Source organism: Bubalus bubalis, chromosome 23, assembly GCF_019923935.1.
Source record: "Bubalus bubalis isolate 160015118507 breed Murrah chromosome 23, NDDB_SH_1, whole genome shotgun sequence".
Classification (NCBI taxonomy): domain Eukaryota; kingdom Metazoa; phylum Chordata; class Mammalia; order Artiodactyla; family Bovidae; genus Bubalus; species Bubalus bubalis.
In genome coordinates, this window is record NC_059179.1 from 41398049 (window position 1) to 41542227 (window position 144179).

The window sequence follows — 144179 nt, forward strand, 5'->3', positions numbered from 1 at the left end:
ATACTTTGGCCACCTGATGCAAAGAGCCAACTCATTCAAAAAGACCCTGATGCTGGGAAAGATTGAAGGCAGGAGGAGAAGGGGAAGACAGAGGATGAGAGGGTTGGATGGTATCTCTGATTCAATGGACACGAGTTTGAGCAAACTCTGGGAGATAGGGAAGGACAGGGAAGCCTGGCGTGCTGCAGTCCATGGGGTCGCAAAGAGTCAGACATGACTGAGGAACTGAACAACAATTACAGACCAAGAAAACACTTCCTCCATTATTCTTAATTTATAAATCCATGAATCTGTCCCTTTCCAAGTACATTTTGCTGAGGATTTTGACTTGTAAGGGATGCAGGCAAGATACAGTTAAGTGTCATCAGCTAAAGAACTACAGGGGATAGAAACGTGGATGCAGAGCATAGACATGTAGACTTGGGGCAGGGTAGGGTGGGACGAACTGGGAGAGTAACACTGACATATATACACTACCATGCGTAACATAAATGGCCAGCGGGAACCTGCTGTACAACACAGGGGGCTCAGCTCAGCGCTCTGACGACCTAGATGGGTGGACTGGGTGTTGGGTGGGATTGGGAGTTGGGAGGGAGGCTCAAAAGAGAGGAGATATATGTATGTGAGTGCTCAGTTGCTTCAGTCATCTATGACTCTTTGCAACCCTTTGGACTGCAGCCCACCAGGCTCCTCTCTCCATGGGATTCTCCAGGCAAGAATACTGGAGTGGGTTGCCATACCCTCCTCCAGGAGATCTTCCTGACCCAAGGATTGAGCCCACCTCTCCTGTCTCCTGCATTGCAGGCAGATTCTGTACCTACTGAGCCACCTGAAAAGTCAGATATACGTATACAAATAGCTGATGCACTTTGTTGTACAGCAGAAACAAACACAACAGTGTAAAGCAATTATACCCTGATCAAAGGGGAAAAGAAAAGAATTTGAGGGGAGAAACACACTCAAAAGAATCAACTCGAAAAGAAGGCAATGTTCTGAGTCACAGGAAGAAAGACCCATCACTTACCTGCAAACGTATTTCAAGCCTAATTCCCTCATTGAACTACATACCCTAGAATTCAACTTTGCAAATGAAAGGAATCCACTGCTTTTATTTCAAAGGTGTCGGGAGGATGGCCAGGGCTGCTGGAGGCTCCAGATAGTTGGCACTGACTGTGCTCACATCTACCGTCTTCTGTAGCCCCTCATGTGACCTCTGAGACAGGACTTGGAGGCAATTTTGAAGCATTCTTCAAAACCCCCTGGAAACCCTGAGGAAAAGAGGACATAGAAAGGCCCCATTCCAAAATGTCACTTAAGACGTGGAAGGCTCTGTAGCCCCTGCCCAGCTGAGTCATTTCAAGGCTTCCAAGGAATGAAATGTGAGAGAAGATAAACTCTGCTTTCATCTTCAAAAACATCAAAAAATAAATAACATCAAAATGCAGGCTGGATAAGGAAGGCTCCAATGTGCATACATAAGTAATGGTGCATTAATCGGTCCCAGGGGATTCTCAAGCTCACTCGACTTTATTTGCTATAAAACTGGGGACCTGGGGAAAGATGCACTCAAGGATTTCAGCCAGAAAGTGTCTCTCTATCCCTCTGCATCTGTGAGTGCTTCCTTCCTTTCTCAGTCAAGAGGAGAGAGATGGAATTGATCAATTTCTCAGGCCCTCCACTCCGGGAAGCTCCACTGATGCTTCTTTGCTATATTGGCCATTTTATAGATGTCAAAACTAGCCAGTTTTGTATTTATGTATTATGTATCTTTGATCCATGATCTAAGTAGCATTTCCTCAACTTTTAAAATCTTGGAGAAGACACTTTACACCCACTAGCTATAATAAAAAGTATGAACAATAACAAGTGTTGGCAAGAATATGGAAAAATTGGAAACTTCATACACTGTTAGTGGGAATCTAAAATACTGCAGCTGCTTTGGGAAACAGTCTGGCAGTTCCTCAAAGGTTAAACACAGAATTACCTATGACCCAGAAATTCCACTGCTTAGGTAGACTACCAAGAAAAATAAAAACATGTGACTACACAAAAACTTTTACACAAATGTTCATAGCAACACTTTTCCTAATAGCCAAAAAGAGGAAATAACCCAATATCCACCAACTGATGAATGGATAAATAAATGTGTATATATCCACACAACGGAATATGATTCAGCAATAAAAAATGAGTGAAGTATGGATACATGCTACAGCATGGATGAACCTAGAAACCATTATGGTAAGTGAAAGAAGATAGACACGAAGACACAATATATGATTCCATTTATATGAAATAGCTGAATAAGAAAACAGTACATTGGTGTTTGCCAGAGCTGTGAGAAGTAGGGAGTGACCGCTAACTGGTACAGGGCTTATTTTTGGAGTGAGGAAAATGTTATAGATGGTGGTAATGGTTGCACCATCTTGTGACTATCTACCAAAACCAAAAAATCACAAATATACAAATCCTCAGGAAGAGAAAATTGTTTATTAATAGATTAGCAATTGCCAGGGCTGAGCTAAGCTCCTACGGGCAGCCCTTATGGTAAGACCATGAGGCCGGTGATAATCAGTTTTAAAGTTGAGGAAATAAATGAAGGTTCAGATAGAATCCATGACTTGCCCAACATCACCCCGCTCTAAGAAATAAACCAAACCAGTTCCCTCCCAATCCACCATCCATCGTCTTTCTTCTGGACTGCAGAAGTCTGCTGCCTTGCTTGTGTTTCCCAGGAACCTCAAGTAGAGCCTCAAATTCCTAATCTGTAATAGCGGAGGTCTCTGTACCTGGCCCCACTAGAGTCTGTTATATAGTGCAAGCTAGCAGATCACCGTCTGGTTCCCAGGATGGGGGCTGGTCGTCAATCCTTAGCTGTTCAAATCTGCTGTATGTTTTACCACAACTGCACGTTTCAGTCTCCTATGCGTGGGATCAAAAACCTCCCAGAGCATCTGGTGGAGGGAAGCTACCTGAGGTCACCAGGGATGGAGAAACTCAGAGTGGAACAGAGTACCTGGTTCTCAGGCAATCCACTGAAGGCCCAACTTCTCCTCCCCACTCTTTACCTCCCCGCCCTGTCCGAGGCCACCACCAGGTGGACTTTGAGGCAACATCTTGAATCTGCCCCCTTCCAGGCTGGAGACAGCAGGGCCAGGTACCCCTCCTTCCTCACCAGCATGCCTGACTTTTGTTCATGTCTCAATGACAATCACACAGCGGTTCAATTAATTCCCAGTGTTTCCTTCGGTCCTAGGGTGAGAAGGCGGGGGGAGCCATAAGCTTTAGGATTCTTATCAAGCCCTGCCTATGTGTTTATTGGGAGCAGGCTTCAAAAAAAATTATGTCTAAAAAGCATCTCAAAAAAAGCACCTCTCATCCTTCCCATGGACCACATTACCTTCCTTCTCTTCCCTTCCCGTGTCCAATTCTTTTCGACCCCATAGACTGTAGACTTCAGGCTCCTCTGTGCATGGAATTCTCCAGGCAACAATACTGGAATGGGAAGCCATTCCCTTCTCCAGGGGATTTTTTCAACCCAGGGATTGAACCTGAATCTCCTGCATTGCAGGCAGATTCTTTACTGTCTATGCCACGAGGGGCGCCCCCTTGATGATGAGATCTAATTCTAAAACTAAAATAGCTATCAGCTGGTATAGGATAACAACTTACTTCGTCTAGTAACAATATAATTTACATTGTAAAAGCCATAAACTGCCCCTAAACAGTCTCAAAAATATAGAAAATATATCATGAAATTGCATGAACATGGAGCATCAAGTCCTTCCTAAAGCCTGGCCAACCAAGGCGAGCCCGCTGGTGAAGATGGCCAGAGGGCTACAGAAGTCTTCCTGTATACACGTGACTTCCTTAAAAAGGCTGCTTTCACCTATTTTTAATTTTTTTAAAATTGAAGTTTAGCTGATTTACAACGTTATCTTTTTCTTTTTTGGCTGTGCCGTGTGGCTTGTGGGTTAGTTCCCCGATTGGGGATTGAATCCAGGTCACAGGAGTGAAAGTGCTGAGTTCTAACTACGGGTCTGCCAGGGAATTCCGGTGTTATCCTATTTTTTTAAATCCCATTCTTTTAGGTGGTATTATACCCCTGTCCTGATAATAAATAGTGCAGGAGATTGGCAAGTGCAGAACGAGAGCTGAAGTCACTTTTCAATTGGCTGGTGAGACCCTTGCTTCACTAATAGCCTCAAACAGAACAAAGATGCCAAGGACAGCATCACCTTTGTCTTTTTTTCCCAAGAGAAATATTTTATTCTGAACTGAAAAGTTGAGTTCTGGCCAAGGACGGCACTTTTTAACCACCAACAGCCCCAGAGGGTTCTGAGAGCATGGCTGAAGTTCAGATGCCAGATTGTTTTTTGTCTTCTTCTGCTGGTGTGAAGGCTGGCAAGCTGATCTAATGAAGCCTTAAGAGTCACGGACACATATTTGTTAACAGGCAAAATGCCGTTTCCCTCTTCAGATTCTTGGTGGCATGGAAACAGTACATTTATTTTAAAAATCTGCTCAAGTTGTCTTTTTGAAAATTTGAAGCAAAGTGTTTCCATACATCATGAGGAAGGCAGCTTAAAAGGTTTCAAGGCGCCCAGTATCCAGAGCTTCTAAATATCTCCCCTCTGATGGTCTCCCATCCTTAGAACAGCTGCACATCCACAAAGCTCTCTCCCATGCCCTTCATTTGCTCCTCTGGGAGCAGCTAGGGCCCAGAAAGGAACACAGACTACTTTGGGGTCCCAGGAAGCAATGAAGCCAGGATTTGAACAGCCTTTTCTGATTTTCCACTAGATCCACCTATCCCAGGTACTGCTGGGTCCTGGCCAAGACCTCTGAGAAGTCACCTGTTTGTAGCAAACAACAGACCTCCCCAGCTCTGCCTTCTTTCCGGGCGATCACACCACGCAGCACTGAGTCAGTGCCTCCGAGCACGGGAAACCACTTGGTAAGACACAAGGGTTAAAAAAATAAGCCGCATGACATTTATTTTGTCTTGTTAACATTAATATCTGTAGAAACATTTTTATTGTCAGTATAAAAATTAACAGGTTTTATTAAATACTTTCTCCAATTTCATAACATGTTAAAAATCAGTGTCATCCGCATTCATGTTGCACAGCCAGAGCAGAGTGAGAAGGTGTTTTGAAAGCAAAACACAACACGTTCATACAGAATGAACACCATGGCAGTAACATGACATTGGCATCGGGCGGGATCTTTCGGTGAGGTCCTGCCAGAGGAGGTGGAAGCGATCCCTTAAAAAGATGGAAGGGTCCCCCAAACTATCAGCAGAACAACTCAGTGTTTCCATTTTCTCCGACGGGGCATGAAGATTCTAAGAGACTTCTCTGTTGCCAGTAAATCTGGAAGCTGTGATGAGGATTCGCCAAAGAGAATGCAGGCTGATCTGATCAATGTGCAACTTGGCGGGGAGAGGGGCAGAAGGCCAGAGGCTGGACAGAACATTCTTTTAGCATCTCGAGAGTTCCTCCTTTGAGGAACAGATTAAGGCATCTTTTTAAGAGAACGCTGGTACCGTTTGTCTTGGGAAGCCCAGTGAAAGGTTTATGGGCCCAATGACCAAGCTGCACCAAAACAACACACCTTCTCATCAATGCGCTCTTTTAATACGGGCAGTTAGGTGGTTAAAGACCAATCATCTGACAGCAGAGTTGAAATACAAATAAACCAAAACTTCACTTCCCCCAAATTAGTCACATTTTGTAAATATTTCTCTTTTCAGAGGATCTGGTAACTAGTTAAGTTCAAGCAAGAGATTAACTAGTCTGGTGTGCTGCCTGCATAGAAATGCCACTTAAATTACCAAAAAAAAAAAAACACAAAAAACGATTGTTTTGTATATTACCAATTCATTAATAAATTAATGTCATATCATTTTTCCCTGAAAGCAAAAGTACTTTTCCACCTCTGCTCGGTGAAAATTAAGAAATTCTATGTAAGAAACAGCATTTAGCAAATAGCTATTTTTTAAAAAAAAGAGAGAGAGACCAATTTTCTAGGTGCACTGGGACATCCATTTAAAATCAATACAAAAAATAATTCCTTGTAAATATATAATATATATTTATACATAATTTGAATATATTTACATACATCCAGCACCTATATACTGCAATTGTGCTCTATAAGTGTGCGCTGACATATATTTTCTCCAATTATTACAAAATTCACAAGGCAGGCAGAACGGGTGTTTGCCTCAAGTCCGGCTGGTCCACGGCCAGTACCCACAGTGGGTCAGAAGCATGTGGTGGCCCATGGCAGTCCATTGCCCCCACAACCTTCTTGTTCTCCTGGTGAAGATTACAAGTCTCCAACTGGATAAATTCTTTACACGTGTGCCGATCACTTTTCCAAATATTTACTCCTCTGATCCATATATACAAGCCAAGCCAACAGGCTCCTGGAGGCAAGGCCCCCCCTGCTCAGTACAGCTAAGTTCCTGATGCCACCCTGTTTGGGGACAGGGGGACAGGCCCATTCATGTTTTAACACTGCCGTTTCTATGTGGATACTGAGGAAGGCAGGGTTCGTAAGGCATGGGGTCCGGAGAGAAAACAGAATCATCTCCCGAAGAGCAAGAACTCCTTGTGTCAGGGTAACTAGGTGAATACTGTTCAAGAAGCTGACTGAGGTCCAAGTATTCCTGAAAGAAGGGAAGAGAGACGTTTTATTTCATCTCGGGTCAGGATAACAAGGTGAATACGGTTCGAGAGGCTGACTGAGGTCCAAGTATTCCTGAAAGAAGCGAAGAGAAGACTTTTATTTCAAACACAGGCTCTTGGGATGTTGATATGGGAGTCAGGACAGGATGGGGGCACCCCCAGCAGGGAGATACCCACCCAGCCTAGCTCCCACAAAGACCACCTTGAGACCCCGACTTTATCTCCTCTAGGTTACCCTTCAATAGTTACAAACTATTGCCAAGTGGGGAACCCTAATACCCAGCTGAATGGTCACCTCGATGGGCACAGACCCCAGGACTAGTTGACAGACCACATGGTTCAAATCCACTCCCAGCAAAATGGGGAAGATGTAAGAAGCTGTGGAAGTCCAGGACCTCTTTCCAGTGCTGAGACCCTGAATATTTATGTCACGAATTACATTTTACTATTGTAGCTTCTAGGATAATTTAAAGGGAATATGTCTTCATTCAGCGGGTAATTTCACAGATGCAATTCATTACTCTCAGAAGCTCTCTGAGTTGAAAATGTAAACAGGTTCAAAAAAGGCTTGGATAGACTCATGTGTGTTACATTCATAATGGACAGCAAAAGAACAGTTCAGGAAAACGCAGGTTACATTTCAAAGTTTTGCAGGTTTGAAATTCAAAAAGGGCTCTTCTGCTCCCTGAAGCACTTAGTGGTGCTGCTCTCGGAAAACCCACCCAATGGCCCCCAGATAATATTCCTTTCGACTTAAAACAGGGTGAAAATCTTCTACCTCCTCTTGTGCAGCCCATGAGCTAAGAATGGCTTTTAACTTTATGAAATGGTTGGGAAAAAGGGAAAAAAAAAAAAAAAAAAATCAAAAGAAGAATAACATCTCATGGTATTAAACTATGTAAAATGTCCTAAAATTTAAATTTTAGGATTCATCCAGTTTTATCTGAACGTAGACACATTTATTTATTCATTTACACATTGTCTGTGCCTGTTGCTACAGAGATCCACAAAGAGGCCCATGAAGCTGAAAATATTGACTGTCTGGCCCTTGACATAAAAGGTCTGCAAACTATGAAAAGATTCTTAAACTGGGGCCCTATTGGGTCTCACTGCCTCATCCAGGCTAGCATGTTGGGGTGCTTCTGCTCACACTCCCAAAAGCCAAGGAGTATACCATGATACATGGTTTTGCTGAGAAGGGGACAAAAAGGTGTAGACCACATCACAACCAGCCTTGGTGTTATCAGAGAAGGGCCCACAGAATGTTGGCAACTATACATTTTAACAGACAGGAAAAAAAAAAAAAAGAAAAAACCCAAACCACCCCTATAATTCATCACCAGATTTGGCAAGAAAAAGAGTCCCCATCCAAGAATGGGGGATGTGTCAACTCCAACAACATCAGCATGAACCACACGACTGGAAACAAACACGCCCACCACATCAAAAGAGAACTTTTTTGCTTACAATGATAAAAAATGAAATTTTGTCCTAAATGGAACCATTTTTCTCCAGCATGTGGTAATGATTTTCAGAAGGAAAGAACTTCGATTTTTATATCCGTTGGACAATATGGCATTCTGCTTTTTTTTTTTTTTTAAATTTTAGGATGCTAGATCTAAGTTTCAGGGTGAAAACAGGCCCACTTTAAATGTAAATATATAAATAAATGGCATAGAGCATGGATACAGGATCATTAAAATGGAACTTCAGTGCTTTTTCAGTTTCTAACTGAAGCCATAAATGTTCAGATCTGATAGGGAAAAAAAAAACCTAGAGATATCAGTGAATTCCAAGTCTAGGGTTAAAGGAACTTATACTAGAAACAACAATTTTGGCAGGAGAAGAAAGTTGGTTGTTTTTTTTTTTTCCCTTGAACTGTTCCTTTCCTTTCAACTTCTGAAGGTCAGCTGTATTCATTTAAATGCAATCTCTCCCTTTATCAGCCACAGTTAGACACAGAGATAATATTCCTGGCTTAAGGCTTCAAATCACAACATTTAATTATTTTTAAAAAATCAATCTGAAACTATTAAATACATTATTTTAAAATAAATGTATTCTTTTCCTTCTAAAATGTTTAGGCAGTTTTAACCTTTTCTGTTGTTATTAAGACAATTGTGGGGGTTTTCTCTCCCTGTCTGGAGGAACACTGTTCTATATCCTCATTAAATATCTCTAATTAATTCACTATTTCTCTCTATTGCAGGTTTTTTTCTGGCTTTGATGGTTTATCACCTTTCTTGCTCACATCACTTTCTTTCTACAACCAAAGATCACTCTTTCTGCATGGTGAAGTAGCCACTGACATGGCTGAGTGTGGACAATGAGTGACAGAAGAGGGTTTCTTTGGTTGTTATAGGTTATAACTATTTTATAGAAAATACATATTTTATCAAAAGTTTTCACTTAAAAATCCTGTAAGTCACTCATTAAAGGAGTGACTCTGTATGTTTACACTATGACCATCCTGCGTTATATAAAAGCTGGAATGGCACAACTTCACTTCATCCCGGCAAGTTCATTGGTAATGGACCATCAGCAGCCCTCAGAGTAATGACCAGCAGCCCTCAGAATAATGACCAGCAGCCCTCAGAGTAATGACCAGCAGCCCTCAGAATAACAACCAGCAGCCCTTAGAGTAATGACCAGCAGCCCTCAGAATAAGGGCCAGCAGCCCTCAGAGTAATGACCAGCAGCCCTCACGCTAATGAGCAGGGCAAGGAATCCAATCAGCACAGAAACCCCAGCTCCCTCCCACTCAAATCCAAATGCTGCAGTTTTGGACATCTTTTCCCCTTCCCCATCTTCCTGCACACACACACCGTGGACCCACCACCCACATGCCACAGTGAGGGGCAGCCTCAGGTGGGGCCCTTTGTGTCTGGTTTTGTGAGTTGCAACTCTCAAGATGAAGTTCCAAGAAAAGTCAGGGTTTGGGAGGAACATGGTTTCAGTCTATCTGAGCCCTAGAACAATGATAAACTGTACCCTGGACTCCCACTGGGGAGGCTGCATTTCAAAAGCTGTATGGGGGTTCCCCAGCAAGGACCCTTGGCTTCTGGAAGGAGGCTCTTACCTCGTTGGTTGTGAGTGTGAGAATTCGATCCAAGTCTTCTACCAACTGCTTGAAGGTGGGTCTCTGTGAGGGTACCGCATGCCAGCAGTCTCTCATCATCATATACCTGGCAGAGATGGATTTTCTTGGTGAGTTACTTCCCTGAGGACTAGGGGTGTGGCTATAAGCCACTCTTAACAGTCAGTATGGAGAGATGTCCTCAGTTATGAAAATGTATCAGAACTGCACTAGCAACTGAATTAGGAGGTGGTGATCCACTCTGCCAAAAGAGACACTGCTTAGTTTCTCTGTAAGGCACTTTGATTTACAAAAACATCACGTTATGCAAAATGCTTTAGGACAGTATCTACACCATCAAAAAAGACACTTCTGGGAATTCCCTGGTGGTCCAGTGGTTAGGACTCAGCGCTTTCACCACCAAGGACTGGGGTTCAATCCCTAACTGGGGAACTAAGATCTCACAAGCGATGTGGTACGGCCAAAAACCCAAAAAGACACTTCTATCTGTTTTCCTGGTTGACTTCCGGTATCCCTGTGGCAGTGACTTATAACAGGGCATCACATTTCCACACTTCTGGACACTGTGGGAAGAGCCAGGTAGGGGCGGGTGGGAATCCAGTCTTCCCTCCCCACACACCCCTGCCAGGACCAAAGCTGCTCTACTGTTATCTGCCTGACACTCTGGACAAAGGTTCCTCAGTTTTGAAAAACTGAAGTTTGAAAAGCACAACATTAAGGCAAGGTTCTTATGAATTAATCTGTCGTCACTGAGCTATGCCTTCACTTCCTGATTAACTCCTGGACAGGCTTAGGCTCCCAGGCCTTATCTTGACGATGGGTTTCGACAGACCCTCTATAGTAGAAAAAGCCCCAGGAATGACAAGGAGCACAATAAATGCCTTTATATAATATACTATAAAATGTGACCATTCATCTGATGCCCACTGTGCACCGAAAAGCACTCATGGGATTACTGATATAAAATCCCCATGAAACAATACCCAAGAGACCGCAGTCTCTGGAACAATCCCTCTTCTTAGTTGACACTGGGAGCTGGGAGGAGAGACACCTTTTCAAAGCACTGATTTTACTGCACAAGACGCTTGTCACCAACACAAGTAATTCCACTTAAAGTACAGGGTAGGTTTTGCTCAAAACCAGTTTTATAGTCAGATCAGGATTAACAGTCAGACTATATTAGCACCTGGACAAATTTTTAATCCTCTGCACTGAAATATGGGTAAAATATAGATAAGCAGACACTAGTTCATTCACCCTGAGGGCTGTGGTCGAAATCCATCTATAATAGCAATGGTCACAAAGAGGCTGCAGAAGCACCCACTCTCTACTCACAGTGCAGAGGCCACAGACCACTCATAAGAAATGGAGGCAGCCCCATGGGTCTCAGGCTTGTGCATGAGGGAAGGCTTGATGTATCTTCCTCTCACAGCGAGGACAGCACAGCGGCCCAGGAAGATTACTGCAGGGCTCACTGTGGGTGGCTGGGAGCCCTCGGCCAAGCACCCAACACCTCAGTGGGGTAAAGCTCACACCACACCACCTCAGGAGGATGCTCTTTCTTTTGGACAGTCAGGCCTGTCCATGGAACTCTCTATCTCAGTTCTGGGATTGAGCCCAGCAAGTCTCCGCTATTCTTTTTCTCAGGACGTATTTAGAAACCTGGGGCCCTAAGGAAACAGAACCAGCCAGGAGAAGCATTAGCGGCGCGGTGGGTCCCCTGGGGCATCAGGAGAGCCAACAGCCCTTACAGTTCGTTGGTGCAGTTTGCTGGCTTGTCCATCCTATGTCCTTCCTTAAGCAGCTTAAAAAGTTCCTCCACGGGAATCCCTGGGTAGGGCGAGCCCCCTAATGTGAAGATCTCCCACATTAACACCCCGAAGGACCAGCTGCAAAGAGGGGAGAAAACAGCATTAGTAACCCATCTGAATCACAGAAACCTAAACACACCCAGTTAAGAAAACAAACTCCCTCGTGTTTCTTACATTCAAAGACAAATGACCGGGGCCCTCCTGCAGTTCATCCAACCTGCCCCTTCCTGCCCCCAGAAAGCATCCCCAGATGACAATGAGGAGATATTCTGACGGAATTTTCCATCAGCAGACAACAGATAAGTGATGGTAAACCATCACTCTTGGGGGAGGGTGGGAAGGGGAAACAAGGGATGGAAATTTGGTTCCTTCTTCCTCCGTCCACCACTTTCAAATAAAACTCTTTGTCTTTATGCAGTGTTATCAACATGAGCTTCTATGCTGGAAACACACCCTCACTGATTCTATTAGGGTGAGTTTCAGAAATGAAACTGACTTCAGTTTTGTATACAGCAAGAGAAGCAGCTCACTGCAAAACTGGAAACCACAAGTTTCTCCTTCTAGGACTGCTGAAGAGAACCAGTGGCCGTGGCACAGGCTCCATGCCTGCGCCAGAAACCCTCCCGCCCACACAAGAGTAGCGCAGCTGACTTTTTAACTTTTGGAATAATTATAGATTCACAGGAACTTACAAAAATAGACCAGCGCGATCCTTTGTACCTCTCACCCAGTTTCTCACAATGGTAACATCTTTCCACCAGATTTCCAAAGCTAGAATTCTAAAATACCGCTTGGAGCCTAGCCCTGATAGTATTTTTAAGTGTATCATAATTGAAATACTGTAGAGTTTTCACTCTATTGCTGTAATGTTATCAAGGCTGCAAAGATGAGGTTGGACATTTTTCAAAGGATAAACAGGGAGTAGGCTCTGTGGAGATCCCCTGAGTGGATCTCATCCCAACCAGCCTCCCTGTAAGGACAATCCTAGGATGGGGAAAATATGACAAACCGCTCTCAAGAAGGAAAAGTTGAAGAGCGCGAAGAACATGCCAACAGCTTGGCAAATTAGATAGCAGCTTTGTACTTGCACATCCGTGAGTGAGTTCAAGGGGGGAGCTTCCGCTCTGGCAGGAGCAGGTTAGCGGTTCCACCTCCCGTGTGCTTTGAAGCCAGGCAGATTAGTAACAGAGCATTGGTTACCAGCCTAGCAGAAAATCCGTCCTTTCTAAGGCTGGCTCCTGCACCTTCTCTGCGTGTGTGAAATGCAGCAGGCACCAAAGAAGGAAGGAAGGCGAGGAACGGACAAGATTTCTGCAAGTCAACCCCAGGGAGAAGGCAGAGACAAGGGAGTTACTCACACATCGCTCTGATGGGTGTACACTCTGTCGAAAAGGGCTTCGGGGGCCATCCACTTGACCGGAAGTCGGCCCTGTGAGCGTGGAAGAAATGTCAAACCCAGTATACTAAAACCAGCTTACTTTAGCAGCCCCCACCGGGCTGTGCCCTGTTTATTTTAAGAGCTGACACTCTAATGGTTTTTGCTGGAGAGTCATTAGCGAAAAAAATACGCTCCAAAGGGACTACGCAGAGTGTGGGAGATGCACAGATACGAACATGTTGATAAAGGGTCGTTTCCTCGTGATCATACATCTTCCCCAGCACGTTGACACACCCTGGCCCATTTCTAGGTGAAAATTAACCCAGAAACTCACAAGCTCCAATCTTTGCTAGGGAATTTCCGGACGAGGAGCCTTATGAAGATCCTAGAGGCTGATTATTCAGTATATAAGACTGGCTCATATTTACTAAGAGAGTCTTAACTCTTAGTAAGAGTTAAGCCTGAATTTGCTTATTGAGAAGTTTGTAAGGAGTAACACAAACGAGTGGGAATAAAAAGGTATTGGTCATTCTAGTTCTGAACATTATCTTTCACCTGGAACGCTCCGTGCCAACCCCCCCCCCCACCCCCCGCCCAACACTCTCCCACCATATCATCACCATAGACTCACATTTGTGGTCTTTTTGTAATAGTCTATATTGTTGATATCTCTGGCCAGTCCAAAGTCAGCTATTTTCATCACATTGTTTTCTGTTACCAAAACATTTCTGGCAGCTAAATCTCGATGAATGCACTGAAATTAAAAACAAAAACAAACAAAAAAAAACTTGTTTCAAAATGCTACAAGGATAAAAAGGTAACACAAGCACTTCTTACAATGTAGACAGAAAATACAACTGAAGTCAAAAATTGGTGTTTCTTTTCTAATTAAAGACTAAGGCCCCAACTATTTCAAAGAGCAAAGGTAGATAAGAAACCACACGCCTTTCTAACTTCAGTTGACTGGTATCCTTCACATTGTGAAGACTCAAATGGAGTTTTTTCCTCTCTGAAGTTCAGGACCCTGTTTTCTTGCTCATTTTTGAGGCTGTCCCCCTGCTGAGTTCCACCCCATCCCTTCTCTTGGCTCACTCTCCTCCTCTCTCCCCACCCCTTCAGATTCCTTGGCTTAACTCCTCTCTCCCTCAAAACAGAGGACGTGTCCCATTAATTCTGTGTATTTCCATACATCCTCATGGCTCCCATTCTTAGCTACATAGGAAAGATCTTCAAATTCTTATCTCTATCCTGACCTCTCTCCTGGGATCCAGATTCTCACTTTTATCAGGCTACAGGACATTGCCACATCCCTTTGGCACCTTAAGTTCAATCAAGGTCTCTACTCTTATCTTCTTGGTCTTTTTCATACACACCTGTGATATACACACCAGACTTTTTTACACACTTCTCCCGAGTTCTTTTTGATTTCAACTCCCAAATGCCTCTCCAATCTGTCCACCCAGCTCCCTTCCCACTGCCACCAGCTTAGCCCGGGGTCTCATCACTGCCCACTCCCGTGCCCCACAGGAAGCCACAATGTCTGCACAGCAGTCTCTGTGCTTCCAGACTTAGCCCTATTGCATCTTTTTTTCTGTTTCCCTCAAATTTTGTTTCTGAAGGAGCTGGTCACATCTGTTTCGGGCTTATATCAAAATCACTGCCTGTCTATCCAAATTCTCTGTCCAGTTCTCACCCAACACCTGGCCCCCACACAGGGCCCAACCTATATCTGCCACATACACAGGGGCCAGGCACTGAGATGCTTACTACAGGGCAGTCGATTCATGGTACTGATGCGATCTCTTCAGTCTCAGAAAGCTCTAGTTCTTATAACTTCTATATTTCCTTTCTCAAATGATATGCTTTTGTAAGCTGTTGAAAGCATTTTAGTTGTACTTTAATATACCAAAATTTCATCAGGATACATAGTAATTGGGGTCCCAAATCATCACCTCCTGTTTCTGGAAATGTAAGGTAGACAGAAGTAAACAAACATCCCTAACAAAGCCTTTTACATAGGTTCTGGGCAAAGGCAAACTATATATGAAGGAGAGACTCCTAGCAACCCCTCTGATATGGGTGAGATGGGGCTGATTTTAAGATAGATACTACAAGAAACAGGCCATTTTAAAAAAGGAGCAAGCCAAACTCTCCCTGAAGAATGAATTAGGAATAATTTCTTTCCACCCACCCTCCAACTATTCCTTGTTTTAATCCACGTCTGTGGCCCCCTGGATGGGCTAAGGTCATTGAAAAGAAAGCAAGAGAAGCCCACACGCTGCCTGTGCCCGGCCAGAATGGAAGCAAGAAATGTGAGAGTTCCCAGAAGCCGCCCGGGGATCCGGTCGGGGCAAGAGCCGGGTTCCTGGTTTTGGAGGCCTCTTCAAATGGAACTTCCAAGTCCTGGGCCAAACTCTCCCAGTGGTGTGCTCCCCGCCGACAAGACTCTGTGTGTTTGGCAAGCCATGCGGTCAGAAGAATCTGCCTCCCTGTGCACGGGGCTCCGACCACACATAAGGGCTCAACTCCGAGTCACCATCATGGCGACCTCCATTTTCACTATGAAAGCCAGAATCCATCACCAGCCTCCTGCGTCCCAGGGGGCTGGGAAACACCAAAGCCCACCCTCTGGGCTGAACAAGAAGAGACTTGGAACCAATACCCAAGAAAAAGAAAATAATCAACGTCAAGCCAAACTTCCATCATCTGCAGAAATCTGAGTTGTTCTCCAGTGCAAAGAGCTGGCCATTTTATATAACTAGAGCTCTTTGGAATATGTGGTATTCCTTTTTTTTTCTTTAAATAAACGAAGGTCAACGGGTCCCTAAGGGAAGGAAGACGAAAACCTCTATGACCCTGACGGTGTGCTGGGTGCCTTTGCACAGCTGATCACATTAAATTTCCAAGGCAGCTTATGAGATGGGTGTTATCATAGCCATTTTAAAGATGAGGAAGCTAAGCTTAAAAAAAAAAAAAACAAAACCCAGCAAAAATAAAAACAGCTGTTCAAGTTAAACACCTTGGAGGTTTAACTGTCCTTAAGATCTTATAAAAAAGAAAAATTAGTGTACTTTGCACTAAAAATAGAAAGGCTTGCATAACTAGGATAAGGCTCAAACACCACATCGCCCACTGTATTACTGTACACATCACAGTGTCTCTTAACTTGTCCATCTCCAGCGTCTCCAGCTTAAGCACAGGACTGCAGGTTCATCTCTACACGCCCAGCACAGAGCCTGACCCAGTCAATGTCCACTGAGCTGAATTTCTAATTACACTCCATCAGCAATGAGCCAGATGTCACAGCCAACAGTTCCTCAGGTCTCTAACAAACACACTGCCCTCCACCGGGACAGAATCCGTGTGGCACAGCTAGGATCTGACCTGTCCCCTGCTTTTCCATTTTCCACTACCCAAAATAAGCCCTCCAGTTTTAGAAGCAGGTTCCACTCAGGGCACCATCCTTAACATCCTCATCTAGAACCTGCTTAAACCTGTTCTAGGTCCTTAATTACAGGTGGCCTTTGGCAAAGAGCTTTGGAAACACGACTGCAAAGCCTTAGGAAACGGACTCTGTCCCCTCTGTTCCACCCTGGGTTGGCAAATGAAGCCCAGCATACGGCATTTCTTCTCATCTTCTTGGTCTTTTTCATATACACCTGCGATATACACACAGAATCCTTTACACACTCCTCCTGAGTTCTTTCTTATTTCAACTCCCAATGCCTCTCCAGTGGTCCTCTTCTTGGTCCAGAGAGGCAGGAATACCTGAGAGCAAGATAGCTGAGTAGAAAAGCAAAGCGCCAGGTCTGGGACCAGCCTCTTTATTCTCTGAACTGACGAGTCCTCATCTCAGAAATGAGCACAGTGACATACACACACCTGGGCTCAAAGTTGCCTGGAGTTTCCTAACAGCCCCCAGCATCTTTACCCATAGGACAGGGATTATAAACACACCTGTTTCTGAGTTAATTCTGGGGTTGTGGACAATACTGTATATAAAATGTTTGCCCCAGGCCTGGTGGACATTAAGCTCTCAAAAAGTGGTAGTGATTAGTAGTGTAATTATGATTACAGTACTCCTAATAAGAGTACTTTCAGCTTGTCATTCTAAAATGTATTCTTTTCCCCATTTTGCAGAGTTCATCTGATGCTCTGTTCTCTCTCCATCACACCACACAGCAAAGCAGGAAGGCTCTGATCCTCAGGGCTGGGGTGCGATGTGGGTGGTGGGGCGGGACTCAACCATCTTCTGTCTCCTCCTTCTGCCTTCCCAAGACTCCTCTCTGGACCTCTGAACCACATTCTGGGTTTCCTCCTCCTCCTCTGAGGGGGTCTCCTCCGTCTTTTCCTGCACTTTAAGTCAATCTCTGGATTTGAGAGGTTTCTCAGGGTTTGACTCCAAGCTTCTGTTTCTGCCTCTCCCCAACCTCCCTGCCCAAGGTGAACTCATCCATTCCCGTGCCCTGAACCTATACCTTCTTCACGGGCTCCAGTGTCTCGCCTAGCCCCCCAGAGCTGAGCTGCAGCCTTCAGCTTCCTGGAGGACATCTGCCCTTGAATGACCCTCGGACATACTGGAAATGCACCTGGGGTTTCCCACGGGAATCAATTCCTGCCACTGCCCCTGCCCCTCCCATCTTCTTCATCCTGATAAGCTGTACCACCATCATACCACCATCCAGTTTCTCAAGGTGGAAATCCAGCAGTCATCCTTGGTCCCTCTTCCTCTCCCTCCCATATCTACTCCATCCATTAACTGTCCTGATGGCAAAATATATCCCAAAGCAATCTACTTCTCTGGTATCTGTCGGAGCCAATAAACCTTAGCCAAAACCATGGTCACAAGTAGCCGGCTTTATACTGTGAACCTGATCCAAATCACTGCCCCTTGGAGGCGAGAAGGATGGCAACCTACTCCAGTATTCTTGCCTGGAGAATCCCAGGGACAGAGGAGCCTGGTGGGCTGCCGTCTATGGGGTCACACAGAGTCAGACACAACTGAAGTGACTTAGCAGCAGCAGTAGCAGCAGCCCCTTGGAGGCTTCCCCAGCTCCAAGAGCTGAGTCTTGCCTGGGGCTGTCAGCTTCTGAATGAGCAGGGCCTGCCTCCACACAGCTTGTCCCTCTGCAGGAGGGCTCAGCCATCACCTTTGGTCCCCAAAACCTCCAACCCCCCATTCCTGCCCCCACGCCAGGGGCTTCCTCCATAGCATGATTCTCAGCCTTTCAACATGCTTATTTTTGTGCCCACGTTTATTGTTGATTTCTAAAACCAGCTTGAACATCTGAAAGTTCATGGTTCACATATTGCTGAAGCCTGGCTTGGAGAATTTTGAGCATTACTTTACTAGCGTGTGAGATGAGTGCCATTGTGCGGTAGTTTGAGCATTCTTTGGTATTGCCTTTCTTTGGGATTGGAATGAAAACTGACCTTTTCCAGTCCTGTGACCACTGCTGAGTTTTCCAAATTTGCTGGCATATTGACTCCAGCACTTTCACAGCATCATCTTTCAGGATTTGAAATAGCTCCACTGGAATTCCATCACCTCCACTAGCTTTGGTCGTAGTGATGCTTTCTAAGGTCCACTTGCCTTCTCATTCCAGGATGTCTGGCTCTAGGTGAGTGGTCACACCATGGTGATTATCTTGGTCATGAAGATCTTTTTTGTACAGTTCTTCTGTGTATTCTTGCCACCTCTTCTTAACATCTTCTGCTTCTGTTAGGTCCATACCATTTCTGTCCTTTATCGAGCCCATCTTTGCATGAAATGTTCCCTTGGTATTCCTAATTTTCTTGAAGAGATCTCTAGTCTTTCCCATTCTGTTGCTTTCCTCTATTTCTTTGCATTGATTGCCGAGGAAGGCTTTCTTATCTCTCCTTGCTATTCCTGGTTTTAGAAAAGGCAGAGTAACCAGAGAGCAAATTGCCAACATCTGCTGGATCATGGAAAAAGCAAGAAAGTTCCAGAAAAACATCTATTTCTGCTTTATGGACTATGCCAAAGCCTTTGACTGTGTGGATCACAATAAACTGTGGAAAATTCTGAAAGAGATGGGAATATCAGACATCCTGATCTGCCTCTTGAGAAACCTATACGGAGGTCAGGAAGCAACAGTTAGAACTGGACATGGAACAACAGACTGGTTCCAAATAGGAAAAGGAGTACGTCAAGGCTGTATATTGTCCCCCTGCTTATTTAACTTATACACAGAGTACATCATGAGAAATGCTAGGCTGGAAGAAGCACAAGCTGGAATCAAGATTGCCGGGAGAAATATCAATAACCTCAGATATGCAGATGACATCACCCTTATGGCAGAAAGTGAAGAGGAACTAAAAAGCCTCTTGATGAAAGTGAAAGAGGAGAGTGAAAAAGCTGGCTTAAAGCTCAACATTCAGAAAACTAAGATCACGGCATCTGCTCCCATCATTTCATGGGAAATAGATGGGGAAACAATGGAAACAGTGTCAGACTTTATTTTTTTGGGCTCCAAAATCACTGCAGACGGTGACTGCTGCCATGAAATTAAAAGACACTTACTCCTTCGAAGGAAAGTTATGACCAACCTAGATAGCATATTCTAAAGCAGAGATATTACTTTGCCAACAAAGGTCCATCTAGTCAAGGCTATGGTTTTTCCAGTGGTCGTGTATGGATGTGAGAGTTGGACTGTGAAGAAAGCTGAGCGCCGAAGAATTGATGCTTTTGAACTATGCTGTTGGAGAAGACTCTTGAGAGTCCCTTGGACTGCAGGGAGATCCAACCAGTCCATTCTAAAGATCAGTCCTGGGTGTTCATTCGAAGGACTGATGCTAAAGCTGAAACTCCAATACTTTGGCCACCTCATGTGAAGAGTTGACTCATTGGAAAAGTCCCCGATACTGGGAGGGATTGGGGGCAGGAGGAGAAGGGGATGACAGAGGATGAGATGGCTGGATGGCATCACTGACTCGATGGACATGAGTTTGGGTGAATTCCGGGAGTTGGTGATGGACAGGGAGGCCTGGTGTGCTTCAGTTGATGGGGTCGCAAAGAGTCGGACACGACTGAGCAACTGAACTGAACTGAACTGATTGTTGATTTCACCTCCTGTCCCCCACAGTGCCCGCTCCAAGAGGCTGAGGATGGCATCCATTCCAGTCACCCACAGGGAGCCTGACCCAGCACACCAGGCATCCGAATCAGGAACACTCAGGCATATTCACTTAAGGATTAATAAAAGCACCAGGCCAGCTTTCTACCACTTTTATCAGGAGTAGCTCCCTGCTGGGCCCCCAAAATCATCTCCCCTCCATACCAGAGCAGGAGGACAGAGCAAGAAGGACCGGAGGGTCAGATGTGGGAGCCTGCAGGCAGGATGGCTCCCCAGGGTTTTACTTAGCAATTGTTCCAAGTTACAGAAAGGTAAAATAGAACAATGGATATCCATGTTTGCCAGATTCAATTCTTACGCTTCCTTGCTCTCTCTTTCTCTCTATACCCAGACTCCCCACACACACTCTCTCTCTCACACACACACACACACACACTTTTTGTGGCTGAACCATTTAAAAATGAGTTGCAGACTTCATTAGCAGGTATCTCCTACCTTAACACAAGACCTTTATCACTGCCCCCAAATTTAACACTGAAACAGTCACATTATCTAATATACAGTCCATACACATATTTTAAATGCTCATAAACGGTTTTTACGAAAGCTGTCCCCCTACCTCCCACCCAGAACAGGGACCTAGTCCAGGATCACACATTTAGTTGTCATGACTCTTAAGCCTCTTTTCATCTGGAACCCTCTCTGCAGGATATTTTTTTCAATCTTTTGTGACTCTGACATTTTGAAGCAATGTCTTGTCAAATGTCCCACATTCTGGATCTGATTGTCTGACTCGTCAGCTGGCAAAGTCTGCTGCAAACACACACACACGTACACATGCACATAACTTCACTCTGTCTTGGTTTCCTAAAATCTATACATTGGGAGATTTTATAGGAAAAAATATTTTTTTGGAAAAGTCTTCAACTCTGGACTCTTTTGCTAAGGAGAAAAAAAACAGAACACGTGGTAACTCTGGCTGTGTTCCCACCTGGCTACAGACAGCAGGGGCCGAGGTACAGCGGGGCCCTTCCTGAATCGCTACGTGGTGTGATGCGACAGTGGCCACCTTGCCCCGTCAATGACCGCCACGGCCAAGATCCAGCGGGGGGACAGAGGGTCCACGCCCACCAGGGGCTCTTACTTCTTTGGGGACACGAGGAATTACTGATGTTTCATGACATGCCAGAACAGATAAGAACTGACCCACCTCTGCCCAAGGAAGAAGCTATGGACTGTCCCTGAAGTGTGGGCAAGGGAAGGGCGTCTGGGGCCAATCCAAAATGCCCCAGGGGACATCTGGGCACCCGTCTAACTGCTTTCAGAATAACTCAGATGTTTCAAGTTCCAACTGCGTGCGGCATGCTCGGAATGCAAGTGATTCACCTCAGGGGACCTGGCCAACTTTTAACCGCAGAGGGTCACCTCGCGAAATGAGACAAAATAAATCCCGAGAATACCTGGCTCTCGATGTCACCATAACACCCCATCATTTGATCTCCGTTCCTAGAATCTTTAACTTCATTTCAAACTCCAAACCACAGAGATGACACCCAAAGTCCACATCCAGAGACTCAAGAACCACAAAACAAAGTCAAAAGATCATCGGCACCAAAGGCAGCGCCCCCTAACCCCGCTGCCGTCCACCTGGAAAGCTGGTTCCCTAAAGGGTGTCGGCCAGCCCGTCTCTGAGAAGAGACATCTTCTTTGCTCAACTCTGTGGCGCTGCTACAGATCTATGATGCAACTCTGGCTGTTAAAGAGTTCATCAAACCCCCAGTATGAATAATGCAAGACATATTTTCCAGGTTGTACAAGACAGGCCAGGGCTTGATTCGGCAAACGAGCACATCCAAATGGCCTGTTTTCTTCAAATATTTTTCACTGGAATCCATCCAACCGAGGAGAAGGGGAAGGACTCACTTTCTGGGAAGCCAAGTACTCCATGCCCCGGGCCAGCTGGTAGGTGCACGACACCAGGTCCTTGAAGGCCATCTGCTCCTCGGGAACGCGGTTGATGTCATAGGAATACTCCATCCCGGGTGGCCTCCGGGCGCGCAGGTATTCCCGAAGGTTGCCTTTCGAGGCGTATTCGACGATGACATAGAGCGGCCCTGTGGATGGAAAACACGAGCTGGAGAGGCAGCGAACCCCGGAGCTGCCCTGGGGCAGCTCTACCAAGGAGCTCGTAGCTATTACAACTCAGTGCTTTATTATTATTTTTTTTTTAATTTAAACACACAGAACGGCACACACAAAAATAGAACACCTGCCTTCTAATCTCCCCACAAATGACAACGAACACCCGGTCGAGGTAGACTCAACAGTCTTTAATAAAACAGAAATGCTTCGTGAGTGCCCCTTTCTTGTCATGTCCCCTCTTAGAAAGCAACGGCTACCATAAATTTGCTGCTCTCATTTAATTTTAACAATTTTACAAACACATGTGTATCAATAAACAACGTATTATTTTTAGCAACATCAATAAGTAATAAAGACACAGCTTTGCAACAGTTTCCCCCCACACATGATCTTTCTGGAAGCCAGTCAGGCTGATAAAAAATAGATCCAGATCATTCCGTTTAACGCTTACATAGATTCTACCATATACATATACCATGCTGTATTTATCCATTCCCCCGGTGGGTTGTGTTCAGGCGTGGGCCATTGCAAACGTTGTGCGACGAACACTGCATGCCAGTGCATGGCTCCTTACACACACGTGCGATATGTCCCTATGGCACAGACCAGCCTGTTTTCGTGTGTAAATGCTACTGGCACACAGCGAGGCCAATTGATTTCTGTATTGTTTGTGGCAGCTTTCTCACTCCAGCAGTAGAGGTGGGTGGCTGCCACAAAGCCAAAAATACTTACAATAACCCTTTACAGTCTCCTGACTCCCGGTAGAGACCTCAAAGGGAAATTGCCGAGGCAAAAAACAGGCATTCCAAGTTTATTAATTATCATCAAACTGGTTCCCAAAGTGACACAGATCATCTATGAGAGAAGCCAGGGTTCTCACTCCCCAGAGGAAGATAACATGTCCTTCCTGTCCATCTCCCCTCTTTAAGGCCACTCCTGGGGACTCACCCATAGCAAGACATGGTTCCTCAATCCCATTTCAAGGGAAGAACTTGTCAACCAAAATGCAGGATCTTACGTTGGGAACTCTCTCTCTAAACATAATGAGATGGCCTTTTCCAAACACCCTCTAGGTTATGTCCAAAAAACAACAGGACCCTACAGGCCTTCCCATCCAGGGTCGCCCAACATCCACCTTTCCCCCTAGACCCCAGGCATGGTCATCAGGAACGCCTTCCTGAGGTGGGTTTTATAAAGAACTTTAAACACGTGCTTAGGAGGCTCTAGGAGCAAGATCTAAACATCCATACGCTTCTAAAATGACGCTGATGCTGAACCCTGGGTTATGTGAATGAATGCATTTTTTTCCTCCTACTCACCATCCTGAGTACAGGCTCCAAGGAGATTTATGATATTTTTGTGTTTCCCAATCATCTTCATCATCTCCATCTCGGACACCAGATCAGAAAGGTCTTTCTCAGTGGCATCATCTAGAACATTAGGAAAGTTACAGATCAGTTTTGCTACTGCTGGTTGATGAATATTTGGTTGAAACAGAATGAAATTGAATTTCTGAACCAGAAAAGACTTTCCAAATCACCTCTCTCATCTTACTGGTGAAGCAGGAAATGCCCAGAGAACTGCCCTCCTCCATGTCAAATAGCTAATTTGGGGTCAATAGTGTCAAAAGTCAAGACAACTATATATGCCTTGGGCGCTAAGGCCAATTCTTTCCCAGCAAACCTCACAGACATGGGGGTATTCTTCTCTACTAGGAAATAATTCCACCCTCTGGCAGATCGCAGGTATCTCAGAAAACCACATCAAATTTCATGGGACCTGAAAGCAACTATGAGGACTTCTGTGGAAGAGGAGGAAGGGGAGGAAGATGGGGGCATTTCACATACTTCAGACTGTCTCTGGATCACAGGCTGCTAAGCTGAGCCCTCAAAGCCCACAGGGCACTCACAGATGGATTCAGACAAGGACAAAAGTTCCCATACCAAGGACAAAAGTGTGCGTGCATATGTGTGTGTGTGTGTGCGTGCCCGCTCCTGCATCTTGAGGGGCTGAAGGTTCTCGCCTTCTATGGGCTTCCCAAGGGGCTGGGATTCCCATACTAAGATAATTAAAGTTTTAAAACCTCTCTGCTCCATAATTTCAAACAAGAACAGCTTAGGTCCTGCATATCCTGGCTTGCAGTTAAGCTTCCAAAAAGCGGCAAGATTCTTCCTCAGGTACCTGAATTGAACTATTCAATATGGGAAAATCTGAGCTTACCCCCAAAAGGAGGATAGGCCATGGATAGAAGCCATGCTGCATAAAGCTCTTTGGCTTCACAAAAGGAAGAGCCACACAAGTGCCTGGAGTGTAAAATCCACACGGACACCCATGGAGGAGTGCACACCTGCCCCTCAGAGAGAGAGGCTCCACTGCAGTGACACACGGGGTCCTCTCTAAGCTCTGAGGTGCCCACTGGCTATTACAATGACCACGGCTGATGTCTGTGGTCTTCCCAGGCATCAACCCAAAGTGGGGAGCAGCTCAAAATGTCCTCATTTTCCTGGGGAGCCATTCAGATCCAGAGCTAAGGAAAAACAACCAAAAAAACACCCAACACCTTTCCAACTATTTCTACCCTGCTCCCTCCTCTCAGGAAGAGACGCGATGACTCAAAATCCCAGGAAAGAAAGAAAACGCCTGACCCTGGGTGTCCACAATGCGTGACACTCCCCACCACTGCCCAAACACACACATTCTGAGAACAGACCTGTCTGCCAGGACATGTGGGAAAAACTCTGCTTGGGGTGTCTTTTCTGAGATGCCCACAATGGGATTTATAATGTAACTGTTTCCTATAACTCTTCTCATAAAAGAATACTGTGGGAAGATGAAGTTAATGGTTAAAAAGTCTTTAGGCTCTTTGGCTGTAGGCATGAGCAGGGTTGGAAGGTTAACACATAAATGTTCAGGCTCCCACGAACGCCTCTCGACGTTCACATCTCTGAGTCACTGCTCACTCGTCCCTGAACGTGTAGGCTATTCTGCACCCGCATCAATGCCATGCACTCCCTCTTAGCTTCCTAAGCAACTCTCCCAGACCAGGGCCATTCCTGCTCCGTGCCTCTTGCAAAGGAGAAGGAGTGGCCTCCTCTCTCTGAGCCTTCTTGGCTCCCCCTAAAAAGGCCAACTTTCCTTTATTTGTAAGCTAAGGTTTGTGTTCTGCATCCAACGTGCCAACGCTCATCTAGATTAATCAATTCTATGTGAGTCAATATTTTCTAAGCATTTCCAAATATAAAGGGAATGAGCTACCACTTTCTAACAGAACTGGCTTTTCTTTTTTATAAGTGCACACTGTTCAAGATAAATAGTCTGTCCGAGATGCTGATTTATACTGAAAACTTCTCAACCCCTAGGTCAACTATGTGCTCTTTGACCCCGTGCCATGATAGAGTTCACACAAAAGGAACATTCTTGATAAGGCAACCCCTTTCTCCTCCCTCCCCACACCACCCCCCTCACCTTTCAACATCTTCACGGCCACAGTGACTGCTTCCTTGGGCTTCTCCTTGTCAATTCCCACTGCTTCAGCCATGACCACTTGCCCAAAGCAACCTTCTCCCAGGGGTTTGCCCAGCGTCAGCCTGAATGTGTAAAGGGAGGATTAGTACACGGCATCTGGTACAGCGAGGGAAATTCCAGAACTCAATATAAAAATCTTTCAGCAGCTTACAAAAGCATGGAGCATTTATCATATGGAACTAATGAGACTTGGGGAACACACGCGCTTGAGTATTTTCTTAGTGACGCTTTAGGGAATGTCAGTGACTGCTGGAACAACTATTGAATGTCACATTTGTATTCTTGATTTATTTTCTTTAAGGAAGGTATCCTTGCGAGTCAGGTGGTCAGCTTTCCTAAGTGCTAATGAGGAGAAGCTTTGATCTTGAGCCCATCGAATATGTGTAATTTAGAATGTCTCAAAGAAAACCGTTAAACCTGTTATTATTTTTTTTTTTTTTTGTCTCTGTGAAGTGATGTCTTTAAAAATCACTATTATTTAAATACCAGTGGATTTTATGGTCACATTCTGGGCCAAGTTACAAGATATGAATCTTAAACGCATTTCAAGGAATCTCTGTTTTTTCATTAAAGGAAAAAGAAAACTCTAGAGAAGGGGGATTTTTCTGACATATTAGTTTAGAAATCCTTATGACTACCCAAAATTAATAATGAAGAAAATCCAAAGTGAACACAACAAACTAAATTTCTAAGGTCAGAAGTGCTACACGCATCATGCTAATAGCCATATAGACTCCTTGGACATTGCAAAAACCAACAGAATGGAAGAGACTTTGGAATACTTACAAATGTGGGTTTTTCATTTAAGTATAACACAGCAAAGTACTGAACTGCCACTAGTAAGCAGTATTTTTGCTAAGTACGCAATGGTTTGAAAAAGTTAAAGCCAAGACCAAGGGTAGCGTGTGCTATGCTGAGGTCATTCCCTTCCTACCCTGAGCTAAAATTAAATTTAATATCTTGGCAGAAAATAAACATTTGCATTGGAAAAATGGCTAATTTATGTCCTATTGCCCTGCTACTACAAACATAACAATCCTTTCTTTGTACAACGTCTGCCTCCAATCTAATAAACTGCTTCTAAATAGCCTTCATTCATTGGAAATCTGCTCCACCTATGGTTGTGCTAAACACTATTCTGAAATGCTTAGCACTCAGATTTGCCGCACTCAGGGTACTCTGGGGGGAGCTACAGACAGGCTCCCACTGTTGCCCGTGGTGTCACAAGTGGCAAAAGCTATGGCTTGAACCTGGGAGCTACGATTTCTTAAAATATGATCACAGCTCCCTGACTCAGTCCTATCTCCATAGGCATGTGCACAAGAACCCACCAACTTGTTTAGTCAAGCCCAGGCTCATGAGAAACACCCCCTTCTCACACTCCACAGGTTAAGAAATCATTCTTTGTTTTTTTCTGGTGCCTCACTGGTAAGAATGTAGTAAACAAATCCTGAATGAATGAACGAACAGCACACAAACAAACTGGAAATCACTTCCGTTAACACTCTAACAAAATGATACCAGTACAATAATTTGGCTCTAATTTATGGCGTATATTAATATCTCTAAATGAGCTGTTAGGAAACAAAACTGGTTGGAGTTGTGTGACTCAAAGTTACAAGTGCCATGTAAGCTACCTCTCCTTCCAAAGAAAGGCTCCTCATCACATCCAATTTCTGGAAAAGCTTATCTTTGTATTTCCAAATCTGTGCACGAGTTCCTTCTCTAGTCATTAGACACTTCTCCAACATAATCTCAAGAAGACAGAGCAAATGTCAAGACCAATAGGCTAGCTGTACATAAGCAAGTCAAAAGCTTATTCCAGTTGATTCAATGCAGATGTAGTCAGCAATTTCTACCTTCCGTTACTCTCAAGCTGTTTAGACTCTAACCACTACAAGAGAGACCCTGGAAATGAGCCGACAGCCTTTCAATGACCATCATATTCATTTCAGAAGGTAGACTTGGGGGCTGGCCAGCGGGAAGATGGAGGACTGGTAGCCCAAGATCTGTCCACTGGCTGGATGCCCATCTTGCTGAGATTTGAAGTTCAGATCTTACTGGTTATGAAGGGAAATTCACAGGAGCCAAGAATTGTGCTCAGTCTTGGTAGGTCTGTACTATGACCTTCATTTTATAGAAATGAAGCTCAAAAAGAATCAGGCAACTCATACAGGGTTTCCCAGCCACTGACTGGCAGAGCCAGGATTCAAATCCAGCCCAAGAGAATCCAAAGTCCATGAACTTGATGCCAGACCAAGAAATATACAGCTCTCAACAATGCTTTCACCAGAGCCCAGGTGGCCAACTTGGACTGATCTTATTGGAACACCTCTATATCACCCAATAAGGAAAATATTATGGACCATAAGAAATTCAATGGCAGGTGCCATATTTGAAGATTTACAGCCCAATATTATATTAATAACTAGTAAAAACAGCACTGTTGGGTGAAGATTCTTAAGGCAATTTATATTCTATATCTAATCCCTCTAAAGAAATGAACCATAGGACAGTCATGAACCAGAAGTTAGAATGTCAATTCTGTTTTATAAATGGGATAATCCCACTCATATTCCATTTGATGGATCTAAATTATCTAGAAAGTAAAAAAAAAAAAGAAAAGAAAAAAATGCTAACAAGGTACCATTTTGTTTGCTGACCAGCCATGGCTTAGTAGCTCTGCTTTAAAAGAACTATTAAAAAAGAGCCCATGACAGAATCAGTTCTTTATTTTTCCTGGAGTTGATTATTTAAAAATATAATCTTACCCATTCTTGTTGATGTCATCACAACAAGACTTTGGCAATTAAGCATCATAAACAGAAAACGTCAACCCAATGTCCCCATTTATACTTAAGTCTTCATTGGGAGAAAAGTCTTCATTGGGAGAAGTGTCCCCACTCAAGTACTCACTTATCTCTTGGAAACTCCCATTTGGGATCTTCTGGCAGCTCGTACTCGGAGACCCCCGCCAGCATGGGGGTGTCTGCAGTTGAAGAGAGGCGAGTTGTAATCCTCACCAACGGGGTATTGGAGTTCATGGAGGAGCTGGACTCAGCAGAAACCTGGATACAAAATGCAAAGACACAGATGTAATCCTGGCTCCACCTGAGAAGACTGGGAGCCGGCCAGAGCCCAGCCACTGGTCAGCTCTTAGAAAGCAAGGGGAGGGTGGGTTGGCCAAAGTCATGAATTTAGGACCAAACATTTAGGAGCTGGATTCCAACTCCTCAGTCCTCCTATCCAGGCAGTATGTGCTAGATTTCATCCAACTTGTATGTTCCTAAAACCAGACATCCAAACAACATTTTTTAGACATTGCTTGATTAAAAAAAAAAAAAAAAAAAGTCTTGTTTCTGCCCTAAACAGTCAACATATCATCTGAGAACACAGAGCTAGACCCCCACAGGCTTCATTCTTGCCTTTTTGCCTGGGCTTGTATCAGAGCCCCAGATTAGCAATCTCCTCCTGGCATACCAGCTCAGATGGTGAATCAATGCTACGCTTATGAAATTCCACAAAAGCTTCTGGAAAATCGGCTCTTCAATCAGCTCTATCTTTTGAAATGTAAAGGCGAATATGTCAAGGATCTAGCTCTAGAATTTGAATGGGAAAAGCATTCTGGCAGCAACAAGTGCCTTTATTCAAGGGTAACCAGAGACCCAGGCACTGCGGACCACTGTCTACTTCTCCCCCATTCCTTTTGGGAACTAGTTGATGACCAGGTCAACTTTGGTTTCAGAAACTAGTGAACAAAGAGTGAGGGAAAGAAAAATACCTCTTTATTCACAATCTTGTGGGAAAGCTCCCCTCCCCATCCCCAACGCCCCCAGCAGCCTACAAGGCTTTACAGAGTTTTCTCAGTTTACGCTCATTCATTATAGTCTGCATTTGAAAAAATAGCTATTTCTTAAATATATCATCTTCTCTGTGCTGGTTTCTGTAAAGGAAAGTACCATTACGGGCTGCCTGACCATCACCTTATTCTAAACCATGAACAAGACCGGCCCAAGAGAACTGGAATCGGGTTTGACGTGACCCCTCAAACATGGCTCTGTCCCCTACATGACTCTCACACAAACCCTTCTCCCCAGCAGTGCTTACAAACATTTTTAAAATCAAGATGGCAAGGACCAAGATGAACAAATTTAATGAGGATGAACTTTCAAGGCGGAGCCTGGACCATTCCCACAGGGAACCGGAAGATTGCTCTGGGAACGTCCTACTTAAAAAACCTTGACTCTCTCCTTAAACCCAGACTGCCCTTAAAAAGCAGGTAGGAAACCTGAGATATCCAAGAATAGATTGGGGGCGGGGGGGAGATCATTTCAGGAACAGGAAGCTGGTATTAATATTACTTATAATATCAAGAAGAAGGTAATTTTTAACATAGAATTTCTATCATCTTTTAAAATGTACATGAAAACATTTCTGAGCCTTCTGAGCAGTCTTTTGTCAAAGGGAATCATGCTGAAATTTTATTATGTAGACTCTATGATCAATGCTTACTCACTATGAGCATAGTAAACACATATATATATATTTATGTGTGTATTTAATGATATATATACATATATATATTTTAAAGGAAGTTAGCGGTCATTAGTTTTGGAGCTAAGAGGGGCCTCATGGACAGATAAAGTTCTAAGAGGCTTTACACCTAAGTGTCTGGGCCACAGAAGCAAAGAGCAGAAGCAAAAAGACAAAAAGGTAAAAAAAAAAAAGACAAAGGTAAACATGAAAAGCCTGCAGAATCCACCTCCGCAATACGCTGACCTCAGCTGCAGGGCCCACCAGTAACACCATCTCCACAGCCTCCACTGACCCCATATATGTCTTGAGCTCCATCTGCAGAGAAGGACTCAGAGATTTCAAGGAACAGGTTTGGCTAAAAACACTTTCCCGAATCCTAACGCCCTGCATCAGGTCATGAGCTATGGATGCCAAAGGAGGTGGGTGTTCACAGACGAAAAGGATTCCCACATGAAGAAGCACAAATCACCACTCATCACGGTGGGAACCCGGCTTGAAGGTCACAGGCCAGAAGACTGGGAACAGCAGTCAGAGTCAGTCTGGCAATGAGACAGGACAGGCCCCAACCGGACGAGGTCTGGCAGAGTCCACAGCCAGAACACCCTCTCCAAGGCCAGTAGCGTAGCCCTGCTCGCTGGACCTCAGGGATCCTAGAACCCCTGTGCAGAGTGTGCAGGGAACTTGGAGACGGAGAAACCCCTGGGGTGGTGATGGGGGGAGCGGCTCTGGGTGAGGAGGCCCGTCCCGCCTTCTCTGGTATTGGTGAGGTTTCCAGGACACGGTGAGTGGGAGCCGCCTTCCCACAGGAGGTGAGAGGACATGGGCACTGAAAAAAGTCTCAGGAAGGATCTGTGAGAGCCTGAGCCTTGGTCACCTCTGGGGAGACGGGTTAGAAGTTGAGCAGGGAGGGGGTGGAATATATCTTATTCCAGAACCTTCTAAAGCATTTGCATTTGATTACCATGCATATGTATCTCTTTTACATTCTAGAAAAACAAAGAACTTTTCCTTAATGACAAAAATATTTTTAAGAATGAGAAGGATCTGGGCTGAGGCATGTCATGGGCAGAAGTCGGGGGCATGGAAAATGGGGCATAGTCTTGAAATATACTGATGTCTAAAATGAGTCAAAAACGACGAGATCTTGGCTCTCATCTCTTCTCTGGGCTACAGGCTGGGTGTTGGGGCATCTCTGCATCCTTCCAGGTGGGTCCCCAGTGACTCCCCCAGCCTAGCTGGCGCCCTTCCCCTGCGAACTGTTTACAATGTGGGACCCTGAGTGGGGATAGGGGCAGTCCCACCTGGACCAAGTGCCCCACTGTGAGCTGTAGGGTCCCTATTCGAACACTAACTGTGAGAGCTTCAGCTAGTCACTTGACCTTCCTAAACTCGAGTCTCCTCGTCTGTTAAAAGGAGGCCAGAACAAGGAGATCCAACCAGGATCCAAGGAGACCCAACCAGTCCAAGGAGATCCACCCAGTCCATCCTCAAGGAAATCAGTCCTGAATATTCACTGGAAGGACTGATGCTGAAGCTGAAATTCCAATACTTTGGCTACCTGATGTGAAGAACTGACTCATTAGAAAAGACTCTGACACTGGGCAAGATTGAAGGTGGGAGGAGAAGGGGATGACAGAGGATGAGATGGTTGGATGGCATCACCGATTCAATGGACATGAGTTTGAGCAAGCTCCAGGAGTTGGTGAAGGACAGGGAAGCCTGGCATGCTGTAGTCCATGGGGTCACAAAGAGTCGGACATGTCTGAGCGACTGAACTGAACTGAGAACAGTTCCCATGAATTACTGTGAGGGTAAAATGAGGTCATACCCACAAAGCGTTTAGCCTGGCACCTGCTAAGAGCTCAGTTTGCTACCAACACCACAATGGCTTCTCTTAGCATCTTCTCTTTTTTTGCCTGCACCCCAGTGGTATATGGGAACTTAGTTCCCTGACCAGGGACCGGACCCATGCCCCCTGTATTGGAAGGTGATATCTTAACCACTGGACGGCCAGGGAGGTCCCTTAGCATCTTTTTAGAGTCATTTGCTGCTCAGATTCATGGGAGTTTATGAGGATCCCTCTCTCTGGGGAAGCCTGCAGACTTGCAGCCTAGCATTGTTCTGTGCGTGAGATGCTGTCTGTCAGATGGCATGCAGCAGGGAGAAAGCAATTCCACCGCATTAAGGGTAGGATTTGCCTTAATGGTTTGAAAGATGAGACCCTCTGCTCACAGCCAGGGTGGGTGCGTAGAGCTGGAGGGGTCCAGTGGGCAGAAGTGGAAGCCTCAGAAATTAAGGAGTCAGGGGACAGTCCCAGGGCAGGAGGAGAGCTGGAGAGTTAAGAAAGTCCTCATGACAAATAGGACTTAGTGGCTGCCTCAGAAAGAAAAACGAAGCATTCAGTCAGAAGTTAACTGCTCCGCGGCTAACCTGTGACCCCAGAGGAATCTTTGTACAAACCCGTGACAAGAGTTCACACCCATACACATCTTCCCCCACAGACAGAGTGGCTCCCACAAGGTTTTAATGAGAAAGCTTTGAAAATGGAAAACCTTCCCCAACCTTGTTGCTGTCACTAGGATGAAGGTTATGGAAACTTTGTTCAGATTAAGGGCAGAGGTTTAGATTCCATGGACAGATCTGGAAGATACTTCTGTTTAAAAAAAAAAAAATACACAAAGAGAAAAAAAAGAGAAGAAAATGTCCCGAGTGGAAGAATCGACAGAATTCAATCCCTCTGTCTACGGAAGGTATATCATAATTTTACCTCCATGCATTTTACTATGCTTTTAAAATCCCCTCTGGGACTGTAAAACATGACTGGCTTTCTCTTCATTCCATCTTACTCTGAGTGCTAACATGTTTGCAGGGCTGGCCCAATCCCTTGCAGGCAATTCCTCTGAGGAACACCGTGTTTCTAGAGCTTCTCTCTTCTGGACCACATTCTCTAAGGAATTCCACTGAATTTCACTTCTGAATCCTGCTTCTGCAACACAGGTAATCACTCTTTTTTTGGGGGGGGGGGGGTGGGAACAAAATCAAAACCTTCCCTCTCAGATATGCTCCTCCAGTTCCAGGTTTCCTTTTCCTCTGATTTTAAAAGATCCCATTGATAGTGATCACTGAGTTACTTAAAACAATAAACACTAACACTCTAAAATAAGCTGTTTCCCCACTCCCAAATCCTGCAGGCCCTTTTCCATCATGTTTTGCCACAGTCTCCACTCAGCTTCCTCTCTCTCCGGAATCTCTTTACCATAAATTCCTCGTGCCATAAATCAAGCTCTTAACCAAATGTGTTTTTTCTCCTATTTCCACAGCACATAAAGGAGATTAGGTAAGGAAGCAGGGTTTTTTTTTTTCTTTTCTTTTTAAAGGGCCACCAAGACATTGTGTTGTCCTTTGATACTAGATTTGATTCATCAATGAGAGGGGGGCCTGCAGAGAACAGGGCAGGCAGAGGTATAGATGCCAGGAGGAGGAGGACTCACACATGGACCACAGCCAGCCAGAGAAACCCTCTGACGCTCAGTCCAGGGATCCACATTCTCAAACCAGAGCACAAGGCCCCAGAGCTAACACAGTGATGCTGTAAGCGCCGCCTATCACTCCCCAACAGGAAACAAAGTGCCTTTACCACCTAGAGCTGGTGAATGAGATAAAGGGTCAAGGGATGGGGGGAGGGGAGGATTTGTTTTCCTTCCATGACAAATTTTAGGTAAACAGGCAGGGGAGCTAATTTGACACTTACTTTCCTCCTTTAGTAAGTCTCTGCCTCCCCAAACCTCTCCCCAGAGAAATCCTATCAAACCCCGACCGGTCTCATCAGCCCAAACCCAGGTCTGATCTTAGCTGAACTTCGTGTCTTCTGGAAGCTGAGAGGAGAGAACAGCCAAGTGGGGGCCAGGTGCCCACATGCAAGGGCAAATTCCAGTTAAGCCATCCATGACCATCCAATTACCTACATGCTTGTTGGAACCAGCCAGTTCCATTAGACCACTTGAATGACCAAAATACAGAGAATGTTCCAAGATCATGCTGTTTAGCTGCTAGGCAGCAAATGCACTTCTAGATGTGGGCCTGCCCTTCACAGAATTCAATGGGTTTCATAACACGGCCCCCAGAACTGGCTCCCAAACCACACATGCCATCTTTGACCCATTCACGATGTCCCTGGGAATGTGTCCTTTGCCTCAAAGATACTGTTATAAAACATGACCTTGACTGACCTTGATTTTTCTCTGGTTTTTGATCTATCTGTACCAGTAATCAAGAGGGTGAAATTAAAGTCTGGGGAAAGAAAAAAAAAAAACAAAACCAAAAACCAACCCTGCTGCCCCGTCCTGAGATGCTGGTGGTGAGCCAGCATGAGGTGCATGCATGTGAGGGGTTATCTGCTGATGCAAGTGTATCTCCATCCCGCCCCATGGAAGAGTCTGGCTCTCAAAAACGAACTGGATGTGCTCAGAGAAACCAACTCAACAAACCCAGCAATGCTGCCTACCTCCTGAACAAACAGCTCACTTCCTTTCACACCTCTCCCCGCCCCCACAGAACTAATGTGGGCAACACAGGAAAAGTACAGCCCACCCGGCAACTCATGGATGTGTCAGGAAGACTTCCCAATGGCCACACCGTCCACTAGCAGCCCTGGAGACCTGTACAAGAGCCAACAGGCTCAGGCAGACTACCCTCTCTGGGCTGGCTCTTGCTGGTCCCGTTGTCTGAGCCCCAGCTCAGAACACGGAAGGATCCCTGCCAAAGGAAATGGGGAGACGCCCTACACTACCCACCTCCCCCACCAAAAAGCTATTTCTCTTTCCCCAAACATCAGAATCTATAAAGAGCCTCAACAAACTCATGGTTACCAAGAAATGATAACAAGGAATTTCTTCTTTGGTACCAGAGAGAAATATTTTTGTGTCAAAACAAATAACAAACTTGTATGTTGGTCTTACACTGGTAAGTCCAGTACATATTAGTAAATGTCAACAAAAAAAATTCACAATAGGATAAAACAATTTTTTTAAAACCTGCTCTTGTTCTAAAAAGGGAGCAACGATGGATCTAGTGAGATGTGGTCTGTGCATATCTTGGGAGGGGCAAGGATCAGGGCCAAGAAGATGAAATTCCAGGCACATGCAGGACGGCAAGTGCCTAGGAAATACCGAGGAACAGTCCATCCCCAAGACATCTAATTACAGCTCACCTGTCGCCAGGTAAAGGCATGCCTGGCATCCCTGTGGTATGCTCTCTGTCATCATCGTATCTGCAGGCCTTTCTGGGGCTTTTCATTCCAGCCACAGTCCAATAACCCTCTTTTATCCAGGTATCTGATAAGCATTCTTCCACCAAAGGGGCCATGCTTATTATGGACGAACGACTCTTTGTCAAGAATCAGTGGGTCCCACACGTGCAGCTGAGATGTGTCAACATCCCCCCAAATAAACGCCCAGAGATCTGTTTTTCCAGGGGACTGGTACCTGCCCACTTTCTACTGCTTCTCTTATACTATTTGACCCTACTGAAACACAAGGCCATTGCATCTCAAATGAAGGCCCCCAAATAACTTTGGAGCCATTGGCAAAGGCCACAGGCCATGTCTTTCATGAAACCTGTGTTAGACTAAGCACTCAGAAAATTAAGAAGAAAGGAGGGGCGGGAGGGATAAACAAGGAGGAAGAACTAGAATGCTGCCTTCAGTTACACACAGGGAAGGACAGGAAAAAGGACCAACTTAGACCGAGACGGACAATGAAGAAACACCAGTCAGCCAGAGAGAAATCAAGCACAAAGACCAGAGCTGAGTCAAGGGGATTTTAAAGGCATCTGCTTCTTCTATATTAAATAAAAAGAAGAGCACTATAACAGCTGCAGAAAAAAAAAAAGTATGATGAAATAATTACAGGACAATGGTCTAGCTACACCAAATTAAAGGTTTCTTCCAGAAGGTAGCATTTTTCCCTATTAGAAAAAAAAAAAATAATAGAGATGGGAATACCACTCCCTCTTTCAAGTCCCTAGAGTCAGGATCTCAAGATGGTAGCTGTAAAAATGGTCCAAATGGCTGTAAAAAATGGTCCTGAGGGTCGGGGAGGGGTGGCCACACCACCTGAAGGTCACTGAAGGTGCCATGTTATAAGAGTCATCTTAAGACTGAACTCTCCCAGAATCAGGCAAGTGGCCTCATCATCAATTCCTGGCCCCAAGAAAGATATGCTCGGTCGCTTCAGTTGTGTCTGACTCTGCGACCCCATGGACTGTAGCCCACCAGGCTCCTCTGTCCATGGAATTCTGCAGGCAAGAACACTGGAATGGACTGCCATGCCCTCCTCCAGGGGATCTTCCCAACCCAGGGATCAAACCTGCATCTCCTGCATTGCAGGCAAATTCTTTACCAATGAGTCACCAGGGAAGCCCCGAGAAAGACAGTGTGCCACTTTAATAAAACAGCATTCTTGGAGGCAGGGGGAACCAATGACATCTTTCTCCCCTGCCTCACCCTGCTGCCACTCTTAAGACCATGTGGGCACTGCCCTACACTTGACACACTCCAAATGCTACCCTCAGCCTCCACTTTTTTTTTTTTTAGCCTCCATTTAGAAAGACCTGCTTGAAACATAGATTCAAAGAAGTCAACAAGGACCCATTCAGCCCAGAGTTCGGAGCTAGGCTGAGAACAGCCATATCTGTGCCAAAATCGCTGCTGACAAACTGGTTCCTAATGTTTCCTAATGCCTTGTCCAGAAAATATCATTGCCACCTGCAGTCCCAGGAGGGGTAAGGCTGGGATTAATCCAGAGTTTCTCAGAGTGCATTTCAGAATCATCTGAGGACTTACTTCAGATGCAGATTCCTGGTCCTCTTCAAAACCTACTCAACCAGAATCTCTGGGGCTACAAGTAAGGAATCTGCCATTTTAACAAGCATGCTGTACACACCGAGTTAGAGCCTGTGAGTTAGCCATTTTCCTTACTGTTTCAAAACTCATGTCTTTATTGGAACCAAGTACTAAATACTTTTGGAAACACTGCCTTCACACCTGCCTTCCCCTTCCATCTTTGTGAGCACTTCCAGCCCCACCAGCTTTGCCAGGCTTTGGTTTAAGGCAGAGGTGTTGGCTCCAACTTGTCCCATTTGCCCGAAGCAAAAGTAAACCCACCGGGAGGCACAGACGATCAAAAAGGAACCAACAAAACTGAGGTTAACAAGCTCGAGGGTAACAACAACTAGTCGCCTGTTCAACATACAAATCATTCTGCCACCAAATCCACAGTCACGTTCATGGAAACACCTAATCAGAACATATTATAGGCATATGTGTGTGTGCGTGCTCAGTCATGCGACCCCATGGACTGCAGCCTGCCAGGTTCCTCTGTCCGTGGGATTTTCCTGGCAAGAATACTGGAGTGGGTTGCCATTTCCTCCTCCGGGGAATCTTCCTGACTCAGGGATGGAACCTGCATCTCCTGCACTGCAGACAGATTCTGTACCACTGAGCCACTGGGGGGACTACAGGATTCTATTTTAATAATCAGAGGTAGATGCCAAATCCAGTTAAGACAGACCTCATGGGGTAGTAGTTCAGACACCTCCAGGTACAGGTTTCTGACCTTGACTTCAAAAAAAGTAAGTCCAAGAAAACCAGAATCCCTTCCTTTCCAACAGGCATCAGTCTATCGCCAAAAAAAGCATTCGATCACAGGGACAATGAAGGCTTATGCCACTGCACTTGAGTCCCACCAAACACACCAAGGTGTTACCTCTTGAGTTATTTCCAGTCCTGCAGATGAGCTCAGAGTCTGGCACCACTGGGCTTTCTCACCCTCAGAACTAGACTCAGCTGACCTCACCAATGCACCAGGACTTGACCTTCCAAGCTCCAGACACTGATTGGACAGACGCCCACTAAGAGACCAGTCAGAACCACCAGCACAGGGATGCTCCCAAAAATAGAAGCACAGAAGCAGAGGAAGAGACCCAAGAGCTGGCTGGGCTTGGGGAGTGGTAAAGTTCTTCAAACTCTTTATCTACTTTCTGTTACCTGTCTCCGCAGGGGGATGCGCTTGGTCAGCTTGTGCACAGCCGGCTGGCTGCTGAAGTCCGGCTTCTTGGTCGTGTTCCTCATCCGGCACAAGATGACCGTCACCACCATGCAGGCGATGAAGAACACCCCTATGCAGTAAATGGCTATTTCCAGGTAGTCTGGGGAAGCTGGGATCTCCTTTTCTCTTACAGGAGCTAGATTGCAGATCACAGGAGAGGAACAGATAAGCAGGCCACAGAGTTAGGAGACTGCACTGATGCTTCCTGGCATAACTACAGGAAATCAAAAAGCGACAATCATTCCCAAGGCAAGATGGGCCTCCCAACAGCTCAGCACTGCAGGAGGCATGGGCTCTGGGCCTGCCGTGCACCTCTTCTAAAAAGAAGTGAATAACTCTGGGCTCCTTGTTTTACCACTGGGGCCCAGGTGGTCTCTTATCACTACCTCAACGGACCTCCGGAATCCTGAGATCATGATGGATTGGCTGACACCAAGGTACGAGGGTCAGGTTACAAGGTCACATTCCGTTAAGACATTTGGGTAGGGTAGGATGGTCACCCACACCCACGACAAAAGGGCTGCCTTCTTCCTTGATGGTCTTGGATGCAAACCATTTAAAAATTTTAAAATATGAACGATGCCCACTTTTGTCTCTAAAGGAAGAATGCCTCTGTCTTATTTGGGTGAGCTCTTCCAAAGGAAGATGTGACCAAGTCATTTGCCCAGATGAACACAGTTTCAAAGCAAACAAAAAAATTATTCATCTACTGGGCTGGTTGGAAAAGGTTCCGATTTCTAAATATAGTCCAGTAGATTATTTAACTAAACAAATGCTTTTAATAATAAAGACTGAATTGGTTATAGTACAGAATCATTATGTCTATATAATAAAAAGTATGTAACATTCTTTAATAACCATTTAAATGTTTGTGTATCTGGTTATACACGTCACAACTTTTAAAGAAAAAACAGAGATGATGTCACATGTGAGGGCACATAAAACTGCTTAAGTTAGAAACTCTTACACTAACTTCCAATAATCTGTTCCCTCCTTGGTCCTCAATGATCAATCAACAAGCAGTGTATTTCCAAATAGTACTTTTCTCAAACTGCATTCTTAATTAATGTGCTTGTACTGTCAGGCAAATCGGTTAAGAAGTGCCAGTCGGGCACTTGTAAAATGCAATACTGCAAGTAAAAGCAAGCTCAATACACGAGGCATCTCACTGTCGCAAAGCAAATACTCAGAGCGGATTCACAACAAAAGGAAAAAATGAATGCAATGGCATTATTTAAAGCTTATACATTTGAGTCAGAAAACTATTCGCAAGATAGTCAAAACTCTTAGCAGCACAGCACAAAATGAAATGATCAATTTATTTTTGCTAGATATAAAATAAGCATGCAGGTAGGCACCAAACTCTAAAAATAAGGAATTAATAACTGGAGTGGAACATTATGAGCTGGCAAACCATAGTCTATGCAGTTTCACAAAGGAAATGACAAAGAGACAGATGTATTAAAGAAGATAGTAGTTAAAACTTGACTAGGGTAGAGATGTCAGTTAAAAGATTTAGACAGCGGCAGTGTTTAGGCAAGAGGGCTTCAGTGATGTTGATTTCTCTGTAGGGTAGAAATAACATCAAGCCCAAGATGGCAAGAGCATGCTTTGCAGTAAAAGCCTAAGAGTCTGTTCCATTACATCATGCAGCAAGCCACCGATCCCCAAGTAGATAACACACTGCTTCTGAACACCCTACACACAGAGGTATTCCTGCCCAGGAGCCTCAACATACACCCATCTATTTACATCTCATTAAAAACAGGAAGTGGAACAAAAAAAATTTTTTTTAATACATATGGGATTTTAACAAAATGGAATTTGAAATGAGAAAAATCACTTTGAATTTTACAGAGTGATTTCAACTTCTTCCTTAAAAGAAACCAAGATGGGTGAATTTACACATTGACTCAATAACTCATTAAAAACATAAGATCTCTCGGAGTTTGAAGGGTAAAATTTCACTTGATCATAAATAAATGTGCAGGAGGGATCTCATTGTAAGTGAATTTCCAAGGCAACTTTCTTATCCCAGGGGGGTAATTTTAAACATTTTGAAAAATTTTTATGTGAGGGGAAAAGGGGCCATTCCTGAGAACAGAAGCTGTGTTAATTTCATAGCAATCAACCAAGAAGAGGGAAAAAACCATGGAGAGAAAGAGCAGTATATACCTGGCAGAACTGTCAACCATGCAGAGTGAAAGGATATCCCAATAGAATTACCCGCCAAGCACGTATATTCCCCAGCATCCTCAAAAGTTACATTCCGAATATAGAGAACCTCAATTTCTTTGTCCGTGGTATTAACACCGGCGGCCTAGAAAACAAGGAAAGCAAGAGAAAAGGCTAGACGACACAGGAATGATTGTGGAGGGGGCCATGGAACCATGAGGCATTGTACCGGGACCTCCAGCGGGTACCGGCCACTGGAAGATTCCAATCGCAGCCCATCCACAAAGCCCACAACCAAGAGACACTGAGCAACATGGAGCAGCTCACCTCCACAGGCCCGTCACCACACCGGCTTCACCACCTAGACATACATGCATGCGATCAAAGGCATGGAAAAATCAACCCACAGAGATCCATTCTCTGGGTCTTTGCTTGCTTGCTTTGGATGGAGGAGTGATTTTCCAAAAGTAGGGCACCCAGAAGTCCAAGCTGGGTTCTGGTCCTGTTGGCTGCAGACTCCCACCTTGAAAAAAGGATGGCTCTGTCTAAATTGTTGTATTGCAAGACAGCACACCGCAGGTTAGTCCAAGTGGATACTTGGCATATCCTTCCAGGCCTGTGAGAACCACCAGGGTGGGGTTCTGTGTTGGTTACCAGGCTCTGGTTACTTTTACTCCTATACAACCACCTTGACATACATTGCATTGAAAGAAAATGGAAGAAAGCATGATATTGATAGCAAAAAAACTGGGCTCTTTTTTTTTCTTTTTGCAACAAAAACATTTGCATGTGAACCATGACAAATTGGTGGCTCAGACAGTAAAGAATCTGCCTGCAATGTAGGAGACCCGGGTTCGATCCCTGGGTTAGGAAGATCCCCTGGAGAAGGGAATGGCTAACCACTCCAGTATTCTTGCCTGGATAATTTCACAGAGGAGCCTGGTGGACTACAGTCCATGGTGTCACTAAGAGTCAGACATGACTGACTCATGTCACTTTCATATGAAAAACTGAGAAAAGCAATCTACTGTCTTTAATAGCCAGTCAGCAGTACATTTATTCATGGAGATAGAATATCCTTGAACTTGGGATAACAAGGTCAAGGACAGTATTCTGTATCAATTAGGTAACAGAGAAAATGGTGCTCTGTTGAACCAATGATATTGTGCCAATATTTCTCTAAAAATCTGTGGTTGGGGAGGTATCAAATTCTGCTGTTATGCAAATGCCACAAGCCAACAGGCACACCGGTGTGTGTCTGCAACAGTGCTGATGTGCAACAATGATGGGAGATGTGCAGCCTGGACAAGAAAAACCAGAAGGAACAACTTCAAAACTGGGTGGGGGGCGAAGGGCAATCTTCAAAAGAAATTAGAGCAAGCGCTTTGAACGCGTGTGGGTATTTTTCCATGGCTGCTGGCATCCTACCAGCTGCATCACGGAAGAAAGATTATGATGAATATACCAAGACCACAGAATCACCCTATAAGCTGCTTGCAATCTCCCAAAGCACCAGGTCTTTTCAGCTTCTATATCCAGCCTTCTTTAAAAAAAAAAAAAAAAAAAAAAAAACCAAACAAAAACATTGTTACCTTGCTGTTTTGGCAGGACAGTGAGCCAGGCAGACTGGTTGGCCTGCCCTATATAATTGGAGACCTTACAAATATACTCCCCAGCATCCGCCTCAGTCACATTGAACAGAGCCAACACTTCTGCATTGGAACTATTTATCCCCGAGTGCTGGAATAGACACAGGAGAACAATATAACGGCCAACCCGGAAGGACTTCACAAGGTCCCACCACCAACACACCACCAAAAAACCACCTCCATCTCATCTAAACAGCAGCATCAAAAGGCTGTGGGTTTAGAAGGAAGAAAAATAAGTCAACTGGTGGACAGTGGAAGTGACCCAGTGGAGAGGGGAGAGAGGGTGTGATCAATTCCCTTGAAGAAAGGGCCTGCAGTTCCCCAAGCTGAGCATCTCTTTCCAGCTTTTTGGATCCTGGGTGTTTGTAGCTGGAGAGCACACTTTGGTGATTTAATGTTTTGAGTTAAGCTACCTATGGTTCTACTGGAAGACTGTTCTTCTTAAGGACATTCTCTATGAGCAACTCAATGTGGGAGATGTGTCAGGCAGTGTGCTCAGAAGTATTTGTGCAGACTCAGCTACCGGTTGCTATCACCATCTTGAAGAACAAGACAGATCTAAAAAATAAAGAGGCTGGTGCTATTAAAACTGGGTCTTGCGAGGAACCAAAGAAAAACTCCATGGGGAAAGGTTTCCTTGTTCTACATTTCACGTGTGCAGAAATACCTTCTCAAGTTTATCATCTAAACCACGTGTGAAAGAACTTCAAAGGTTACGGGATTTCTTTTAAAAGGAAAATCTAAATTGTTTCTAAAAGGTGGCTACTAAAATCTGATCCTAACATCATATTAAGAAAAAACAACATCAGTGGAACAATAAACGTTGCTACAACACCTAGAGTTTATAACGCTCTTTCCAGCTACTCCAATCCATTGATCTGCACAGCGCCCTGTGGGGGAGATATTATCACGATCCCCACTTTTATAGATGTGCAGCTAAGCCTAAACATCTCATCTAAGATCTCTGGGCTGATAAACAGCTCAACTATTCTGACTCCAACTTTAGTAGTCCTCCCACTGCCCCATGGCTCCCTTCTGAGATTTTATTAGCAAGCCTAATGATCTGCTAATTCTCAAACACACTCTGTGCTGAACACATACAAGAGTCATCTTCTCTCAAACTCAAAAGGAAATCAATGAACCTGTGGCCAAACTCATCAGGGGAAGCCCAGTCGTGGGTATCTTTGGATTCAGAACTTGCTCACCTTCAGAACCTTGAGATAGGGCAGCCCGTCGGGCCCATATTTACTGCCGTTCTTTTCCACGTGCTTGATCCACTGGATATGGGGCTGGGCATCGCTGTACACTTTGCAGACGAACTCCACATCGCCTCCAACCACAGTGGAGGCATTTGCTGGCAGCCCGGCTTGGAGGATGGGCCGGTGTGGTGATCGCTCTGGTGGAGACACAGAAGGAAGGGGGAGCGGGGACGGGACATGGAGAGATGAACAAATAAGTCGTGTTGTCCAGAAGGCTGCTAGTGAACTCAAGCCAAAAAGGCCTTGAGTCTGCTGGCTGACTCTTTTGAAATAACACCACGGCCCGATGCATAACAAAAAACGACTTCAAAGGAGACGACTGGAGCGCGACCCTTGTAAAAAGAGTACTTATTTAGAGAGCTGAGAAAAGAACTTACTACATTCTCAAGTCATTGTTGTCCATGGCCACCTAATGAACAGGAATAAGATTTTATTTTGAGGATCTAAAAGACAAATGGTGAGGGAAAGAGTGCCTCTTCACTTATTCCATTTGGGACCATTTCAGAAACTCACCTTGATCATCAGCTTAACATCTCAGGGACTAACTTTTGAGGTCACCCTGAATTCCAAAATGGCATCTATAGGCAGTGTCTCCCCACACCTTTCTAAGATGCTCTGGGGCAGATTTACAGCCCTTGTTTTGAAAAGAAAATAAACTAAAATCTAAAGCCCAAAGTAACGAACAACTGGTTTCATCCCTTTGCTGTGGAATTCACTCCATTTGGTCATTCTTTGTCCCACGCCCCATTCACCTCCCTGTAAGAACTCCGGGTCACTGTGCATCCCATGCTAGACACACAGGCAGACGTTCCTCAGCTTACTCAGATGTGGAACCAAAAGAAACACAAAGCAACGCTGGTTCACAAATCCTGGCACCATCTCAGACCGTCTTAAAGGAGGCCCCACAGTGGGTAAGCCAGCAATTACTTTCCACCCTCGCTTGTCTGCATCTCTCTAGGGAAACTTTCCAGTTCAGGGGTGGTCTTTGCAGAAACCCTGCAGAGGCAACTGCATCAAGATGCAGGAACAACTACATAGGGTTCCTCAAGAATCAAGTAACAGACCAGCCTGCTGCATGATCTTGTCTACAAAGATAGTCCACAGAATCACAAATGGACCAGAGCCTCCCTACACAGCAGCTCGGTCAAGAGTCACACACAGAAAGAGAGTCCATGCACCAATATTACCCCATGCCCACCTACCTGCACGTACCTGCTCCTGTCTCCCTCCCCACACTGTGGGTACCGCTGCCTTTAACCTCCAGCCTAAAACATCACCAAGGGAAATGAGGACATCCCAACCAGCCCCATAAACCGAAGATGTCTCCACACCACGCCTGAGCATCCTTAAGCATCGCACTGGAAACAGCAAATTAGAACGACAGCTATCTAAGCCTTTCTATATTGGGGCTTTCAGATTAAAATGTCATTTAGTGGAATTTGTTGGACAGGAGCCAGACCATGTGCAAATTGATTTTACTGCGTAAGCCTGTGGCTGGCCTCTAAAAACTTAAAAAAAACGAAAAGAAAAAGTGCCAGCAGTTACTCTTTAGCACATTTCATTCTAGAATCTTCCATCACTTCACAAACACCTTTATTTTTGCATTAAAAAGACAGGGTTGCAGAGCCCAAAGAAGGCATTCATTTGCCATGGTTTCACCCACATGGGCAAAGCAAAGAGCCCGGAAGTCGAGGCTCCTAGTCGTGGGGTCAGAAAATCTCAAAGCTGGAATCCTTTCAAGCATCACTAGAAACACTCACTGCTTGGCTAAGATGCCATCCCAGTGATGGGCCACTGTGAGCCTCCTGGTCAGGCCTGGTGGCCAGGTAGATGCAGCAAGGACCTGCCAGAGGCCAGCAGGGACAGCGCTCTGGTTCAACCCCAGCTTACCCCATGCACGTGAAAAGAAGAGAGTTAAGTCCACACACACTCTCCCCACCAGGCCTCCTCCTAAGAGACTTAACAGCCCAAGGGGCACTGGTCCCGCGGGCTGGACACTGCCGGCCAAGCTCACAAAACAGGCTCCTTTGCACCTATCAAATACTGAGGCACTTTACTCCTTCCCACACAGAAGTGAATGTTAGGTATCAGTTCCTTCTCTGGCTCAGTTTTCCAGTTTTGCATGCGTGTGTTTGCGTGTTCAAAAGATAAATATTTACAGTGGACCTAAATATTTATTCTTAGAAACAAAGGTACTATAAAATCTTAAATGTCATAAGCCAGATCAACTGAATTTCAAACCAAGTCCCCTTTCTTCAACATGCTTGTTTCTCATAAATCGTTTCACAAGCAAACATTGTGCATGTAATACCAAATAATGATGCTGTGAACAATGAGGGCTTTCATACGGCACCGCAGCCCTGGTCTGCGCCAGGCTTCAGCAGAGAACTTCATCACTGGGGCAACACTGGCAGGGCCCATGATGGAGCTGCAGTCTTGTTTTACTTGTGGTCAACGTGCTGCTGTGCTCCAGTTATTAAGTTATTCCACTGCTATCTGGACTATGTTCACCCAAAAAAAGAAAAAAAAAAAAAAAAAAAAAGCACCATCTTTGCAATGGTTTCATGTTATTGCATTTGCAAATTACAGCATACCAAATGTTACCGCTTACAGTGGTGAATTCATCCTTTCAAATTTTCTCACCTTATACAAAATAACCTCTGAGCCACCCCCTCTCCCCCTCGGCCCTTTCTCACTTTAGGTACAAACACTGCAAGCTGGATCGCTCTGTAATCGAAACCTTACACCGCCTTCCAAAACTTATTACAGCTGCCTTCAGTATAAAATGAAACCTTAGAGAATGTTATTTAAAATGTTTTTAAAAAGTCAGTAGGCCTCATGTTTCGTTTCTCCACATCAGGCTTTGATTTCCTTTGCAACCTTATTCTCTGCCCTTAAACAAGTCGGAGAACGAGGCCTGAAGCATCTTGGAAGAGATCCCAGGATGCCAGGCTCTGCCAAGAACGGCGTTCCCCTTTCTCAGATTCTTCAGCAACCACTCTTCCCTGTGTCCATCAGACCCCCAAGAACGGGGATCACCAGTGAGAGGATGACAGCGCCAGACTCCCGTTCTAACTTCTGAAAAACTGAGGTGAACGCAGGGTGCAGATGGCCGGCAGGAGAGTAGGCTGGGGGGCAGCCCCCAGGAAGCGGGCAGTCCCTCCGAGGCCCAGGCCAGCAGGCACTGGGAAAGCGAGACAGGGCCAGGGCCAGGACAGTGGGCATGAAGCCCCTCCAAGAGCGAACGTGCTCTCCTCAGCCCTAGGGGTACTCCAATGCCCTTGGGTCTGCAACTTTTGGGGGCAGCAAGCTGATATGAAAAGAATTTGTTGTTGCACAGTTGCTAAATCGTGTCCGACTCTTTGCAACCCCATGGACTGTGTGGTCCGCCAGGCTCCTCTGTCCATGGGATTTCCCAGGCAAGATAGTGGAGTGGGTTGCCATTTCCTCCTCCCGGGGATCTGCCTGGACCAGGGATCGAACCCACGTGTCCTGCATTGGCAGGCGGAATTCTTTACCACCAAGCCACCAGGGAAGCCCATAAAAAGAATCAGTGGATGAATTATCTCTGGATGAGAGAATAAAACCCAGAGCTGGCCCATCTCCTGTTCTTCTGTAATCACAGAAGTCATATCTCCTCTACCAGGAAGGATTTCCTTTTAGGCAAGGGGTCTCTCACAGCATGTTTAACGCTCAGATATTATAGAAACCAGATTTTGCTCTTTATAAGGGGAGCAATATCCATGTACAGAAAAGCCAACAGGCATCTCATATCTGTGTTTTTACTGAAATGTTTAAAAATACATATTCTGAGTTCAGCAGGTTGCTGATGCACAGTGCATGGGCCGCAAAGAAGATGAGCACCCTTACAGTAGAGATCCTGAGGTCCCTATGTAAGCTCCAAATTTAGACAGAACGGAAGGCAGTCCAAAGGGTGCGGCTGCGGCCGATGGGACAGTTGGCTGCCTTGCTGGAATGAGGTTCCACCAAATAAACGTGTAGTAAGCACAGCCTGGAGTGCTTTAAAAAACACATTCTCTCCCCCGTATTCTCCCTTTGTCAAGTATGCCAAAAGAGTCGACTTTACCAAAGCAGAAGGCCCAGCTGCTAAGAGTCTAAATTCTGAGACAGGCTCTCTCAAATCCTACTCTGGAGCTGGGACCAGGGTTGCAGGAAGAAAACAGCCTGTTTCATTCCAAGGGGTAATTATTGAGAAGGAGAGAGAGAAAATACCTGAGTGACAAAGAATAAATCTTTGTTAATTGACCATTTGAAACTTTATAACATGCCCGTCCCTCCTCTGGACATAATAATAGGTTTGCTCGTAAGAGATCTACAACTTTTGCTTTAACATAGCAAAGGCCATAAAGAACGTCCACTGGGCAGAGAGGCCTCCTGTCCACGGGCTCCGTAAATACACATCCCCAGGATCAGGAGCAGAACCAGCTTCTTAAATTACACCTATAAATTAATCAAGCCCGGAGTCGCCGGTTTCCCAGCACACACTGGTCTTCTAAGTATTTCTCCACAAAGTTCAGCAGCGCTTGTCACAAAGAACCATTTCAAAGCCACACTCTCTGGCGGCAAAACACCGAGAGACTCCAATCACGGTGCGTGCCCAGGACCGATCTGGAAAGAGTGAGCCTCCTCCTTCTCGGGCACCCATTCATTTCAGGAACGTGAAGAACCCTGCCTGCCCTCTCTTTAAATTAAAATCAAAATTGAATTACCCCTCCTCTGAAATGGCAGTTTCTTAGCAACTCCAAGGGGCTGAATAGGGAAAGAACATTCTGAGACTTGGAGGACACATGAAAACAACTGAGAATTCTTGCTCCTAAAGCCTAGCCTTGCTTTTTTTCTCAAGAGTAGGCAGTGGTGGCTTTTGTTGCATAAAAAACAAAAACAAAACAAAAAAACCCACACTAAACCAGTTAGCATGAGGCCTGGTTATTAGGAGAGCAGATCAAAAGCCTCTGATGTTTGAGGAGCCCAAGAACCTGCTAAAGACCTCACGTGAATTACAATTAGTAGAATGAGTTCATTGCCTTGTCAAGACTCTGCTGAATGCCCTCTAACCAGCCAGGCTACATCTAACTAGGTTCTGGGTTTTCTTTTCCCTAAGCTTCCTCCAGCATCTAGAGACTGGCACGAAAGGAGGTCAGAACCAAAAAGTAATCTGGAGGAAAAGGGACAGTTAGGACATAGGATGAGAAGGATTGCTGGTCTCTCAGAAATAGTCAACACATCTGTAGCCAGGATTTTGCTTGTCATCTTCCAGAAAGGACTGGGGGATGATGGGTACCAGAAATTACTTTAAAAAAAAAAAAAAGGAAAATTGCACTTTGGTGGAAGGTGACTAGTTTGCTGCTCTCTTTCCATTCTACATGTACCCTCATCTTCCTCCTGCTTGGATATCTGATTCTGGGGGTTCTAGACAAAGTGGCCTGGAGAGCCAACTTCCTCCAAAACATACGTGTGTCTCTGCAGAGAGAGCAAAGTCTAGGGAGCAAGCTGGTTTGGGAAAAGCCAAAATGTTCTCCCCAGCACTGAGGTTCCTCAGTGACTTAGGGAGGCTGCGCTATGTGAAATGCTAGAAGCAAAACACCACTAATTCCTTTGTGCTTGCTCGATGAGGTGGAGATGCAGGGTGAAGCGCTGGCTGAGGCTGGATGCACTGGGAAGCCCAAAGCAGGCGAAGGCATGGTGCCTTCCCTAATTAATGTCATAGACGGTATTATTTGGCTGGGAGTTGAGTGGATTCTACCAGCTGGGTGTCAATTTAAGTCTTCTTGGGCAAATTACGGGAGCAGGGCCGTGTGCTATTTACACCCCAAATGTTTATGATACCCTGATCTCTGTGTCTTCAAAAAGTTAAACTGGATGTGAAACTGCTTTGGCGGCCACAAAGGTATGCCAACTTTAGGTTCAAACATGCCCTTTCTTTTGTCAAAAGGCTTTGGGACGATGAAAAAGTTCCGAGATGGAGAGTGGTACAGTAACGACTGTATTTAATGATGCTGTACTATATCCTCAGAAACAGCTAAAATGGCACACTTTATGTTATGTATATATTACCTTAATTCTTTTTTTTTTTTTTTAAAGAATCATGGCAGAGGTGGCAATCTCAGGGTGAGATCTAGTCCCAAGGATCCTGGAAAAGCCGCCTTCTCAATTAGTTAAGCATGTTTATCTTGTCCAGTTGACTAAATGAAGGCTTTCCTCTCACCGGGCACAAGGTCCCTGCCTGTATTCTGCTTGGTTTTCAGGCTGATGCAAAACTCAGACGTCAGTCTCCCTCCTGAGGAGCTGGGGTAAACACAGCTGAGCACAGTCACGCTGGGGAGCTCCATCACTGAGCCTCAGCACCCCGCCACTTGCTAGAGCCCATGCAACATCTTTCAGGAATACAAGGTTATCAGCTGGTGTCTGCAGAGCTGGCTTCCCTTCATGGGAAGAGGATGTTGGAAATGTTAAAATCCAGGACCGAAATATACTCTCTTATTACACAGGTGGAACTCTGATTTAATTTTTTTTTTCCCCCAAATGATTCGCACAAAAGCTAAAAAAAAACCAAAAAACAAAAAACAAAAAAACACCAAAGCATGGGGGAGTCCCCAAAGACAGCAGCGCTCAGAATGAAGCTGTTTAGGATGAAGATGTTGGTCTCCAAAAAGATCCAGTGAATCTACGTGTAGAAATAGGTCCTAGAAAAATATTAATTAACCCAGGTGGCCAACAAACAGGTGTGAGCAAAGTTTGTCAGTGAAGCCTCTCTTGTAACTGGAAAGCAAAAGATGAACATAAGCTACATACTCAGCAAAAGGGGACGATTAGATAAATTATGTCCACAACAGACAATATACAGACCACTAGAAAGACTGAAGTAAAAAGCTACACACAGACATGGAAAGATGTCCACAGTAATAATGTTGATGGTTTTATCAACTTTCACCATTAAAAAACCTGACTTCAAGAGGAAGTCCAGAAAAACCTATCATGCTCATCTCTCAGATGCCTGACTCCTGGGGCTGTTCAAGCAGAAGCAAAAGCTTTCAGCCCATCTGAGCAAACAAGAAATGCCTCTCTTTGGTAACAAACCACAGGAGAAGTTGGACATTAAAACCTCATTTGTTTTTTTAGAGGCAAACTCAGGCCCTGAAAATAAAAGTGATTCTGGAGAATAGTTCCTTGCTCATAAGCAGCAGCATCTAAAGAGAAGCTTCAAAATAGTCACCCAGATCACAAAAGGCTCCAATCTGAATTCTTCTTCTCTTTTCACCATCCAAGCCAGATGAGAGACCTCAGGCCAGCCCTGCCCACTGCCCACCGATCACTCAGTAATGGTTGACACTCAGGGTGGTTTTGTTTCGTTTGGCCAAAATGTAAAAATTTAAAGGACTAAATCCTTCATCTTTCAGTTATAGTCCAGAATGTATACTGAACCAAACAAAATGAGGAATTCCTTTTCTAAGTAAAGCACAACTTCCAAAAAGACTCCTCCAAAACAATGTCCAATGCTTATCTTTAAAAAGAGCACTTTCATGCAGAGACGATAGAGAATATGTCTGGGGCACCTTCTGACCTGTGATTTGCACACTGATTTGGGGTGGACAGAATTCCTGTAGGCTTTGGTTGAGAGAATTCTCTAAGTGGGAGGCTCTGGGAGAAAGAAAAAAGAGTTCTATTAAGATCCAGGAAGCTCCATTTCTATTTAATCACCTCACTGTGGCAGTTCGGGGGGGTTTGCACTGTGACCTGACCTGATGGCCCCAAGAGGCCAAAGCACATGTTCCATTCAACTGATTGTCCCAAACACCCTCTAGGCCAAGCACCAGATGCCCCACAGATAGAGGATTAATCATTACAGTACAATCAATAGACATGACCCCTGTGGAATGATCTTTCCCTCCAGACCAAGGCAATGATGTTCTTACCTCCACATCTCTCTCTTCTCAGGAGGAGGAACAGAAAAACTTCCCCACAGAAACACTAACACCCTCCCTTCAGCCTTTTCTTCTCCACTTCCCACCTGCATCTGATCTCCTCATGGTGAAAGACAGTGTCGGTAACCCAAGATGCCACATTTCCAATTCAAACCTGCTCTTGAAGTTGGGAGCACATCCTTATTAGGACAGGTCATTTCTGTCCTAGCTTCCTGACTATGAAAAGAAACCAAACGCAAGACCCCAATGCACAGCAGGGTGTTCTAAGGGTGGGGGAATTCACAAACGAATTCTGGTGGAACTACTGTTTCAAAGGGGAAGGATTTGTTGGTGTTTCTACATTCATCTTAATGAGAATAGGCATAATACAACCCAACAGAGGTCTTTTGTTTAAAAAGGTGATCGGTAATTGAAGCTGTGTGAGCTTAGAGAGAAACTAGGAAGATTTCTTCAGAGAAGGCAATGGCACCCCACTCCAGTACTCTTGCCTGGAAAATCCCATGGACGGAGGAGACTGGTGGGCTGCAGTCCATGGGGTCGCTAAGAGTCAGACACTACTAAGCGACTTCACTTTCACTTTTCACTTTCATGCATTGGAGAAGGAAATGGCAACCCACTCCAGTGTTCTTGCCTGGAGAATCCCAGGGACGGGGGAGCCTGGTGGGCTGCCGTCTATGGGGTCGCACAGAGTCAGACACGACTGAGGCAACTTAGCAGCAGCAGCAGCAGCAGGAAGACTCCTTACATTAGAATTTGCAGTTCAGTATTCTTGCCGGGACAATTCCATGGACACAGAAGCCTGGTGGGCTACAGTCCACGGGGTCGCGAAGAGTTGGACACAACTAAGCATGCACACACGCAATGTTAAGAATCACAAACCCTCAAATATAAGGAACTCCAACTGTTTCTTGTTATTTCAGTTCAGCACATACTGATCAAAATCTTGCTAAGTTCTAGTTCAATTACTAGGCACTCTGACTACCATTGATGAATTTACATCTTCATGCCATGCTTACTTGCCCACACCCTGATAGCAGCAAGCTTTTTCTCTGCCCTCTGCCCCCACCTGAATCATTTCCAGCTATGGTGAAGAGACCCTCTTACAAAATGCTGTAAGTCATACACTTATCTTTAACACGTCTACATCCTCTTTGCCCACATCATAGAGTCAATGCCAGAGAATAAACAGGAGATCAAATATTAGCCCTCTCCCCAGCCACCTCTAAGCTAGGCCCCCTGCCAGAATAAAAAACAATCAATAACGCTTCCTTTTTCAACTCTGGGTCAGAGGGCAACTGATGGGTTGCAGAGAACATGGCAAATAGGCTGATATGGCAAAGTTCTAACATGTCCCATCCAGGCCAGCATGTGCCTGCTCCAACCCCAGGAGCTGGCAGCCATGGGTACCACCTGCTCTCAATGCCTGGAAGGAGTCACCTCGAGCTGGTGTTAGTCCTGCAGGAAGCACTTTCTGCTGGTCAGTATATCCGGGGCTAATGTAGCCACCCACTGAGCAGCTTTTGCCCCTGGAATACCTGTTATGAAATAGGTATGAAAACCCGCTCTGTAGCAACCAGAAAGCTCGTTAAACAGTAGCTACTGAAAGAAGTTTTGAAATCTCTGTCCTGAAGGAAAGGAGAGGACCAACCACTCCTTTAGCCAGGGCTGGGCAGAGTGTGCATGTCTCAGCTTAGAGCTGTGAGAGAAGGTGTGGGACCCCTTAATGACAAGACTAGCAGTCACATGGGTCCCATTATTTAAAAGCACCACTCACCTACTGCACTTTCCCAATGGTGCTACAGGAAAAGCATATCATCACCCCCATTTTACAGATGAGAAAACCGAGGCTCAGAAGTTCCATGACTTTCAAGGCCACAGAGCTAGCAAAGGAGGCAAACAGAATTTGAATCACTCACTCATGTAATTCCCACAAGAACCTCCAGAAGTGCTACCCCGAAGGAGTGGAGACCCCTGAGGGCTGATGTGACAGCAAGGTTAGGAAGAGGAAGAGGAATTGGCTGCTGAAGCCACAAAAGCAGTGAGACTCTGCTTCCTTCTCAATCCCCACTGGAGCTCCAAGATTCCATGTCAGTGTTAACAGGCCCACTTAGGAATGCACCACTGTGACCTATTCCCTGGCATGGCACCTTCATCCATCATCAATAGAGGGGCCTTCTGCCCCCCTCCACCTAGATTTCACAACGTTGAGCTGGCACACAAAACCAGCATCAGGAGAAACACCAAGTCTTAAACTTAGAACAAGAAATGGAAAAGAATTCATTGGCAGCAAAATCATGAATATGGAAAATCAAACGAGGTCTGGCCAGGAAGCTTCTAGGTCAAGATGCTTCAAGTTAAGAACCCCAAGGGGGCTCTGTGGAGCCGAGGGCTGGCGAGTGCCAGGGAAATGCACAAGAGCTGTAAGTTGGAAGGCGAGAGTCAGGTGTCGGGAGCATTTAAATCTCCAGATACACGGTGCTGCGCTGTTTCATGCTACCTGGGCCGTGGCTGCCCTCATCACACAGAAAAACAAAAGCAGCATCCAGGAGCTACAGCGTGATGGAAGCCAGGACACAGAAGGGTTTCTGTAAGGAGCAAGTGGCTGGGAGTGATCCTAATTTTGAGAGCCTCAGTAATAAGCCAAAAAGTGAAAGTCGCTCAGTCATGTCTGACTCTTTGTGGCCCCATGGACTGTATAAACCGTGGAATTCTCCAGGCCAGAATACTGGAGTGGGTAGCCTATCCCTTTCTCCAGCTGATCATCTCGACCCAGGAATCGAACCAGGGTCTCCTGCATTGCAGGTGGATTCTTTACCAACTGAACTATCAGGGAAACCTGATCCAGCCAGTTAAGTAACAAACTACACCATTTCTTCTTTTTTCTTAAAGCCTACTTTGTTCCAATAGCCCCCTCTCCCCGCCAAAAGAAAGGTCCACTGCCCTGCAGAAGTGTGGTTGCAGGGGCTCTGACTTGTCCCAGTCTCCTTCCTATAGCCCAGGGATCACACAGGGTCCTTTGTCTTCCTAGGACGGGGCTGCCCCAAGGAATAAACAACTGACACAACTTCTCCATGAGGACAGGCTGCCAAGCGCTCCACACCGGGTGTCAGCCCCTTAGTCAGGCCTATCAGTCAGCGTTCAAAGTAACAGACTTCATTCCTTCCCAACACACACCTGAGGGACAGGCAGCACTGCCATGGATTCCTTCCTGCTTTCAGGCTGAGTTACAGTGGACTGATGTCAAGGGCCAGTGGACAGCACCATCGTGATCTGCCACTGAGCACATCGGGACTGGTGAAGGGGACTGAGTGATCCCTCACAGCCAGAAGGGACACCTGGCCCCTGAATGGCTCCCAACAGTCCCCCAAGACACTGTCGTCTGCTTATGGCTCTTGACCGGGGAGGATGAATCTCTGGAAAGCCCATTCACAGGAGGCACAGCTGGCCTCCGCAAATCCAGAGGACATGTTCCCACCTCTGCTGTCTGTGGGCTTCCCTGGTGGCTCAGACAGCAAAGAATCTGCCTGCAATGCAGGAGACCTGGGTTTGATCCCTGGGCCAGGAAGATCCCCTGGAGAAGGGAATGGCAACCCACTCCAGTATTCTTGCCCAGAAATTCCATGGACAGAGGAGCCTGGGGGACTGCAGTCCACGGGTTGCAAAGAATCAATCATGACTGAGAGACTAACACTGTTACACGTTATCAACCCCCCCGCCAAATACCCAAGGCCAGGTGCAAAGCTCACAAGTTACCTGCTGGTCTCTGGGAATGCAAAACTAGACAGGGAAAGGACACAGAGCTCATAAATCAAAGCCAAAGAAAGGGTCTTTACGAGTAAGAAGGAGCAACTGGTCTTCTGAATACTTCCCTTGCTCCCTCTCTCTCTCATTTTTTGGGGGTTTTGGCAACAAAGAGCTGAACATGGGGTTCACCTTTCTCGAGCCTGGCTGCAGCAGCTGCTGGTCTACACCACAGTAATCCTGAAACAGAGACATCAGAGAGGGTGCAGGCAGCGTTAATCTAGGATTTGAGAAAACCCAGCTCTGGAGCTCCTTTGAGATCTTGGCAAAATGACTTACCCACTTGGAACTGGGATTTCCCCGACTGTAAAATGGGGTGAGAGGTGGAAGTGGAAGTAACGAGACCAATTCGATGAACTCAAAGCTCTCAAAACTTTACAACCTTCTTCTGCAAGTTCAAGCAACTATCTCATTCCTGGGGCAGCCTCAACAACACCTTTAACCAAAGGTGGACACCTCAGCAGGATAAGTGACTGCCAGCCATTGGCCAGTTTCATCGGTCCCAATGTACCATCCAGTTAGGTCAATAAGACTTCTGATTGAGTCAATAAAAGCCATTTAGGATGTCTTCTGATTCTCAAAGGAGTTTCTGGTTTGGCAAAAAAAGAAAGCAGTATTTGTTGCTAGCCACCTAGGTACCCACTGGGTGTTTTCATCTGTTAGGCCAACGAATTTCTCAAACCACCAAACTGGGTTGAACTGTGGCCCCAGAAAAGATAAGCCCACATCTTAACCCCAGGAATCTGTGAAGGTGACCTTGTTTGGAAATAAGGTCTTTGTGATTAAGTTAAGTATCTCAAGAGGAGATCACCATGGATTGAAGATGAGCCCCAAATGCATTGACTGGCATCCTTAAGAGAGAAAAGGCAGAAGGAGATTTGAGAAAACACAGAAAGGAAGGCCATGGGAAGACAAAGCCAGAAGTGGAGTGATGTGTCCCCAACCCAAGGACTCCCACAGCCACCAGAAGCTGGGACAGAGATATGAGTGAACTCACCCTTGGGGTCTCCAGAAGGAACCAACCCTGTGGACACCCTGACTTCAGAATCTACAAGAGAATAAGTTCTTATTGTTCTAAGCCATCTGGGAGCTTCCCAGGTAGCTCAGTGGTAAAGAATCCACCTGCCAATGCAGGAGACACAAGTTCAAGCCCTGTGTCGGGAAGATCCCCTGGAGGAAGGCATGGCGACCCACTCCAGTGTTCTTGTCTAGAGAATCCTATGGACAGAGGAGCCTGATGGGCTACAGTCAACGGGGTTGCAAAGAATCAGACACGACTGAGTGACTGACCACACACACACAGGCTTATTCTAACCACCAAACATTTTTTGAAAATATAATGGAGGCAGTTCCAACTATTTATTAAGCTTTTTTTTTTATTCTTTCAAAGTATTCATTGAATTTGTTACAACATCGCTTCTGTTGTTTTATGCTTTGGTTTTCTGGCTGCAAGGCATGTGGGATCTTAGTTCCCCAACCAGGGACCACATGTTCATGCCCTGCATTGGAAGGTGAAGTGTTAACGACTGGACCGCCAGGGAAGTCCCTCAAGGATTTATTTAAATACAACTTAAGTATCAGAGCTTGATCTCTGGGTCAGGAAGATCCCCTAGAGGAGGAAATGGGAACCCACTCCAGCATTCTTGCCTGGAGAATCCCATGGACAGAGCAGCCTGGGGTCACAAAGAGTCTGACTGGACAGGACAGATCACACACATATGTACCTTGTGTACCTAAGCCATCCAGGCTATGACGTGTTACAGCGGCACCCAGGAAACTGATAACCCAACACAGGGATGAGGCAGGCATCAGTTCTGAGCGGCTCAGAGCAGCTACATCACTTGTCCCAGGTCGCTCGGTCCCCAGCGTGTGGGCGGACAGACCCGCTATGCTCACAGCACCAGGCTGCATTTATCTAAAGTGGGTCTCAGCACCTTCATTCTCAGACACAAGAAGGGTAAGACCAAAAATTAAATGATTTCTCCCAGGTTGCAGCTTCTTTCTTGGTGGCAGGGCCCCGGGCAGGATCCAGCACTTCAGCCTCATTCGCGGATGAACGATGGCGAACGCTTGCCAACTCCCGGAGCCAGGTCTTTTAAAGAGAGCCCGTTTTATTATCAGCACAATTACCGAGATGTGGAGCTTCACACTAATTTTCCCTTGCAAGTAAATGGCTGAAAAGTAATGGTGTCAATTTTAATGAGGATCAAGCGAGGTTCTTAAAAGGGCTCCCGTAAACCAAAGCATCTCCCTCACACACAACAATGGCTTGCTGTTTAATTCCAGAACACAAGAATGTCACTTAAATTACACGGCTTCTACATGAAAATGCTTATGGGAATGCCTTTCCAAGGAAGAGTTTCAATAAAAAGATCTCACCGGGTTTGATGCATCGTCATATCTAAACTGCAAGCCTATGTCTCATAGCAACAAAAATAAAGCCTCGGAGAACGTGCTCTAGGACAGGACTTCACTTTCTCTGGGAAAGCGTCTCTGAACTTCTGTGAAACGGAGATGTAGCTGAGAGGCTGCTATGAAGCAGCAGTATATTAAGCTTGGACCTGCGGGCCACCAGAAATTCAGTGTTTGTGCCTGAATCCTTTTTGTTTCCACTTGCCAAGATGTTCAGAACGATTCGTCTGCCAGCCCTGTAAGACTGCCTGAGACCCTTCAGCTGACTCAATTCTTATTTTATTACCACTTCTCAGAGCAATTACTAGGGTTTTTGAGCAAAAATGAGAGTATTTCACACCTCCATCTTTCCTGAAAATGTCTTAGACTCCACTGACTTTTGGCTTCTATTTATAAAGAAGGTTCAAGGCTTGGAAAATTATTGGGGTTGAGCTTTCATGGATATTCCCAACCAGCATTGTGTCATTATTGGCCCACGTTTAGCTGGGCGAGCTCCCAAATTTGTGACATAATCAGGCCTTTCTCTGCATTACTCCATACACTCTACGCTCTCTCCACATTACACCACTGAATCATACGCTCTTTTCAACAAGACTGATTGCCAGGGGATTAACATTAGACAGCACAATTCCATTATTCAGCAGCCCAATTCAAATCCAACCCTAAATGCTAAGAGAGATTTCAGGGCTTCACAGAGATGAGCTGCCAGAAAGCTGAAAGGGGAGGTGGGGTGAGGGGCTTTTGAATGTTTTACATAACAACTCAACCTAAAACCTACCATATAAGCAAGAGCCCCGTGGCTGAAGTGGCCGAGATATGACTCCTAATTCCTGGAATGGCCCCAACCAATCTTAATGAACAATTTGTAGACCTCTGCAAAGCCAGGATCCCCAAAGACTGCTATAGCACGATGATTTTATTCCCATAATAAATTACTTATTTTCAAAATTAAGTATTTAGAACTTTCAGCCTCAAACCTTTCTTTCCTGAAATAGAAACACTTGCATGTCAAATTCAGGATGAGTCAGACCCAAAGTGAAATACAAGTTGTATGTTCTTTGATCAACAGACTTATGGTACATCAGTGCCAAGATAAATGCTAACTACTTTTTTCTGATATTTGGGTGTTACTTCTCTTTGTGTTTCTTTGGTGAAATACCTGTACACGGTGATTCTCACTAAGAAACATTCCACAAATATCTTTGTAAGAAAAGAAAGTATAAAACTCAGGCTTTTATGAATATCTATAGAATTCACATTATGCAAAATCCTTTCAAATTTCATATTAAGTATTCTGAATAATAAAATGTTACTTTTTTCCCACGGAATACTCACAAATGGAAATTTTAAAAAGACTGTATCATACTTTCTAAAGCAGGGTTTCTTAAGAATTTAATTTAACCTGCTAGAAAATTAAAATGGTTTTCTATTTAATTTTCAATTAACCTAAAACTTCAAGTAACCAAATCTATGTAATTTGGTTAATCAAACTTTTGCAAGGTTCCTTAATGGTTCTTTGGGCAATTCAAATATCTATGGGTGGCGGGGTAGGGGGGAAATTTCCCTGGTGGTCCAGTGGTTAAGACTCCACACTGCCAAAGCAGGGGGTGTGGGTTCCATCCCTGATCAGGGAACTAAGATCCTACATGCCATACATAAAGCGTGGCCAAAATATTAAAAATATATATATATATTTATCTATGTAGTCTCTCTCCTCAAGGAGTTTATATTTTATTGAAGGAGAAGAAATGCCCACATGTAAAATAATACTAGGGTCTCATGCCAGGAAATGATGGAGGAAGGCCTTTGTTTATGGATACGCAGTGGGTGGGCATGAGTTTGTGGGGTTACAGAGGGTCACATCAAGGCAAACTGAACCAAGGTGAGCTTTGAGCCTGAGACCTTAGCGGAGCAACCTGGCATATATGTGCAAACTGATTAGGTAACCCACAGCAAGGACTCAAGGACCAGTGGCCACTTCGGAAGTCAGGGTAGACAAGAAAAGGCAGCTTCTACAAAGACAAGACCTCAACCCACCGTCGCAAAACAAGCCATGTCCTTGGTGTAAGTTTATCTATCCTCTAACAACACAGTGCAACCCCCTTTCTTCATCAGTTACAATAAAACCCAGCATAACAGACCAGACTTGAGAAGAAATCTGAGTTTCCAGGACAACAAGCTATGTGGTCTTAAGATATTTCATTAAAAATAGCTCAATTCTCTAAGCATTTAAAGTATTCCATCAGCCCATTAAAACAGTTCCCTTTTCACAGAAGAAATAGGTTCTAGGAATGGATGTTGAACTTGTGGTGTCTAAGACTTTCTTCTGATGGAACTGAATGGCTCCTTGATATTAACCTTCCTCCAACCAGCTATAAGCTCAGTCATTAAAATACCTTTTCCTTTACTCTTCAGCCAGCATTATACAGTTGACCTTCTTTCAAAAACAATGTTCCCCCATGGCCTAACTGGACCCATTCCCTACACATGCTAACTTTTTTTTGTTTTTTTCAGAGAAATCTCAGCTTCCAGAACATCAGCACATTTCACATCACATCCACATCACACAAGAGGATGCTTGGGAACCAAGGGGACCACAATAAATGCATGTAACTCAGCTAATCAGGAAACAGAACACATGTCAAATGACAGAAGCATCCTTCTCAATGACAGCCTGTATTTAGAAAGAAGGAAAACAAACCAACCCTCCTGAAAGTACAGGGAGAAACAGAGCTCACTTTCACAACTTCAAATGAGCCAAGCTGCAGCAGGATGGCACATGGCTGGCACTCAGGGAGAAGTAAACTCACCAACAACGTCGAGGTGGTACGTATGATTGATGGACCCGTAATCGTTCTCCACCACGCAGGTATAATTTCCTTTGTCAGACGGGACCACACTTTCCATAATAAGGCTCCAGTGCTGGTTTCGTACCTGCAAAGAGGAAAGGCGGTTACTGGACAAGTTTAGTACAGAATACCAGGTGCTGTGCTTTCGTGATTTGAAAAGAAGTTGAGGGAGACAAGGAAGGTAAAGAAGAATCACCCGAATTCTGAAGTTTCTTCATAATAAGGACTCAGACCGGGTGACAAAGGAAAACCATGATTATCATCACAGTGAGCATCTGGCAAGCCGGCATTGACATGTTCAGATTCGAGAGGGTGTGGAGGAGGTCGGTCATGTCACGGGCTTGAGGGTTCCTCCAGAAGCTGCCAAGTGGCCAGGGAACGCAACACTAACCCCAGTGTCAGCGTTCCTGGGCAGGTGAGCCTCAGACTGGTCATCCACTGGGAACCCTTAGACTTTATGGTGCCAAGGAACCACACAGAGCCAATGCCAGGGATGTGAACATGTACTGGATACCAGGTATTACACTGGGCAAAAAGTTCACCCTGAAAGATGTTACGGGAAAACCCGAACGAACTTTATTTCTAACCCAATATTCCCTGAGCACTCCTTTCAACCTCAGCAAGTTTAACCTAAACTCCTCCAAGGAACCCATGAGGTAGCTACTGTTACTGTTACTGGAGCCTTCTGGTTTGAAGGCCTCCCAGCACTTTCCGTGCGGCCCTTAGATGCTATTGGGACATCAAGAAGTTTCAGCTAGAAACTCAGATCTGCGCCCTGCCCCATCACTGGGGGTGGCTGAATAAGATGCTACATGTCCCTGAGATATATACTCAGAATTCCAAATATGGGAGCAATGAATCCTTAGGCAACTTAAGGTGTGTATCCATCTGTTTACAAAATCCCTGAGACTCTTCAAAGTTAAGCAGCACGTGAGAAAATAAGTTACTACGATTCTTACCCGAGTTCTGTCAACATGCAAACAGGCTAGATTCTAATGTGCCCGCTTTGCTTTTAAAATATTTCAATAGACTCAGGTTTTCAAGCAACTATGATTTTTTTCCCCCATATTAAGAACAAAATGCAGATTGCATCATTCAGGCTCACAGCTTTAATAGTTCTCTCCAAATCCATATCATTCTTTAAAGGCATTTTGGACAAGGCATTCTGGGGAAGTGGAAAGAAAAAAATAAAAAGCCAGGGCCTACTCATGTTAACTATTGTTTCAGGAATTCCAACTGACCTTCTGAATGATTCCCTGAGCGAGGCAAGTGTTTTCTGCCTTAATCACATAAAAACCGATAATACCAGCAGAGCCTCTGCAAGCACACGAGTGATTCAAGGAACTAAATTAGCGAAGAAAGAAAATCATCTCGTGAACGCTCCATTATACATAACAGGAGGGCAGAGCAGCTGTCCACTTCGAAAAGCAGAGCCAACAGAGGTAAGAGATTAGACGGAACACGCTGTAGTACATCTCTCTTATGTTCAGCACAAGCCACCAGTGCAGAGTGCAGTGACTGACCCTGAGTCCAAAAACAAGAGAGCTGGTCATTCATCACTAACAGTCTTAGGAAGCATCATGAGGTGAATGCTGGACTCTACTTCTAACAGACTACAAGCCCTGCATCAAGACTGAGCTCTGAGCAGTCACTTTGTTTCAGCTACTGCCTGAAGACGACTCCCCCTGTACAACCGTGGAGGTCGTTTCAGAGTCTAAGGTCCTAGAGCTGGTGATGGGGCGCTGGTCTCACTGTCACAGGCAAGAAGTCTGGCAGTAAATGAACTTGCAGGCATCAGAGCCACAGTGGAGACAGTCCATTCTCTGTGTTGGGAGAAGATGCATTTTCTGCCCTTGGCTGGACCACAGGCTTTCAGGAGACCCAGAACAAGAGGCTATGCCTCCTCTTAGAAGGGATAAGCACCTTCTCTGAAGCATGTATTAAAGGGATGCTCAGAAAGAGGACAAGATGTAGATGCTAAAATTTTCAGTGCAAGGAGAATTCTCTACCAAAATCCTGGGCCTCAGGGACTCCCCTGAGGCTGCAGGCTCTAAGCATGGAAAGTGCTTGATTTAACTTGGGCCAGATGAGCCCACAGTGAGACCCTCCCTCACCCCCAGCTCTCAGGAATATCAGGAATGGGACTTGCCTGGCCTCTGAGGAACTGGTCACGTGCAGAGTAACTCAGGCTCTGACGTCACCAAGCCACGTAATCCAGCGTTTAGCCCTGCTGTAAATATTCAGTTCTTTGAGCCCCCGCTCAAATGTCATGGGCCTAAGCCCTTAATCATGGCTAGTGCCTGTCTCTGGACCCTGTCCAAACTGTCAATGTCTTTCTTGTGCCTGGACCCAGATTTGGCACAGAGCGGATTCCAAATGGAGCTGAACCTGGACTGTGCAGAGAGGGCATGGTCTGCCCCGGCCCAGACGTTAAATCTTGGCATATGCAGCTCGGCATGCCACCGCCTTCTTTTTTTTTTTTATTTTTTTAAACCCCCGGGCATATGGTCAGTCGCAATCTTTCGTCAGGGCTGTGGCCGTGCACGTAAGATCCCTCTACAAGGGCATGTTCTCCCATGGATATTTACTTCCTAGAGATGCACGACAATAATGTTAATAAGTTAACATTTATAAAATGCTTTCACAATGAGAAACACATTTACCAAACAGGGTGTTTCTGCCCTTCCAGAGACCTTGGTACTCAATCAATATTACCCCATACGATGCTGCTAATATTTATTTTCTTACACCATGGCTCCACTATTTGATTCCTTGACTTGCCACCAGTCCCAAATGTTATGAGCTATGGCATTTTCCAAATGGATGCCCTTGGAAACCACCAACAGGGAGACAATTTGACACGTTTGTAGAGGACATCCTATTAGTTGCTTAATGACAAGCCAAGAGCCTATAAAGAGTAACTGTACAAAAATAGGGAAGAGGCAGAAAGGTTTCTGTGCTTTTTAAACAATGTCCTCAGTCGCTTAGTCATGTCTGACTCTTTGCGACTCCATGGACAGTAACCCACCAGGTTTCTCTGTCCAAGGAATTTTTCAGGCAAGAACACTGGAGCAGGCTACCAGGGAATCTTCTCAACCCATGGATCAAACCTGCATCTCTTGTGTCTCCTACATCGGCAGGCGGATTCTTTACCACTGAGCCAACAGGGAAGCCACCGTATTAAACTGATCTTAGCTAGAAGGCCATGACACACACCATTTCCATACCAAGAATCTGAGTAAACCTAAAGAAACTACAAAAATGTATAAGATGTTATCTTCAATATGTTTTTCTCAATTCCCCAGGTTTTGAATGCTCCAGCGTTTCTGCCAATTAGGTCATATGCACATAAACCATCTTTGCATTCCCAGAAGAGGAATGTGAACATCTAATAAACATATGAAAAGATGTTAACCTCATTAAGGAGCAGGGAAATGCAAATTAAAACAATAATGAGACACGGTTACTCACCAGTTGATTAACAAAAATTAGAAAGATCAGTGTCATTGAGCACTTGGTGAGGGTGGAGGGAAACCGACTCATAACAGGAATGAAAGTTGAGAAAAATATTTCTGTAAAATAATTTACTCACACCTATTAAAACAGACATTTTTTTTTGGGGGGGGGCTACTTAATTCCACTTCTAGAAACCTTGTCTACACAAAAAAAGAGCAGAATTACTTCAAAGCACGTGACAAAATCATTGCTTCAAGCACAGCTTGTAACAGAAAAAAAAACTTGGAACCCACGAGGAGCCGACTCATTCATAATGAGTAGTTTATTCCAGAAGACTAACATACAGCCACTAAAAAATATGAAGCATTCTTTTGTCCAGTGCTGGTAAAATATCATTAATAGTTATTGATGAATGAAAACAAGTAGCAATGGCAACCCACTCCAGTACTCTTGCCTGGAAAATCCCATGGATGGAGGAGACTGGTGAGCTGCAGTCCATGGGGTCGCTAAGAGTTGGGCACGACTGAGCGACTTCATGTTCACTTTTCATTTTCATGCATTGGAGAAGGAAATGGCAACCCACTCCAGTGTTCTTGCCTGGAGGATTCCAGGGACAGAGGAGCCTAGTGGGCTGCCGTCTATGGGGTCACACAGAGTCAGACACGACTGAAGCGACTTAGCAGCAGCAGCAGCCTGAATGCAAATGTCTATTTATGACTCCCTTTTGTAAAAAATACAGACACACACACACACACACACACACACACACACCACACACACCCTTCTAGGTGCATATAGGCCTGAATCTGTAAGCATGACTTATATACAAGGTAAAATAAGAAAGAAAATATACTAAATTGTTAGTAATATATATATAATTAAAGCAATGGAATTAAAAGTGTTTACACTTTTCTCATTCTCACTTTTTAAATTTAAACATAAATCCCCCATGCACACAACAGAAAATGTGAACGAGAACTCTAGGCGAGGAGTTGCCCTGCGGCAGATCCACTGCACGTGTAGCTCTCTCGCAGACCGACCTCAAGAGCCCGGGAGAATCGAAATCCTGCATCAACCAGTACATGCACAATTCCTTCTTTTCATTCCTGCCTGTGGCTAAATCTTTGTGGAATTCATCAGTATTTTTCATCTGCCAAGGAACAAAAGGAGAGAGCATGGGGTTTCAGAGCTAATGTTCACTAAAGACTTTTAAAAATAACATTTCAATACTAGAACCAAGTCGTCTTAGCTAACAGCCTACACTCTCTGACTTGCCATCCAAAAACTAGACCTACAAACATTCCATACCCTGTCATTGCAAAGACAAAAGGTGGCCCAGGCAGGTTTGTTTTTTTTTCTTTTCGAAATTCCTGTTACCTAAAGCCTCCGAGTTGCCTGTTAAACCCCTAGCCTGCAGCTGACAACCGGGAATGTCCATTGAGTTGGGAGGACACCAAGACACCTGGGTGAAAGGTCAAAGATTCAGCTGTCACCTGGATGTTTGCCTTCCACATTGCAAAAAATTCTGGACATTTCTAAATACCCAGGTGTTCAATAACAAGCAGAATAAACACCCAGAAGCTGGACGGAAAGTTGAACTCTGTGCCAAGTTGAGGAATGCAGTGTCCATATGACGATAAATATTCTCACAACTTCCTTCCACCAGCATCAGGGTTCAAACGGGTTCAAATTATAGAGAAGGACAGCCCTCCCTTTTAACTCTGGCCGTCATAAGGTGCCCCATGAACTGTAATTCAACACAGGCCAGCTGTCATTAGGACACACAAAATCTTACTATCCCCTGCCAGACTCCCATTTTCAGTTGGTTCCTGGGGTACTTCAAATCATCTCTCTGGGATGTGTATATATGAACTGAGCTTACCTGTGCCAAGCACTGGGGCACATACTGCTGCCTATCACTGGGCAGACGTGAGAGCCAACACCTGTTTAATGCTTAAACACCAAGTTTGCTTTTCAGGTGGTGTCCAGAGAACAAGGCTGGGCGGGCGCTGATCTTCTGGGACCTGTGGCAGAAACTCTTCCCTCTACTCAGTAAGCAACGAATCTCTTTGGAGGAGACAGGAAGGGAATATAAAATGCAAGCCTGTTCTCTTAGATGTCTATTCCCTAAAAATGCCCAGAAAGGTGCTCTGGGGACAGACTGCCAGTGGGGTATCCACTGCCTTTTGAACTTAACTCTTTAAAAATTTCAAGGCCCTCCTTGAAAAGCTAAACACAGAATCACCATATGATCCAGCAATTCCATTCCCAGGTATGCACCCAAAGGAATTCAAAGCAAGGGCTCAAACAGACACTAGAACCCTGATGTTCACAGCAGCAGCAGCAGCAGCAGCAATAGCCGAAAGGTGGAGACAACCCAAGTGCCCATCAACAGGTGAACGAATAAACAAAATGTGGTCTTATCCATATAATGGGGTATTATCCAGCCGTCCTTGTAAAAGAATGAAGTTATGATTCACGCTACAACATGGATGAACCCTGAACACACAAAGTGAAATAAACCAGACACAAAAGGACAAATTTCCTATGATTCCACTCATATAAGATACCTAGACAAGTGAATTCAGAAATAGAAAGTAGATGAGAAGTTACCAGGGCCTGGGGAAAGGAGGAACAGGGAATTAATACTTAATGGATACACAGTTTCTATTCTAGGGGATGAAAAAGTTTTGGAAAAGAAATGACAAATTTTATGCCACGCTTTTACCACACACACACCAAAAAAAAAAAAAAAAAAAAAAATCTCCCAAGTCATGGAAACTGGAAGAACAGCATCATATCATCCCCCAAGCACCCCCAACCCATGGCTTTGCTCTCAACAGTACGCCTTGATTCATCTGGTATTTATGTGCTCCGGGGAAGTTATTACCATCTCTGTTTTTCATTTATCATAACAGTGGTTTTTATTTATTTTTTTTTTTAACAAGACATGGAACCATGTTTGAAAAAAGCAGTTTAATAAGAGCATGAACTTTGGAACACAAACTGCCCGGATCCAAATTGCAGCTCTGCCTCCGAGGAGCCACGTGACAAGCCTCATCTGTGAAAGGGACAGAACAGCTCACCTCTTTGGGCCAGAGAGTGATGCACGCGAGAGGCACCCAGAACAGTCAAGACACAAGTGAACAGGCCACACATGCCAGCAGATACCAACTACACCTGCTTCTCATCACAGACGGCTTGATCTGAGATGAAAGCAGAAACATCGTAGTTGAAAAAAAAAACCTCAGCAAAGTATACAAATATATTACAAAGTCACATTAGTCGTGACTTTTCCAAATAAACATACTTTGGGGTTAAGCATAACATTTAATAACCTAGAAAATGTAAATCTAATCTACCCATCGAAACAACCAGTTCAGTTATGATCATAAGAAAATGATTTTTTTTTTAAGTTGTCTTTTCTTGGACCTGAAATATACTTGGAAACTAATAGTCTATGCTGTACACTGCTTCTCTCTGCCAAGTGGTTCCGTGGAAATTCTAGCCTCTTGAATGTCATGGACTCTTGTGCCAATTCCATGGTCATGTTGAGGGAGAGATTTATCCCATGGTCTCTCCATGGGTCTTATGCAGTTGGTGACTCGAAAGATGGTTTTCAAGAATGTTTTTCTCCTCTATGCCTAAATCATTACCTAGGAATGAATTAGGAATGGAGATGGCCTATTATCTCAGCCATCTTCTCATTTTCCTATGTTTTAACTGTGACAACTGTCCAGAGCCCTACTAAATATCTGGCCTTAAAGGCAATCTCCTGGGACTTCCCTGGTGGTCCAGTGGCTAAGACTCCACGCTCCCAAGGCAGGGGGTCAGGTATTCGATATCTGGTCAGGGGAACTACATCTCACAAGCCGCAACAAAGATCCCAAGTGCCACAACGAAGACCCAGCTCAGCCAAATTAATTAATTACATATTTTTTAAAAAGCCATCTCCTTATAAAAAATCTGTGCAGTTATTTAACATGAAAAATGCCTGATGCTACATCATGGCTATGCTACTAAATCACAAGTTTTAGAGCTGGAAAGGGAGATTTTTTATCCCAACTTCCCATCTTAAGGACAGATGACGTGAAGTACAGAGCTTAGCCAACTTTTCAGCTGATGTTAAAAAAAGCCCAGGCGTCAGCACAATCAGGGAGATACGGTTTTGCTTCAAGTTATGCTTTGTCATTATAAATAAATTAATAACATCCAACCAGCCTTTGCCCACATACTAAGAAAAACAATAATTTGACTCTTAATCACCTAAGAATGGCTCAGCATGAGTTCTTTGATAAATAAGACTGAAACACAGAATACCAGGAGTTTCACGGGCCATTTTAATTAAAATGAGCTTTCTGTCCTGTTTCATAATTTTCTCTGACTTTGCTTTGGTTTTTTGTGTTCCTTTTCCCTTCAGTGGACACATAGGCATAACACAGTAGATCAGGGCCAAAGCACCCGACCCATCAACAGGTGGGAAGAGCTAGACAGACAGTTTAGCCACAGGAGCACAGCCCTAGTTTATGGAATGAGATTTATGAAGGAGGGGGGAAAAAAAAAAATCACAGAAATAACACAATTGCATTTGCAGAAAATTTCAAGTCGCTTTCTAGAAAAAGACGTCTTGGAAAAGTTGATACTTTGTTTCTTCATTAAATAAAAGAGCTAATGGGTGGGAATGAGAGGAGGGGTCATTTAGACCAGGTATGTGAGATCTTAGCTTCCCGACCAGGGTTCAAACCCACACCCTCTGCAGTGGAAGGTGAAATCTTAACCAATGGACTGCCAGGGAATCCCAGAGGCACAGTTCTTTCCAAGTGTATGTAGGCAACAAAAAGAACATTAGAGGGAAAGACCACCATCATGACCCTGCTCCCCACTCTGCCCTGTTCAGCCCCATGGGTCTGGAGCTCAGACCAGTGGGAGCAGCCCTCAGGGGAAGGTCAGCTCTGTAACCTTTAGTGACTTCACAATCTGGAGGCCCGCAGACCTGGGATGGGTCTAACATAGCATTAGCAAGGCTTAGACTTTAGGGAACTACATTTTCCCAGAAGATGAGAAAGCTCTGTCTTTTCAAGTCCCAGAAGCCCATGAAGCTCAACAGAATTTCTAAGAGTGCCCAGTATTTTCTAGAATGAATGACCAATTCCATAACTGTTGTGAAAATCCCTTAGTGAATCCAGGCTGACTACCCTTGCAATAATGCGGCAATCTCCGAGGCCAGTCAAAGCCACTGTCCCAGCCCCTTTCTCCAAAGAGAAAACCCATCCAGGTAAGAGATACACCCTCATCAGAGCCAGCCAGCACCCCATGTTCCAAAGGTGGTGGTGGTGGTGGTGTTTTAATCACTAAGTCTTGTCTGACTCTTTTGTGACCCCAATGACTGTAGCCCACCAGGTTCCTCTGTCCATGGGCTTTCCCAGGCAAGAATACTGGAGCAGGTTGCCATTTTCTTCCCCAGGGAATCTTCCCGACCCAAGGATCAAACCTGAGTCTCCTGCACTGGCAGATGGATTCTTTACCACTGAGCCACCAGAGAAGCCCAAAGGTGTGGTACTCTCTGCCTTTCCCCCTTTCTGTAGAAAAGCAAAACAGATTTTAGACTTTCGTCCCCATACACTCAAATTCCACTCCTCTTTCACTCCAGAAATGACTCCAACATCAAACAACCAAAATACTTGGGACACCTCTGCCTCTACGAGAAGAGGGTAAAGGTTGCTCATTTTGCTTTTAGAATGTGGCTGCTCTTCATTTCGGAGAAGGCAATGGCACCCCACTCCAGTACCCTTGCCTGGAAAATCCCATGGACAGAGGAGCCTGGAAGGCTGCAGTCCATGGAGTTGCTAAGAGTTGGGCACGACAGAGCGACTTTACTTTCACTTTTCACTTTCATGCTTTGGAGAAAGAAATGGCAACCCACTCCAGTGTTCTTGCCTGGAGAATCCCAGGGACGGGGGAGCCTAGTGGGCTGCCGTCTATGGGGTCGCACAGAGTCGGACACGACTGAAGCGACTTAGCAGCAGCAGCAGCAGCTCTTCATTTAGCGGGATGTTATCATCAAAAATCAAAACCAAACAGCACCCGATGAAAATCAAGCAGCGCTTCCTCATCAGGTACCCTCAGGCTTCCAGCGTGTTTATAATCACTAATTCAGACTTGCAAAAACACTCCTCAGGCAGAATAATGATGTTGGTCCTATTTATTTTGAGACCAGGAATTTCCAGAGGCTCATCGACCCTATGTACTCTTATCTCCTAGGACGGAAGTGAGCTAACCACCAGGATTTTGACTACCTTTCTGATACTTAAGCTATATTTAAATAAATAATTGAGGGACTTCCCTGGTGGTCCAGTGGTTAAGACTTTGCCTTCCAATGCAGGAGATGAAGGTTCGATCCCTGGTTGAGGAGCTATGATCCCACGTGCCATGCAGTCAAAAAACCAGAACATAAAACAGAAGCGATATGGTAACAAATCCAATAAATGCTTTGAAAGAATGAAAAAAAAAATTTAATAATAATTGGAACTGCATCCATTATATTTCCAGAGAACGTCTGGTGGTAAGAACAAGCCTGCATGTGTGTGTGGTCAGTCACTAAGTCATGTCCAATGCTTTGTGACCCCATGGACTGCAGCCCACCAGGTTACAAAGCCTGTCCTTTGTCCATGGAATACCCCAAGCAAGAATACTAGACTGGGCCCTCCTCCGGGAGATCTTCCTGACCCAGGGATTGAACCTGAGTCTCCTGCACTGCAGGTGAAGTCTTTACCACTGGTGTCAGCCAGGAAGCCCAAGAACAAGCCCAAGGGCCCAATTTTAGTGGTTTAACCCTTTCTTTACAACACTTTCTTTACAGCACTGCCTAATGAAATCTGTGTCTGTTCATTCCTTTTTTAAAAAAAAAGCCAACTCCAACCTCACTTTTCCCATCTAAGGATGGAACAAAGAGACAAACCGCCCTTCTGCTATGGCTTCCCCCAAAGAGCAAGTTGTGGAAGACAAGTGGAGTGCGTCCACTCCACGGCTTCAAAGGCATCCGCCTTCCAGCTGATGCACTTCACACATGAACTGCCCACACGTGCACTTAGAAATGCACTCGGAGGCTTTCCCAATTATCCTCTGGGCTTTTGGCTTCTAGAAAGTCCTCTTTCAGTGTTAAAAGCCATAAACTCTTAGAGATGAAAACACTAAACCCCTTTCAAGATGAGTCACTGGGGATGGTATTCCAGGAAAGGGCTCCAGGGCACCTTAGGTGGAGAGAAGCCCTACCTGACCACAGAAGTGGTGACGCGGGGACTCGTGCGTCATCCAGAGTGATGCTGGTGTGTTGACACAGGTGAGAAGGGCACCAGGGAGAGTCCCCTAGGTACCACCTTGCTGCCACCAAGAAATCCTCTCCCACATGATTCTTAAGGACCTGGCCTCTCAGTCTGTGCACACTCTGTATTACCCACTACACAGGTTCCTCCAATGGTCCCGTGATGCTCATGTCTCCTGATATTCATGCCCTGAGTTACCACCTCCCTTGGTGACTTGCTTAATGCAGAAAACAGCTATCAGTGGTGGAATGGCTCATCCACAATTAGGTTGCAAAGGCTGTGACCTTGGTCTTCCTCATGCTCTCCTCTGTCTTGTCTGTTCTCCCCCAGGAGGCCAGCTGCCATGCTGTGAGCTGCCCTACAGAGAGGCCCACATGGCAAAGAACTAAGGGTGGCCTCCAGCCCATGGCCAGTGAGGAACTGAGGCCCTAGTCCAACAACCTGCAAGGAACTAAACCCTGACAACAACCACGTGAGTGAGTCTGGAAGCAGATTCTTCCCTGTTGATCCTTCAGATAACAGCCCAGCCTTAACTGAAACCGTAATTACAGTCCCTGTGTTCTTGCCTGGAGAATCCCAGGGACAGAGGAGCCTGGTGGGCTTCCGTCTATGGGGTCGCACAGAGTCGGACACGACTGACGTGACTTAGCAGCAGTAACAGCAGCAAGAAGCCTTGAGACAGAAGGCCAGCAAAGCCACACCTGGACTCCTGGCCCATGGAAGCTGTGAGTGGATAAATGTTGTTGTTAAAGCTACCAGGTCTCTGGGTAATTTGTTACGCAGCAATGGGTTACTGATACACCCACTCATGTTCCAAATGCACCAAAGAATTTCACAGTAAAGTCCCGTAAGTCTTCCTCACATACTAAATTGACAAAGCTCTCCCTTTCCAGGCTAACTGATCTGGAGATCCGACTCTTTCTGAGACAATCTTCCTTCCAGCTTGGCCCAGAATCCCTTCCTGATCTCCTTTATGTTAGTGTCTCAAAGAGCCAACATCACTGAACATCCACCGGACGGTACACTCCTCTAATTTCACCCGTATCGGTGTCCTGATGGCCAGATCTTTATCTGCCTTCCTGCTGGACAAGGAACCCTGATGAGCTAAAGGCTGTGTTTTGCCCAGAGCCTAGGACGGTGCCTGCCACAGAGGGAACTGGATCCATGTCTGCTGAATGGATGAACAGAGGCCTGAAGGGGCATCGTGGGGGAGAAGTTGTCCATTTCAACCTCTCCAGTGAGTGATGAGACTGAATTTCACCACCTCCTGTAATGGGCTCTTCAGAATCCTTGAGGATGGAGGACAGAGAGATTGCCTCTGTCATCTTGGAAGCATTCTCTCTTAATAAGTAATATTTCATACCCCAGTCTCTCATCCAAGTCCATCCACTATTCACACAATCCTGCTCAAACAGGGCAACTGTACGTCTCAAATTCTGCTCCAGTTTTACAGACCATAAAACATATAGAAAACAGACTCTCAACTTTCGACCCTTCTTTTATTAAACTCTCTTCATATAAAGAACAACACAAACGGGGATTATGATTTAAAATCACATGCAAGTCCGAGGCAACTTTTTTAAAATATCAAACGTGGTAACAATCAATTATGATAATTACTGATTTTTTTAAAAAGAGAATATTCCTTCTATTATTTCCTGCTAACTTCTGACTACTTAAAAAATGAAGAAATAAAAATTTAAGTAACAGTATTAAGTATTTTTAAACATGTAAGTATTTTACAAGCTTCATTCTACCTTATAGCCTCCAATGCGATGCTCCTGCTTAAATTCCTTCCCGTTTTTCAGCCACCTCATGGTTGGTGTTGGATTCCCCCCAGCTGGACAGCGGAACTTAACAGTGTTGGCTGCTGGGACCGCGTGCAGCCGTTTTTCCATCTTTTCTGTGTTGGTCCAGTATGGTGCTCCTGTTTTGGAAAACGACATTATAATGTACATAGATGGACAGCTGCATCTCCATCAATAAACCCCTAACAGGTTTGTATGTGAACGATCCGACACTTCCAAAACTTTGGGGTAATATTTATCAACACATTAGAGAAACATTTTCTGAAGTCTGATCCAGCTGGCCTCCCAGAAGGTCCCTGGAGATGGGCTGCCTAGAGTTTATTAACAGGGAACTTTTCTTTCCCTTGTACTTGCTGCCAGAATGTAAATTCTTGAATGTTTTAAAATGCTACTTTAGGCACAAAGCGACAATACATACAGTAAGAACAGCTGAGCTCCCCCCACCCCCAAAAAATGTATCATTTTAGATCGCCGCACCTGTGAAATGATCACAAGTACAAATAAATTGTGTTCAAAAGCCACATCAACTCATCCACTGGCGCTTTAAAGGGTGATCAATAGTATAGCTTAGCATCTCAACCTGTGCATGTTCAGTCATGTCTTGATTCTTTGAGACCCCATGGACTGTAGCCCGCCAGGCTCCTCTGTCCATGGGATTTTCCAGGCAAAAATACTGGAGTGGGTTTCCATTTCCTTCTCCAGGGGATATTCCCAACCAAGGAATCAAACCTGAGTTTCTTGTGTCTCCTGCATTGGCAGGCAGATTCTTTACCACTGAGCCAGCTAGGTAGCCCTTTTATTTGCAGACATGGCCCCAAAAGTTCTCACACATTTAATTTATTAATCCTGACAACAATTCAATTATAACCCCTGTTTACAGATGGGGAAACTGAGTCACGGAGCAGTAACCTGCCCGAAGCCACAGAGCTACGAAGAGGTGCAACCAGGATTTGAGCCAAGGCAGTTTGATTCTAGGGCCCACTGTCTGCCTCCCCAACCTACTCTCAAAGCACTGGAATCCATACCTTTAATCTCTCTGACACGCAGGACTAGCATCCAAGACAGACGACAGCCTCAACTGGAGGCATGCTGCCTCCTTTATCACTGCTCAGGATTTCCACTGACAACATCCTGTATGGTGATTAACTCTTCACACGCATGTTTCTGTCCCAGCAAACATGTAACCAAAATCCCCATATCCCTCTGCCTAAAGCGTCCATCAACAGAGCCTGGAACATCCAAGAACATTCTAGAACACTGAAATTCTAGAAGACTGATCCATAACTGCTTACAAGGGTTAGACTGAGCAACAATTCACACCCCCCACAAACCAGAGGCAGTGTTGGGGGGAAGGGGCTTTGTCTCCAGTATGATTTAGAAATTTCCTCTCCTATTCTGTGGATGGTGCAGCACATTCCTGTCAGGGCACCAATGCTCTTCACTTAACAGCCAGGCTGTCATGGTAGAAAGAGGAAGTGGAACAACTGCATTCAGAACACCCACCCCTCTTTGCCTCACCCTTGCTCTTGAAACCTGCTATAAAAGGTGGAGTGAGGGTTTCTTAATGTGCTATGTCTTCTTTATCCATCTACTTATCTAAGTGTCAAGGTGGAGAGTGGCGGCGTGGGGAGGTATGGCTGGTATGGACATGATGCTAAGGCACAGCTAAGTGAGGCAGAACTGGTCGGTCTGTGTTCAGAGAGAGAAGGCCCAGGGGAGGGTGGGTGGGGAACCCAGGCAGAAGGACCAGAGCCACGTTCTCGCCTCTGCATCCAGTTGCATCTGTAACGAGCAGGCAACTTGGTAGCCACTTGACCTGGGGTGTCAAACGCCCATACATACACCGAGTCTTTTTAGGGGGTCCCCAGGGAGCACTCAATTTCTATTTATCACAGGTCTCCCAGGGCCTGGCATATCCCGAAACAATTTCAATCATCTTTCATTGGAAAAGCTTTTACTTGGCAAAGTCCATCCACAGCCACTGAAAAAGAAAGCGTTAAGAGCACAAAATAAATAATGAGCTTTGTCGCTACACAAAGACTTTTACAAAGCTGACCTAAATGAAAGGCATACCTCATGCTGTCAGGTGTCTGCATTCGTGTCATCTGTTTAAGTAAACACAATAGCCTATTCATATGAATTAGCTAAATATTAATGGAGTCACTCTTTCAGATACCATCAATTACAGCTGCCTTGATCCTATGGAATGTCTTTTCTTTTTTTATAAAAGAAATCAACAGATACGTGCTGTGTACCATTAGGCACGGTTTCCCTGTTCCCTGGGTTAAAAAGCAGACTGAGCTTTAGGCACTAGGAAAATTGCTCTGTTCCTCTCTCACAGGGCTAAGCTGTGGGTGAGTCTGCAACCTGCCCGGGGCGGGGATCACCCACACCACATGGGCACCTATGGTTGTAGCCTGTGGCAACAGTACATTGGCAATGAGCACCTTCCACTTGGCGCCGGAGTAATGATTTAAGGACAAGAGTGAAAGAATTTTGCTGGAACTTCTGGCAGGTAGCCACTTTCCTGGGGTGAAATTTCAATCATCAAAACTGCACCTATAAAACCTGCTTGTGCAAAACAGACACGGCCATGTTTCTCTTCTAAAGGCTCAGAGATCACAGGTGAGTGGGGCACCACGAAATCTAATCAACAAAGTAAAAGCCAATCACCTCCATGACCACCACTGGAAACCTGAATTCACGACATCTGCTCTCCCTGAGGAACTGTAAAACTCGACTCAACAGAAACGGCCAAGGTTTCGAGGTTCCCTGAGTAGCAGCGATGGGTTACCACCAACCCCCATCCAGCCCCACTCTGGGCGATAACATCACACAGGCATGATGTGCTTTTGTAAAGAGGCCTTCCTTCAAGGTGTCCAGCTCACAGATTTTATTAAGGGTGTGATGCTGGAGGGGAGGGGCTATTTTAGTGTTTTACAACGGCTCTTTCTGAAATAAACTAGCTTTGCAAAACTTGAAGAATCTGGAAGGTCTAGAAAAATAATTACAGGAATAGCTCTGCTGTGCTTCCAGCATCAACGTCCTCTGCAAACCCTTCCTGTCTTCAATGTTTCCCACTGTGTGTGCAGTGTCGGACACGTGGACATGCCAGGGCCCCCACTCGATAAACTACAACGCAGCTGGAGAGAAACAGGGACCAGGCCCATGAAAAAGCTCCTCTACCTAAGGAGGCCCTCTTCCATCCAAGGCGGTGAACAGCATGAACAACTTCCATTCGCAGGAGGAACTCAGTTAATGAATTAATGATCTACAAAGGCAGAGATGACTCTAGCACTCGGTGGGCACTCGATATCGATGGCCCAGGCCGCAGCATGTTGCCTGAAAGAAGTGTACGGTCTCCACTTTGTAAACCTTCCCTGGAATAATCTTAGCGATCTATTTAGTGGAGAAGGAATTGTGGTACAAACCCCTGATGACATAAACATGGATCATACCTAAATCAGAAGTAAAGAAGTTGACCTAGACATAGGTATGGCCCTTTCTGCTCTGACATGCTCAAATCTTCTGATGTAGTATGTAGCAAAAGTATGACATTCTTTTAGTCATTAAAAACTAATAATGATCAACTTAAAGGGACAGTCAGACCCAGCCAAAATAAATAAGTACAATCTCATCCTCAAGGCATACCTACTCATTATCATCTTCTACACTGAAACAGATATTGTATGTTAGTAACATGCCAAGGAAGTACAACTTTAATACAGCAGAAGCCTCTTCACATGTGTCTGGTGAAGCAGACTCATAACCCCACAGAAATGTCCCTCAAAGTTCCCTCCACACAGCCTTTCTTAACCCCCTTCATCCCACCAATAAAGATGCCCTCCTCCTGCTCTGGGCCCCCATTTTCTCAGTTATGTGCATGTTTCCATGCCCAGGGCGTTTCTATACTGAAACATATCCCTTTCAATGTCTGCTGACCAGCAAGAGTGGATCACCTGGAGGTTACAGCTTAAGTCATCTTCAGACGATGGAGCAGATACTCCAGTGTTTACTGAATGGATGGATGGATAAATGGATGGATGGACACCAGATGGACAACTGTTCAAAGCTTGAGCTATAAAATGAGGGCGTTGAACTGAAAGTTCTGATAAGGCCCTTCCCGGTTCTAACATTCTTTTCAGGTATCCGTCTATATCCTACACAGATACTGAATCTGTCAGCAAATGGTGGGATCAGAGGCTTTGTTTTGACCCTGTGACTTAAACCTAAGGAGAAAACATGGACTGCTGAGCCTGCTCCCACAAAAACTCATGTATCTCAACTCTAACATCTAAGGTTTATGGTGTTCTCTCTCTTTCTCAAACCAAATAGAGAGAATACAGCCTGGGGGTTTAAAGGAAAAACACGAACTCATATTACCACTGTACCAAAAGCGACCTCACTGACCATCTGGCCCAACGGCTGGTATGATCAATGTCATTCCGAAAGGTTAAGTGATTTGATCAAGGTCACACGGCCAGAGGCTGGGCCGAGGCTAGATCCAAGTCTCCAACTCCCTGAGGAGTGCTCTTTCAACCACTCCATGCTGCCCTTTGAACTCTCCCATGGTAATTAAGTCAAAAGTTCAAGATTTATGTGAGCTGTGGCCACTGATGACTGCCAACTGTATTTTTATTGATGTAAAAATAATAATAAAAAAAAAAACACAGCCTGTTTCAGCTCCTAGATTAAGCCTCACAAACTCTCTAAAGCCCCACTAAGGCCTCTGTCTTAAGTCTATAATTAGGGCCTTTAAAAATATCACTAATCAGGACATTTCAATGCTTTGACCCTTGATGAGGGAAGGGGTATGTGTCTGCGAGCTCTCCCCTATCCTCGCCACAGACTGCACTTCCTCTGACTTCAGTTTTGCATAGAGAAAGAGAAAACAAACGACAAAATATGAAGATGTCAGTGAAGGTGTGACTGCAGGGGGCAGGAGGGCTTTATTTGAGAAGTTTCATTGAAAATGGCAACTTGCTGATCAGCAAGGTATTCAGTAAGATACACTGTAAAACAAACCAGGCAAAGTGACCCCCTACTGGGAGACCAGTTGCCCACGGAGGTCCCCAGGCTCTGCCTTAAAAGGGGACCGCCGCTGGACCAGAGGAAGGCTGAGAAAGAAAAGCTATTCAGCCTGGCTGAGTAGATGGAACATCATCACTGGCTTCCGTGATCAAACACCCAAACCGTGTGATGAGGTTTCACTGAAAAGGCATTTCAAAAACTTTAGGCAGCTTATGTGATTTTTTCAAAAATGCATTTTCTTCAACTCTTGGAAACTTCAACACAACTAAGAAACCATCTTAGAGACAATCTCTACCAAGGAACAATCACAATTAGAGCACATGTGACTGTCATCTGCTACCATCAGTAGGTCTGTCAGTGCAAGCTCAGAACCTCAGGCCAAGAACCTTCATTTTCCCGTTACGTCCAAAAAAAAAAAAAAAAATCCCCTTTCTCCCTAGTATGGAAGATGGGCAGCTGCAGGTCTCAAGGAGAATAAAACCAAAATAGAAAATTATCTTTTCTCTCTTCACTCAGTAGTAAGAACCACACTCCACTTGATACACCTGTCTTACTATCAACTCCCTCTAGTTAAGCAGTCAACCTGAACCTTCTGTCAATCATGTTCTTTCCAAGAAGTCAGTCTCAAGCTCTTCGGAGACAATCATCACTCAAACACAAGCTGACAGTAATAAAAGTACCTTGAAAAAACGGACAGACGTGTAAACTTATTTGCTGCCAGATAATCCATTAAGATACCGAGTACCTAGGGAAGGCAAGGACTAGTTAAGTTATGCTTTTCTAAGCTAAAAGATAAAGCTTGAACCTTTCAAAATCCTCAACCTGGATGCATTTCAAAAATTAGCATTTGAAATCGCAACTTTCTGTCCAGAGAAAGTCTCTTTCACCAAAGGGCATATGCAACAGCATTATTTCCTGGCAGCCAGGCTTGTAATGACATCACAAGATTATTCTGCTCAGGGAACCGTCTAGCACTGGTAAAGTGTGATGTCATCAGCAAGTCAGCTGCTAAAATATGACCGGAGAATGCCCTTCACATCTGTGATGGAAGGACTTGACTTAAAAGCGGGGGGCGGGGTGGGGGTTAGATCAATCAAATCAGCTCACTGGAGGGATTTTCAAAGCACGTGCAGCAGGATGTTAATAGATGCTATATTTTAAAAAAGGGTCTTATGGTCAATCAGTTTGGAAAACCCTGGGAATGGACAAAAAGAAACAGATGTTTTACTACAGAACTTCTCAGAGCTTGTATTAGGCTGATAGACACCATAAGTCTTTGAGAAAGGGTTACGGTATGAGATATTCTCCAAATTCATTTTAAAATACAACTGATTTGTGGCAGAGGATTATTTGGAACCAGGGTTCCCAAGGATATTCTTTGAGAAAGACCGACTTATTCTCTTCATGTACAGACCAAACCTGAACACTGCTCTGTTTTTAATGGGATCTGTAAAAGAGATTCTGGGAGGACGGTGATACCACAAAATATTCATTCAACATCTGGGCTAGTCATTGCCCTTCAGAAGCAATCTAAGGGGAAAGGCAGGTCCGAGAGGCTACCTGATACTGAACGTGATACCACACGTTGTACGACAGAGCATGCAAACACTCAGAGCCACTCAGTCGGCCAGTATAAACAAGGAAATCCACAGAGGAGCCCACTTTTGAGTTAGGTCTCGTGGGATTAAGTAGAAGTTCAGATATACCTGAACACTGCAGAACATTCCCATAAACATCAAATCAGACCTGGAGGTTGATGGATAGCAGTCTCATGGCCAAAATGCAACAAACCTGCCTTAATTTTTGACTGTTACTTTTACCATTATATTTGGCTACCATGTTTTCTGTACTCTGTACAGAATCTAAAAAGAACTCTGCTACTGCTGCTAAGTCGCTTCAGTCGTGTCCGACTCTGTGCAACCCCATAGACGGCAGCCCACGAGGCTCCCCCGTCCCTGGGATTCTCCAGGCAAGAACACTGGAGTGGGTTGCCATTTCCTTCTCCAATGCATGAAAGTGAAAAGTGAAGTCGTTCAGATGTGTCCAACTCTGAGCAATCCCATGGACTGCAGCCCATCAGGCTCCTCTGTCCATGGGATTTTCCAGGCAAGGGTACTGGAGTGGGGTGCCATTGCCTTCTCCAAAAAAGAACTCTACCAAGCAGATAAGCTTGCCTTCTTAGAGTGCACTGCCAGAATTAGATAAACGAGAATATGAGCAACCGGAGTAAGCTGCCATCTATTTTTCAAGTCAGATGATGGACAACTAACGTGGACCAAGCCCCAAAAAACTCTTCTTGGAGAAGCTCAGAAATACCACTGTCGGCACAGGGTCACTGAAGCATCGTTTGTTAACTTCACTAAAGGGGAACTTTCAAACACACCCCAGGGGCATTTCCAGACAATCAGAAGACACCGAAGGAATCCATTTGGATGCATGAGTGGTTTCCAGGTGGCTGAAAATGCAAAGAATTTGGTGCTTCTACAGTTTTCCCTATTAATCAGGTCAGGCATTTGACACTCAAGGTGGCAAAAAATTGTTTTAATGGCAACATCCCCTTCCCCGCTTTGCCAATTACCCTGGCCGTGGCATTCCTCTGTCCACGCCGGCCACAGCTGCTTAATCTCAGCCGCCCCAGGCCGCACCTGTGAATCACACCAGCCTAATCACAGTAACAGATGGCAGAGGCCACGCAGCCAGCTAAGAACTGCTATCACTTTAAATCGCGTCTAATGTTTCACGGGCCCCAAACAGAGGCAGTTCCCGACAGCAGTATCTCCCTGGTACAGCTAACACCAGTCCTTAATCACCCCAGAGTACCCACTTCGGGGCGAAGCTGGTGTCATTCGAGAGCTAATTACAAAGAACCCTGGTTGCAAGGTGAGGGCAGAGCGATTCATTCAACGTGGGCTGGCATTCATTAAATGGAACAACCCACTACCTGGGCACTGGGCAGTCAGCACTCGTGTTCGGGATGCAAAGAGAGTCATCAGAGAGGGAGATCAGACAGAGAAGTAGTTCATTCAGCCTACTTGTTACATCACCTATACCTTCAGTTACATTTTGTTACTTCCTGCATATTCTGGGTAACATGCTGTCAGGCAGGGGGCTGATCACCAGGACAAGTTCTCCGGCACGCTGACAGAACCTCGCTGAGTCTGATGTCCCAGTCAATAGCAATGGCTACCACACGTGGGTACCACATCAGAGCTGCCCACAACTATGCGAGCATCCTCCTCCCACCTGCATCATCACCCTGGGAACTGACAGAGGGGCACGGCAATCAGACAGGCGACAAGCCTACGACTGAAATTGCAGCTCTGCTGTGTGTTCATTGAGTCACAGATTCTCAATCAATAAAACACAAACAACTCCTCTCTCCACCTTCAGAGGTTGCTGGGGGCACGGATTGAACCAGCAGTCAGAGCAGAGCCTGCCCTGAGCAGCCCCTTTTCATCACCATCAGGCTCACAGCCTCTCGTGCCAAAGCCAACAGTAAGAAGTGAGTGACATATTCTAATCTACCAGTGTTATTACTAAGTCACAATAACAAGAACAACCACCTCGTTAAAAGGCTGGTACAAATGATAGTTGAAGACACTTTCCCTCACCCTGCCACCCTCTGTTTTACCAACAAGCCTTCTAACAGTAAACTTCTATTGGAGGCAGACCTGTGTGTGTGAATCCCTAAGCCAGTGGTTCTCACACTTACTGTGCATCAGAGTGACTTCCAAAGTTTCTAATTCAGCAGGAGGTCCCAGGTGGGCCCTGAGAATCTTCATTTTTAGTAAGTTCTTAAGTAATGATGATGCTAGTGGTCCAGACTGCAAGCTTTCTCTTGTCAGACAGTGAAAACTAATATAAGCCAAAATATTTCCCTTTTTGCCTATGCTGCTAGGAGACTCAGACAAATCCAGTTCCCCACTGAAGCAAAACATTATCCCAGGTGCTGAACCACATTGATTGTCTCTTCTTCCTTGAAAAAACCCTGGATCTATTTTAATAACTAATTGTCCCATTATTTAGGTCTTGTTTAAATTTACTAAACTGACTAATATCCTTTTGAGAAAATGAAGACTAGAATATCTAAGACTATAACATCCAAGAATGCCAATGACCGACGTAAGGTCACTTTGGAAATATTCCAGCCATGTTACTGGAAAATACAACTTGCTGTATTTAATCTTTTATTGAATAAGCACTCAGAAATGTTTTTTTGAGCAGTGTACAAATATGCACTCACTGACCTTCATAACAGCCCCCAAAGATATTGTTATTATTTCCATTTTACAGATGAAGAAACTGAGGCACAGAAGTTAAATTACTTGCCCAATTCAGCAGTGTTGGAGCAAGATTTGAACCAAGGCTGCCCAGCTCTAGGAGGCCCACATTCTCACTCACCAAGTAAAGGCCTCCTAGGGTCAGTTAAAGCAGTGCTCTGACTGTCCCTAAACATGCAAACAGCATTTGGTGTCCCCCTTTTCTACTGGCAATATAAGGCACGCTTCCCTTATTTCTGCTCAGCAAGCAATAATATCTTAGCAGGCCAAGATTTTGCAACCTCTACACTATCGACATTCTGGAGAAGAAATTCTTTGTTACGGGGCTGTCCTGTGTATTGAAAAGATGTTTATGAGCAGCATCCCTGGGCTCTCTGAGGCCACTAGCATCACCCCATTCCTTCGGTGAAACAACCAAGCATTGCCCAGTGTCCCCAGGGGAGGGGGAAGGAGAACCCCCCCAGGCGGAGAGCCACTGGGTCAGGCCAAGCAACATCGACAGGAAGAAGACAGGATGTCGTATGATTCTGCTGGCTTTACATCTCCAGATAGCGAGGAACCAGAGGGGAAAAGCAAACCAAGGAAAGAGAAGTCGTGAGTGCTTTCAAAAGAAAGTGGCTACTGACACAATAAGAAAGGACAAACAGTACAGAAGGGTGTACAGTAACACTGCTTTATTCTCAGATTTGAAAGTCAGGAAGAGAAGACACAGTGGAGAAGTGGGGACTGCAGTCAACAGCATCCCAAGGAGTCGCCAGGGAGACAGCTACGAGTCAGGACTTCCCACCGAGCTCTCCTCTCTCGGGGACGTTCGGAGACGGCAATTACTTACTCTTGCTGTTACTGTTCTCACTGACAAAATCCTCCGAGCCATCTGCGTCGTCCTCATCATCTCCGGATGAGATGGCATCTGTATTCAAAAGAACACAGCCATGGTTGTGTTTTTGCAAAGCAAAAGGTTGAAATCATCTACAACTCAGTCCTCCTGGAAAGGGAATTCAACAACCCAGGAACCCAGGCAAAAAAAGTCTGAGATCGTGTTTAGTTAAGATGGTTTTAATGGCTTAAATTTTCTCTCCGTGATGACAGTTGGTCTATATTATGATTCTTCACGTGTTCTGCTTTCACATTATTTAAACATGCTATAAAATGGGATATACTGAAAAGGGATTTTAAGCTTCAAATGGTATTCAAGTCCCCAACAAATTTACTGATTGTATAATAGCTGAAGATTCTTTCCAACGCAATCTTTCAGCACTCGGGGTCTCCTTCAAGAAAGGAATTAGTCGCTAGAAAAACTTAACCCTGTGGTCTTCTGACTGTTTACTAACAATCTGAAAAAAGAATTTTAAACTCAGCCACAAAAGGGGACCTGGTTGCCCCGTGGAAGAAAAGTCAAGGAGAGAAACTCAAACTTTAACAAAAGGAAGCAGAAATCTTTGGCATCCGAATTTCAATCCTATGTTCTAAATGCCAAGGATGTCAGTGGTACGGGAGTTTAAAAAAAAAAATGTGTTTTTTACTTATAGGAAAGTGTGCGGTCTTAAAAATGTAACGTTGCACATGAGAACCCTGTCATAATTTTAATGACCAGCCTCTCTCATATACCAGGTCCCGTAGAAGAACTTCAAAAACAGATCAATCACCAACTGTGAAGCTCTGTGCCCAGCATCCAATTAGCAGACCCCACCATGGATTTCACTGGTCTGATAACACTTTACCCAGAAAAACAACTACGGGGAAGAGAAAGCAGAGGGCTGGCAGGCTGACTCACCTGTGACATTGACCATGAAGTAGACAGTCTCACTGTCTACGTTCCTAGCAGCAGTACAAGCATAGAGGCCGGAGTCTCTAGGTGTGGCACCTTTTATCTGCAAATACTCCCCAATAAGCACTGTCCTATTGTTGGGCCCCAAGTGTACCCCATCCTTAGTCCAACTGATCATGGCGGCATCTCGCAACAGGCAGCGCAACTCTAGCGACTCCCGGGGCGCAGCCACGTAAACTTCTGGTTGGGAGATTTGGTATTTGGTTGGTGGCTCTGCAGAAAGGCGGGAGAGAGAAGACGGAGACAGATGGGAAAAGAGGAAAAGGAGAGAACGTCCAACAAAGGTCAGTGGAGGCCCCTTGACTCCCAGGAGAGGCAGTTCATGGTTTTTTTCTCTTTTCGCAAATGGCCCCAGGGGTGTCTGTCTGCCTCTCCTCGTACCCCAGGAAGCTGCCCTCACCAAGGAGCAGAGGAGTGTCTGAAACCAACCAGAGGAAGCACCCGGCGAAAGCTGCCCCACTGAGTCTCCAACAAACATTACAGCATCCAACACAAACCCAAAACCCAACTGGCAAGGACACTGCGCAAGTTTAAAGTCGACTGTTGATCCAAAGCCTGCTTACCACCAACACCCGAAGAAGTCTAGCGTTGTGGCATTTTTAATTTGTAGAAATGTGTGTTTTCACAAATGGTTTCATTCCACATGACTGCGCTGTGTACACACACTCACATACACACACACCTCTCCCTATTTGTGTGTGCTGACGTCCCCTGTTATCACAAATCTGAGCTTCTTAAAAAGAAATGCCTCAGTTTCTCAGGCTCAGATCAGAAAACTGCTGGTGTGGGAGACTGACGTCTGTGCTGGCCGAGCTCGGACAAACTGTTTTCCTTAAAATGATAAAAGCCTGGAGGCCTTCACGTCAAAGCCCAAAAGAGAAAAGCCGCCCCAGGGAGCTGAGAGGCGGTCCCCATCGCACTTGTGTGATAGGCTCTCAGTCGTGTCCGACTCTTTGCGACCCCCTGGACTGTAGCCCGCCAGGCTCCTCTGTCCATGGGATCTCCCAGGCGAGAATACTAGAGTGGGGTGCCATTTCCTTCTCCAGGGGACCTTCCCAACCCAGGAATCGAACCCAGGTCTCCCACATTGTGGGCAGACTCTTTACCGTTTGAGCCACCAGGGAAGCCCACTTAAATGGATCTTAAATCGCACTTAAATGGATCCAAAGGAAGGTGCGGAGGCCTGCAGGCCTGGCACTCCACCTGGAGAGCTGGGCTACTCCCTGCTCCCCAGCCCCCACCACACAGCCCAGCTTCCAGTCTCCTCAGCCTTCTTCTGCCTTGTCTCCTTTAGAGCTTTTCCTTTCTCCCTCACCTCCCCACTGAACACCCCCATCCTTCACACCCGCCCCTCCCCAGATCATGCACGCTCTCCTGGATGAGAGCCTGCCACCAGGCACCCCAGCCCAGAGCAAAGTGGGTCTCTCCTCTTCACCAGCTTCTGGGGATGGGCCACATTCCTGATGGACTTGTCCCGTCCCCTGAGGAGATGCCCAAGATGCTAGAGGGAGGGCTGATGTCTCTGGTTCTTTGCGAGCCCCTCCCCTGCCCCAGGCAGGCACACGGAAGGTGAAGATGATTGTTAAAAATCGGATAACGGTCCCAGTGACTCAAGAGGTAAAGAATCCACCTGCAGTGCTGGAGACACACAGGAGATGTGTGTCTGGGTTGGGAAGATGCCCTGGAGGAGGACATGGCAACTCACTCCAGTATTCTTGCCTGGAGAATCCCACGGACAGAGGAGCCTGCTGGGCTACAGTCCATGGGGCCGCAAAGAGTCAAACAAGACTGAGCATGCACACGGTCCACAAACATGCAGGGCAAAACAGGCCCGGGAGGACCTAGCCTCTGCTAACAGAGTGAGAAGGAACCACGCGTCTTTAAGGAGAACAGCCAGAGCCGCCGGCTGGGACCCACGAGAGTCCATGAGCTGGCTTTCGGCCTTCACAGAGAGCACTATGAATGGTACCCGGAGGCCCAGGCCCAGAAAGCACAAAGCTTCCCAGCTCTGGGATGGCTCCGGATCTGGGCAGCATCACAAGGCAATTGTTTTGTCCTTAAGTGTGGTCTGCACAAGGGTCCCACATAAGTCTGAAATACAGTTACTTCATGTTTCAGTGCCATGGTCCAAGAACAAGCGAGGGCCACACGCATCAGGTTCTAGAAATCCATGCCCCCCCCACCCCCGACCACCACCCGCTGTGGAGGGCCAGGGCTCCCCAGAGGGGCACCCCCCCAAGGCAACCACACCAGCAAGGGCCCAGACACTGAACAGGATGGGAACATAAAGGGGTAATCACAGCAAAAGGAAGAAAACAGAAGTCATATTTAACCTGGAAAAACTTACACCCCAAGACAAGGGCCGAAAGTCCCAACTGACAAGCAGGTTACATTTTGAATGCTTGTTTTTTCGCAGTCAACAAATTATTTTACTGAACACCTACTATGGGCCACATATTTTTATCCTGGATGCTCAAGAAGCAAACAGAAACAAAAATACTCTCTGCACTTGTGGGTGATTAATTACAGAGGGGTGACAGATAACAAATATAAAATCTACAAAACAATAAAGTCTGTGGAGTGGTCCCAAGTGTTAGGAGGAAGAAATACAGCATGTTAGGGGCACATCCAGAGAGGCAGGCTCTGGACTCCAGAACAGGAGTTGGCAAACCACACAGCCCCTGGGGCCAAACCCAGCCCATGGCCTGTTTTTGTAAACAAAGTTGTACAGGTGCACAGCCGTGCTCATCGCTTACATAATGTCCGGGGCTGCTGTGATATGACAATTGACAGGCCTGTGGTTGAAACAGAGACCTGGTGACCTGCAGAGCCTAAAATATTAACAGTCTTGCTCTTTACAGAAAATTCGCGAGCTTCTGTTGTATAGGATCATCAGAGAAGGCTTCTTTAGAGAGAAGGGAAGGGCAAAATGATGCCTAAATGATACTGCTATGAACTTAGTTGGAAGGTCCTCAAATGGGGCCTCCTGAGGCTGTTTAAGTCATAATGCTGCTAAATTCAATGACTAATAAAATGTACTGAACTCTGGATCCTGAGCAGAAAAGGTATGGGAAGAGAAATGCAGGGTAGAGGGGAAGAGGAGGAGAACAAAGAAGTCAGTTTGGCCCCAAATCTCAGACCTGCATCCTAAAGTCAGGGCCACACAACGTTGCAATTGACAAGCCTCTCAAGGCACGTGGCCCACCCCCTTTTACAGCTGGTCAAAGCCAGGATCAGATGTCATCTGAGTCCTGGGTCTCCCACAACTGATTACAGAAACAGCACCCACAATGTTAGAATGAATTGACACTGCCTCAGCCTGAGTTATAAAATAATCACTATTTATTAGGACCAACATTGCATGATCAGCATGTCACCACGAATGTTGTGGAATTTGCTTTCCTCTGAGCCAGAACTGGTCATCAAGAGATGACCCAGCAAGGAAACAGCTGGACAGAGCAGCAACACTTCCCTCCCTTAGAGGAGAGCCTGGGACCCATGTGGCCCATTTTGCTCTGTCCCCCTGGCCCTTGGAAAAGGGAAAGCCATGTAACTACTTCACGGAGGCACAGGAAGACTCTAAGACAGTTTTTTGTTTCTGTTTTTAAGAAGAAAAAAAAAGGCAAGACACTTCCAGTTATGATGCAGAAAAATCTCTCTCCCAGACAAAAGGGAGAATTATGATTTCTCAAAGAAAAGCATTTTCACTAAGAATCCTCTCCTTCACCTGAAACAGGCAAACCACAAAGTCTTGCTGAAACCTAGGGTATCTAAGATGCTGGACCAATATCACCAAAAAGACATCACTACCTGCTGCTGCAGGAGGAGGGCCACATCCTATTCAGGCCGGACACACAGGAGATGCTAGTGGAAAGGGTGCTGGTGGAGGACAGAGGAGTCTGGTATGCTACAGCCCATGGGGTTGCAAAGAGTGGACATGACTTAGAGCCTGAACAACAACAACCTGTATGAGAAAAGATGACACCCTGAGTCCCAAGTGCACTCTGCTCCTGCTTAAGCTCAGGAATGCCCCCAAACACAATATTATTTTGAGAATCCAGCAAGCCATCCAATATGAACCTGATCTTCCAACTATAATTTATGGGGCCAGTCACCATCACCATCCCTCTTCAAGGCTGAAGACACTACCAAGATCACAAGCACCACTCTTTTCAGAGGATAATCAAGAGACTACCTGGATTTATGAAAGTGAGTCGCTCAGTCCTGTCCAACTCTTTGCGATCCCATGGACTGTAGTCCATGGAATTCTCCAGGCCAGAATAGTGGAGTGGGTAGCCTATCCCTTCTCCAGCAGATCTTCCCAACCCAGGAATTGAACCCGGTCTCCTGCATTGCAGGCGGATTCTTTACCAGCTAAGCCACCAGGGCAGCCCAAGAATCTGGGAGTGGGTAGCCTATCCTTCTCCAGCAGATCTTCCCAACCCAGGAATTGAACCAGGTCTCCTGCATTGCAGGTGGATTCTTTACCAACTGAGCTACATCCCATGGATGTAAAATGATGTTACTAATGATGGGCTCCTAACTCAAAAGGCCTGATAAGGTGACGAGCTATTAAGAGTGATTTTAATTTCCGTGAAAACTATCACCCAGCTTTCCATTGAGATGATCAATGGAAAGTATTTCAAGGATAGTAAAATAATTCCCCAATATACATCAATAGGGTGAGGATGTTCATTTATAAAACAAGGCCATCCACCTTCAAGGTCTGAGACCATTAACTACTCCCATGGGGAATTCAGAAAGTGCGTGTTCCTCCGTCCCCAGCTGATTATTTCACAACAAGCTCATCTGAGGGTCTGGGGCATCTTTGGGGAACCCCAGCAGAATCTTGTGATACTCCCGCATAATGTATGAGGACACATTTGAGGGAGGATGGGTGGATGACTAGAAAGGGAAAGAGGGAAGAAGGGGTTAAAGAGTCAGGGAGGGCGGGCGAGTGGGGTCTACAGTGGGAAGGGGTGGAATGACACACCCAGTCCCTCCCAGGCCACCCAATAGCTCCTGTGGCCGTTTGCATGGTCCTGCGTCAAAGCCATCCCAGGCCAAGATGCCAAGAACACCGATACTTATTAGCAGGGACCCAGACTGGCTCAGTGGAGGCAGTTCTCACCCTGCCCCTCCCACGTGGCCCCCGGGGCTTGGCTTCCCTTCTGGGGCTGCCATCTCCAGGTGACTCCCCACCAGATGCTCCGGAGTGCTCCGTGGGACACCGCCACAGTGGGACTGCCCTCCTCTTGCTCAGAGGGGACAATGGACCAGATCCCCCCAGAGCAGCAATGCGCTGCATCTGCGGGACCCTACCAACCCCCCTGCCTTTGGATGCGACCACCTTCCAATGTCACATCACCAAGCCGCACCGCCTACTCTATAAAATAGGACGGTTGACATGGGCAGAGTATCCCCTGGTAGATTTAAATGATATCTTTTATGGCAATATTACCAGTTCCTGCATTTTTTTTTTTTCTGGTGATGGAGCATACTTTTTACTCTTTTTCACAGAGGAGGGGAGAAATCACAGGGAGCACATAGTCCAACACGTCCCTCCTCTGTTCTCACCAAAACACAACGAGAGAAGGTTCTAGAAGCCACGTTGCTACACAGCAAGTGCTCTTCCAGAAGCTTCCATAGACAGAAAACGTCTCTTCACGCCTTTCGTAATGTAAACGACAATCCACAACGAAGCGACAAGGCTGGTACACTCGCACCAGCGCTGGAGGTTCTTCATCACCGCAGCTAAAAGCGCCCGACAAACAAGGCGCCGAGTTTACCTTCTGGGAGGATGAAGAGGCACTTGTTCCTGCTTGCTGAGCGCACAACCAGCGGGGACAGCTCAGTTGTGCGCGTCTTAGGTTGCATCATCTGAACTTTCTCCCCATGAGTTTCAAACACTTGAGAAGCGCCAGCGGCATCTTATCACGCAGCTGCTTTCCAATAAATGGAGTAATCTGATATGAAAAAATGAGAGAGACGGGCACCCGTACAGCTTGGCAAAAAGTGAATAGGGTGAATAACAGCTGCCTCAGCTTATGGTCAACGTGTGATTCCTGCTGGAACTCCATCTCCTTCCCGCCCCTAAGAAACTCCAGAGCCCTGATCTACGAGAGCTACTGGAATTCAGAACTGAGGGGCGGCTGACTGCAAAGGGAAGAGGTGTGACGTCATGCTGACGTCACCAGCTCTACCTCTCAGGAAATCCACACGGGGACAGGAGTCCTTGCTGGAGGCGACCAGGGTCCAGGGAGGGGCGGGGAAGTCTTGCAAAAGGCAGAACAGGCTGTGGTTTCTGGGACTTCGCTGCTGAATTCTTCGCCCGGCTGAATTCTTCCCCGGTGTCATCAGGAGGCCGTCTTGAGACAATTGAAGCAGCGAGCACGTTTGGAACGGGGAGCTATTTCAGGTAACACTTGACGCTGCCAAACCAGCCATAGCAGCACTTCAGACTGTCACTTTTTATAATGTTTGCCTATAAACTTTTCCCGTGTGGTTTTTGAAATGGCGCCCAAATGCAAACAGGGAACAGATGGGAAACCCGCGTCTTGCCCTGTCCAATCGCTTCGTGCGGAATGGATGACAGGTTTAAACTGTTAAGGAAGAAACGGCATATGCCACAGGGACAACAAACCACGTCACTTCACAAATGCACCCTTTTCTGGGGTTTCCTTGGGACCGGTGTCTTTTCAAAGGTCAGGATGATCACAGCTAAGGGAAACTCCTGCTTCAAGGATGTGGGGCGGGCGGAGGGGTCCCCCAAGAGGTCTCTCCATCTCAGAAAGTCAGAGGCATCCAAACCGTTAACACATTCCTCCAGAAAAAGCGGACGAAAGGAAGAAAGAAACAGAAACACCTAAACAGATCCCTCTGTGAGACAAGGAGGGAAGGGAGAGAGAGGAAGGGATGTCCTACAAGGGAGTGTGGACGGCGGGGGCTCCCTTGGGAACTATAACACCCACGTTTGGGGCGAGAATAGTAACCCAGCCTTGGTTCCCTTCTGCCACCTTGCACAAGAGGAACAAACAGCCGTGTGGTGGGGCTGCCACTGTCTTGACAGAAGAGATACCCGGGATGAGCTGCATGTGCCCCCGTAACGTGGCAATCCACGGGCACACAGCAGGCAAGTGTCTGTTCCAGACTCGCCCTCTGGTCTTCACGATGGCCCGCAGCGGCCACACCCCGGTCCTGGCAAGAAGTTTGAACTGGCCAATACCCTGCGTTCTGTCCATAGGAACAGAATACAGAACCGCCTCACATACACAGCACTGCCAAAGTGCTTTTCACCAGCTGGATGGGGTCCAGACAGACAGACACCTGGCATCACTTTTCAGTGACCCGTGGTGTCTTAGAACACAGGGACTTTGGAAGAGCATAGCCCCCATTTTTCTAAAGCACAGTTTCCATCTAGGTGGCATCCAAAGCTAGCTTCACAAAGATCTAAAGGTCCCGGGATCCCCTTCATGGAGTCAGAAATGACCACCCTTGTGTTCCCTAGCACGGGGGCCCTGCAGACAGCCAGAGAGCAGCAGCAGAGCTGGCTGTTTTCAGCTCAGACAGCCTTGAAGCTTCGCCTTTACAAGAAAGGGCTTGCAGAAGACAAAATCCGGACATCAAACGGAGGCCTTATAAGGCCTGGGTACTACTTGTTCCTTCGGGGTGGGAAGGGAGACACAAATACTCTGCACAATATAAAGATGAAAGTTCTCTACCTCAAGAAATACTGCCAACATAAAAATGGGGGCCTCAAGGAATGCAAAGCCCCGGAACATGGGAGAAGTAAACAGGCTGCAGTCTCCTCTTCCCAGCCCGTGGTCGGGGTGTCTTCTAGACTCACGTAAGGACTTAACGCTCTCCCTGTGGGTATCATGGGGGCCAGGACAACCACTAATAAATAGCTGCCTCTGCCACAGAAGCTTGACTGTTCCAGAAACTGTAGCCTGGCTCGCATTCCCCCTGATCAGGCGGGATGATGGCTAATGCTTCCAATATGGTAACCATTAAAAATTATATATTTAGGCACACCCCTCCTATAATTTAGGTCTCTCTTTGAGAAACAGGGCAAACAGCTCTCTGAGTCTGAAAAGAAAGGATATTTGTTGCTGCCTATGAGAAAATAAATGCATAAATAGTCCAAGTGCCTTAAGAAAATCACCATTTAAGAGTCACCATTATCGCCTAATATTTGGACCCAAAATGTAGAAATATCCACTCCCTAATTTGTCAGCATCCCTTGATCCAATGTTTTACACTCTTCATTATAGTGCTCTCCAATAGGGAGAAAGAACGACACAAAAAGATATTTTTGCTCCTAGACACAATATGTGCATCAAACATTAGAGCAAAAAAACATTCCAGAGGTCCCCACTGGACCACCAAGAGGTGAGTATCAAAACAGAAACATCTGCAGAAGGTCTCCAGATATTGGCAGCTTTGGTTGAGCAAGAACTTCTAACCTGAGCCCTCTCTTCAAAAACCACTTCCCAGAGAGATAAGCCATTAGATGATCTAGTGCCCAGGAAGCCGAAACGGGCGCTATGTCATGTCAGAGGGGCTCCCCCAGCCCAGGTCGGACGGACAGGGAGCCTATGTGCTCAGCCACCTAGCCGTCCAGGCCCCAAGCCTCCAACCTTCTGGAGACACGTCTGCCAGACATAGCGGAGGAGGCTGGCCCTTCTCAAAACCTGGGCTTCCTCGGGCACGCTGTTCCAGGGAAAACCACATCATCAAAAAGCTGGCCCTGCCTACTGACCGAGACCACTGGAAAATCTCCCTCTTTTTCTCAGTGGAAGGTTTTGTATTTGTGCCACCGCAAGCAGGAAGGGGGACGAGGGGAGCGGGAGGGGAACTGATGAGGAGGTATAGGGATAAAGGAACGAAGGGGCTTGGCCCAAGGCTTGTCAGCACCCCCCTTTAAGGTCAAGGGTGGCCTTGCTAATGCTTCACCTGTAAAATGAACACACATCATCTCCGGTCCTCAAAACAGAACCCTCTGCACCCCCAAAAAAACACATTCCTCCCCAAGTCCTGGTGACAGCCCTTGGCCCCAGGCAGCCCTCTTCCCTGTACAAAGTGGGGGGGGGGGGGGCCACCTTCCTCATCCGATGCTCCTCTGGCTCCTGGAGCTGTTCCCTGAGCCCAAGCATTAGGTCTCACTTCTGTCCCCTCCCTGGTGACTCTTCAGAAAAGGTGAGTATGGGCTGGGATGTTAAAAAGACCAGACTTAGAACAGGCCTGAATCTCAGCTCTGCCACTTAGAAAGCGTGGGACCCGGGACAGGATCCTCGGGTTCCTCATCACTCAGCGTTCTGCCCCTGCAGGCCAGGAATGACCATGAGACAGTGCGTGGAAAGTTCCGCACACAATGGCCAGCACTTAGCAAGAGAGAACTCAGAGGTACCAGCTGTGGGGAAGACCTTACCGTTGAAATTCTTATTCCTTGGCTGCAGTTGGCTAACCCTGAAAGGAGGAAACACCCCCTAAACCAGATTGTCCCAACTTGGAAGGGTGGGGATGATAGAAAGAGAGCCCCTAACACACAATTTAGTGCACATTTATCTATAGCTGCATCCTATTTTCTATCGGCCTGTGTGTGCGTCTGTGTGTACACACATGTTCTCAAGAACAGGAACACGCACTGAGGCCTTCCTGCCCTTCTGGAAGCCCCTTCTCTACCCCCATACCCGTGGATGCGCCCTGAACTCCATCCCCAGCTCCTCCGGTCCTTCTGCCTACTTTCTGATCGCCATCTCTGCAGCGCTTCCCACCTCCACACACCAGTGCCCCTCAAGTCCCTGCTTGTAGGCTCATATTTCCACCTGCCTGAGGGAACACATTACCTGGATGCCAACCGAGGTCCTCTCCAAAACAGGCAGGTAACCTTCCACCTTGTCCTCCTCCGCTGGCGTCTTGCTGAATAGAGTCTCCACGTGACATCAATTCAAGCCCCACGTCTGCCCTAAAGCCCCTATGCTCCCTCTCACCTCTCATCCGCAAAGCTCCGCCCCCTATTCACTCTGCCTCTGCAGAGCTGTCCCCCGACTTACAGCTCTGGAAAGAAAGCAAGGGCAGATGTCACTCCCACGGGCCCACTGCTGCAGACCTCTGCCGTCTCTCCGGAAGATCTCTGTAGTGCCTCTGCCATCTCTCTGAAAGATCTCTGCAGTTCTCATCATCTGTGGGCGGCCCCATGTTCATCATGAGCCACTAGAGTAATCTTTTGAAAAGCAAATCTTACCTCTACTTTAAAAAAAAAAAAGGCAGAGGGCACAGACCACTCCACACTTTGACAAGATAAAACACAAAGAACATCACCCAGGCTAAGGCCTTGGTTGCTCCTGGCTCTAGATGCCTCTCCCCACCTGCTCACAGCTTAGGCTTGTCTGTTCATATGGGCACTGTTCCCTCTACCTACAACCCCAGTCCCGATACCCCGCATGGCAAACTCCTATTCAGCCTTCAAAGCCCAGCTCAAATATCTCATCTGCGAAAACTCTTCTGATTCCCATTAAGACAGACTGCATGGCTCCCATCTCCAATTCATCAGGTCTTTGTTTCTCCATCTAGTATATTCCTACAGAATACAGTCTGTCTCCACCCACCACCCATTCCAAGTGAGAGTTTGGGGCGGGCACTCTGCATAAAGACTTTGCATAAACACCATCCAGACATAGCTTCCAGGGCCCCACTTCCAAAGTTCCTAGGCCAGGAGACCTGAGGTAGGGTCTGAGATTCTGGATTTCTTTCAAGTTCCCAGGTAATGCTGATGCTCCTGGTCCAAGGGCCGTCTCATGAGAAGCCCAGCTCCAGGATCCCAGGACAAGCTGGAGACCTGCTGTAGCAGTGATGAACCTAGTCCACTTGGGCAGCCCCTTCACATCTCTGAGCCTCAGAGTCCTGCTTAGTAGAACTGGCTACCTCTGGGGTGGGTCAAGGTCACCATGGGGACAAAACCAGAGGCTGCCTGGGAAGGCCTCTGGCAAGTGGGGGTACCTCTGAGAGAAGTCCCCCACCCCAGCAGAGGTTCCCTGCCCACCCTCAAACACGGGGCAGGCTTCCGCTTGTGGGCTATAGCTTGATATGACTGATCAGCAGATTTTATTAATATTTTTCCAATCATGTGGGATTGAAGGCAGGAGGAGAAGGGGACAACAGAAGATGAGATGGTTGGATGGCATCACTGACTCAATGGACATGAGTTTGAGCAAGGTCTGGAAGATGGAGAAGGACAGGGAAGCCTGGCATGCTGCAGTCCATGGGGTCACAAAGAGTCGGACACAACTGAGTGACTGAACAACAACAAAAATCACGAGGGAACCTCAATTTGCATTTGTCTGACTCTAAAACAGAGTTTTCTTTCAAAAGAACAAATCTACCACATAATATGTATATAAGTTACTGAAGCAGGGATTTCTGGAATGTTCCTAAACATTCAAGGATATTGTAAGAGTCACCATTATCAACAGCCGTGTACAACACCCATTTGATTCCTTTCGTAAAGGAAGAGGCCTGTGGCTTATGAAAATACCATTTACTATTCATTCATCCAACAAATCTGAGATACTTGTAATGGGGTGGGGGGCACAGTAACCCCCACAGAACTCCCTAAGAAAGAGGATCCCAGCTCGACTCATGGATGACTAATGGCAACCCCATGGCAGGCCACAAAAAAATCCTGAATGCCTGAGGCTCTGGGTTCCAGCAAGTAGGGTAATTGGCCAGCATTCCAGAGAGCAAGCTCCAAAGCCAGCAATCTGACTGCATTCCAGAAACGAGTTTTCAGGGGTGGTTGGTCAGCTTTCCACCTTAGCATTACCTGTGGCTCACAGGGCCCATTACTAACATAAAGTGGATAACCAGTGCCAATTCAAGTGGATACATTTGCCCTCTAAGTCCCTTAAAGTGTAAGTGTTAGTCGCTTCAGTCATGTCTGACTCTTTGTGACCCAATGGACTGTAGCCCGCCAGGCTCTTCTGTCCATGGAATTTCCCAGGCAAGAATACTGGAATGGGTTGCCATTCCCTTCTCCAGGGGATCTTCCTGACCCAGGGATTGAACTCCAGTCTCCTGCATTGCAGGCAGATTCTTTACCATCTGAGCCACCAGGAAGTCCCTTAATGGTCAGATCACTGTCCAAATGTGACATTTTCCCCAGCCCCTCCCTCAGTGAGTACATTCTGAATACACGAATACTTTGAAAGTGACCCCAGTGACAAATGGGGGCGGAGGAGGGGGAGGCAAGGGGGAAGGGAAAGTGAAGAGTTCTTCCCAGAGGGCAAGACTGCCTCCTGCATCTGTAACTGGGGACCTTTTGGGGGTATTGTTCAGCAAGTTTACTTAAAGGGCTTGTCCTTTCTTCTCTCAGCAGGACCCCAGTTCCAACACTGGTTCGGAGCCTGCAGATGTATCCCCAGACGGGTTCTCTCCCCAAGCAGCATCCCAGCCATTTGCAAATGAAGGGACAGCAGCTGGATACTGGGAAACAGATGGGCCTCCTCATTTGCATGGGTTTGATCTGGCAGCCCTGGCCCTGCAAGTTCAGGCCCGGCCAGAGAAGCAACTACGTTTGGGCAAAAGCACAGATTCACAGCCCGCGGGGTCTCCAGCAAGCAGCTGGATCAGAAGGACCCGTGGAAGAGGTACCCCTAAAGTCAGAGGGGGCGGGGAGCCTCTGCAGTGGGCGGGGCCCATGCCCAGCTGGCTGGGCCCCCGAAGGACCCAGGGAGGCCGGACAAGGGATAGGGATCACTTTTCTCCGGTGATTTGCGGAGAAAAGTCTCTCTAGGGGGATCCTGGGCTGGAGGACTGAAACCACATTCATTCAGGAAATTCCAAATTAAGATAGGCGCCACTGTGGTTAACCTTTCTCCCCAACTCTGAGCCGCCTATTTGCATGGAGGTGAAGTCTTCAAGAAAACAAACAAACTTTGAAGAGTCTCTACCTCCCCACCATGAGCGAGTGCTCAGTCACTCAGTTCTGTCCAACTCTTTGGGACCCCACAGACTGTAGCCCACAAGGCTCCTCTGTCCATGGGACTTCCCAGCAAGAATACTGTAAGTGGGTTACCATTTCGTCCTCCAGGGGAATCTTCCCAACCCAGGGATTGAACCTGAGTCTCCAGCGTCCCCTACACTGCAGGCAGATTCTTGACCGCTGAGCCACTGGGGAAATCCACCTCCCAACAGAGCCCCTTTCAAAACCCTCAAGACCATCTGATCTGGAAAGGGCTGTGCAAGGCTCCCCAGTATCTTAGCTTCCCGAGATGTGAACAAGGGCATACCAGGTCCTTTCTTAAGTGGAGACTATTCGCCCCTCTCCAGGGCATGAGGAGGGAGCCTTATTCAAACCTCTGAGTCCCCAGGCAAGGCCCCGAAGATGGGAGCAGAATCATGTTCATTACCCAGTCCAGGCCCTGGCTTCCTGGGCCATCTCCCTGCTTCCACATGGGTCAAGCAAGAAACTGCAGCTCCAGATAGACAAGGGGAAAGAAGAAACAACCTACACAAGGGCCAACTGCACGCTGCCCCTGACCTCCTCACTCGCCATAACTTTAACTGTGGGCACAGGTGGCTCAGTGGTAAAGAACCTGCCTGCCAATGCAGGAGACGCAGGTTTGATCCCTGGGTCAGGAAGATCCCCTGGAGGAGAAGATGGCAATCCACTCCAGTATTCTTGCCTGGGAAATCCCATGGACAGAGAAGCCTGGTGGGCTACGGTCCACAGGGTCGCAAAGAGTTGGACAAAATTAAGCAACTAAATAGCAACTACAACAAAACCTCTCACCTGATGGGCAGAGAGGCCAGGACAATACCCAAACTGGGCACAGAGTAACCTGGCCGGCATGTCTGGCTGGGGCTGACTAGAGGGCCAATGTGGTGGGTTTGCCAGTGAGTCAAGGGGGTACCCACTGCCTTCAAAGACCAGCTTCAGGAAGCTGCACAGCTGGGGGACCCAGAAAAATCCTTGACATGGCACGTAGGCTGCCTCTACCCCGCGTGGCCTGGCCTCCTTCTGCAGTCTTCTCTCCAGCACACTGGTCCCCTCGGGGCTACCCAAACCCCTTCGAGACATGCCACGCTTTTACTTCTGAGGACCTTCACCTCAGAATGGCCGGAAGGAGCCCCTTGTTTTTTGCAATTATTTGACAAAAGCCCATCTCCCCATCCCCCACTCCACAGGACTTGAGACTTTTTTGCTTGCCACTCTTATCCCCACTGAGCCTGGCACAGAGTAGGAAGCAGTAGGGTCTCAACTTAATTGAGGGGAAAACTACGCACCCACAGCGATTATGCTGCAACGTGAAAGCTGCGCCACAGCCACGTCACAGCACTAGGGTCCAGAAGCTGGGGCTACATCAGGGCTTCGAGGTTCAGAGGGGACACGCTGTGGTGCTGCCTCCTCGCCACGCATCATACAACTTCTCCCCCACACAGAGACACCTGCTGAATGCTGGTGTCCTCTGCATCCGCCGAGCAGGTGATCGGTGCAAAGTATGGCTAACTGGACCAGCCCTGATTCACCCCCACGTCTAGCTGAAACCACTCAGAGAGCACTTTAAAAAAAAAAAAAAAAAATCATCAAACTGAACTCCATTTGCTTTAAAAATGGGCTCTGCTCCTCAGCCTCTTTTTTTCCCCTAGGACATTCTTCCTGGCCAAGGCCGCAGGAAGTGTAGGTGTTAGAGCTTCTGCCCTTTCATTCTTGGAATTTTTCCCCCCTTTTATTTTTACTTTGTACGTTTTTTTTTTGCTTTCCTGGTCTCTGACATTAGCAGGCCCAGCATGCATCATGTCCACGACCACAGGCTGCAGGAGCCCTGGGTATACCAGCAGTCTCATAGGTAGGCCTTGATCCAATCTCAAATCAGAAAATGCTCAAGAAAAGCTTAATACAACGTCAAACGGAGAACCAAAACAGAACACTGAGCAGGTCCCAGAGCAGACCACCCAACGCACTCGGGACAAAAAGAACAGGATGGCCTGGAGCTGCTGTGTTGGGGGCAAAGTCCTTCCCGTCCTGACTCCCTGCCACGTGACTCAGCCTGGGACACTAACTGGGACTCAGAGCAGCCACCCTCTGATCTCCTGGGCAGCAGAAAGGGTTAGCTTCTTACCGATAAGCGACATACCACCAGAGGCCGTTCCAGAAGAATCCCAAGGCAGTAATTACTGGAATGGTTTTACTGCCATGACTTTTCTTCAAATAGCTTTAGGGGAATAGATGTGGACAGATGAAAAGAAACAGCATTAACCAGCAGTGTCCTTACATGTTTGAGAGTCAGATGACAGATTTAGGAATAAGCGGGCCCCCAAAAGATCCCACAGAAGACCCTCCTGCTCAGGAAAGAGGCATGCATTGGGGAATCCTTGCTGCACCAATAAACTGACCCCAAGGCCTGGGCCCATGCTCACTAACTCTGGAGTCTTGGAGGAATCATTTCATCTCCAAGAGTCTAGGTCAAGAGTCTCGTCCGTATAAATGGGAATGTGAATAGCTGGGGTCCGCTGCGTTATTAAGATTAGAGACGGTGTGGGGAGGAGGATCTACAGGAAAGTGGGTCAAAAGGTACAGATTTCCATTTACGAGAGAAAGAAGTCCCAGGGATAAAACATAAACATGATGACTATATAGTCGGTATACATGAATGCTGTTGAGAGTAAATCCTGAGTGTTTTCATTACAAGGGAAAAAAACCTTTTTCTTTTTTTGTGTGTGTCTATATGAGATGCTGGATGTTAGCTAAACTTACTGTGGTCCTCATTTCACAATACATATAAGTCAAATCACAACACTGTACATCTTAAACAGTGCTGTCTATTATATCTCAATAAAACCAGGGAAAAAAGATTAGAGATAATATGTCAAGGTACCTCGCACAAGGTCCAACACACAGCAGGCACTTAACAGATGTGATAACAATAAGAATTATTGTTATCATCTGCATTATCATCCTCTCAAGGAATGAATGGGCTAAAAAGACGATGACCCCACCCACACTGCCTACCCCTACTCACACCCTCATCCTTCGTACCCCCGCCCCACCTGTCCTGTCATGTAACCCCCATGGGCTGTAACATACAAATAACCACTCAGCTCCCCTCCACCCCCAATGGATACCATAACTAGCTCCCTGCCATGAAGACTGGAAGTCCAGACACCTGTGCACTGAGGAAGGCCCAGCAGGCTGCCTGGAGGAAGTCACCACATACCAACCTGGCAAGCCCGTCTTAACATGCTTTGGACACCCCTCAAGGGCCAGGACCCAGGCAGAGAATGCAACACCCCTCCTTCCCACCAGCCAATCCCATAACCCTCTCTCCATCCTTCTTTCTTTCTCTTTGGCCAAACCACACAGCAAGCAGGACCTTGGTTCCCCAACCAGAGATCGAACCCATGCCCCTTGCAGTGGAAGAATGAAGTCCTAGCTGCTGGACTGCCAGCGAGGTCTCCCCCCATTCTTCTTCATAGGGCCTTTTGACAATGCTTCATCTGGAAGCCCCCAAACACAGAACTCCCTGAGAAAATACACTGCTCTTTGTCAAGCGCACATCCCGCTATTATTACATAGCTGCAAATGACTTCTTTCGACAGGGAAAAAAAAGTCAACCCTGAACTATTTGGACCGCAAGCAGCAACAGGATCCAATTTCTAAAGTCCAGATTTGTAAACGCCCCAGATAATAAAAAGGGTTGGCTAAAACCAGGGCCAAGAGCTCCCTTTCTATTTTAATTAATGTAAATACCTCTCATCAGAAGACTTGTGATCCTATACGGTAGGGTAAACATCCCTAAAATATTGACCGGACATCCTATCTCAGGTTTTTACTTAAAGGAGGAAGTTGGGTAGGGCGGGGAGGAAACAAGCACTTACTGAGCACCTAGTATCTGCCAGGAACTACAGTGATGGCTTTACATCCATTTGGATTTAATCCTTAAGGTACCCCTTACAAGATATTTATTATCAGATAGACTTTTTGATAAACAAAGGGAGGCTCAGAGAGGTTGTCTAACAAATCCAAGGTCACAGCATGAGTAGATCATAGAGAGAGTCAAACCTGCCTTGTCTAGCTCTCAAGGCCAAGTTCTTTTGGAGAGTTTCTGTCCCCAGAAAGCACATCACATACCATTTAAAATGATTTTATTCATTTCTATGAAAAAAAAAAAAAAAAAAGCAAATGCAGAATTTAGGCTAATTATATGGAGGATTCCTGGTCTTTTACAGATGTGAGTGAGTGATTTTCAATCAGAAACCTTTATAATATTTAGGATCTATAATTAATTGTGTGCCCACCTGGGTCAGCTAAGAAGGCAACATGTGTCGGTCAAGGTCAGGAGGCTTAGAGGGATGGGAGGGAGGTGGCTTCTTTGGAGGGTGAGGGGCTACCCGTGTGGCACGCAGGATCTTAGTTCTCTGACCAGGAATTGAACCCGGGCCCTTGGCAATGAAAGGGCTGTGTCCTAATCACTGGACTACCAGGGAGTTCCCAAGGGAAGGTGGCGACTTGAAGGCAGTCACACTCCTTTGTGGCAATCTCATCATCTATTCATGATCTGAAGTTTAAGGATTTTCAAAGAGTTTAAACCCTCAACTCACTCCTGCAAAGATCTTCCTATGCACCTTCAGCACCTCCCCACCTCCCACTCCCCTCAACACACAACGCTGGCCTTTTCAATGTCTTGATATCTTTAAAACATTACAACTGGTCACGTATGGAAAAACTTAAGAGTAAATTGGCCTTTAAAAAGAGGTCACACATAGTAACTTAGAAGGAGTTCTCGCGTAGAAAATAATCATCACAGTTTATACAGAGTTTATTGTACTAATGTCAGAGCTCAGAACTGGGCTCTTTCTTTCAAGTAAAGTGCTGCATATAAATCACAAAATATATACGTCCCTTGTCCTCAATTCTGAATCTATCGGTATTTTCCTTATAAGCTATTTTTTTTACCTCCTCATAAAACATGTTCACCACGACTCGACATTCTATATATGCGCATTCCATTCAGACACGACTTGGAATTTACCATGCTTTAGTTGGACAGGGGTTAAAGGAAAGAGTAGGCCACACCTTAGCTCCCTGACTCAGTACAGTCAAGAAGAAGCTGACATTTTTAATATCCACATGAAAATGGCAAAAGTCCAGAATGGGACGTAAGTACTTATGGTATTCTGAAGTGGAATAAGTGACAACAGCTCACACCCAACATCTTAAAACTCCATCAGTGTACAAAGTTCCTAAAACACAAACTACTGACGCTCTAAAGCATGCCTATTTTGCTTGACACTCTTCAAGGACGACCATGATCTAAACTGGTCATTACATACCCTTTTGCATGAATCTATAAATGGTAAAAGCTTGAAGTTATACAAACAGAGGCCAGTGAAAGCCAGCAACCGCCACCTACCACGGATGTGGCTACCATCTTGGATTTCCTATCATGCCCTAAAATGGGATGGTAACAATCAGAATGAGTGAGAAAAAAAAACTTGGGAAGAGCGTGACCTCTATTAATTTCAGAAAGAAATATCTCCAGGACATGGGGGACCATCACGATGAAAAGACTAGCAGCTTGTTCAATCAGACTTCTTTACAGAACCGGCCTTCCCTCCCTTCCCCACCTCCTTGCGTTCTCTGATCCAGGAAAACCAGAACTGAATCTAGTGGGGTCACTCCAGTTCTACCTGAGTGACCAGGAGGAAGTGGCCAGTGTGTACAGATTCTCAGGCTGCCAGAAAGCCTTCAGGCTTCCCATAAAGATAAACACTGTCCCCAAAATGGAATACGAGCTGCGTAGAGCTTTATAAACTCAAGTTCAAGAGCCTCTAGCAAGTCAGAGCTGAGTTCTTCAGGGTTTGTTCATCGTGGATTTAATGATCAGAAACCCCTCTCCTCTTCGGCTTAAGGTCAAACATTCCACCCTTGCTTTAGGTCCATGATTCGGCACATACAGCCTTCAACACGGTCGCCGTCAGTTTAAAGAAACTACTACTAAAGACAGCAGAGTCAGAGGAGGACACGGGGAGGGTGTGACACGGTTAACCACACCAGGCCCTGCAACGCCACAGAAGCTGGACCAAGAGCCATTGCTAAATCTCACTTGGACACAGCAAAAGCACAAAAAGGATGCAAAATCGAAGGCTAAAGTCATCTCTCCAGAAAAACGAAATAATAATAAAGACCATGCGTCTTTTGCACAGCCTCATAAAACGCACTGGATCAGAAAACCATTTGTGGCATAGCCTGAAAAACTTCCAAACCATCACTTCTGAATTGCCTACCTAGGCAAGTCACCCTGCTACAAATCTTAACCAGCACAGCAGAAAGTAACACACAAGTTGTATTTCCTATGGAACCTAAAATCCCAAACTCCATTTCCCATGTTTTCCTTTAAAGACTAAAAGAAGACAGGATTTTTAATGGAAATGTACAATTAAGCCAAACCCTGGGGGGAGGGGTGTGCCAGGGGGAGATAGCCTTTTAACAATTATCCTGGATAAGTAAACACCCAAACAAGAGAATGCAAACGGGAAGGCTCCTGGACACATTTTATTGAGAATGTAAACATTAAACAAAACTCTTCCTGTTTAAACACTACCCCAGTTATTTCATAACCATGTAATTATTCATTAAGCTCGATATTGAAAACATCTCATAGGGATTGCTCTATTTCTATGAATTCTCACCCTCAACTTAATGGGAAAGACTTGAAAGCAACAAGTCTTCAGTGATGGCCTAGTGGGAGCTAGTCACCTAGTAGGTGTGTGCCTGCTAAATCGCTTCAGTCGTGTCTGACTCTGCGACCCCGTGGACTGTAGCCTGCCAGGCTCCCCTGTTCATGGGATTCTTCAGGCAAGAATATGGGAGTGGGTTGCCAGGCCCTGCTGTTGGGGATCTTCCCAACGGAGGGATCGAACCGGAGTCTCATCATGTTTCCTGCATTGGAGGAGGGTTCTTTACCACTAGTGCCACTCAGTGCTTTAATTGGTTAAAATAAAAAGCAAAACACACACACACTTCAAATCTGCATGAGAAAAAAAAAAAAAGAAAAAAAATTAAAAAAAAAAAAAAACAAATCTGCATGAGAGCGGACCAGTAGAGAAAGTATACAAATACCAATTCTCTGGGCTTGCTAAATTTTTGCTCTAGAAATAATATTAAACACAGCTCTTTGTCTATGAATTGTGAAATACTTTATATACTAATAAAGAATGTGTACTTCATTGTGTATTTAACTGCACAAGCCTGCATTTGGTTTAATTTACTAAGAATAAGTCCTTGTTCCTACACTAACTATCAAGTTACAGTCAACTCTTAAATATTAACACTCATATTGAGGAACAAAGATGCAGATAATACAAAACAGAAGATTATTTTAAATCATTCATTCTTGGTATGCGGATATATTCTTTTTTTTTCTTTCCTTTTAACTTGCAATTAAATGCGTATGGCTGATATTATGGCATTTACAATACTTCTAACGAAAGACCTAACCCACACTGGAAAATTCTGACAGTGGTGAGGTCTCCATGTAGACCACCTGCTCCATCTCTCTGCTATTGAACTTTGGACCAATTCACATCAGTTCAGGACAGCATGACCTCAGAAGGTTGCCCCAAAACTGACTGCAAAAAAAAAAAGCAAACTACTTTCTTCCCAGGTTGTTACTTCTCAGCATCACACTTTCTGGAGGGTGGGAAAGTAATTAAAGGTTTTGGGTTGGAAAAGGCCTTTTATTTTAACTCCTACTGGGCTGGTGTAAACAAAGATGTCGTTAAAGTCAACAACGACTTAATTAACCAGAGTAGGTGACAATGTCAGGAAGAATTTGAAAGCAAGAGTCCTCTCTGCTATAGGGTAATCAAGCCTGACTATAAATAATTAGAACCTTAATCACAGAACAGTACTTGGCATTGAGGACTGGCAGCCTTGAGTCAGTAACTGAGTTTAAACCCCGCACAGCTGGTCCCCGACAAGAATGATTGACCAACTGAAAATACTCATTTTTTTAGTCTGGAATATTAACAACTAAAATCTTCTAGAGATTATTTTCTTAAGTCAGTTGAGTAGACCCAAACCTACAGCTACCACTTCAGAACGTGTCCAGAAGACAAATGATACATGACAGGTGATGGGATATATGATCATGACACATGGTAGATGAGATGATGTTGATACATGACAGGATGATAGATGATGGATGGGATGGGATGATGATCAATGAGATGATACTGTACAAAGCTGAGACAATTGGAAAAGGATCCTCTAGAGGGAGGGCTCAGGCCCCTTCCTGGAACTTAGTCACATTTTTCTCTGGCCACATTTATCTAAACTGAGCTTCCACATTAGCAAGCCAAAAAGTCTTCCAAGATAAAGCCCTGTAGGATAGAAGGTCAAGGCTGAACTTACTTTATCCAAAGCTACAGTTAAAACACACCATGGAGGACAGACAGCGACTGATGGACACACATGGATGGGGGACTCTGTCGGTCTCTCTCCAATTCGCCAGGACCACAGCCTAAACTGGAGCTGCCCAACTCAGTCTGTTTCCAGTTGCTAAAAATTCTTCTTTCTCATCTATAATTAGATTACCTTCCTAATAGCCTCTGACACCAAAGCGAAACTCCTGCGCTGGAAGAACTCATCTTAGGGCTCACATCAGTCGACAGGGGAAGTGCAGACCCTACAGAAAGCCAACACAGCTGCTCCTCCATCAGGGAGCAACTTTCCTCTCAACTGTCTCCAAAAGCCTAGATGTCTCCTGATGTGTTGGCAACTGAACAGCCAGCCCATGGGACTGGGAAGATGGGCGTGCCCAACTCACCAGGAACGACAACAACTTGTCCCAGGTACTCATTAGACACCAGGACCTGTGCTAACTGAGTTTTGCATCCAGACGCACTTAAATCTCCCAGCAACCTTTTTGAGGCGGGTCATCAGAAGGCTTCTGAAGATATTAGTATTCATTTAACATTAATAAAGAGACCCTGAAGATTATCTAATCCAGCCCTCAGATGACAGAAAAGGAGACTGAGGTTCAGGGGATTGTGTGCTTTTTCCAAAGCCGCCGCCTCTTTGCAGGGTTTTGCACAGCTTCCACTAAACCTTTGTTTGAAAAAACCTCTCACAACTCTGGACACAAACCTCATAGGAGCTGTGAACCCCAAAATATGACCTACCGTTTCAGGGAATTCAGGCACCTCCCCTCAACCCCCAAGTGCATTCACAGATGCCAGGCTGGGAAGACCAGCCTCCAACAATACTCACATTGTTGGATGCACATTTCTACACAAAGAACTGCCGGGGGTGCTGCATCCTTGTCCACCTCCACCCCCCTCCCCATCTCTGCCTCACCTCTTCTTACCAGTATGTGCACACAGATTTTTAAATTCCCTTCAATAATTAAAGACGATAAAAAGAAGTCCTCCAGGACCATTTTACACTTTATGTTGAAATAAACTCCCAATCACGCTGCCCTGAAAGTCGAAATGAAAAATGACATTTTCTTCCTAACCTGGGCCATGCCTGGGCTCACACTGCAGGAAACACCCCCATTCAGCAGCCTCGGTGTGTGTACTGAGCCATGCACCCCAGGGAAAACCGGCAATTAGAGAAACATCCATTTTAATTATTAGCAAAATTAAAGACGTGCAGGCATGACTTTCAGAAACCGGGAACCTTTTCCCTCACGTTAAGCCTTTTAAACATGCATCCCCACTGCAAGTGACATTGGCGCTCATGTCACCAGCAGGCAGTTCCATAATCCCTGGAGCCGGAGCCTGCGAACGCTTCAGACACAAACTCCTACCGCGTTCCCTACCGGAAACCTGGAAGCCGCTGCAGCGTCACTACACCTGTTTACTACAAACCTCCATACCTCTGGGTAAGAAAAAGGGCACAAGCCTCCACTAGCAACTGCTGAGCTGCTTTTGGTAAGAAGCACCTCCGTTTTAGAAAAAAAAAGATACGCCTTTATCCTTGCATGACTCGGGGTCTCAGTGGGAGCCCCCTTGGACGGGGACACAGCCCTCCCCTCCCCGTCTCATCCTGGACGGGCTTGCGGTCTTCTTCCGAGCAGGGTGTCTTTTCCAGAACAGCTGACCGACCCCAGCCCACGCAGGCCCCCCGAGCTCAGCAGGCACCAGGTGGGCTCTCAGCAAACAGGTTCATTAAGTGGCGATGAGTGCTAGGATCTGCCGTTTTATTCTCGGATTACCACTCAAAAAATAACTCAGCTACCAATATTCCCTACTGATGACAGATCTCGTGCGGCACCAAGTCGAGGCTGGGCTACCGACATCGCGGAAGGACCCGGGAGAAGAGGTTCCAAGTCTGCCTGGCGGGAAAATTCAGCCCTTGTGAGTTTTGTGCTCACAACTGGCCTCATGCCTTTCTGCATGTTCCAAAAGGCATAATGTGTTGCCTGCATACAATTTCCACAGCTGAAACACCAACGCACGCCCTGTTAGATCTGGAAGTTCTCAGCGATTCAGGAAAGGCCCAGGTACATTTCAAATTGACCTAAAATAGAATCTGCCGCTCTGTGACGTGTGGCTTAAGTATTATGAATTACAAGGGCTAAAAAGAATGTAATGTCTCAACCCTCTCCACTCTGAAGTTCAGAAGCTTTCTCTCCTTAGACAATGAAAATAAAATGTCAGCATTTCAGAGGTTGGCAATTTCCCTGCGTGACTCCTTTTGCCGGCAAATTGCAATCCTTTACATTGTGAGCAAAACTCTCTCGGGTAAGCAAGGGTAGATGGTATTTAACTCCGAGCTGCCTGCCACGGCTCTCCTGGCACTGGATGAACTGCCAGCCGCCTCCCTTACCCGGCATAGAGAAAAACGCACACGCCAAGAAACCACCGACTACACCACCCGGCCCGCAGTGTGACAGCTGAGAACCTTCTCTTATAATCCCTGGCTTGCAGGGGGCAGAGAGCCACAAGCTCCGCTCTTGGAGGTCTCCTTTACAACGCAAGGGGCAGCTGATTCTCAAACAGGCCTTGACCTCAGTGCCACTTCCCCCAGACAAATCCCCAAACAAACTTGGTACCCCGAGAGCGAAACGAGATAACTTACCTTCCGGCTCAACCGTGGTATCGTCAACTAAATTGAAGGAGGGCCGGGCCAGGGACAAGGTTGCCATGGTGACCACAACCAGGCAGAGGAAGCGACCCCAGCTGACCATGGTTACAGTGCCGATCCCCTGTCCTCTTCCATATCTCCATGTGGACGTTAATCCCATCTGCACCCTTCCTCTACGAGCATGGACTGCCTGCAGCAATGCCTTCAGCCGGCGGTGGGCTCAGGAACCAAGGTGCTGCGGTGGCCGCTCGCCGGCCTTGCCGCTGCTGCTGCTGCTGCAGCCTCTAGAGGAGAGAGACACTGCGAGTCAGTGAAATCTTCCCCAACACCAATTTAGTTCAACCCAGTTCTCTTTCATCATCTGCAAATACCTTCCATCCGCACCTGAGTCCCAGGGGTTTCCACCAGACCGGTCCACAAAAACGTGTTAGGCTGATGGTTGAGAAAGCCTACTCTTAGGAAACAGAGATAAAAAGAGTAGCTACAGGACCCAGATACGTGCAGCCACTTCAGCTGGGCAAGTGGACTCTCTCCTCCTACCCACTGTCACCTCTCCCGCCCTCCAAAAGCCAAAGCTACGTGACCTTAGTTTCAAGGGCAACTACAAAAGCCAAGTTAACGATGCTCCGGCTGGCATAGCCAGCCTCTCGTTAATTTCTTTCACGCCAACTGGGCTTCAGAGGCGTCTGCTTCTGGGGGCTGGAGCTAAGTGGCTTGCTCCACCCTCCCTGGAGCCCTCGGGAGGAAGGGAGACCAGCAAAATAAAAAGAACCCTAGGAAGGCGACCAAAAATTCCCACCAGTTTACACTTGTCAAGATTCATTTTCAAATGCAGAAATGTATTTCAATCTTTTCACCAAGCAGCCACTTACAAAGAATGAACGAGACTGCAATACATTCAAAGCAGCTGATCCAAAAAGAGATTCAAAGCTTGAATCCCATTCCACTGTGACGAGTGGCAGCCCAGGCCTAGTGGAGGTCTTCAAACTAGACAGAGAAACGGAGCAGATGCAAGCTCCTTGAATAACACGGGTGTTCATTAATGATGATGAGGGTGACGATGATATGTAAATTATTCTCAGGGTAGGTGATTGGGCCAATAACTTTCAATATGATAACTTATTGGCTAAAATTTCAGAACAGAAGTTACCAGGGGGTGTTCAATGGGCCTGCTCACCCATTTAATTCAAAAGCAAAGAGAAATTTCCAAGCTTAAGATAATCCAAGACTTTACATTTGTTCGGTATCCATTTCTAAGAACAAGACCAAAATGCACAAGCTTCAGAGAATTTGATCCAATCACAGATTCTGTGAATTATATATGAAAGAACCACATTTTATAGGATTGAGGGTGGAGATGAGACCTTTAATATACAAATCTCGAAAACCCACGCTTTCTGCTTTCGGACCTCATGTTTCAGATTATGACGTAGGATTTCAATACTGCTTGAGCATCCCCAAAGCTACTGCTTGAGCGTCCCCAAAGCTACATCAGAAAAAAAACTTTCAGCCTTGACTAAGGATTAGAGTGGGTAAGGGGAAAAGAGGACACTGCTCCACTTTCAGAGGAAGAAAAAAGAAAACCTCTTCTTCGAAAGAAAGCACACGTGAAACCATGTGAGTCACAGCAAAAGAAGAGCGCGTGCGTCCACCCCGTGCTTTCAGACTGCTTGAAGGATTTCTTTGGCCGGTTTTTCTTTCCTCTTCGAGGTAAGAGCCTCAAAAGATAACTCCATATCTATTTCTACATATACATGGGAGGAGAACACACAAACATTCTCACTGATTTACAAAGCATTTCCAGAATGCATGGGAATTTTTTTGCCTCTAACACAACTCCAGGAAAATCCCAGCAAGACAGTGGGCCCCAGACTGCTTCCCCAGCCCCCCTCACCCACCTGTCCCAGCCTTAAGGAGCTTCCTTTGCAGGGAGAGGCGGACAGTGAGTGACCTCAGTGAAATCTCAAGCCATCCCTTCACCCCATCAGCCTGCACCAGCAACTGACTTATGTAGCCATTTCCAGATCCAGGCTCCTCGGCCGCCCCCCTTCCTTCCCAAATCTCTGGAAAGTGGAGGTGGAGGGTGGCAGGTCTGCACAACTCCTCACCTGAGTGGACAAAGGTACAGAGGGACCTCCTGGGCGGGATAATGAGGTCCCCAGGCTCAGTGTTGGGAACACAGGCCCAGCGTGCCGCTGGCGGCCACAATCCCAGCTTCCTGCCTTCAATACCATAATCCTTCCTGGAGTCTGAGCCTCAGTGAAAGCCCCAGCGTGTTTATTTTTCCCCTTGAAAGGGAACTCGCTTCTCCGCTTGGGCGCGGGGAGTTGTCACCCTCCCAGTGATGGATGGCCTTTCCTGGCCACCCGTTCCCCAACCCCCCTGTCCATTTTCACCTCGGCACAAGCCCGCCCCCAAAGACAGGCAAAGTGACAAGCGAGAGGGCTTGGCTGGAGAGTGGTCCCTATACCAGATCTATGCAGTTTACAGTACATTCCCAAACCCTCCACCCTTCAAGAAGACAAGTCAATATAGCACCCACCTTAACTGAGTCTCTACCCAAGCACTTGGGAGCTTTGTTCCCGGCAGATTTCCCATCAGTCAAAAGTGCCAGGCAAGGTGGGGGGGTGCCCAGGCCCCCAGGGGACAGACCCACCTTCTAGGCTCCAAGCCTCCCTAGGGCCCCCAGGCCTGAACTGAGCAGGGGGCTCTCAAGGGATCAGATGTGGTGGGGGTGGGAATTCCTCAACACACTGAAATCTCAAGACAAAATACAGGCTGACCCAGGACCACTTCTATTCCCCGTTAACCCCCGGCAAGCCACGAGAACTTGCAGCAGCTCCAGGAGAACTCAACACCACCAACCCGGTTTCAGTTGTCGCAGTTCTTTCATTTGTGTGCTAGGAATATAGTGATTTTCTCCCCCTTCTCGGGGCGCTAAAGAGCTCAGAGAAATCTGCATTTTAATTGACATTCCAGGGCGAGAGAGAGGGGCGCCCGATTGCTTTTCTATTCAAACTAAACAGGCTTTTCAGATGAAAATGAGTCGAGGCCGGTGGAAGATTTACAGGGATTTGGGACCCAGGGGACAATGGGGTTTTAAATGTTGATAGCGTTTCACACCAAACACATAATGGGTGAAAGAAGGTTTGCCTTTAAGGGTGGTTTTATTGAATTGGGAGAGGAAGGAAGGTCCGGAGAAGAGTTTGCAAAGGAGCGGGAGGCGAGGGGGTCTGAGGCTCCACGGCCCCGGGCCGGACCCCTGCGCCTGGCCCCGTGGCCGCGAGGGTCGGAGCCAGCGCCTGGCCCGGCCCTGGGCTGACTCCCCGGCGCGGCCCCGGCGCTGAAAGAATGAGCGCGCAAGTTAGAACTCGCCTGCGCTTTCGACATCTCCGAGCTGCTGCCGGTAGAGCAGGCAGCGAACTAGAAAAAGTCGGTCCAGTTCGCCCCCTAGCCCCAGGCGAGCCGCGCTCCCTCCAGCCGAGACGGCGGCTGCGGGCCAGGGAGGCCGAAGGGCACTGCAATCGGGAAACCGGAGCAGCCCCCTTCCCAGAGAGCCACCCCCCGCCCCGAGCCCTCGCCTACCCTACAGAGGTGTTGCCAGCCCCACCTCAGCGGACCCCTCCCGGGGAAGGGTCCCCGGCCCGGGCCTGGATGGGACGGAATGGGGGCTCCCCGGGCCTCGGAACGAGGCACCTTCGAAGATGCCCCCTCCGAGTCCGGGACCTACCGGGCTGTGCCACCAGCGAGGCTGCCCCGCCGCTCGCCCGCCAGCTCCGGGGTCGGAGGATCCCGCCCGGCCAGCGGGAGTGCGCCAGCCGGAGTTTGACAGGGAGGCGGGCGGGGGCGGGGGGGTGTCAGCGCCAGAGGCAGATGTCAGCATCTGGATGGGGGTGGTAGCGGCAGAACTTCCCAAACGCCAGCCGTCAGCAGGCACCCAGCTTTCCCATCGCCTATGCAGCCAAAGAGGAGGCACAGGGAGCCGCCTCCACAGTGCCAGCCCTCCGTTCGGGAGTCCGTGCACCGGGCGTCTCGGGCTTCCACCGCGCCCACTGTCCCGCCCCGCGAAGCTCCCCCGAGGCGCCCGACTCGGCGATTACCTTGAATGGCAACGATCCCCAGCGATCGGGTCTGTCCCCGCGCCCAGCGTGGGTCGGGATGGAGCAAACGACCAACTCCCCGCAAAAAAAAAAAAAAAAAAAAAAAAAGTGGTCCTCGCCGGCGCCAAAGTTCAGAGGCTTCACGCGCACCCCAGGCTGCGGAGGCGCGCGGGCATGACGCCCGCGGGCTGCGCTCGGATTTGGGGAGCGGGAGGAAGAAAGGAGTCGGGCTTGGCGTTTCCTCCACCAAACTTCGCTCGCAACTTGCGAACGCTTGGAGCGCGGAGGAAAGCCGCGGCCTCGGGGCGCCCGGGCCCCGCCAGCCTGGAAAGGAGTCGCCGCGCCGGGCCAGCTACGCCGCGCGCAGACCCCGCGGCGCCCGAGCTTTGTGGCGGCCGCGCTCGCTCCTTTGCTTGCCCGCCCGCTCGGCTCTCCGCGGCGTTCTCCGCTGCAGCCGCCGCCGCCGCCGCCCCCTCCCGGCGGGTCACGCCCCCGCTGAAACCCGAGCCGTTTCCTGGACGGCGGCGCCCGCTCTGCCAATCAGCGCCGCGCGCCCCGCCGCCCCGACTCGGCTCGGCTGCCGACGCCTGCAAGCGGCCCCGAGACCCCGGCGGGGAGGGCGAGGGGGCCGGGGCCGCACCGGGACGCAGAGGGGCAGCAGGCAGCATCCTCCGTGGATGCGGCCGGGGCCCGCGCCCCCTTCCTTCCCTGGGCAGTTCGCCTGATCCACGGTTTGCCGGGTGGTTACGTTACGTTACGTTGTCCCGTTTCAAGTCAAAACAAATGACAGAAAGCCTGCTCTCTACCCACCCCCACCCCGGCCACGAGACTTTAAAATGCATCTGCGTGGTATGGGGGCGCGCGGGGGAGAAATAGAATGCAACTGAAACTTTGAGACGAGAAAAAGTAACCTGGGGCATGCCTGCCTGTCCATCAAAACGATAACGATGAGCAAAGAAGCGAGTATTTACGGAGGTTCTGCTTTAGGCAGGGCACACGGAATAGAGTCTTCTTTTTCAACCGCACAGCCACCCTGCAGAGTAATATTCCCAGTTTCTGCTAAGGAAACAGGATGAGAGATGTTATTTGTCCAGGGTTAACCAGCTGGGTAATGGCAGCATCTGAGCCTGACTTTGAATCTGGCTCTCTTAAGGAAAAATTCAAAACTGAGGGGGAAAAAATTTGGATTAATAAATAAGGAAGATTCTAAGGACTCAACTCTGCTATAAATAGCTGTATGACCTTGAGCAAATCAATTCCTTTCTGAATCTTAAGATTCTTCAACTAAATGCCAAGCTGTAACTGGTTAAAGTTCATATCTTCCATTTACCTTTTCCACTAGGCTGTGTCTACAGGATAATTTATTCTTTAACATACTTGCTCTCCTTCCCTACTCATCCAGCTCCCAAGAAGTGGTGCCTTAAGTCCAATACAATATAGATAAAAACCTTAATTATTTTTCCTTAGAAAAGGTCATTAAACCCAGAAGTGCTTTGGAGTCCTAAAGATGGATGGCACAGCAGTACCAAATTGACCTGGGAAATCGACTTCTCCTGCATTTAGAAAGGCAGCTGCTTATGGGTCATTGACACTGCACACTTCACAACATTTACGAAAATATTTTTTCATGGTGCCACATCATTAGAAAATCATTCTTCTTCACAATACCTCTCAGAACTTTTATGTAAAATTACCGAAACACGAGGAGTACAGATCCATTGAAATGCTTCAGGCAAATGGCTCTAAAATTCTGTTCTGGAAATGTGACAGCAAAAGTAATAGTCTGAGTCTCAAGCAAAATAAAATAATCAGTTCCCATGCTTAGGGGCAGGCTATGGTTTTTGGTCAAGTCTTTTAACCTGGATCAGTCCCAGAATCATTTAATTCACTTAGACACCTTAGCCAGGTGACCTCAGCCATCTACCGCACCCGAGTTGTTCTGACCACATCAGTGCTTTTCAATGTCTCAGACCAGGCTGAATGTCTGCCTGCTTGGAGGCTGGCACTTACAACTTTATATTCCCCACCAATGGGGAACTCAAGTCTCTCAGGACAGATTCCTTTCCCATCCTGCAAGGAATCCATCAGCCATTGAAAATGCTGTTAACACGTTCTCACATAAATTACTGGTGCAGGAAGCTGCCATCCCTACCCATCGTTCATCAGTGGCTCTGTGTACCCTGAATGAAAAGGAAGCCTTCCGCTGATAATGACAAATAAGAACACCTACTTCAGTGTCCAGATGCAGTCTGCAGAATTTATTCTTTATAGGAATAAAAAGACACCCATCCATCAAAAACCCCTTATTCCCTTAAGAGTGTCCGTTTTTAAGTGACTGAAGCCCGCAAGCCCACAACAGCAAACTCTTTGGTTTAGAGAAAAGCAAAACCATGTTTGGAATTAAAAAAAAAAAAAAAAAACCAATCCTGTCATCATATTTAGGCTTCAAGTGACCTCAGAGGGTCTAGGAAAGCTTTCACACCAGTGAGGCTTCTGAATGAGAAAATAATCTCTTTACAGTTTTTTTCTCTTCCCTCTTCAAGTGGCTGGAACCCCTTTTGTCAATGGCCTCCCGTGAATGGTGTAGCTAATAAGCTTATTAATGAGCTTCCACGGCCGAGTGTGAATAGGTAAATAAGCCCCAATCTGTTGAGGTTCAGGGCCGAGGGCAGAAAAGCCAGCGAGAACTAAAGGTGACAGTTTGAACTGAACCACGAACGCCTGCACCAGGTTTCAGCTGAAAGAGCCTCCAGACAAGGGCACATTCACAGCCCCTTCACCCCCCACCGAGGTCCCTTTTCCTAGCAATTTTCCCCCCTTTACAAAATGTCTTGAGTAGTCACCCATTTTTTTTTTTTTTTTTCAAAAGCCCTCGAGACGTCCTTCTTTTTTCACTCTAGTAATGATATGTCAATGGAAGGAAGGAAAATGAGGACACCAGAACTCTGATGCCCCAGAAGTTTCAAGGAACAAACTGCTGCTCACCCATTGGTTCCGGGAAGAAGACAGCGGGGTGGGGGGACCCCGGCTGCCATGGGCCTCTCTCTTTTAAAGATTTATAATTTCTCTTTTAATAATTTGTTTTCTAATGGGTGGCTGGTCCTTCACCCGATGGAAAAGCTGGAGGAATAAAAAGGCTACTGACATTTAAGTGCTAATGAGCCCTTTTAATGTGATTCTGAGCACCTTGCAAAACTTTGAATTTCATTCTTTAAGCTACATCTCAAGAATGTCTGTAGCATAAAAGAAGCTTTCCAAAGGAGAAATCTACAATAGTCCAAAGACTATGGTTAAGAGTTGTTAATCCTAGGATGTGCTGATCAGAATGGGTGGGAGGATCGGAGAGACAGGACCCGTCCTCAGGGAGCTTATGACATTTAAACAGAATCATGAGTCCCAGTACTGATCATCATCAATGATTCTAAACTTAGAACAGGGCTTGAATTTCCAAGCCAAGACTTCCCTGGAGAAAAACTTAAGTTATCTGAGTCTTTCAGGTTCTCAGCTATAAAATTTGGAAAACAATGGTGTGTGTGTCTGTGTCTGTGTGTATGTGTGTGATAAGTTGCTTCAGTCATGTCCGACTCTTTGTCACCCTAGGGACTGTAGCCTAGGCTCCTCTGTTCATGGGATTCTCCAGGCAAGAATACTGAAGTGGGTTGCCTTACCCTCCTCCAGGGGATCCTCCCAACCCAGAGATTGAACCCGTGTCTCCTATGTCTCTTGCACTGGCAGCACTATCTTGTAGTAAATGAATAGGGTCATGCAAAGCATTCACTGAATTAAGGTGTGACAAGCATTTAGACCTTTTTATCCAGATGCCCGTGGTTCTGGAGAAACTCTTGGTACGCGAGAAATGCAGTGTGTTTGCAATGATTATCATTAGCTGTTAATTATTATTCCCACCTCCTGAGACTACTGGAAAAGTGAAGTGATTAAGTGAAGAGCTGAGAACCCACTAGCACTACATGGATATTATTATGAAATAATAATATGAAAACCTGGATTTCAAAGAGTCTGGAGCCACCTTGCTGGATTCCCCAACCCACCTCTGCCACACTAGAAGGACTGATGCTGAAGCTCCAATATTTTGGCCACCTGCTGCAAAGACGGAGAAGGCAATGGCACCCCACTCCAGTACTCTTGCCTGGAGAATTCTATGGACGGAGGAACCTGGTAGGCTGGTAGGCTGCAGTCCATGGGGTCTCGAAGAGTCGGACATGACTGAGCGACTTCACTTTCACTTTTCACTTTCATGCATTGGAGAAGGAAATGGCAACCCACTCCAGTATTCTTGCCTGGAGAATCCCAGGGACGGGAAGCCTGGTTGGCTGCCGTCTATGGGGTCGCACAGAGTAGGACATGACTGAAGCAACTTAGCAGCAGCAGCAGTTGCAAAGAGCCAACTCACTGGAAAAGACCCTGATGCTGAGAAAGAGTGAAGGCAGGAGGAGAAGGGGACCATAGAGGATGAGATGGTTGGATGGCATCACTGACTCAATGGACATGAGTCCGAGCAAGCTCCAGAAGATAGTAAAGGACAGGGAAGCCTGACATGCTGCAGTCTGTGAGGGCGCAAAGAGTCGGACACAACTGAGCGACTGAACCACAACAACAACCTCTGCCCCAGCTGAAAGGCCTGGTGGTGTCTACCCAAGGCTCAGCCCGAGATGAAATGGCTGAGTCATACAAATGGCCATCCAACTGGAAAGCATCACAACACTCATCGGTACCCAAGGCCCAGAAGCAGTCCCTGGGAGTGGCAGGGAGGTCGAGGGGATGGTGCTGAGCAGAAAACACTTTTAACACTGGAGAACGGCTTTAAAAAGAGCATCTTTGAAAATGGGAGAAGCATCTAATAAAAACTGGCACTATGCCTTGCTCCAATGGTTTACTAGATTCCCAAATGGCTTGAGGGATATGCATAGGTCTTTCTAGGAAGACAGTGTCCAAAGATGAGGCAGTGTATATTAAACCCTGGCAGTCCAGTGGTTAAGAATCTGCCTTCCAATGCAGGGGGCACGTGTTTGATCCCTGGTCAAAGAATTAGGATCCTACATGCTGCCTTTTTGGTGCAGTGAAAAAGAAAAGAAAAAAAAAAAAAAAAATTACCATCATGCTGACTCCTGAATTTTACAGGGGAGGATATCAGGATGCCGAAAGGGGAAGCGATGGACTCAGGGCCACCACGCCGGCTGATGGCTGAGAAACCCAGAAATCTGGTCTCTCCATCAGGCTAGGATTCATTTCAGCGGCCACCAGAGCAAGATGTGGGTTTTTATCCTGACATTGTCAAGGACTAAGTGTGTGATTCTGGCAAAGTCACTGAATGTGCACCTTGCCCCTCCCCCGCCCCCACCACTATCCTTGGCATCACCCACTTCTGCATAATTGAGGTTTCACCTTTCAAGCAGAAAAGACAAATTTGTTTATGATCTCCACCCCCTCCCAGCTCTGAACATTCCTTGCCTCTAGAGAAACAGAGAAACTTGTCATTTACTTATCACTGAAGAGCGAACTGGTTATAGAAAGCCTACATCCACTCTGAAGTATTTTGAACCCTACTTTTCACCCCTATCTACTCGTGATGGTATCTCCCAGAAAAGTCCTCTAAGCCCTGGTCCATAGCTGCTTAAGGCCAACATACCACATACCGCACACCATTGCTTGGCTGCATTTGGCTCAGTCGGTAAAGAATCCGCCTGCAATGCAGGAGATACAGGTTGGATCTCTGGGTCAGGAAGAGCCCCTGGAGGAGGAAATGGCAACCCACTCCAGTATTCTTGCCTGGGAAATCCCATGGATAGAGGAGCCTAGTGGGTTATAGCCCATGAGGTTGCATAGCGTCAGACACAACTTAGCTAGCTGGTAAACCACCACCCACCATTGCTTGGCTGCAAGACTCCATTCTCTCCCTTCACTCCCATCCCACATTCAACCACCACCTCCACCACAACAATGCCTCCCAACGGACTGGAGAGAAAGCATACAGGTGGCTTTAGCTGGTGTAGGGCAAATGAGGATAAGATCAAGCATGAGGTCTTCCTGCCTCTTTCAGACCCCTCCCCATCGCTGCCTAGAGCTGTACTGTCCCATACGGTAGCTCCTAGCCAATGTGATCATTTCAAGTTAAAATTGAATAAGACCTCAAGTTCAGCTCTTTGATAGCACCAGCCCTGTTTCAAGTACTCGATAGCCACATGTGTCACATTGGACGGTGGAGAATTTAGAGGAAATTGTCACCATGGCAGAATGCTGTACAGGATGGACTTCACTGGAGAGGCCCCTGCCTTGCCCTTCCTCTTCCAAGAAAATCTCCTCAACCAAGGGTGTCCCCAGGGGCTGCTTTTGCCCTTCTCCCCCCAGCTCCCACATGCATTCCATCGTCTTGTGTTGCCAGCAGGGTTTAGGGACAGGTTCTCTTCAGAATGGAAGAGTGTCAGAGATAGCCAGGATGGTCTTTGATCACAGATACAGTATTACCGTTGGCTGGATGGAAAGGGCCTGCAGCATCACCGCCTCATTCCGGGACCCACTTGAAGCAGTCCCAGTGCGGGTTTCTGCAAGCTCTAAGTCCCTCCCTGTGAGGACTGAGGCTCCCCCAAACCCCCAGGAATTCACAGCTGTGTGTCCAGAGCCGTGAACCAGAGGGAGAAAGGCCAGCTGAACCAAGATGGCAGTGCCCAAGGAGAAAGCCCTGTGGAATTTGACCTTGGACAACAATGCAGAAATAGGAGAGTTCACTGGGGACCCCTAAATCATAACAGGACTTCCCACATGGTTCAGTGGTGAAGAATCTGCCGGCCAATGCAGAAGAGGAAGGAGACTGGTGTTTAAACCCTGAGTGGGGAAGATCCTCTGGAGGAGGAAATGGCAACCCCCTCCAGTATTTTTGGAAAATCCCATGGGCAGAGGAGCTTTGCAGGCTACAATCCATAGGATCGCCAAGAGCTGGACATGACTGAGTGACTCAGCAAGCACACACATGCACAAATCATATTGCTCAGAAAAACCCAGCCTGCCTCTCCCCTCTCGTGGTCTAGGGCCGGGCATACTTGCTGGCTAGTCGTGGACAGCTCATGAGCTGCTTTGTGCCTACGTGTCCTCAGGAGATACTAGGCAATTGATGGTGATTTGTGACAGCCTCTTTGGGGGGCTTCCTAATTAGGGCATCTGGGAATATTTACATAGAGTTTGTACCTAGCTCCTGAAGTAAATTTAGAAGTTATTGCAGTGGAAGTTACCTTTCCTGGCAAGACCTGATTTCCATAGTGCCTTCCTCTTTCCCCTTGATTTTTGCCCTTCGTTTGTTACCCTATTTCCCGAGGGTGTGTCTACTTTGTCCAAAAGTGAAACGTTCACTTTAATAAACCCAAGTGGAGAAGAGTGATGCGGCCAGGATCCTGCTGAACTAGGGAAGGAGACGGGCGGGGGAATCCAGAGCAGGACTCATCGTAAAACCACAAACCCAGTAACACTTTCAGCGTCCCAGCGCGCTCGTATTTTGTCCCCAGACGGGAGAAAGTCCATCAAGGGGCAAGCGATTTCTGTAACAGGTTTCTAAGAGCAGAGCTGAGCAAAAGTGAACTCCCTCGCGGGAGCCGGAGGCCGGTGCGGCGCGGGGCCCGCGGGCCCGGGGAGCAGGTGGGTCCAGGTGCGGGAGGCCGAGGTTCCAGGGGCTCCCTTTGTTCTCCGGACTCTGCGCTGTGAGGCGCGCGGCAGCCGCCGGCGCCCCCGTGTGGCCACGCGCGTCCCGGGAGCTCACAGACAGGGTAGATGGGTAGGCGGGCAGCGCCCCAGGATAAATGAGGGGGTGCTTCGGAAGCGCGGCAATCCGGCCTGCGCCCGGCCTCACCCTGAAGCCCTTCCGGCTGTGCAGTTGACGAGCGATTCATGTCGAGCTGTGTCTGCAGCAGGAATCCCGCTGGGACAGAATGTCTTACCCTGACACCTGAGGGTCCGGCATTCTGCAAGGGCAGGGGGCAGCCTCCCTTGGGGTCTGGGCTGGCGTGTCCCCTCCATCCGGCTTCCTCTGTCCCCAGCGGGGCCTGGCCCCTCATTTCCAGCTTGTGGCCGCATCTCTCCACCTGGATCAAGTCTGAGAAGCGCCTCCGCACCTTGATCCTTACAGCTCAGCTTCAACCTCCCGCCCCGCTGTTTGGGTTTCCAGCCACAGCGCCCACCTGGACTGCCACCCTAAAGTGTGGGAGTTCCCAGCTCCCCTCCCAACAAAGCCAGTCTGTCCCAGATCTGAACTGTCTTTGGAAAACCTTACAATGCACCCCTCTTTGGGGGTTTGTTTTTCTCCTGCATCAGGACAGCTGCCCTGGATCCCCAGTCCCTTAGGATTCTGGGGCAGCTTCAGCCTCAAGTCTGTTTTCTCCCAGGAGGTGGGGACCACCGCCCTGCTCTTTCAAAACTCAGCGCCTTGGTGGCTCCCTATTTGCAAAAACCATGACCCTGCGCTCTTAGCACAGACTGACATTTACCGGGAACTTACTCTGTTCCAAGCAAATATGATCGTGGCCTTACAGGTTATCCCATACAGGTCAGGTACCACTCTGACCCTCATGTTACAGATCAGGCTGTGGAAACATGAAGAGCTTGCCAAGTCATACAGTCATGAGGGAGGGAGCCTGGGTTTGGAGCAAGCGCTTGTGGCTTATGCTGCCAGCAGCCTGAGCAGCTGGTAGGGGCCACGTAAGATCCAGGGCTCCATGCAGGTCCCGGGGAGGGGCAGCAGCTTTAGCCAATGGATGGAAATGCAAGCCAGTGGGGCCAATTCTTCTGAACCTCCCAGAGAAGTTGGCCATCCCATTCAGATAATGACAGCTGTCTCTGTTTTTGGACCGGCCCCTCTTTCAGTTAGCCAGTGGGCCTGCAGATTGTACCCTCTGCTGTCCTGGAGTGCTGGGGACATGGGTCCTGGAGTCCAGCTCTGCCAACCATAGGCTTATCATCTGCATCCTCTTTCTACATCCTCCTCTGTAGACAGAGATAATACTAACACCTGCTTAGAAGAGTTTTTGTACAGATTGAATGTGAGGCTTCAGGTAAAGTGCTTGGTTCATGGCAAATGATCAGTCCATGTTAGCTAGTATTATTTCCAACCTGAATGAAGAGACATTAAGACCTATCTCTTTGAAGCCCTAACCCTGGCTTTGTTTCCTGCTATTTCTCTTTGCTGTGAAACCATGGGCAAGTTACTCCACCTCCCTGAGCCTCTTGTGTCCTTATTTATAGGTAATGAACATTGAATGTCACCAAGTTCAAGTTTCACCTCTAATAGTCTTGACTCCAACAGCAGCTCAAGCCGTCTAGGGCAGAGTATCGCTCACTTTCTTCTACAGATCTTCTCACTATCACACAGAAATTCATCCCAGTGTGGGCTCATCATGACGACCAGCAGATTCTTCGTTTTATCCAACTGAGGCATCATTTTGTCCCATCCTCTAGGGACAAGGAAAAGACCCATTGTAAAAAGTCCTCTGTGTGCTCCAAAACAGGAATCAAGACATTTGTTAGCCTCCTCCAAACAAGACAAGGCATCACTTCAGAACACCACTGGGTTGGGGTGCCAAATTTAGCTATTTAATAAATTACAAGACACTCAGTTAAATTGGGATTTCAGATAAACAATGAATACTTCTTTGTACTCCCTAATATTGCATGAACAAATAACGCATGGAATGTACTTACATGAAAAAAGTATTCATTGTTTATCTGAAATTCAGATTGAGGTGAATGGTTTATATTTTATACGGCAACCCTACACTGGGTAGAAGGCACTCCCACAAGTTGCCTGGCTGGGGAAGTCCAAGAGAGATGGACCTTCTTTCCAGAAGTCATTGGGAACTAATTGCCTTCTCCTTCTGATGAATTTGTGTATTGACAGTGCTATTTGAATATTCAGTGATAAAGATAATCTATTATAAACCCATGCTTCCAGGATGGTCCAGTGACTGAGACTCCAAGCTCCCAATGCAGGAGTCCAGGTTCGATCTTTGGTCAGGCAACTAGACCCCACATGCCACAACTTAGACCCAGTGTATCCAAATAAATAAATAAATATTTTAAAAAAACAAGCATGCCTCCTCTTGAATGAAATAGTAACTATGGTATTGACTGCATTGTTGGAAAGGACATGATGCTTTGTCATCAAGCGTGTATGTAAAATGTGTGGCTATGGTCAGTGCCAGGGGCAGAGGCTTGCCATGGTGGACAAGTCACAAAGCCTGTGATGACAGAACAGGCCTCTGAGCCCCTGTGCCTCCTCACCTGATCTGTGCCATCCTACGGGGATGAGCTGATGGGCAAAATGTAATTCTGTCCAAGATGGAAGCGGACAGACCCTCCGCCAAGAATATATCCCCACACACCTGGGCCATTTTTCTGGCTGCTGTTTAGTGCTGGCCCCTGCTACTTTACCTGGCTCTGTTTCTCAGAGCTGATTTTCCTGCTCAGGCCTGCTGAATTTCCAGCGATTCATTATGAGCTCATCAGTGTCAGCCATCTGCTGTGGGTACCATCCCCACATAAGACCCAGAGATCATGGGGTAAAGAATCCACCTGTCAATGCAGGAGACACAGGAACTGCAGGTTCAATCCCTGGGTCAGGAAGTTCCCCTGGATGAGGAAATGGCAATCCACTCCAGTATTCTTGCCTGGAGAATCCCATGGACACAAGATCCTGGCGGGCTACAGTCCACAGGGTAGAAAAGAGTCAGATACAACCGAAGAGACTTAGTACGCACGCATGCACGCATGCTGCTATAGCAAATTGCCACAAACCTAGTGGCTTGAAACAATGCAAATTTAGTATGCCATGGTTCTGTGGTTCGAGTCCAGTGGGCTCAGCTGGACTCAAGGTGTTGGCAGAGTTTCGCTCCTTTCTGGAGACTCTGTGAGGGAGAATCTGCTTGCACATTCATCTAGGTTGTTGGCAGATTTGGTTCCTCATGGCTCCAGGTCCTGTTTCCTGGCTGGCCAATCACCAGGAGTCTCTCTCCTCATCCTTCTTCCATTGGCAAAGTCAGCAACAACACAGCAAGTAAACCTCTGACTTCTCCCTCTCCTGCATCTCTTCTGTTCAAGACAAAGTCTCTGCTGTTAAGGGCTCATGTAATTAGACTGGGTCTACCCAGGTCACCTTATTTTTATGTCCAAAATTTTAATTCCATCTACAAAGTCCTATTACCAGGTTCTAGGGATTCACACAGAGTCGGACACGACTGAAGTGACTTAGCAGCAGGGATTAGAGAACAAATGTCTTTGGGGCGGGGAGGAGGGAGGCATATTCTGCCTACCGCAGATGGGGTAGTGATGCTTTAGGGTGAAACAAGGCACATTCATTTCCTACTTGTTGTTCAGTCACTAAGTCATGTCTGACTCTTTGTGACCCCATGGACTGCAGCACGCCAGGCTTCCCTGTCCTTCACTATCTCCTGGAGTTTGCTCAAACTCACGTCCATTGAATCGGTGATGCCATCCAACCATTTCAGTGAGCCATGCTCCCGCTGAAACCTTAGGGGAGAATCCTTTCTCTCTTGTCCTAGCTTCCAGTGGTGACCAGCAGTCCTTGGCTTCCTTGGGTTGCAGCTGTGTCGCTCTAGTCTCTGCCTCTGTCATCACGTGGCCTCTCCCCATGTGTCTGCGTCCAGATTTCCTTCTTCTGATAGGGACACCAGTCATCCTGAATGAGGGTCTTACCCAAATGACCTCAAGCCAATCCCATCTGTAAAGATCCTTATTTTGAAATTAGGTCCCATACCATTCATAGGTCCCTTTAGATACTGGGGCTAGGATTTCTGCAAGTATTTTGCAAGGGACATAGTTCAACCCCAAACACAAGGTAATGCCAGAAATTTACCAGGCACAGAGCCTGACCTCTGGTCTCTGCTTAATCAACAGTAACAGTTGGGGGACTTCCCTGGTGTTCCAGTGGTTAAGAATCTGTCTGCCTGTGCAGGGGACACAGGTTTGATCCCTGGTCAAAGAACTCAGATCCCACAAGCCGTGGGACAAACTAAGCCCACGCACCTCAACTAGAGACAAGCTCACACGCCACAACGAAGATCCTGCATGCCTCAACTAAGACCCAATGCAGCCAAAAATAAAATAAGTAAATAAAAATACAAACCAAAGAAAACAGTAGCAGTTGGCATGCACGAGTAACATCTCAGACACTCTGGGTGACCGTGGCCACGGATGTGGCCAGCTGGTGCGTGTGTGGCAGGAGCCTGGAAACCGCACCTCCTTCCGTCCTGCCTTCCTGACCATCCCTCCCCCATCCTGTGGTCAGCTTCACCCCTCCCTCTACTCAGGCTGCCCCCTTGCCTGTGATGTCCTCTCCCTTCTCCAAATCGGCATCCTGGTCGCTCTTCAAGCCCCACCTTTTCTGAAAGGCCATCTCTCAGGTGGCTGCACCCTTCCGAAGGCTGGGCCAATTAAAGAGAAACTGGAAAGGCTAATTTCACCCTGGAAGTCCCACTGCTCAGCTGGCTGGAAACGAGCCTTCCTATTAGGAGATGTGGGTCAAAAACTCAAGGGAGAAATGAAGATAAAGCAAGATGCTCATTCAGTGGCTCAGAAGGTTCAGAAGAAGAGTAATTTTCAAGCAAGAAATTGCACTGCCTTTCTATCCGGTCTGATAATAATCCATCTTGTAAACATGAACTGTTCTTCCTAGAAAGAAAAACAATAACATCCATACACCCTAGCCAAGTTAGCCTTCCAGAGGCCATAAGTCTTTTGGAGGGGGGGGTCTACAGGACACACAGAGCATTGTCTGATTACCCTCCCCTTGCACATTTGTTACCATCACGTTGGCCTGAACTAAAATGCAAAGTAGGAAAGGGCTGACACATTCCATCAGCAGTCCAGGAATCTCACACCATTTTTTAGTACCTCCACGTTTAATCAATTAGAACACGTGCACACCCAGAGCAGTCCCCAGACGCAGTCGCGTCTGCGGAGAGAGCTGGCCTCAGCACTCACTCTCTAGGATGACTTCCAAACACTTGAGCGTGCTGACCTCGCCTGGTTTCCGGAAACGTCCTTAAGCTCGTTTCCCCCAGCACAGATGGGAACGGAGCTGGGTGGACGAGGGACAGCTGTCACTGCCGGAGGAACGGAAGAGATAGGCAGCCTCGCTTGGGGCTGAAGGATGCCCCAGAGGGAAGTCACTGTCTCCCTCCAGACACGGTCCCTGGAGGCTCTCACCTACTGGGGAGGGGCTCCCAAGGGCCAGGCAGAGGATCAGCTTGGCACCGCCAGGATCTAGCCCAGGGCCTGGGAGAGACCAGCATGGGTTGGCAGAAGGAACAAATGAATGAAGACGGCGGACTCAAGGCGGCCAGACCAGGACTGTGGAAGCTGTCCCCGCTGGCAGTTGAGGCTGGGTCTCAGCCCCACCTGAGTCCCAGGATTCAGGCCTCTGTCTCCCACGAGCATTACCAGGAACCGGGCCTGGGGCAGAGCACTCAAGAAGTGCAGCCAGCTTTTAAGTGCAGGCCCGCGGGTCAGAGCCTAGTGCCACGGCCGCGTGGGGTGGGGAAACCGTTTGCAGCTGTTTATGAGATGTGTATCGGGTGGATAAATAAACTTCATTTTCCAGGGCTGCCAATCTCTAAACATGCAGGAATATACATTCGCTCAGAAACCTAAAAAAAATAAACAGACGTGGTGATGTTTGAATCTTCCTAGCATCAGGGCCCTGGGTCCCAAGCTACTCGCCTTTCAGCTGGTTAATAAACCCAGTTTATGGATCACTCCCAGGGGCCTGCATGTAAAAGTTCCGCTCAGAGCAAATGCTCCCTGTTAGGACGTGGGGGAGGGAGACTGTGAGCAGCAGATCCTTCTAGTATCTCTTTTGGTGGGTCCAGGCGGGCCCCAGCACAAGCCAGGTGACTCTTGGGTGACCCAGGAGGTGGCCACTGGCATCCACTACCCCGAGCCTCAGCTCAGCCTAATGCAGGGAGGTTAGGTGAGCCAGGTGAGAAGCCAGCCATGTCTTTTAAGCCAGGACCACACCCCACCTACCCACCCCCGCTTTATTGTGACTCTGAGGCACCTTAGACGGCATCTGCCTATGTCCCCTGCCTCCATCCCTCCGTGGGACACTGGCACAGAAGGAGGGAGAAGATTTGACTGTGGGCTCCACCCCCACCCCTTGTCCGTCCAAAAGGTACCTGGAGATGTCCTCGCCTCCTCCCTTGATCTCAGCCATCACCAAGACAGTAAGCTTATCTCACGACACCAGTTCACAAAGCCAGTTCCCACAGTGGTCCCCCAGGAGACCCATAAGGCAGCCGCTTATTCATTCATTCATTCATTCATTCACTCATTGGTGGATCAGGAGATTGACGATCCACTCAGGACCTGGTCCTGGTCCTGACGCCAAGCATAACAGCAGCTGCCTTCAAGGGGCACACAGAGCCCAGGTTTCAGGAAACAGAAACCCAGAGATGTCTTGGGCGACTTGGCCAAGGTCTCACCTAGTAGGCGACAGACAGAGACCCAGGGTCTGGGTCCAATTCCCAGATGGAGGCTCTTCCTATCATTCAGGGGAGCTGCCTCCTATCCCCACATTAACTTAGGGTTCAGGGTTTCTAGTTAGGAAACAGGGTCGGGGGGAGCATGGAGCAGGGTCAGAAAAGAGAGAGAAAAAGTGAGAAGAGGAGAAAAAAGGGAGGGGAGACAGTTTCAGTGGCTCAGGCTACACTCCCCACCATTTCAAGCCTGAGGTCACAGGCAGGTAACACCACTCCCTCCATCACGATCCCAAGTGAGCATCACAGTGTCAGCACCTCTTGGTTCTGAAGGGAACCCCCTTCTCCTTCTCCTGGCAACATGGCTCAGAAATGCAAACTGACCACTCCATCTGGTGCTCAAAGCAGTAGAGACCTGCTCCAACCTCTGAGGACAGCCTGCTGGTGGAGACTTACAGAAGCAGGGTAGCCTCCAAACCCTTCTCCAGGGGTCTCCAAGAGTTGTTTCACCTGAATTGTCCCCTTTAGCTCTAACCTTAGGCCCTACCTAACCCCTCCCACTCCACACACCCAGGCAGCAGAGGCCACCAGGGTCCTGCTCCCAGAAGGACATCTGGACCTGCTGCCTCTCATCATTCACACCCACACAGCCCACACCCCCCCACCGGCTCCTCAAACTCACAAGGGACAAGAGACCCCCTGGGGTCTCTTTCATAACGGCACTAATCTCATTCATGGGGACTCCACCCTCATGACCTGGTCACCTCCAAAAGGCTCCACCTCCTAACATCACCTGGGGATTAAGTTTCTGCATATGAATTTGAGGCAGAGGGGACCTCTAGTCTATATAGCGCTCATCCATGCTTCATATTTTTCTTTTGCTGAAAGACAGGGCCGGCCCAGGGAAGTGAAGAAAGAGCTGGCCCAGCTCAGCCACTGGGGGCTAAAGGCAGATCATGGCCCTTCTCTGGTTGCAGTTTTCTCATCTGCAGATTGGGTGGGGAAAGCGCCGACTGGTTGAACACGTTCTCACTCAGCAGTTCTTTTCAGAAGCAACAAGGAGCAGCATCAGGCAGGGAAGTTCCTCTTGGGGAGCAAGCACTGGTCTCCCAGCCTCACTGCTGACCTAGGGACCCTTCTGCTGCCACCTATTTGCATCCAACTCTCAGTCCCTCAGTTGCATCCAACTCTGTGCAACCCCATGGACTGTAGCTCTCCAGGCTCCTCTGTCCATGGGATTCTTCTAGCAAGAATACTAGACTGGGTTGCCATTCCCTCCTTCAGGGGGTCTTCCCAACCCAGGGATGGAACTTAGGGCTCCTGCATTGCAGGCAGATTCGTTACCAACTGAGCCACCAGGGAAGCCCCAAGCTCACCCTGTGTGGCTAGGGCAGGCTCCTCTGCCTGTTTCACTCTGTGGCCCCCTCCATTGGGAGAGTGGGATTGGTTTTGGCAGATCCCTGACCATAGAGCCCCATCATGAAAGGGGAGGGGTGGGACTTCCCTGATGGTCTAGAGGCTAAGACTCCACACTCCCAATGCAGGGGGCCTGAGTTCCATCCCTGGTCAGGAAATTAGATCCCACATGCCACAACTAAGATTTCGCACACCACAACTAAAGATCCCACATGTCACAACTAAAAAGGTCCCACAACAAAGAGAAGGGCTACAGCTAAGACCAGCAAAGTCAAATAAAATATTTTTTAAATATATTTTTAAAAGATGAAGGAGAGGAGCAGGAGAACTTTGGGCTGTGTCCCAAAGAAGGCAAGGATCAGAACAAGGCTTGAGGCAAGGGTGTGTCCAGACCAGCCCCCAGCAAAGCCTGAGAAGCAGGACCCTGCAACCATGCAGGGTACCTGCTGGGGGGCCAGGTGGCAGCTGGGTTTGCCCACGTCCCCTGATCTGGAACCCCAGGGCACTGAACACCCAGTTACGTGGGTCATCAAGGTTGGTTTTCTACATCAGACTTCACTTACCAAGGGTTTCCCTGCTAAAACCAACATGACAAGCACACAGCACTGGGTGATTGAAGGATCCTTCTGACAGGTCTACATCCCTTCCAATCAACCTGTTAATGTCACACATTTCTACTAATGGAACTTTGCAACAAATAGTGACAAACAGTTCACAGGTAAGTGTAGTCAACGAGACGTGCTTTAGGGAACATCAGCCAATCCACCTCTTTCTTCTCTAGTCCTCACTCTCCATAATCATTCATTCAACCAACCAACTAGCCAACCCGCTAATAATTTTTGTGCATCTGCCCTGTGCGGGGCTCTCCCAAGGGCACTAGTTCAATTCAGTTCAGTCGCTCAGTCATGTCCAACGCTTTGTGACCCCATGGACTGCAGCACGCCAGGCCTCCCTGTCCATCACCAACTCCCGGAGCTTACTCAGACTCATGTCCATCGAGTCAGTGATGCCATCCAACCTTCTCATCCTCTGTCGTCCCCTTCTCCTCCTGCCCTCAATCCCTCCCAGCATCAGGGTCTTTTCCAGTGAGTCCAAGGGCACTAAGGATCCAGCATTAAATAGGGCAGTATCTTTGCTGCCCCATAAAATTCACATTCTGGAGGAGACAAAGCAATAAGCAAGTAAATAAATAAACACAATAATTACAGATCGGAATAAGGGGGAAAATAAAGTGATGAAAGTTAAGAGTACCTGAGAGGACTTGTCCTTGTCATCCTCTGAGCCCCAGTCATCTAAGTGGGCAGCCACAGTCTGAGCAGGTCTCCACTCACCCAGCAGAGCCTCTGAAACTGCTGTGTGCGCGTGGAGCGCCTGCTTGTAGAAATGCAGAATCTGATTCAGCTGTTCTGGGTCCTGAGATGCCGCATTTCTCCCTGGCTTCCAAATGATGCCGGTACAGCTGGTCCAAGGACCACAGAACACAGAGCACTCCCTACAACCCTGACCAAGTGACTTGTCCTTGTCCAGCACAGGGGCTATAGGAGAGCTCAGAGGGGCCTCCATCAACTGCCAGGACCACCATGAGACTTAAGCAAATAAATTTACCTTTCCCTGAAAAATATTCTGTTCTAGCTAGGTGTGTGGTGTGGATGGACACCTGAACCATGGAAGGAAGATATGTGATGGACTTGTCTGTGTGGACTGAAGCCATGAGACACATCTCTGCACCAGTCATTTTATTCTCCTTGGATCTGTCTCTTTGTATTCCTGAGACTCTGAGACCTGTACTCAGTCCCCGGGCCCCCCAGGCTGCTGTGTAAAGAGCACTAGTTTGGACTCCACGGCACTCAAGCCCTAGCTACATCATTGACGAGCATCCAGCCTCTTGGTCCTGGTGGCCCAACTGTGCAGAAGCCAACACCACCTACTCTGCTTTCCCTTCAGAGCAAATGGACATCATTAACATAAGGAGCAGTCAGATCTAGAAGCCTGGATGGTTTACCCAGCCTTGAAATAGACCAGAACCCTTCACTGGGAATTTGAATGAAGGCGGTTGAGAGTCAGCCATGGCATATAGTTCTAAGGAACTTAGTGCAGCAGAAATAAATCTGCAGCAGTTGGAAAGACAGCGATGGAGAGTCATAGAGAAGCCTTGTATAAACATTGTGCAAAATCGATGTCTAGAATACTGCTTGATACACAAGCTATGCGTGAGCACAGAACTAATCTCCCCACCTCTCTTCTTCACCCTCCTACTGATCTTACAGGACCCTTTATTTTTTCCCTTTCTAAGTCCTATGTCCCTAGCTGAGCCATCCAGTCGTACCTGAAAAGCGGTGCTATTTCTTTAAGCCTCTTGTAGGTCTCCCTGATTTTCTTTGGCATCTGGGTTGGGCATCTCTGGTAATCTGACCCACATCTGGGTGCGATAAAGAACAATTATCAAGCTGGAACATGCCCCGCACCAAACACACTTACTTAATTGGTGCTTTACTTAAGCTAACATTTCACATTATTTGGGCCTCCCCAAAGCATCAAGTTGAAAAGGCAAAGCTCGTTTAGTGAGAGCTTCCTTGAGGTCTAGATGGGCCTCGTATGTACCACACGTGCACAAAAGCTTCCAGTGCGTGCTGGGCACAGGCCTAATTAATGATGCTTTTACTTATTAGCAATAACCAACTTCACATGCACAGCTTTTTGAACTTGTTTCTGGAACCCTCTTCTGAACCACAAGACCAGAATAGAATAACGGGCACTCTGTAAATATTTGTTGAGTGACTAAATAACGTGGGTGCAGTCAAGCATGCTGGCTAAGAAGGCTGGAGACACTGGCTTCAGGAAGATCTAGGATCTAGGTCTGGGTCTCAGTTCTGTTTGTCATTTTTCGTGCGACCTTAAGTTCTCTACGTTTGTGTCTTCATCAGCTTAACTGATTAAATGCAAGTAAAATGATTAAATTAAATCACATTTACATAACTCACTATTTGGTAAGTCATAGGTATTTGAAAAATGTTAGCTATTAAAAGGTGACCATATTGCCCAAACAGGGACATGTTTAGCAGTGAATGTGGAGCTATAATAATTCACCACAACAGCAGGCATCAACCAGGACTGGCCAGGCAAGCGAGGGCATCTGGTCACCCTGGCTGTTCCTATCTAATACGTGAGGTCTTTACAGAGCATCAAATCCAACCTACTCCTTTGACATATGAAGCTAGTGAGCTAGGGAGCCCTGGGGAGGTTAAGAGTGACCTGAAGTGACATGGCCTCATAGCAGACTCCAGGTTCAGGGTCACACTGCAGGTGCTAATTCCTCTTCCTCAAGAACGACAGCAAGGCTGAGAGACGCTGGGAGGTGCTGGTCTCTGTCATTGTGTTTCGGCAAGATCTCATTTTGCAAAGGACAACAGTGTACCTCAGAGAAGTTAAGAACCTCACCCAAGGCCACGCAGCAGTATGTTCAGATGCAGGGATGGCAGGCGTCTCCCAGACTCTCTCCCACTGAAGTGTAAGCTGCGTGGTCTGTAACAGCACGAGTGCCGGTTTGCACGCTGACGTCATTTGTGAAATCAACAACTTATGCTTTTGGTTCACACATCTTCTCTGGGTGTGTTTCAGAGCTCAGTGATCATCCTGATTACTGGTGCCTGACACAGACATTCTGGTTACAATTCACTACTCTTTCCCCATGCTCCCACATCCGTTTCTGTTCCTGTTTCTAAAAGACTGCACTCTGTAGAGAGCGCGACAGTATTACGTTGCCTCTCACACAGAAGTGTGCTGAAGGTTATCATTCTCAGCATCCATCACATTGCTGACAATCCAACAGGAACCACCAGGGACCCATCTTTCCCAGTTTTCAAGACATGAAAATTCTCAGGGACTTCCCTGATGGTCCAGTGGCTAAGAGTCCGTGCTCCCAATGCAGGGGACCAGGGTTCCATCCTTGGTCAGAGAACCAGAGCCCACCTATCACGATGAAGACCGAAGATCCTAAGTGCTGCAACTAAGACCTGCCACGGCCAAATAAATAAATAATTTTTTAAAAATTTCTAAGAAAAAAAAATTCTCAGAAAGGGCTCCACACATTCCTGCTGAAATGACCTACCTCCAGTGCAAAGTGATGGGTGACATTTCCTCCTAAATAATGGAGCCTAGTTTACACCTAATTGGTTTCCTCCTCCCGGTCTTTCTTCCTTGTGCAGGCTTGCATTTCTCTCCTAAATCCTGGAGAATCACCATTTATCTCACACATGTGAGGGAGCAGGCTCTGCCTGGCTCACAGGAGTCAACTCCATGCTCCTGTTGCCAAGGCCATGTCCAGGGAATTCACTTGGATGGCTTGAACTTGGTCTTGGCCATGGTGGGAATATTTGCACCACAGAAATCAGCAGACTATAAATCAGGGCTTCTTCTTTTTTTTTTTCTTGGAGAACCAGTGGTTTAACGTTTATAGCTCACCACTGCATATATGGCACTGAACCCAAATCCCGCCTGGCTGCTTATGTCACATGCTTTTTATCAACTCAGTCCTCCCAAATTTCTACCACTTTTCCCAGTTCCTCTGCTCTTGCCTGGTGATTGTGGGCAGTCAAAACACCACAGTTACAAAAGATACAAGTATCATCCAGAACAGAATCTTTGACAACCACGTTTCCCGCCCCACCCCACCCCTCCCCGCCCCCCCGCACCCAGATGAGTCTGTTTAGTCCACTGCTTGTAAAACTGCGTTTATAGAATCTCTTTCAGATCCATGCCCAACACATGCCTTCAGTTGCTAAAAAAAGTTATCCAGTTTTCCTCCACTCCCCCCTCCCAAGTCCCACACAAAGTGTGATCATCCCATATTTTTGAATCTCCAGCATGCCCTGGGTCTTGTCAGGGGTCCACATATGGACTGAGTTTCTTTTAAACAGGCTAAAGTTTCCCAGCTCTCAATTCTGTCTTTAAGGATCTAACAAAGTGGGGCTGCGGAGAGATGGACACACAGAGGCCCCCCAGCTGAAAACCGCTCTTTCCACAGAACGCTCATGTACAGAATTAAGTTACAGCCTGACTTTCAGTGGATGGTCCCAGACTGGGGCAAACCTCTGAGGCTAAAATTTGAGCTTCCATTTTGCATGTGCAGTGCAATTTCTAGCAAGTCTATCCCATCGTCCACCCTGCATCTCAGCGCTACCGTGCATCTTGGGCAGTCTCCATGCACGAGGGTTCCGGGTAACAGTTCATCAAGGCTAGGGTGCAACTGTCCTTCTCTATAAACATTTTTCCACGGCGGTTTTAAAAACCAGAGATAAAACTGACCTGGACAAGAAATCTTATGAAACTCGACCACCTTCCTGCTGTTCTGACTCTGTTAGAAATGACGGTTTGGGGCCTTGCATAGGTTTCCATAAGACAATGCAAGCCTCTTCAAGCGATGAACCAGTCACTCCTTATAACTTATCTGTAACTCAGTTATTTTGGAAACAAAATGAAGAGACTAGGAAAGCTCACTAAAAATAGTAAGTCACTGCTTTGCAAGAGCTGGCTTTAAGACAATTAATTATGCAGCAGTAATGTTCTTAATCATCTCTAAAGGAAACTATTTGCTCATGGTACTAGAAGAAATCAAACAAGGATCTCGCTTTAGCTCTGCATTGTAAGCTCATTATGTAGGGTCATTTGGGCCTGACTGCTTTCTGAGTCTTTCAGAAAAAGACCTGGGTAGGACTATGGGAGGCAGAAGCTGTATTTGGGCCACCTGGGTGTTATCCAGGAAAAAGAATCCAAGCACATTCACCTATCTTCAGAACTTATTATCCCAAACAACATACAACTATTTTTTAAATTCTAGATGTAGACACAGACATAGAGAATGGATATGTGGACACAGAGAGGGAGGGGAGGGTGGGTTAAACTGGGAGATTATGAAGGATGTATATACTCTACCATGTGTAAAATAGATAGCTAGTGGGAACCTGCCATAAAGCACAGGGAGTTCAGTTCGGTGCTCCGTGATGATCTAGAGGGGTGGGACAGGAGGAGGGATGGGGGACATGGGAGGGAGGTCCAAGAAGGAGGGGATATATGAATACATATAGCTGATTCACTTCATTGTAAAGCAATTACATGCCAATAAGAAAAATCAATGAATTCAAAAAAATCCTAGAGGTAGGTTACCATTACCCCACTTACAGAAGGGAAACTGAGGCACAGGGTAGTGCCATAACTCAGTTCAGTTCAGTTCAACTGCCCAGTCGTGTCCAACTCTTTGCGATCCCATGGACTGCAGCACGCCAGGCCTCCCTGTCCATCACCAACTCTCAGAGTTCACTCAAACTCATGTCCACTGAGTCAGTGATACCACCCAACCATCTCATCCTCTGTCGTCCCTTTCTCCTCCCACTTTCAATTGTCTCCAGCATCAGGGTCTTTTCAAATGAGTCAATTATTTTCATCAGGTGGCCAAAGTATTGGAGTTTCAGCTTCAACATCAGTCCTTCCAATGAATATTCAGGACTGATCTCCTTTAGGATGGACTGGTTGGATCTCCTTGCAGTCCAAGGGACTCTCAAGGGTCTTCTCCAACACCACAGTTCAAAAGCATCAATTCTTCTGCGCTCAGCTTTCTAGTTAGTTAGTGCCGTAACTAATCCACTATAAAACAGCTCTGAAGTGGCTCCAACGAGGGACAAACCCAGGGTGCACATGCACACCCACCCCTCTAAGTAGACTGTGGTCCTGAGAAAAGAAGGACTTGTCCCAAGTCACCCAGACCATTCATGGTAGAGTTCGGCCCCTGGTGTCAGCATGTCTTTCAGTCTCAGCATTCTGCCTCCATGAATGACACTCTCAATTCAGAGACCTCTGAATAGGGGGAGATACAGCTTGTGAGTTAGTGTTCTGATACAGAGCTGTGCCTCCTGCCCTTGATAAAGAGCAGAAGATTTTATGTCTCTAAAACAGGGCTCGGCAAAATTTTTCTGCAAAAGCCCAGATAGAAATAATTTAGGTTTTGTGAGCAATGTGATCTCTGGTGCCACTTTTCAACTGTGCAGTCATAGCAAAAAGAGCCATAAAAGATCCAGAAATGACTGCATGTGGTTGTGTTCCAACAGAACTTGGATTTATGGACGCTGAAATTTGAATTCTACATAACTGTTTTGTGGCAGTAAAATAGATGTGACATCAATTGCCATTTTCATCAGTTTTTTCTTTCTTTTTTTTTTTTGTGGTCGTGCCACATGGTATGTGGGATCTTAGTTCCTTGACCAGGGATTGAACCTGTACCCCCTGCCTTGGACGTGCAGAGTCTTAATCACTGGACTGCCAGGGAAGTTCTTGTTTTTAACCATTTTTAAGTGCACAGTTCAGTGGCCTGGAGTACATTCCCACTGTTGTGCAACCATATCACTGTCCAGCTCCAGAACTTTTCCATCGTCCCGAACTGAAACTCCACCCAAACTCAGCAGTAACTCCCCACTCCCCTCCCCCAGCCCTGTCAGTGGCCCTGCACCTCTCTGTCTCCGTAAGTCTGACAACTCAAGGTGCCTCGGATAAGTGGAATCATATAACGTTCATCCCTTTGTGTCTGATTTATTTCACTAAGTGTGATATGAATTTCACGCAATTTTTGCATATCACAAAATAATATTCTTCTTTGGACTTTTAAAAAAATAATTTTATTGATTGATTGCTTTTTGGCTGTGTCATGTCTTCGTTGCTCCTCAGGCTTTTCTTTCGTTGCGGCGAGGGGAACAGGGGCTGCTCTCTAGTTGCTGCGGGCTTCTCATAGTGGTGGCTTCTCTTGTTGCAGAGCACGGGTTCTAGGGCATGAAGCCTTCAGTGGTTGCGGCATGTAGGCTCAATAGCTGTGGCTCCCGAGCTCTAGAGCACAGGCTCAATAGTCATGGCACATGGGCTTGGTTGCTCTGTGGCATGTGGGATCTTCCCAGATCAGGGATCGAACCTGTGTCTCCTGCCTTGGCAGGCGAATTCTTTACTACTGAGCCACCAGGGAAGCCCTGTACTTTTTCAATGATTTAAAAATGTAAAATCTTTCTTACCTCACCTGCCACACAGAAGCTAGATTTGACCTGTGAGCCATAGTTTGTCAACCCCTGATCTAAAGGAGGTTTTCACAAATGCAGGTCTGACCATCTGTTCTTTGCCAGTCCTTAAACTAAGGCACAGAGAGGCCTAGCAACCTGCCCATGGTAACACAGCAAGGCGCCTGACTTAAACGGGCAGCTGGGAATCTGCACCCCCCAGCTTGGTCACCAGAACAGAGAAGTTCAGATCCCTGAGTTTTTCCCCCAGAGTGGTTCCATGGGGAGTGAGTCAGTAGAAGTTACTTTGTTGCTGGGGAACGAAGGTGGGGAGGTCTCTCCCAGAGGCCCATCCTGGAGACGATTGGCAACGCATTAGACGCGCGGGCTTGAGAAGAAATGTCAAGTACGCACTCGTCCTTCTGACTGTCGTTCAAGTCAAACACACCGGGCCAGACAGTGAATAGGCAGCTTTATTCACTCAAGCCCTCTTTTCATCGGAACATGCATTACTTTTATATACAGTGACTTGCCAGATGCTTAAAAGACACGTTTAAAAGAATAACAAATGCTCTTCTGTTCCTTTCTGGTGGCCGAGGGGATCTCAGGTTTAGAGCACTGGCTTCTCAGCAAACCCAGCCTTTCCCCTGTCTTTCTTCTCTCCAGAACTCACACACGTGGGCTTTCCTTCGGGTCACCCCTGCTGGCAGGATGCTGTTTAGGAGGGGCCCGTTTGGAGGGTGGGGGAGTCAGTCTCACGCACGCCTGCGCAGTGACCAGAGCACGCTGACTCCCTGAGTTGAACTGTGAATGTAGCCGGACAGCCCGTTCTTCTAGGTCATTGCCGGCGAGAAGGGCAGATGGAGCTCATATGCAGGAAAATACATAGTTGGGGTTCATTTTCAAAAGCTGGAAACAGAGACCCCAGGGCAGGGGCTGAGGCATGCCTGTCTTTTGCCGGGTCTTCCAGACTCGTTCCTTTTCACAACCGCTCACCCCAGGAGTCGAGATGGCAAGTCCCTAACTGGAGGGTGCCTGTTCCCGGGGTCTTGGCTCGGCCTCCACAGTTTGGAGGGAGTAAGCTTCCCTCTGTGACATTATAAAGTAGATCCCTGGAGCAAAGTGTCCCCTGGGGCCTCTGCTCAAGCAAAACACAAGCTTTCCATTTTCATTTAACTATTGCATCACATTTGACTGACAGTCCTGGCTGGTCCTATGGAAACTGATAAGGAAGTACTATTGTAAGCTCCTGCCTGGAGCTTGAGCCTCAGGAAAGCCTACAGATAAATATAATTTTGGATCAGGTTTTCTTAGTCTGAAACCAAGAGTCCTTATTTACAACAGACTTCATTTGGGGACAAAAATGAATGGCCAGGGAAACCCCATTTCTTCAGCGCTTCCAATTCATTGTAACTTCCAACTTGGATGAACTACATGACCGATGAAGTCGTCTTTATCATCACAATGAAGAGAAGAAGGAGAAGCAGCAGTAGCAGCTGCTAATCTGGTAGTTATAAGCTGGACATGGTCGGGAGGGACTACCCTGGGGGTCCAGTGGTTAAGACTCTGGGTTCGATCCCTGGTCTGGGAACTAAGATCTCACATGTCATGAGGTGACAAGCCTGTGCACAGCAACTGCTGAGCCCACATGCCACAACTTAACCACCCCTGGTCTTTGGACCTAGGATGTTGCTTATTTCCTCATGACCAAGCTTCTTTATACCTCCCTGTCCACGCAGGGACCCAGGTCATTGTTCTGATCCAGGGTTCTCAGCAGATCCCCAGAGTTCTCCAACACTCATGTTGGAAACCGGGGTTCTGCTCCCTCTTCTGGGGTGCCAATCCATGTCATAAATCAAGGTCCACTCCCACCAGCCAAGGCTGTGGGAGTGAACTTCTGTGCTTGTTGGCTTCCTGCATGGCTGTGATCCTTGACAACTCCTACTCTCCCCCAAGGTTTCAAGGTGACACTACAGTGTCACCTTGCCCCTCAGCGGGTCTCCCAGGGACGGAGTCTGGATCCAGAGTCACATCCCTTGGCAGCCCAAGCCTACACCTCCCATCTGTGGGAATGTCGACAGGCACCCATGTGGGGAAGGGCTGCCTGTGCAGCACTCAGGTTGGTACCTGCTGGCAGGTCCACTGCACTGGCATAGAGCTCTGGTGCCCGAAGCACACGGCTCATTTCTGAGCTCTCCATCCACAGGGTCTTGGTGAGCCGCGGGTGCCCCAGAAAAGAGAAATGGATCAGGGCAGGTCATCAACAACCTGGCGCTGGGAGAGATGAAGGCAGACTGCCGTGGAACCAGATGATCTAAAACCTCAATACAGAGAACGGAGCCGGAGGGTCAAATCCGCAAGGTCAAGTGCTTGAGCGTTTCCATTTCCGTGGTGATTAAACAGAAATGTATACATTATACTGTATACTTCCTTGTTGTTTTTTAAGGAGAATTTTGACAGATTTGGGGGTAGGAAAAAAAATAAAATTTCTGTATAGAGAAGACCATAATCACATTTCGTTCTATATTTTTCAAGTCTCCTGTAAATGTGTTATCATATTTTCATAACTTAAAAAAAGAAGGAAAAAAACAGATGAGAGGATAATTTAAAAAATTAAATGTCACATCAGGAAAGTGATTTAAAAAATCTGTAATAGAGGGCTACTATCTTTATGACATAAGCAGTTCTTCCAGGACAAGAAGAAACAGATGCCCACTTTTTTTTAATGGCAAAAAAACATGAAAATGAAGTTCTTCTAGAAGAAATATAAATGACTCACACATACTTTAAAAAATCAACCTCCCTAGTAATCAAAGGCTGTGAAAACATAATCAATTTTCAGACACAATTTTTCACCAATCAGAAGGTTTAAGAAACCAACAGGATGCCTTTTTAACAGCCCAATATTCTGGTGGGACTGAAATTTGGTCAAGCTTCCTAGATGGCAGATTTCGATCTATGTCAAATGTCTTTTAAAAATATCGTTAGCTTTGGTCCCAGCAACTTTACATGGAAAGAAGTATGGGTGTGTACAAAAATGTATTTATAAAGCACATTCACTGCATTGTGGATTATAATAGTGAAAGACAGGAAACCATCTAAAGGGCCAAGAGTGAATTAACTAAAAAATAAAGAGCCAAATCATAAAACAGTACATAATCATTACACTTTAGGAAAAAATTTAATGACATGAAAAGATGTTCACAGTAAATTAGGTGAAGAAAAATATACAGTATTGCAAACGGTATGGTACTGTGACATTTGTGTTAAAAAAAAATCCCAACTGGTATCTATACAGAAAATCATCTGCAAATGTGTACTCCAAGGTGTTAATAGAAGTTGGTTTGGAATAGGTAGAATTGTACATTTTCGTTTTCTTTTTCTCTACATTATCTGATTTTCTGCAATAATCGTGTCTTTTTATAAAGAAAAAAGATTATTTTGATGATAAAAACATATACACAAACAAGACGGGGCAAAAATATCTGCAGCAGAGACTCTTTCCAGTGTCTGCCTGCTGCTTTTCTGCTTACACAACAACTTGTGTTGGTTTAATATTTTTGGATTTTGCTTTCTTTCCTTCAGAACACTCTAGACATTGCTCCATTGTCTTAATAAGTCTGGGACACCTGACTTTTTTCCCCTTGTAGGCTTCTTCTGCCTGAACGTCTGAGAAGTCTTTGTTTACCCTCCAAGTTCAATATCTTAACCAGGATGCAGCTTAATGTCAGTACTAACGTATTTTTTTTTCCTATGCCCTTTTGATCTGCAGGTTGGACTTTATTTCTGATGATTTCTCTCTCTGAGTGGTGTTTTTCCTATTTCATTTGTTGGGTCCCTAATTCAGAGACATTATTCATCATTCTATTGGATCATCTTTGTCCTTCATTAACATATCTCCTCCAACCTACTTTAATCTTTTGCCTTTTTTCCTGTGTATTTATCATGAATAATTTCAGTAATTCTGCCTTGTCAGTAATTTGATTTCCAGTGGTGCCTTTATTATTCCTTACTTCTAATCTATTAAAGTCATCAACACTGTCTTTTTAAACTTAGTGTGTTTCCTGTGCTCTGAAATTTTTAAAAATCTCATTCTGTTATTGTATATCATCTTACTTTTAAGGTCTTGTCTTACTGCATTTATAGTCTTATTAAGTTCTATTATCCAGAATGTTCAAAAATGGTTCCTGGAATAGGTTTTCACTCAAGACAGGCCCTTAATCTTTTTTTTTTTTTCAGCTCTGTTCCTTTTCTTTCATTTGCTATCGTTGTTTTCTATAATGAGCTTGCATGATGGCCGCACTGTGTCTTACCGTGTTCAAGTTTAATGAGAGCAACACTGTATTTCCTCTGAATAGCAGGGGAATTTTCCTTGACCCCCTCTTCACATTATCTGATGCTCACTATCCTGTAAGCTGTGTTGTGGTTTATTTTACTAAATGCTTCACTCTTCTGTAGTCTGATGACACAAATATGGGGAAGGAGCCGGGTTGTGGGGTAGGGAGCACGGCCAGTAGCCTTCTCTTGGAAACCAGGGCTCTGCCCCCTCTTCTGGGGTGCCACTCCCTGTCATGAATCAAGGTCTACTGCAACCAGCCAAGGCTGTATCACACTTCTGTGCTTGCTGGCTTCCTGCATGACTGCGATCCTTGGCAACTCCTACTCTAAAGGCGACATTTAGGGCCTTCCAAATTCAAGGGATCCTTTCACAGGGCTACTGCTGCTGCTGTTAAGTCACTTCAGTTGTGTCCGACTCTGTGCGACCCCATAGGACGGCAGCCCACCAGGCTCCCCCGTCCTTGGGATTTTCCAGGCAAGAGTATTGGAGTGGGGTGCCATTGCATTCTCCATTTCACAGAGCTAGTCAATCCTAAAGGAAATCAACTATGAATATTCACTGAAAGGGATGATGTTGACAAAGTATTGGAGTTTCAGCTTGATACAAAGAGCTGACTCGTTGGAAAAGACCCTGATGCTGGGAAAGATTGAAGGCAAAAGGAGAAGTGGGTGGCAGAGGATAAGATGGTTTGATAGCATCACCAACTCAATGGACACGAATTTGAACAAACTCCAGGAGATAGTGGAGGACAGCAGAGCCTGGTGTGCTGCAGTCCACGGGGTCGCAAAGAGTCAGACAGGACTGAGCGATTGAATAACACTTACTCTTGTCTACTCTGCTAGAGATCCTGTTTCTCTCCAAATTCAAGAGTATTAGTAAAAAGGCTGAATTTCATCTAATCTCTTTCTTTCCTTGGAGAGACAGTTTGAGAGCCTGGCGGCCTACAGTCCATGGGGTTGCAAAGATTTGGACGACTTAGTGACTAAACCACAACCATAAGGGACAGAAGAACATGTTACATGACACCACCAAGATATAAACAGCGAAATCCAGAATATGTTACCAATAAATGACATGCGAAGGGGAGCAGGCAACAGTTACAGGTTAGAAGACAAGGAACATCAACCAAATTGCAATGTTTGGTTGTTGCACCATGATTCAAACAGACTGACTGCAAAAGGAGGCTTCCCAGGTGGCTCAGTGGTAAAGTGTCCACCTGCCAATACAGGAGCCACAGGAGACACAGAGAGTCGGACACAACTGAAGCAACTGAGCACACACACAACTGCAAAAGGACATCCTGGGGGGAATCAGGGAAAACTGAAACTGGACTGAGTGTTAGATGATATGAAGGAATTATGGGGGCGGGTTATAGTATTATTGTCATATAAAAAGTGAGAAGTCCTTATCTGTTACATAAACCCACTAAAGTATTTACAGGTGAAATGATGTGATACCCAGGAATGAAATATTCCAGAAAACAGCAACAAATGTGGGGAAGAAAGATAAAACAAGATGGCAGACTGTTGATCATGCTTGAAGTGGGTGAGCGACACAGAGGGGTTCGTTGTGCAATTTCTCTACTTTTCTATGTGTTTGAAATGTTCTGAAATAGTTTCAAAAAGCAAACCAACCAATCTGTCTGGGTTCATATCTTGGCTGCAGCACTTCCTGGCTGTGTGAGCAAAGGAAAGTTTCTGAGCCTCTCTGGGCCTCAATGTCCCCATTCATAAAGTAATGATAAAGACAGTCCCTGCCTCATAGGCTCGTTGTGAGGATTTGGGATGCAAAACATATAAACCATGTTCAAAAAATCTCTGGCACATAGTAAGCACTCAATAAACAATCCACATTGATTCAATATTTATGTTCTAGCTCAAGTTCTGTACAGCAATAGATCCAGATGAGGCATCTCTGAAAGCCTTGAGTCAATAAAATCTTTTACAGACAAAGGTCTTCATGGGAATATTAGCCAATCAGCTTGTCCTGATTCTGCTTGAAAGCAGGGGGGACCTTGACACACCATCCACTGTCAACAAGAAGATAATAGGCACTGTCTCTACGTGCTAATTCCAAGCAGTTGTAAAACTCTTCCGGTCCTCACTCCGTGCTGAGAAATTGGGCGCCCGCAGAACCCACAGGATGCTTCTAGAAGGTCATCTTGTGCTATTTTTCTCTACCGAACGTTCACAGATGCTATGTCGCTGCTCTGAAAGCCAATATGGTCCTTTCTAGAGAAACGGTCACCACCACACAACCCCGGCCACATGGCTCTCACCCAGTGTGCCCCTGAATCAGCCGGATGCCTTGGTACACTGAAGCCCACTTACAGATGTGTGCCTGGGGAGGCAGGCACACATCTCTGTCTTCTGGAGACCCCACCATGGCTTTAAACATCTGCATCTGTTAAAGGAGCCTCTGCTTCTGTGTCTGTAACACGGGCACCTCCACTGCGTGATCCTTTGAGGACTAACTGAGTCTGCAGGCCTGTGAAGCCCTCACTCCAGAGAGGAGTCTTGGCGACAGCTAGTATTCTTCCCACTCCTCACCCTCCTCTCTTGCTCTGAGAAGAAACCCCTCACTTCGTTCCCCATCAGCCTTCTCTTGGGTGCCTCCTTCTCTCTCTCCCAGCAACCAAGGAGGCGCCGTGGGGGCCAGTGTCTCCCCCAGCACCTCTGCTCGGCCGTGTCCTGGAATCCGCACACCGTCCTGACGGCCCGGCAGCCCCTGGCCCTGGCCCGTTTGCTCTGAGTTTGAATAACAGGAGCTTTGAAAGATGTTTCAAAGCGGCTCTCTCCACCACTGACCACTAGCCACTCCCCCCTCCCACTCACACTTTAAACTTTCCAGTTGCAGCCTGGTCACATCTCGCCCTACGAGGTGTGTCCAAAATCTATGAAACCCATGTGGGACACACGTTGATTCCTTTTCCAAGAGCATTCCTCTTCCCCTTGAAAGAAAGGGAAAGAACAAAATATATGATTTCTGGCTCTCCACCCCATGTCCTGGAGGAAACTGGTGCCCCATAAATTACGAAACAGCCCTGAGGTCCAAGGCTTGGTGGCTGCCAATGGTGCCAAGGGTGGGGTGACAGGGAACAGAGTGTCACTGCTGCTGGGCCAGGGGAGGTGGGGTGCTCCTCTTGGGATTGGGGTGCATATTCTCTTCTGTGTTGAGAATATTCCAGATGCCTTAATGCAGTCATGGTCTCAGCAATGCATCTGCCCTCCAGGAGACACTGGAGCATCAACTGGGGAACCAGATGGCATGGGAGCTGGTCCCTGTCCTTGCCCCCTGCAGCACAGTGTAGCCCACGTGGCAGTCATGTGACACCCAAAGTCACACGGACCGCTGACATCTGACTGAGAGCTGAGACCAAAGGCAGCGTAGTGAAGTGAAGTGAAGTCGCTCAGTCGTGTTCGGCTCTTTTCGACCCCATGGACTGTAGCCTACCAAGCTCCTCTGTCCACGGGATTTTCCAGGCAATAGTACCGGAGTAGATTGCCATTTCC

The 144179-nt window shown here is 46.7% G+C and overlaps 2 protein-coding genes across 17 annotated transcripts; both read right to left on the minus strand.

The window, feature by feature from the left end:
- Window positions 1–4971: 4971 nt before the first annotated feature.
- Window positions 4972–112538, minus strand: FGFR2 (fibroblast growth factor receptor 2). Of its 16 annotated transcripts, none has more exons than XM_025274211.3 (18): window positions 112394–112538; window positions 108288–108577; window positions 84146–84412; window positions 83204–83281; window positions 73010–73179; window positions 60436–60559; window positions 43416–43606; window positions 40562–40706; window positions 38326–38522; window positions 28662–28813; window positions 25686–25807; window positions 23540–23650; window positions 22002–22192; window positions 13613–13735; window positions 12962–13032; window positions 11544–11681; window positions 9775–9880; window positions 4972–6676 (listed from the first exon to the last, which is right to left on the minus strand). In XM_025274211.3, exons 2-18 carry the CDS (start codon window positions 108451–108453, stop codon window positions 6512–6514), a joined length of 2517 nt encoding a protein of 838 aa, XP_025129996.1. In that variant the 5' UTR covers window positions 108454–108577; window positions 112394–112538; the 3' UTR covers window positions 4972–6511. The 16 variants fall into 16 exon arrangements, with proteins under 16 accessions (XP_025129996.1, XP_025129994.1, XP_025129995.1 ...); XM_025274209.3 differs by having other exon boundaries at window positions 38320–38522; XM_025274210.3 differs by lacking the exon at window positions 40562–40706 and adding an exon at window positions 42154–42301.
- Window positions 112534–113061, minus strand: LOC123465312 (translation initiation factor IF-2-like). Its single transcript, XM_045164111.1, has one exon. The coding sequence runs from the start codon at window positions 113059–113061 to the stop codon at window positions 112534–112536; it is 528 nt and encodes a 175-aa protein (XP_045020046.1).
- Window positions 113062–144179: the final 31118 nt, after the last annotated feature.

Bases quoted from the DNA above. Each gene is read 5' to 3' on its own strand.
- FGFR2 (XM_025274208.3), bottom strand. From the start codon at position 108,453: ATGGGATTAACGTCCACATGGAGATATGGAAGAGGACAGGGGATCGGC. The intron at 25,808-28,661 runs GTGAGTACTTGA...TTACACATTCAG, and splicing joins TGGGAGTTTCCAAGAGATAA to GCTGACGCTGGGCAAACCCC. The intron at 13,033-13,612 runs GTGAGTCTATGG...CCACGCTCACAG, and splicing joins ATTACAAAAAGACCACAAAT to GGCCGACTTCCGGTCAAGTG.
- LOC123465312 (XM_045164111.1), bottom strand. From the start codon at position 113,061: ATGCTGCCTGCTGCCCCTCTGCGTCCCGGTGCGGCCCCGGCCCCCTCG.